The following is a 144,179-nucleotide window of genomic DNA, read 5'->3' on the forward strand; positions in this document are numbered from 1 at the left end:
TGTTAATGAAATTATAAATAAAAGAGGATGAAATATTCAGGATTTTGATGTCATGTACTGTTCCAAGGTAGCAGCTGTATTGTGGTCCGACTTCATTAATTACTTGTTCATACTTTCCTTTTTATCAATGTCACCATCTCTCCTCAATCATACATATTTCAACCACACATTTATTTCTCTACTAATTGTTCCTTTCTTGATTTTTCTTTCTAATTTTACTTTATCGAAATGCAATTAATTAATCAAATCCATACAAGAAAAACCAGATCAGAATAGAAAAAACAAAAAGTAGTCATAGAAAATATTCAGATCACGCCAGATCAGACCAAACTAGACCACAAACTAGAAAAATCAGACGAGATTAGGTGAAAAGAATGAAATCACACTGTTAGCGGCATATCGGTTGTCCCACATTGTAAATAAAAGAAGGGAGAATTTCATAAGGTTTTGTTTTGCTTCTATTTAGTTTTTCCTTCTAGATTATAGTTCTTTCTTTGTTTTGGGGCCTCCCCTCTAGTGTGTAGTTCCTTTCTCATGCTCATTTCCTTTTCTAACAAATTTAACATACACGGTCATACGGAATATCTCTCGCGATAAAATGATAATTACACACAACGTTAGACCCTCTATCTGAAAAGTTGCATGTTCCAGCGTTATATACTTCACTGAAAATGTATAATCTATGTCGATATTTTTAAAGATCATGTTATAGTAAAAAAATACACCTTAAATAGCTAAAACATCAATTAGTAAATTGACAATGAAATATGTCATCTTTTTTATATGGTTGTTGAACCGACGTTTAACTTTGAAAATAGTCTATTGTTACTTTAAAAGAAAAGAATATTTACAACGTATTATTGTACTTTGAAAGAATGCAATTAATGTACAATTGTACACATATGCTTTCAACACTAAGGAATACTCCATAGTAAATTGAAAACAAAAATGTTGATGGGAATATGACTTCATATAGGCCCCAAAGAAGTAAAACCAAGCAAGATTGTTGATGAAATGACATTTAGGTGATCTCAAAAACAATGACGTGTCATATTGTAATTGGTCAAATAAGATTATACCACCCATGGTTATTCCCACAAACTAATTAAAATGTGAGAATTAAAATAAATGACAAAGATGTAACATATTACGTATACAACACATTTGGTTTGACACTATTGACGTCTTACATCGATCATTCTCATTCTAGAAAATGAAAGGTCTAACCCCCCTCAATTTTGTACGACGTTTTTGGATTTGTTTTTGGGGTACCCGTGAAAATAGCAATTCATGCATCCCTACACTACACGGCACTACTCTCACGTTTCCCACCAACATTTTTGGTAACTCTTATAACACCCAAAGAATGACTACTCTTTGTGATTTCCTCCATCCCAATACCATCCACTATTCACAATCACCATTAACACTTCAATCTTCAAAGCTTTATTTGGCTGAACTGAACTGAATGAAGTTGAACTGAACTGAACTGAACTGAACCGAATTTGGCTGAACTGAAATGAATGAAGCTGAGCTAAACTGAATGGAGTTGGACTGAACTAATTGAACAGAAATAAAGTCCAAAAGAACAAAGCCTAACATCCGCTACATGAACTAATCTAAGACCAGTTCGTAGTCCCCTACCACCGGCCATAAATTTCCTTTGTTGTAAGCCTGTCACTAACCAATTTCGAGTAATAGAAAATTAGACGGATATCACCACTTTAGATTTACAAGGATACTTAAACTTATGACAAAAATGTTACAAAACCCCCACATATTATTACTATGTATAATTTTTTTGTTTTTGAGTAATGATAAAGATCGCAAATCTATACTATATATTAAAAGGCGTTTAAAAGAAAGTTTATGTGACACGTGGCGCTCTTCTTATGGGTGGTTTGCTCAATGTAATCTTCATACACATTTAAAAAAAATATCAAACATGATTTGCATAAGGTTTGAACTCTTGACCTTGAGTTTAAACATTAAAGTCTTTACCACCAAGCTATTACATGTGTTCATGTTATCATTGCAAAAGGAAAATATAAGTAAATGTGAATGTCATTAATGTAGTAACCCGGGGCATCGCCCGGGCCCAAAAACTAGTTATAATAATTAAAATACGTTATAATTTTAACTCTCATTTTTCACACTAGTGCTATCCTCTGAATATTATTGATTTATACAAATATATATACTATGTATAAACTTATCTTTAGTTTAGTGGAAACATGATTTTCCAACTTACGTGTATTAGTGAATAATTTTATAAAAATAAAGAAGCAATAGATGGTGGGGGGAAAATATAAAACAAAGTGGTAGCTACTAATCATGACTACAATAATTGCTTAAAAAGTTACCATGCAGACGATTATAATTTCGACACGTGTCACTAGAGTACAAATTAATGTTTTTCTTTTTTAGAAAAAAAAAATGCTACTCGATCATAAGAATAAGATAGAGCGAGTACTCCATAGTTATTAATTCCATATTTTCTTCCTTCCTTCCCATTTCATTGTCCATTAATTCCATTCCATTCCATTCCATTCCATTCTTTCCCTGTCTCTTTCCCTTCATACTTTCCCACACCCCACCTGTCCACTTTCATGCTCCACGTAACCCCACGCGCCTTCATACAATCCCAAACATTATTTCATAAATACTTCCTCCGTCCCTTAATACTCGACCCGTTTTGACTTTTTGCACTATTCACATAATTCACTTTGACCCTATTTTATTTCTAGTGTATGAAAACAAATGTTAGTATATAATATATTGTTGGCTTCATCTTAATATATATTTTCAAAATATTAATATTTTTGTAAGTTTTTATAATATGTAGTTAAAGAAATTAGTGGTCAAAGTTGTACATTGACAAACGTGTCCGGTCAAAACAGGTCAAGTATTAAGGGACAGAGGGAGTATATATTATTACCGACGCAAATGATTTTTGATTTCAGGTCTCAAACTTGTACTGTAGATGAATTTTAATTTCAAGTCTCAAACTTGTACTGTAGATGAAATTTGATTTCAGGTCTCAAATATCAATCTAATATCCTTGTAAATTTTAACTTTGATAAACAATTTGGCATCAGTTACGGTCTTACGGAGTTAAGTAGAGCATTGTGGGACCCACTTTTTGATCAATTTGCTGCCGTTTTGAGATTTTTGAGAGTTTTTTCTCGTATTTACTGCTTGATTTCACTAAATATTTATCAAATTTATTGTAATCCTAGTATATATTGTCACAAAATCCGCCGCTGTTTGGATACGACCCCCAATATTATTAAAGTTAATGTATACGTATGACTAATTTATTTACCATTCCCCTTGTTTACCATGGATATATATGACAGAATATCTATTAAATTGCCTTTCATACGAACTTTCCTTTAACAAATACGCTCATGGTCCGTTTGGTAGACGGTAATAAATAATGGGAATGTGAATAAATTTAATAGTACCAATTGACTTGTTGATTCAGTGGTGATTGAGGCTGAACTTGTTAGGGAGGACCCCGTGTTCGATCTCCCGCAACAACAACATATTGGGAGGGGAATGGAATCTATCCACTCAAAACTCGCTCCGAATCCGGATTAGCCTTAAGAGTGAACCGGGTGGTACACCAAATTAAAAAAAAAATCTAAGTGTTATATGGCGAAAAAATAACATTGTGATATTTGGTAATGAAATTTTGTCTCAAATTTGGTGTCTTCTTCACAAAATTACATTCGCACATAATGCCACTTTCCCAAATGGTAATGGATGATGATGAATATTTATAAAGGAAAAAATATATTGAGTGCACTAGCGTTACTATGAAAATAAATTTTGATTTTCTTACAATAATTTACATACAAATTCACAATTTATAACCTGCTACCAAACAGGTCAGCACAGTAGACAAAGTGGGTAATAGGGAGGTCGTGTGTGAACATCACGCGCACTTATAAATGGTGTTTGAGCCAGCTAAGTAGGTAATAGGGGGTTCAATTATCTGCTTGCACCCTAGCTACCTATATTCATTGCTACGGTATAAAATTGACTGAGTATTTAATTAGTACAATGAAATTCTGCTTGTTTGTTATGTTGGCATGACTGACAAATTTTAAATGTAGCAATATTATGAGGGTTATATTACAATTACTCCTTATGTAGGGTCACCGATTGATAATTAGTTTGTAAAACCTAGGGCTTATCTCACAACCACTATGTTTTACGGTCCATTAATCAATCAATTGATGTCAATAAAGCCCTTAATAATGCGCCTAAAACTCTTATTACCTCCGTTTCAAAATAATATTTACAATTACTATTTACACAGATATTAAAACAAAAGAGAAAAAGTGTAAAAATATGGATAAATATAATAAAATATGAAAAGTAAGAGAAATACTTCGTAAAAGTTAAATAAAATCCGAATATTACGAGTACCCGATTTGGCCTGAAACACTACAAGAATTTGTATCTTCAACGACAACCTAATTAAGACCGGATAAAAATTCCGTAGCAAAATCTTTTTGCGACGGGGCTAACAACCAAACAAAGACAGGAACAACCGTCGCTAAAGTCTTTTATGACGGGTTGAGACGAGATTTTTCATTAACGACGGCCCACTTTTATGACGGGTTCGCGACAGGAAATCCCGTCATTAATCAATGATTATTGGCCTTTAGCGACGGTATTTCCCGTCGTTAATGATACAATTTTTTGTAGTAAAAATTACGGATTTTTCATGAAATACCCCCGAATTATGGCGTAATTCACCAAATGCCCCTCGACTTTCAGAAATTCACCAAATGCCCCTCACAAATGACTTAATACCCAAAATACCCTTACTAATGACGCGCCGTTAGTCCTCCGTTAGCCTAATTTTTAAATTCACCAAATACCCCTATTTTATTACTTATTTCATATAATACCCCTATTCTGAAACTTAATTCACCAAATACACATAACTTAAAATTACCCATTTTGATGCTCAGCGGCTAGTTTTTATGTTTGAAAATTAGCCGTTGTTTATTGTTTGCTTATAAAAACCCCTTTTCTGACTATTTATTGTAGTTTTTCTATTGTTTTGTTAATTTCATATCATTTTTGTCATGAGTTTTCTTTCAAAATCATCATCCACACCCATGAATCCACATATGTAAGAGTCCCAAACAATTTCTAATATTATGGGAGGAAATTTCCATCTGAGGCTCCGATACAACACTCAGTAAGTTTCAATTATGATCCAATAAGTTCAGGCCTCATCCAGTAAAGACAATGCACTTTAGCTGAGCAAAAGGCCAAAAAACTCCATTTTCAAAGGGATCTTATGTAAGTGAAGCTGAAGTAATTCAATCTAAAGCTAACACCTTAATTTTCTTATTGTCCGAATGGTAAAGAAACTAAGAAATCAAGTTCAATAACACATACATTTTTATCACAACCTCGATTTCAACTTGGATTCATGATGTGAAAATCTTGAGTTTGGAGGCAAATCTTTGTGCCAAGATTCATGTTTTTTCACTGGTTCATGAGCTTTGGAACATACCTTAGTTTCATTTTTTTTTCTTGTTCCCTCAAATCCAAAAATAGACATTTGTCCATAAATCTGACCATGTCAATAGGACCTAGCTCAAAAGAAAAGTGGGAAAACCTTTATGCCTCGACTGTAAGGTTGAGAGAAAGTTAGGAGATTGAAGAAAGATGTTTGGAGGCAGTAGAGACAGGAGACAAAAGGGAGTTAACGTTAAATATGTGGCATGGAAGCAATAGAAGCCGAGGTAGCTGGAACATATGCGTTAGAATAAAATTAATAAGAGCTTTATTTTTAATCTGTTTGCATATGTTAAAGATATTTCCCATATTGAAAAAGGAATACCTTCCGATTGCGTGGTAAATATAATTAATTGGTCACATAAAGAATAAGGTACAAAAGAAGTAGCTATTTTCTTGAAGAGTTGCGACGTTTTGAGGTGTTTTTAGGAGTGTTTTCTGTTTTAGTGTTGTACCGGAGCTTCAGATTGAGTGTTGTATCAGATATTCGGATGTCAAATTTTCTCTCATGATAACAAAATTTATTTGGGACTCTTACATATGTGGACTCATTGGGTGTGGATGATGATTTTGAAAGAAAACTCATGACAAAAATGATATGAAATTAACAAAATAATAGGAAAACTACAATAAACCGTCAGAAAAAGAGTATTTATAAGCAAACAATAAGCAACGGCTAATTTTCAAACACAAAAACTAGTCGTTGAGCATCAAAATGAGTAATTTTAAGTTATTGGTATTTGGTGAATTAAGTTTCTGAATAAGGGTATTTGGTGAAATAAGTATCAAAATAGGGGTATTTGGTGAATTTGAAAATTAGTTTAACGGAGGACTAACGGCGCATCATTAGTAAGGGTATTTTGGGTATTAAGTCATTTGTGAGGGGCATTTGATGAATTTCTGAAAGTCGAGGGGCATTTGGTGAATTACGCCAAAATTCGGGGGTATTTCATGAAAAATCCGTAAAAATTACCATAACAAACTAATTAACCTCAAAAGAATTGGACCAATTAAACTAAACTAAACACTAATTCCATAACTAACCTAAATCTAACCTTTAAATTTATCGTGTCTCCAAAGTACGTTGAGACAACACAATTTTAATTTTTTCCAATTTAATTAACATTATTTGTCTTTTAAGTCTTGATGTTTGCAACTTAAATACTCCTTAGTTGTAGTACGTATTAATTCAATATCAATTAAAACAGCGATATGTGCTCTCCACTTCAGAAAACAACTCAATATCATAAATTGTTGTTAAGTTTTGAAGCTTTGAATGTTGAGATTAAATGCTTATAAATTATTGAGTACAAAAATAAAACAAACGCAATAATTTTATACTTGATTGTATGTGTACGTGTCCGTGTGCTGTGTGCTGTGTGCACGTGGTTGTATTCTATCGACTGATAATCTTTAATTAATTATTAACCAACTTTCATTTGATCCAAAGAATTGAAGAATTATGCGAGTCTCATACCATTGATCGATTGTCCTATTTAACTTGCTACTCTATAGCTACCATTGCCTATACAAAAGAGGAGTTTTTTTTACCGAGATAACTTTTACCTAGATTTTTGTAACTTAACTAACTTTTTGTAACATTTGACGTTTTTTGTGATTAAATTTTATACAAGTATTATATAAAAAAATTGATAGATAAACAATTTAAAATTTTAAATGATTAATTTATACATTATTAGTGATTTTGAATGTTTTTTTTATATTAAAATGAAAAATATTATCACTAAAATATAGATAAAGTTTACATATGTGAAGGTAATTTTTAATCATTTTAAGTTAATTTTACTCTAGTGTATAATATTTATTGTACACCACTTGTAAATACTTCAGAATTTATCTTGCCTATAACGATATAGACATATTAAACCAACTGCAATTAAATATTGTAAAAAAAATCTAAATAATACATCTATTGAGAAATTCATATTTAGTCCTTGTAATTAATTACTCCCTCCGTATTTTTACCTTTTAATAAAATACGGAGGAAGTAACCATTGCCACGGTTCACCTTAGAAAAATAAGTAATGATTTGTTTAATTGTCAGTATCATCCTCGATTTGTATTGATTTAACTTATTTTTAGACTTAAACATGGCCTAATAAAGTTCACCAATTTTACAATCGTAACATATTAAAGCAACAAAACCTTGAGTGCTTTAAAAAGGGGAAAAAAAAGGAACAAAGGCATTGAGCATTTTCGTTTCGCCCAATTCCTTTAATATATATCCTCGTTGTTTTCATGGCTTTATTGTTATGAAATTATTAAAAAATCTACCAAAATATTTATTTTTTCATAAACCTAAAATAAAAATAAACATAAAAGTAAAACTCAAAAAAGAAAAAGTGGAGTTTATAAAAAGCTGTGACTAAACAAAGGTCAAGCTACCTTTAGTATTTGATTGTACAAATTCAGCTTTTATAATAGTCAAGCTAAGCTAAGCTCTTTGACAAATGCTTAGAGTTTTTGGAATGATTTTGGTGGTCCTCTTCAATACACACCTTCACTTGTTATAACAAACATGCAAATTAAATTATTAAGTTGCAAGAGTATGTTTATTGCTTTTGAATTTTTGACGTACTCATAAATCCTTTAACAAACACAACATGTTATTGTGCACGATTTTGTAAGAGGAGGTGTGAAACCAATAACTGGTTTAAGCCCACAATTTGAAAAGATTTAAAGTAGCTTTATTTTGGATAGTGAAAAATACTTTAAAATACATAAGACTCCGTTCTATTAGACGTATTTTGACTGAACTTATATTATCTGGAAAAAAAAAAAACTTATTTTTGTTGAACTTATATTCTCTGAACTTATCTGAAATTATCTGAACTTAACTGGACTTATTTTGTCTGAAATAAGTCATAATAAATCGAACAAAACAGAGACTAAGCATCAACATTTTAAATCCTCGCTCTTGGAGATATGTCTGTTACTGTTACTGATTTTTTCCTTAGAGTTACGGAGTACAAAACTTTTACCATCTTTAATATTACTATTCGAGTCATTTCACCAACAACAAATGTATTAGAAATAGAAACACCAAATGTTGACTTTTAATTATATTACTTCCTCTATTCTTTATTATATGACACAATGAGGTTTTAGACACTATTCACACAAATACCTTTGACTTCCTTTTGTGGTTTATACATAAGAAAAAATATAGTCGCATGGGGTCTTATTAGATTCGTATCAGTAAATATAATTTAAATATCAAATTTTTATAATTTTTTCCGATCCACAATTAGAGATATTAATGTTTGAAATCGTGCATTGGCAAATGTGCCTAAATAATTGTGTCATTTAAAAAAGAAAGGAAGAAGTATTACGTTCACTTATACAAACAGGATTACAGGACCATTTCAAAAAAAAGTTACTTATCAATAAATCAGGTAACTTTTTATGAGAATTGGCGATTTTCATAGGTGTATTAACCATTGGAAGAATCGAGATAACAGTAAAATCAGTAAAAAGAAATAAGATGAGGCAATCAAATTAAATGCATAGATTAAAAATGGAAAAGCAAAATGGATGGATTAATGAAAAAGACCTTAGCTTTGGAAAAAGACTGTAGCTTAGCTAGGGACAATTTAAAAGGATGAGTGCTACAAATCAGAGAATCACCACTCACTCACTCACTCACTCACTCACTCAGCATTCAATCCAAAACAAATTATATTTTAAAAAATTATATAAAAAAATTAAAAAAAAAAAAAAAAAAAAAAAAAAAAAAGAGGAGAGAGAAAGAGCAGAAACCTAGTGAAAGAGCTATGACTAAAGGCTATGATGAATATCAGATCAGAATGTCAAATTATTTAATAATCATTACACTATCATTCATTCTTTGGTCCAACCTTACTTTACACGTGTCTTCATCTTGTCGTATTGCTTTGGACTACCAACAAGGTTTTTCAGCCGTCAGATCGTCAATGCTAGTCCATCTGTTTTTGCAAAGGAGAAAATGACCTACGTACGTCCATTCTGACTTTTTATTTTTATTTTTATTTTTTACTGATTGGAAAATATATATAAAAAAAATTACAGTCTTGTTTTCACACAAATGTTGATAATATTATTTACAGTGGAGTTGAGTAGGTCGAGGACGTTGCATGAAAAAAGTTGTAAAGTAGCAAGAACAAAACTGGAGAAGGCCCCACTATGTTTAAAGTCGGACGTTACATAACTTGACCCATCTTTCTTGTTTTACCATCTGGATATTATCCGTATTCAAACATGCATGTATGATTTGTATTCCACACAAAACATATACCGATATACACATGCAGTACGGAATACTATATAAAGCTAGTATAATCGACACAGGTTGGTGGAGAATTGATCTTGTGAATTAAAGGTTACAGATCGAGTCGAACATCAACTGTAGAATGTTTAGGAGTGATTCAAGTATACACTCGCGTAGCTTATAACAAAAACTTTACACAAAGTATACCTTGATAAGTTGATAGAGATGGGATCACTAGCTCTAATGTAATACATTTTCTACAAATAAAATTTACCTTGGATTCGTATACTCTCTTCGTATCGCAATAACTGACATGCTCATTTGGTCGTGCAGTTTAAGAAAATACTTCCTCCGTCTCTAATACTCGGCCCGATTTCACCGGTATCGAATTTTAGACAATTTAATTGACTTATTAATTTATTAAGTGATAGTTGATAGTGATGTGTTTCTTTTTAATACAGTTAGGTATACGAAAAACGAAGTTTTTGAGATGGTGGGATGTGGGATATATAACAAAATAATTAAGAAATCTAGCTAAATATATAACGCTGTAATGGCCATATCTACAAAGATCGCAGCATATAAGTAAGTATATAACCCCTTGATTTTATAAATATTAAAATACAAGAGGTAGAAATAGAAGTAAAATATAATAAGGTGAGTCAAGGAAAAAGGGGGAGTTGACTGAGTTTGACGCATAATAAGGCGAGATTCTCGCGCGATGGCAAAAACAGTATTCCGTATTTATTCTTCTTCCTCCTCCTTAAGGTAAGGAGAGTCGCAGAATCCCTTTAAACCCAACAAAAGGCATATATATTATTATCCAATTTAATATTAATACTATACTTAGTAGAGTAATACTATGAATTTAATTTAATATACGGAGTATGGTTTTAATTAGACCTGATAAAAATCGGCCCGATCCGAAAATATTGGGTCTTGAACAAGATTTTGTGACCCGTAAACCCGATTTTATCAGAACCTGGCCGAACCCGTTTTGGGCCCGACCGTTTGAAAAGCACTGTATTTATAGTAATAAATGAGATAATGAGAGTAAGCATAATAAACACGTTCTTTTTACTATTGTTGTGTGTAATATGATTTTAATTTGAATTATACGTCATTTTATGGTTAAATTGACTAAATATAAACTTGTGTAAGAAAATTCGTTGATTTGTGCCCATATTTTGTATATTTATCACCTAAATTAATGAAAATATAATGCGTGTTTTAAAATCTCTCAAACCCTTAGGTCTACCTGAACCCGAAAGTTCTGGGTCGTGAACAAGCATTTGTGAATCCATACCCGAAAATACTTTTTTTACAACCCGACCCGACCGGCCCTGTTTTGACAGGTCTAATTTTAATAATAGGATTCACACGTGTCAATGGACGTGACATATCATGGCTAATTTTAATTTGTTTAGTACGTACTATTAATACACAAGTAGTATGCATGTCAGTATTAAAATAAAATAAAAAAACAATTAAAAAAAAAAGGGAGTGGTCACTGAGAATGGAGAAAGAGGAGGGGGCAAAGTGTCAGTGAGTATAAAACCCAATTACGAATTTAGAGGAGAGAGAAAATAAAGGGCACAGAAATCGAGCAAATCATTTTGGAATCCATTGCTTTATGATTGACTCTCCCCTTTCGATCATCTCTCACTATGGAGTATGGAGTTTGTACGTACACTTCCTTGTTTCTCTATCAATGGTGCCGTTTACTAACTGTCACGGACTATATATGTACGGGGGTAATTAGGTACCACGAATATTTTATAGGACACAATAACTAGCTAATGTAATGGCTTTTGAGTATTCATATACGTTAACCACACATTTAATCAGGGTCGGGCATGATTATATTAATATATATGCATAATACGGAGGAGTGTGTTTCGTACCTGTTAATTACGTTACACATTTACTTTATCGTATAAGACATATATATGATTCAAAACTCGATTGGTGTCTTTTAATTTAAAGCTAGTACCAAAACTACAACGTTCTAAAAGTTGTTACTATTTTTAGATAGCCATAGGACACGTTATTGTGCATATCATATATACGGGGTACAAATGTAAGAGTACACCTATCAAAAACCGACCCAACCTAAAAACTCCATACTAAAGAACCGAATCGAAGAACCAAAATGATTGTATAAAATGAGTAATGCATTAAAGTTGTGCTTGACAACTATGAAGAATCACCCTAGATAATTTGACTATGTTTTGTTCTTTTCACCTTATTTTTATTGCTTATTGGATAAATACTCCCTTCGTTCCAGATTAGTTGTTACACTTTCCTTTTCCGTCCGTTCCAGATTAGTTGTTACACTTCTAAATTATGAATGAACCCACAATTATTATATTGTCTCTCTCTCCCCACTAAATTTTTTTTGTCATCACATCCTCTCTCATTTAATTAAAAAAAAAATAAAAAAATACCCCACTAACTCTTATCACATTTTTTTTTATAATTAAAATAGCAATTGATAACCAAACAACCACTTATCACCTAAAACTTTGTGCAAAGGTAAATGCAACGACTAAATTGGGACGGTGGGATTATCAGAAAAAAGAAAGAAAAAAAACAATCATGTGAAACAATCAAACCAGACCAGAAACTAGCTAGATAAATCAGACCAAATCAGGTGAAGATCGAGAACAGGGCCTAACCCGGCTCGATGGGACAAGTGTAGGTAGGAGTTAAGAGGGGCAAAATGGTAAACACATAATATGTGCATGGGTTAAATTGGTAAGGGCATGAATGTGGAAAAATGTATGGGGATGAGGAGCCAAAAATGAATACGACCATACTGTCCCTTATGAAGGGCAGTCCTGTCATTGTCAGCCTCCGTCCCGGCATTTAAGGTCACCTCCCGAGAATTTCTCCCTCGTCTCACACTTTGTTGTTACTATTATACTCTTTTTACCTTTCTTTCATTCTCATTTCTCGATCTTAATTCCAACTCTCTTCTTCTTGTACTCATTCTTTTGCCCAACTGGCTCAGTTTTGTCTTTCAACTTTGGGGTTTTACTTGTCTTTTCCTTTACCTAATTTACTACTCACTATTAACTAATCTTACACCTTCTTATTTAACTTCATTTTTTAATTTTTAACCACTAATCCACTATTAGGTATAAACACTATAAAAATTTGTATCTTTTATGACAACCTAATAACGACGGGTAAAAATCCCGTCGCAAAAGGGCTTTTGCGACGGGGATAACAAACCAACAAATACGGGAACAACCGTCGCAAATGTCTTTTACGACAGGTTAACGACGGTCCCCTTTTATGACGGGTTCGCGACGGAAAATCCCGTCGTTAATCAACAATTATTGACCTTTAGCGACGGAATTTCCCGTCGTTAATAGTACACTTTCTTGTAGTGAAAGTCAATCGTGTACCGGTCTATTGGTTAAGATTAAAGGACTGTGTACGATTAGTTATATTTTGCCTGTTTTATTTTCCACACCTTTCCCCTCAAAGTGACAGAAAAACTGTGGAATTCCGTGGAAAACAAAATTAAAGAAGTGAAATATATGAGATATTTCAATTTCCCCAGTTTTCCATAATAATTAGCCAAACAAATTAAAATTTGACATTTCTACATATTTGTTCATATTTGCTTTTCTACAGATTTCCATAGTTTTACTTTTCCTCACATTTTCAAATTCACTTCATTTTTCACCCATTTAATGGAAATCGGCAATAGACAAATGAAATTTCCAAGGATTGTTTCATGAATAGTTTCATTCCACTCGATCAATAATTACATTAATATTGTAGTGCAATTGAATAATTAGAAGGTGTAGATGATTGAACCACTCTCCTTTTGATAAAAGATGTGAATAGTTAGCCTTTAACACTAACTTTGTTGATCAAATTATTGGAACGTACAATCTGACATTATTACTATTAACTCTAATTTTACCATTGACAGTGAATAAAAACTTGACTACTAAGGGACAATTATATACTCATTATTTGCTAACTTCCATATCTTCTATCTTTACACGAATCTGATCATTTTGCTTTTACAAAAGTGAATTTAGGGGAAGAATAAAAAGTGAATTTCATAGTACATTAAAACTATACATTATTTTGTTTCTTTTTCCTGATTTTGATATGTTAATGCTTCAGAGAATTACCCTAAATCTTAAATCACTGAATATACGATTTTCTTTCCTTTTCTTTTAAGGGTACATCAACGGGTAATTCAGAGTATACTAGACTCTGACTAATTCAGATCTGAGTCAAATTAGGCCTCAATTAGGAGGAAGTTCTCCCGGTATACATTAATTCCCTAGGCTCGAACTTGATGATCCAATCACTAGGTGGTGTATATGCTTTCTTTCATTTCAACATATACTACAAGAATCTATATCTTTAACGACAACCTAATTATGATGGGTCAAAAATCTCGTCGTAAAAGCCTTTTTGCGACGGGGCTAACTATTAAACAAAGACGGGAACAACCGTCGCAAATGTCTTTTTACGACAGATTAACGACATGATTTTACATTAATACTTTAATAGTGGCCCCCTTTTATGACGGGTTCACGACATGATCTATCCCGTCATTAATCAACGATTATTGGCCTTTAGTGATGGAATTTTCCGTCGTTATATATATATACTGATCATACTATACATATAAAAAGCTTAATTTGTTTTTTTTACCTTACTAGTTAAGCAGGAATTTCTTTACCTTTTTTGTGTAAAGAATATGTAAAGTCTCCAACTCTCCACTTGCAAAGTTAAGTCACAAATAAAGAGAATATAATTACCCTGTCCAAAAAAAAACACACAATATTAATTGTTATCACTTTAAATAATGCATGGATTATTAAATTTTCACATATATCGTTACTTAAATTATGGTGATAAAGTAGAAATTACAAAAAAATAAAAATAAAATGGGAACATGTTTTAATTTTGGAAAAACATTCCATTCTTTAAATATAATGCATTCGGATGATATGACAATTGCATATGAATTGATGAGGAACATTATCATCACGTATTCACGTAAAATGGTTAAAAACAAAATGTACTTAATCATAACCAACGTGTATAAACCAAAAGATCCATTCTACTTTAGCAAATCATGACCTCCTAATTAAAGCTTGGTTTTGCATTAAGATACCACCACCTATATTTTTCTTCAAATGATACTTATCATGTAAACTTCATACGGACTAATGTACTACCTTTCTCCACCTTTCACTACAAGAAATTGTACTATTAATGATGGGAATTAATGATGGGAAATCCCGTCACTAAAATCCAATAATTGTTGATTAACGACGGGATTTTCCGTCGTGAACTCGTCATAAAAGGGGTCGTTGTTAATGGAAAATCCCATCATTAACCCGTCGTAAAAGACATTTGCGACGGTTGTTCCCGTCTTTGTTGGATTGTTATCCCCGTCGCAAAAGCCCTTTTGCAACGGAATTTTTACCCATCGTTATTAGGCTGTCATAAAATATACAAATTCTTGTAGTGTTTGTTTCTTTTTCTTGGGATTTTAGATTGAAAATTCCCATATGAGAAGTGATTATAATTTAGTAAATTCCTTACGTAAAAGAAATTATGGAGTAACAACCCGTAACAATTAAGATTTGTTCAGTGATAGCGTTTAAGATTGTGGTAACCTTTTACCTTGTAGAATTTATAAGGTTGGGTAATTAATTAAGATAGTGGTTTAGATAACGATTAGCGGTAGATGCATGTAGCGGTTGAGTAGCTTTTTTTTCAACATACGAAGTATAACACAAGGTGATTAGTAGGGTTTGATCAAATTACAATAACGTTTTAAACACTATACTGCATATAACTTTATTGTATTGTACAATCTCAACCAATAGCTTTTCCTAGCGATCATACTATAAACAACTATTTTGACAGCTAATTGTTACTCGCTACTAGTTCACCACTATGACAACTATCCACTAATACTTCACCGTTAAAAGCTACCCGCTAATGTTAATTTGTCCAAGAAGACCTTGATATAAATGATCAAACCAAGTGATTTAGACTTGAGTTTATATATTGGGAGATGTTGGTGTCAAGTTGTCAACCAATATTGACTACCAGCTAAAATCATTGACCAATAGAAAAGAAAATTCTTTATTCTCATATGATTCATTTAATTTTATAAAAAGATAAAGTCTTTTTCTTGTTTGTTAGAAAAGTCCTATTCTCAAAAGGTACTAAAACCATTGTATTTAAACTTGGTGAAAGTTTTATAGCCAAAAAGGTATACTTTGATAATGATACTCCTTAGTCCTAAGCTAACAAACTGAAACCACCCACCAAATCACTTCACTTCATAAATGTGTAGACCAAACAAATAAATGATCCATCCTTTTTATTATTATTATTATTATTTATAAATTTTCGTATATTATATTGTAACAACCTTTATATTATACAAAGTATTAATTTGTTTATACAATAATAGCATTGAAATTAACAACAATCCATCAACTTCCTTTAAGTCCTTAAAAAAGAAAGACGATCAAACATCAAAGTGATCAAAATCTCATTGCAAAATATGGTAAAAAATTCGAGTTTAACTTCTCAAAACCTATTGATTGTTCTTTAATTCTAGAAAAAAATAGAAATAAAATTTAAAATAAAAAAAAATTTGAGTCCAACATAAATTCAGAAAACTGATGCAAACTTTTCTGACACAATTTTTTTCAACCATATGTCTCTTTTGAAGCTTTATTTTTTAATTGAAATTAACTTTTATCAAAGGAAAGTTGGGTCTGAAATTTGAATGATTCATTCATTATTACCTGCTTTTAATGGGCTTTGGTGGAAGGCATTGATGTGACAAATCTGTATAGCATTTTCTCTGTAGTGGTATGTTACGACTACTATCAGTTTTTGCCCTACTCATTTTACCCCCCTCTTATATCAATGTTGAAATTTACACCTTCGTTTTTTGTTTTGTTTTTTTTAATTATTTTTTTATTTTTTAAAATTGTACCAATTAGTGGCGAATCCTGGACACTTTTGCATGAGGATCAGTAGAATAATTAAACAATATACGTAGTGTAATTTATACAATTATAAACAAATTTTAGGGGAGCCGTAGATAAAAATACGTTACAAATTTTCCGTCTGGGGTGGCAGGCCCAACCGAGCCATTTAGAACATTTTCATTGACACTAATTGTTATGCTATTCGCACACTCTTATACGGTGAATATAGTACTTCCTCCGTTCCGGAAATATCGCACCATTTGTTTTTTACACTATTCACACTACGACTTCAGCCATTTTTTGGGATCTGTACGTAAGGAAATTTTTGTCGTGTGAGGTCATGTTAGATTCGTATCAATATAATTTTCTAAATATTATTTTTTAATAATTTTACTTGCACACCATTTGAGATATTAAGAGTCAAAGTAATAGTTAGAGGAGTAAAAGTCAATCATGGTGCGATATTTACGGAACGAAAAAGTATAACATTTTATAATTTAATGTAAAGGAAAATACAGGCATGTGAACTCTTGTTAGATTCATCTCGAAATATAGTACTTCCTCCGTCCCAGATTAGTTGTTACACTTTCCTTTTTCGTCCATCCCAGATTAGTTGTTACACTTCTAAATTAGGAATGATCCCACAATTATTATATTGTCTCTCTCTTCCCACTAAAACTTTTTTGGTTCCCACACCCTCTCTAATTCAATTAAAAAAATACCCCACTAACTCCTATCACATCTATTTTTTCAATAAAATAACAATTGATAACCAAACAATCACTTATCACCTAAAACTTTGTGCAAAGGTAAGTGTAACAACTAATCTGGGACGGAGGAAGTATATATAATTTCAAAGTATCTTCGTATTTGAAACCTCAAAATGATGCAATTACTCCGTATTAAAAAAAAGGAGGAATAATTTGCAGTGGGCCCTTACTATCACATACAAAGTGACTTGTTCTTTGGACATCCATCTATTCAGAGTATGTAGTTTGCTACATGGACCCTATGTTTCATTGCTTGAATGTGTGATCCTATATACTATTCCACAAATAATAACGGTGCATGTATTGTGTTTTACAGAACTAAGGTAAGAAAATTTTGTCAAAAACAAAATAGTAAAAAAAAAAGAAAAAAAAAAAGAAAAAAAAGTTAAGAAAAATAGGAACATAGCCCTGTATACATCTAATACATCTCAAAACACAAAATAGAGTATACGTCTTTAGTCTTTACAACATACAATAATATCTAACTATATAATTGAAATAATAACAACTTTATTAGCAAATTAATTGTCAAATTAGCTTATCATATTACATAATATTTTTAAACTAATTAACTTTCTAGCTAGTTTGTATTTCAATGACGAGCTAATTTATCAAATTAGTTTGATATTTAAATGGGTCAACTTTTACAATTATCCGTTTAATTTTAATCATTGCTTAAATCACTATTGGTCAACCTTTTCCCAAGCAAATTAGGTTGCCCAAACCAATTTATTAAAATCACCTCATTGGTTAAGATAGTAGCTTGAAATTTTTGCGGATTGCTGGCAAATTTCTAACTCTAACCATTAAAGTTGCTATAAGATGTTCAACGTTAGTAGTCCAATCCGACATTAGGTTTATTTCACGATAAGTATATACTCCGTATATTAGAGGAATCTACTACGTTACGTTATGTGAGGTCCCACACATACACGTATATTATATACACCATATGTTATGTGCAGTGTTTTCAGAGCAATCTAAGAATAGTGTAAAATTTCTCCCCTTGTTAATAATTAACTTATGTGCAGTTTGATAAAAGTTTAAATCATATGGTCGATAATAATAGTATAGAAATAAGAGAAGATAGAAAAGGAAAACAAAATCAAAATCCAATGCGATTGAGACTTGAGAGTTTACTGAATATGTAGATGGAGCCAAATTTATAGAAATTGAAATTGATGTGTCTATATATTTATATAACTTATTCATTTTTTTTTTTTTTTGACATGGTTTATTTATTCATTTCAAAGCCTTATATAATTGGAGTTTGTCACTATAGACTTCCAATTTTAGGCTAAGGCGATTTGAAATGGTTAGTTTGTTATATATGCGTAGTACGTCTTAGAATGTGGCGCTTTGTATAAAGCTTTGTTCTGTTCAACTTATTTTGACTTATGTTAGATAAATAAGCTCAATTACGTACAAATAAGGTCGATTAAGTTTTAAAAAATAAGTTTGCAGATATTTTTACACATAAACAAATATTTCAGATAAAATAAATTCAGGATAAATAAATGTTAATTTAGGTCAAAGTCCATTACCTACTAATGGCATAATTGTTGTTTGTTTTTGGATGCACTAGTAGGTTGATGCTCTCAAGAATGAATTGTTGACGTACTTAAATTTATATGTGTGAATTGTGATAGTACAATACTCCTTCTGTCCCTAAAAGATTGCTCCATTTAACATAAATAAATGTTTTGTTTTGTTTGTTCCATATCTTATTTGGTTTGTTATTCTCACATATCTTGTAGCACGTGCTGGTTCTTGTAGCATGTACATATAAATTTATTAATTTAGTACTCCGCATGTGTTAGTTTTTGTAGCATGTACAAATAACGCCGCCTGCATAAGAAGTACCTTAAACGACGGATGGTATTCAAGTTGTGTCGTTAATATATAAAAGTATAATAACTACGTGCCCGGTTATTCCTTTCGATCTTTTACCCTAGACTGTAGTTTTTACCCCCCTCACAAACACCAATGTCTGGTTTTCTCTCTCTAATACTAGAATCAATACACGCCATCTACATAAGAAGTACCTTAAATGATGGATGATATTCAAGTTTAAAGTTTTGTTGTTAATCCGTAAAAGTATAAGAATTACGTGACCGGTTACTCCTTTCAATCTTTTACCCTAGACTTTTTAATTTTTACCCCCCTTCACAAACACCCATGTCTGATTTTCCCTCTCTAATACTAGAATCAATATGTGTCATTAAGTATGACAAAAACACGTACAACTGCCTACTGCATGGTAGACTATAGATACAGTAACATATCGAATAATCAATTGTTTTATTCTTGGTAAATTAATTCAATTAATTAATAGAAATTGACTTGATATACTATGGCCATAATTAAGGACTTTTAAGAGTTATTATTACTGTATATAAATTGCCAACTAATAACCTATAAAGTGTGTTTTGTTTTGACTCCTTCAGTTTAAATAGTGTATCAAATGTAGGATAGTTGTACAACACTAATGGGCTATGGGCCTGTGGGCCTGTGGGCTGTGATTCGTGTTGGGTTATTGGGATGGTGATGGCCCTGAGACTGAATTGTAACGCAGGACATATTTATTGGGCTGCATCCTTGGGCTTTAATTCAAAGTTGTTGTGTTTCAGTTCAATATAGCCTACATTACCTGTTGGGCTCGTTTTGTATTTTCAAATTAACTTGGCCCATATTTTGTTTCCTTACATTTCGGTGTGAATGGGCCATAAGGGCTTTTATTTGGTGCTGCCAAGCAAATACGTATCCAGGATCGTTGTAGGCTGAAAATAGTCTAATTGGAGAATTCCTAACCTTTTATATATAGAGTTTGTTTTAGTATGTTTAGTTTGTGGATTTATCTAGATGTGGTTCGTTGGTAGAGTTTTTGTGGGGGTAAATTCAGATGCATCGACTGAAAATCATCCTCGCGGCTACAATAAATGTTTCGACCCTCTCTCTAGAAAGACTATATATTTCAACATTATAGATAGAAGATGTTCTACAGTATAAGATCTATTCAACGGTCATAATTTTGATGAAGTGATGCTTTTTTGGATTCAATTTATCATGTTTTTTTTTTAAATTTATATTTTTCTTCTAGATGTCTTATCAGATAATTAATTAATTAATTTTCTCATGTATGTATGGAACCCATGTCGGTTAAACAGGTCTAGTTAGTGGGTTAGACCTTGACTTATAGGCTTTTAACAAGTCCATTAAATTTGAACTATCATGAGTCATACCTAGCCCGCACAAATGTATTCGGGCCTTGGTGATGACTTGGCACAAGGAGTCCTTGGTGCCTGGTGGGTTTCATTTGGGCCGTTGTTTCCGGGCTGACAATTAAGCTCAAAACCACACCCACTTTGACTATTATCTATGATTTAAAGTAGTTTTGAGGGGGAAAATATAATCATATGCGATCTTGTTGGATTCACCCAATATATTTTTCATATGCGCAAATAAGACATAAAGAAAATATATATTATAAATGGGGTTGGATAAATTCGAATATGAGACTTATCGTACACAGACCCTCAATCTTAACCATTAGGCCAAGATTTAATCGGGAATTTGTTTTAATATAAATTTGCAAAATATCAACATTTTATAATTTAAAAGAGACAGTTCTCTCAAAGACTTACATTGACCATTGCGATTTAGAAGGTGGACCATGGTATGGTCCTCCTTAAGAACATTAGTATATAGTTAAAAGAACATCTGGTTACGTAAAAAGAACATGTATATATATATTTTTTTATTATTTTTAATTAATTGTGATTTTTTATAACAAAAAAGTAACACATTATATTGCATGTTCTTTTGTCGTAGTGTCATGTTCTTTTGTTTATGCGCATGTGTTCTTTTGGTGTACATGGTGCACCATGCTCTATGTGCACCATGGTCCATAGTCCACGGATTGCATTGACCATTGAGTAACCATTATTTCAAAATAGAAGGACTACTACGCCCTCCATACCTTTTCAATGCCCGTGTTTAATGCCACGACAAATAAAAAAATGGACGGATGAAGTATTTTTTTATAATCCCGATCCTCTGTCCCAAATCCGTGTCCCGTTTACTATTCCAACTCTATAAAATTAGAATAATTTCAATGGATTCAAATAAATTATTCACGTTTTGACTCATATACACACTATATCACCATAATATATGTCATTTGTAAAGTGATTAATTCTATTTTCATTTTATCCTGAAAATGAGGTTTTTTTTTTACCCATTAAACATCTTTTACATAAATAAAAAGAAAGATCACACAATCTTTCAAGCCTCTAAAAATTCAATATTATTCTAATAAAGTAGAGGATCAAAATACCACTATTGAAAATGGTACGTGAGAAGCTAGGGACGATAATAATACCTAGACGGAAAGGAAACATTCCCCACCAAAAAAGGTTGTTAATTGTCACCCTTCTTAAAAGGATAACCTAAGATAATTTATGGGTTTGTTATTACACCATATCTTTGACAAAATGTCTTCAATCTTTCAAGACCATCTTCAAGAGCTTTTGGCTCCAAAGCAAAAGTAATCCTCAACCAATTCTTTGCTCCCATAGTCACACCTATTCAACAAAAACAAATGTTAAGTACGCGCATGTAGGGGTGTTCATCGGTCCAAACTCGGACCATACCGGACCGACTTGGACCAGAGATCAAATTTTTTGATAATTCAAGATCCGAAGATCGTACCGATTATGCTTGGACCGAACGCGGACCGGACCAAAAAAATCGGTCTAAAATCCTGACCGGACCGGTTGTAGACCTATTTCTATATATTTTTTTTTATATAAAAACTATGGTTAAAAAAGAAATATATATATATATATATATATATATATATATATATATATATATATATATATATATATATATATATATATATATATATATATATATATATAACTATTTGTTTGAGGCCGTTCTTGGAAGCTAAAATAAAATATATCACTATATCGTAATATTTACAACATATTAAAGGAGAGAATTAAATTTTTATATAGGTTATATTCTATTTTATTAAGGAAAAATCGATCATGTCCAAAATTGGATTTTGAACTGGACCGGACTGAAAACCGAAAATTGATGTTTCTCGACCCGAAGACCAGACCGATTGCCTTCGGTCCGGTACGATCCGGTCGGGTCCGGTATGAGTCGGTCCGATCTGGTCCATTTTTTCGGTCCGGACCAATATTGGTCAGCATTTACCGACTAACAAAATAGTCGGTAATTTTACGACTACTTAAGTAGTCGGTAATATTTCGACTATTTGTAGTCGTTAAAGTAGTCGTAAATTGTTAGCGACTACTTTTTAGTCGGAATTTGGCCAATTTCCGACCAGAATATTATCGACAACCCTTTTCCGACCATTTTTAGTCGGTAAAGTTTTTAGCGACCAAAAACGCTCTTTTTCCGACTACATTTTGCGGTCGGAATTTTGTTATTTTTTTGTAGTGAATGTTTGCACACCCCAACACGTATGAATCCATTTTACATTCATTCCAATATACTTCTGTCCCTAATAACATTATTAACATGACAACTAATTTAAGATGGAAAGAGTTGTGTGAATTGTGAAATTTTCTTACCTGGTAGGATAATCATCTTTTCTTCTTTAGCGAGCTTAATGCAAAAATCAATGTCGTCAATAATACCATTTAGTTTTGACAAATCGAGTTTAACCTACAACATGTCACGATACACATAATTAAACAACATAAAATCATCAAAATTAGTGAAAATTATTCAGTAATTAAACTTCTAATTATGATCAATATCGAGTTAATTAGGTTCCTTACCATCACGAACATGGAACCTTCGGGTTTGTGAGGGCACATAAGGCAAGGAATCTCCTTGAGTTTGTCGTAACAAATGTCCGCATCTTGCCTTAGAATATTGATTACTCTTGAAAAGAATTCCTCACTTGTTTTTTCAAGGATTTGAGGAACCGCACCCTAAAAATTAATTGTGTCACGTTTTAAATGTGTAGAAATATAATTTAAAATAACGTAATTTTAATTTAGCTACTTGTATACTTACGTGTGTTAAAAATATGAAATGGTTACTAAAAATAGAAATCAGTTGAAGAGTGGGCCTAACCTGAATGAAGGTAGCAGGATCAGCAGAAATGCTTGCAATACGTTTAATGCTTTCCATAACCTAATACAACCATTACCAAATACATGAGTTTTAAGTATATTGTACTTACTATATTTAGAAACTTACCACAATTCTCAATTGTGACAAGGTTCATTTGTAACAACCACTAAAAGTAGTTAATTGCTAGATGATCACGTATGTACCCCCATACTTTTGCAAGATCCCACAAGTATCATTGACATAAATTAAATATGTTTTTTCTTATGTATTGTAAATAATTTATAAGATTCTCTTTGATTGTAAACAGTGTCAGGATTCTAAATTGGAACATCATTATATAACAGAAGGAATAGTTAATTGCTAAACGGTCACGTACCCCATACTTTTGCAAGATCCCATGAGTATCATTTGTGACAAGCCAACCGAGGCGCCACCCGGGAACTATCCATCGCTTGGATAACGAACCAACGGTGATGACCGGAACAATGGATCCAAACACACCCATCGGTATAAATGGGTTGCTTCCGAAGGTTAGGTGACCATAAACTTCGTCACTAATCACCAAAATACCGAGTTTTTTTGCAACTTCTGCCACCTACGAAAGAAAGGTTTAGCAAGCAATTTAAAGACATACGTATACTTAGAAATAAAAAAAGTTTGTTACAATAACACCACGTCCAATTAGTAGAAGGTACACCCGCTTGCATGTAGCTTTACATGTAACTGTGTCATTTGTATTTTAAATCAATCTAAAAACACATTTTTATTGTTTAAAAACCCATTTTTACAAAAAAAAAACACAATATGTTTTAAAAGCACATATGATTAAGTACTCGTACAACACAAACACTAAAATAAAAAGAACTTTTTGAAAAAAATGTACTACGTATGTGTTTTTAAACTGTAAAAAATTGGTTTTAACCCTGTTACATCACGTTATATGTGTTACTGTAACAAAATATATTTTGGGCTAACATAACAAGTCACTTTTGAAAATAATACCTTTTGCAAATGGCTATACGTGAAAACGTTACCACAAGGGTTTCCAGGGTTTATAATAACCATAGCGACAGTATTGACATCAGCAAGAGCTTCAATAGCATCGAGATCAACTTCCCATCCATTTTCGGGAAGAAGATCAAAGTGACGTGTTTCAAGCCCGATATGACCCGAAAAAACCTCGTAATACGGGTAACCGGGTGAAGGTAGCAATATATTAGCACCAGGAGAAGCAAGTGAAGAAAGTGCAATATCAATTGCTTGAGTACAACCTAGTGTAAGGACTACATCATTTGAGGTAAGTTGATAGGGGAGATCACGAGAAAGGTATTCTGCCACAGCCCTATTCATCATCAACAACAACAACAACAACAAAAATTGAGTACAAAAATCAAATCAAATCAAATCAAATCAAATCAAATCAAGATCACAAGAAATTAATGCAAAATTAAATGTGAGAATTTTGTAGTGTTGAGAAATAGTTGGATTAGTCAAGAATAGTCAGCATAGAATTAGGAGGGACCAAAAAAGAAAGTTATTGTAAACTGGTCCCTATTTTAAGCATCAGGAATGACAAGATCTCTGACATTCTTTCATAATATATTGTGTACCGTGTAGAACACTCCATCTATTGATCTTAAGAACATGTGACAAATGGTCAATGGTCAATAGCTAATGGATATACGAGTACGGATTACTTGACAAGTACTCGTAACGGTCACCAGTACCAACTATGGACGGTTAACTTTTAACGCAAAAGTTGAGTAATATAGAACGGAGTACTCCGTTCCCCACAATGGTTAATAGAGATTAGAGACCCACCCAAGTTTGGTGGTCCACGATTCAATCGATGTTAGAATCGGATAAATATGAGAGTGTTTCAAGACGATCTTCTAGCAAACCCGTTTAATCTTTTCGAATTTTGATTCATAGTGTGAGGTTCAAAAGAAAAGAAAAATACTTGTAATGATTACACATTTACACCATGGATATCTTGTTAACTAATTACGACGAGGTGGTTTGTTCAAATATAATTTTAAAATAATACAATAGCAGAAAAGTTGAAAGAAGAACGGTATAAAAGGCGATTTTTTACATAAGGTAGATGAAAATGCACATTTTAAAAGTATGTATATACTCCACTTTCTTGATGTCGATCAAGAATGAAAAAGAATCTGGTACAACATTTCTTGAATTGGAAAAATGTTCATAATTCTTGTTGTGGCTTAGTTAATTATGGTTCTAATTTCTAACTCAAACTTGCATTTAAATGTGAATTGATTCTCCACCAATGAGAATTAGCTAGTTATCTTATTTGAAATTTTGATAGGTAGTATGCCATTAATGACACATAGTACATATTGGACCATTGTAGTTATTTCATTAGGCCATTTTGTTCTACATCTTTTATTCCCTTCTCTAACCTTCCGTTGCTCATTGTTCTCATGACTCATGAGTGTGCTTAAACTACTAAGACCAAGCCTTATGTGTCTTGCAATGGACAATTGCAGGAATATACCCTGTGTGGACTAAGAATAATGATATATGCAGCTCTTAGGGTTACAAATAAGCATTTCATATACTTCCTAAATTGTAACTAATTTAGGAGTACATGACAAAATCACGCACCAATCAGCTTAACTAATGCTTGAAAAAGTAAATATTTCGTTTTAACCTCCTATATGTATCCCTTAGGGCACAATCGCGCGCAAATATATATAGATCTAAACTACCTTATATCTTATTTGTCCGACCTATAATCCTATCTCATTGTGATATCTTCTCTAAATTATCCTAAAACCATTGATTGGCTTAATATACATGTACCCCTCTTACAATAGTTCAAATCTTTTTATTTTATTTGGGGTTGATTTACTTATTTCTCAACGTGTTGACAATACAATCACTAAACAATGTAAGATTGACAAGTAAAAAACAAGGGGACACATTCAAAGTAGTTTCCTAGGAATTCAAAAGTTGTTTTTTGACAAAATCTTTCACCTACTCATGAAATCAAATTAGAGTTGTTCTACACTTCTACTACGTACGTCATCAAATCAAAACAGAAAACAAAACAACATGGAGCACAACAAGGGAATAATTTACCTATTATTTCATGAAAATGTATGAGATTCGAACTCAAGACCTACTTCCTCTATTTCAAAAAAAATTGCAACACTTTGACTAACACGTTTTTCGAGGTATAACTTTGACCATAATTATCTCTAATTATCTTGTTCTAAAAAATCTTAAAATTTAATGTTATGAAAGTACATAACGAGATCAATTCAACGATATTTTACTTGATAACATTTGCTTTTAATAGATCAGTAAAATATATAGTCAAAGTTGATACTCCGTATATGAATAGTGGCAAAACTAAAAGTGTTGCGATTTTTTTTTGAAACCGAGGAATTATTAATTTTCACGAAAATGTATGTTATTATGCAATTATCTTGTACGGAGTACGTAGTAATTTATTCTTGGATTCTCAATTAAAGGGTTAACCGGATTTGTTTTCCTTATATAAAAAAAACAGGGGAAAATAGAGGGATGAGGAAACATACTTTCTTGCCGGAGGAAGGCCGACGGCGGTGCCGTATGAGTTGAACTGGCCGGAGCTAAGGGCGTCGACGACGGCGGTTTCGGCGTTCCGGCAAGTGCGAAAACAGGGGAAAATAGAAGGATCACCATGTGCAAGAGCAAGCATTGGTCTTTGATCAAGTGGGTCCAAATTCTCCATAATCATAGTTCTAGCTTCCCGCACCGTTACACCTCTACTTGGTTTTTTAAGAGTAGCATTATCAGATTCCATTTTACCATTGTTGTTGTTGTTGATTATGTTGTTGTTGTTGGTGGTGGTGGTGGCGGCGGTGGCGGCGGTGGCGGCAGGCTCAATCCCTTTGAACCTCCAATTTTTGTTGACCCCGTTAAGTTTAGCTCCACCGTTTTCCATTTGGTTATCTCTTTTTTTGTTTAGTGTTTACTAGTTTGTAATGTTGTCTTTCAGCCGATGTGTCTCCCTTTTTATAGAAAAAAAAAATTCCAAATCTTTTCACCGAAAAAGAAAATAGAAAACTCCAAATCTTTTATTCTAATCCTAAATTAAATTGAGTAACTCAAATCAGAATATTCTTATTTAAAGATGGTTATCCTAAATACTTCTTTTTAAAAAAAAAAAATTGTAGGAGGAAATCGAACATGAGATCTATTGTACACAGCCCCTCAATCTTAACCACTACACCAATACATTATTGGTCGTATTCCGAAACATTTTGACCAGTATATTTGTTAATATATACTTGAATAAGCATTAAAAAATAATAAGACAACACGTTTCACCTAAATATTTAGATCAGACTAGTTAACTTTTTATCTTTATCGACTCTTTTTGTGTTGGTAAATAAAAATCTACCAACAGTTTTTTTTATAAGAATTTCTCTTGTTTTAGTGGATTTATTATACTACCTCCGTTTTATAAAGTTCTTTACCGTTATTATTTGCACGGACTCCAATGCAATATTTAACTACTAATATATCCAATTTCGTATGTGAAAAATTATAAAAAGTTGATATTCTGAAAATACATACCGAGAACAATCTAACAAGATTTTACATGTAACGTTTTGATGTATATAATAGTGAAAATTTACGATCAAAGTTTTCATGTTTTGGACACGTATTCCAAAGCGTAAAGAACGTTCAGAAACGGATGAAGTATATATCAATATACAAATGGCGGATTGAATAAATAGGAAAAAGTTTTGATTTTTTTTTTTTTTTTTTTTTTAAAAAAAAAACGTGTTTGGTTGTTGTAAAGGTGAGCAAACTTGAGAGGAAATCTCAAATGGTACATTTTGCGTGAGTTGTTTCTAAATAAAGATAATGGTATTTCCATATTTACCCGATACGAAGTACTTTTCCATTTATGTTGAGTACAATTTTACGGAGTATTCACAAAAACTCTGAGTATCTTCTACAGTTCTACGGAGTATATTCTCTCATTTATATTGATATTTTTTTTTTAACAATGGCAAATCAAATAATTAGGTTCATTCATATCAATTAATTTTGCTTTTATGATTTTGAAAGTCGAATGATTTAGGATTGAATCATGAAATAAAATCAGTCATACCTCTATTAATCATGATAATAATGTTTATATTTTTTGTTTTTGATTTTCTAAAAATCAAAAAACTAGAAACAAAAATAATATCAAAGCTGGCCGTTAAGGTTTATGGATTTCTCTATTTTTACTTTTGCACCTTAGTCTTCCCTTTGTATTTTAACCAAAAATGAGTAAAAGTTACAACTCTCTCCACTTAAAACTGAATAAAAAGCTAAATAAACTAGTAACGTGATAAATGAATATCGAGCTGAGTAAACGCAATATCTTATTTAAAGAGAATAGTATAAGAAATTAAGAAAGACATGGTCAAAACAATTGGACTACATGTATAGATTATATGTGTAAGTTACTATCAAGTTAGGTGTACAATGTTGCCGAGTGCATGCCACTTAGGAATTGTGATTTCGTTACTTGGTAGTCCATGCCGCCCTTTAGACCAAGACAAATATTATGAGCTTATATGACCCAATTAGTCATTCCTCATTATACATGCATATTGCATAAGACCCTAAGTTTGACAAATCTAACCTTATCTTCATGATCACATTAGTACTTATATACGTGATGCATTGATGACTGTTTATAAATGAATATTTTGATTTTATATTTTTAGTTTGAAGTAAGCTTGACAAATCTACCGTTATCTTCGTGAACATATACCTTTTCTCGATCTCTTTCTACTTTCTCTCTCTATCTCTCTTACTATACTGCGATATTAATTTGGGCGTTAGAGGTTCTAGATTCAAAGAGGCCGAAGTTTGACACTTAATTTTAAGTTGTACAATGTAGGAAAGCTAGTATTGGTGTTAGAACCTTAGTTTTCATGACAACTTACACCAAAAGAGTTAGATGTATCCTACCAATTCAACTAAGCCTATGTTCTGTTCGACTTATTTTGACTTATTTCAGACAAAATAAGTTTAAATAATTTCAGATAAGTTCATATAATAAAAGTTAGCAAAATAGCTTTTTTTTAAAGATTTTTTTACACACAAATAAGTTTGTTTCGGACGAAATATTTTTTTTCAGATAAAATAAGTCCAGTTAAGTTTAGATAAGTTCAGTTAAGTTCAGATAATATTAGTTCAGTCAAAATAAGTCCAATAGAATGAAGCCTAACAACTACTACTCGCAACTTCTGGCACCTCCTGCTCGCAACTAATTTGGGCGTAAAATAATACAGGCCAGGGATGCCTCGTCATTAAGAGATAGACCTAGTCCATTTAACAAGTCAAAAGGAGTTTCTACCTTAAACGCATATGACAATTTACTCTTTTCGTCCATCAATTAGGAACATTCAGTTGTGTTGTATGGAAAGGCTATGCGTCAACAACGTCAAATTTGATTTGGATAATAAACAAATATAGTGTTGGGGTACCTGTCATAGCTTAGGTTGTACACTTGAACTATGTAGTTGAGTTTGAGTCTTCAAAAAATCCTCGTTGTATTAACGCAACAAAACAGCTAATTACACCATTAATTATAAATTACTCCAATAACAAGAATACTTAATCATATAATCCGGATTCAACGCCACCGTTGTTGATGCCTTGATGGCAACACCAAGATGTATTGAATTGAGTAATAGATTGGGTTAACAACATTAATTAATTTGCGTTTGTTCCAACATTAATATACTTAGGATATACACGTAGGGAAGTAAGTTTAAGGATTAAAGAATTGGGATTGGGGAATAAAAGTAGGAATTGGTGATTGAAATTTGAATAAAATGCAAATTCTTCAAATTAGATTGAAGGGGATTTGATCCGTATAAAATAAGGTAAATGTTAGCATTGAAAATTTGTATTACATGAGATGGAAACGAGGTCATTAAAATAGGGATTGAGTAAGGTCAATTCAGCTCGATCATTTCCGGGTACAAAATTATACTCGGTAGGAGTTTATTCATGTTAGGTCGGGTTATTAGGTAAATTTTTTTTCGGGTAAAAAGTTGGTTAAAGGATTTTGAGTACATTTTAGATTTCGAGCTGAGTTGTGTTCGGGCACCCGTGGGACCCACTTCTAAACAAGGAAATTATATACCTTCCACAACTTTACTACAAAAATATCCCGGCGACAATACTTACCCGAACTTCTCTGGAAATCTCGGAGCCCAAGCTCAGGCCCAATGGTTCACCACAATTGGTACACAACTGTATCAACAATGTCATCTCAAATCACACATTCACACATTCACACATTCATACAAATACTCCATAGCTCCATCACTTTTGAGGAATTCAATTCTTCCTGTACGTTCTCTCTCAATACGTGTAACACCTAACTGACTTGAGCGCGGAGAAAGATTTTCAGGAACACCCATGAAGTAGCTCACTTTGTTGAACTTATATATAGGTAATAAGTCGCTCAAAATTAGTACGTTGGTCACCCACTCGGACAAACTCCCCAATCTACTTATTTATTGCGGAAACAAATTAGTTTTTCCAAGACTCAAAAGTATATGGAAAAAAAAATCTCGAAATGGTAAGAAAATAAATGCCCAAGAGTTAAAACAAAATTAGCTTTACAATTTTGGTCTTGTTTTAACCAAACTAGTTTCTGGTTTCATGGAACACACATGTTACTCTATTTGTGAACGTAAAAGTAAAAAAAAATGTGTGAACAAAATGAAGCATGAACTATTGCAAGGGGTTATAAAAAAATTTTGAAGAAAAAAAATTTTTAACCAAAAAAAAAAACCATTGCAAAAATTAATAAATCAAGCATAAAATAACAGAATGAGATCATACTAACAACCCGGTTTGTCAGATCAGGGGATGTAGCTCAGATGGTAGAGCGCTCGCTTAGCATGCGAGAGGTACGGGGATCGATACCCCGCATCTCCATTCTTAATGATTTTATCAATTTTTTACGGAGTATCTTCATACTTTACCTTTGAATATGTTACGATCATATATGCACCAATTCGAAGATTTTTGGACAGAAATTGGTGAATAAATGAACACAAAAACTTACATCGACACTAATGTTGAATCAAAGAGTTTTATTGAGCTTGGCTAATGTGTGTAACTTTTTGTGAAGAAGAGGTCTACGGGTCTCTCGCCATTACAAATAGTGGGATGATATATATTTGTATTGATAGCTCTTACTTTTGAATCTTTTACTCCGTAATATTTGTCATATTAAGGGTGTTTTCTCTTCAACTTATCTGAACTTATCTAAATTTATCGACTTGTAAGACCTTATTAGAACTTATGCGATTTTATAGGACCTTATTGAAACTTATCTGAACTTATTGGGTGTTTTCTCTTCAATGAGTTCAGATAAGTTCAGATAAGTTCCAATAAGTTCAGATAAGTTCAGATAAGTTCGATTTTTGTCATATTAAGGGTGTTTTCTCTTCAATGAAAATATAATGCGCGTTTTAAAATCTCTCAACCCGTTGGGTCGACCCGAACCCAAAAGTTCCGGGTCTTGAACAAGCATTTGTAAACCCGAACCCGAAAGTGACCGACCCGATCTAACCCGAACCCGAAAATAATTTTTTACAACCCGACCCGACCGACCCGTTTGACAGGTCCAATTAGGAGGAATTTGATCATGATTAATTAGTTTATTTTCTTTCCCAACTTCCCATGGGCCCACTTCATTCTTCCCTTTTTTTTTTGCTCTGTGCAAATTATGAAGGACGGAGTACAGTATATTTTTATTATTATTATTATTATATTTTCTTATTTGTGAATTTTTAAGAAAAATTATGCCATAATTCTTCTTATAGGGGGCCTATATTATATTGTTAGCACAGGGCCCCTATATCGGTTGGGCCGGGCCTGATCACATTAATTATTTGGTGGCGCTTGTGTAACTTAACTAGTCTTATGATATGTTCTATGAACGGGATTTGTATTGAGTTTGGTTCTTGGATAGGGTTTATGTGTTTTGATTTTTGTTGTTGTTGTTGTTAAGGTAAATCATAAACTCAGGATGAGCATAATTTTGTTGTGCTGAACTTGTTGGGAGCGTTTTTTCGCATATCTGATATGTGTGGAAACACACATATCAACTAAAAGACAAATAGCTAAAAGACAAAAAAGGAAGTACCATTCATGTAAAAAAAGTACCATTTTGTAAAAAAAAAATACCATTCTGTAAAAAAAAGTACCATTTGTGTTTAGAAAAGTACCATTTAATTTTTTTTTTTGTCCTTTTTCCTATTTTGTCTTATGTTCTGATATGTATTTGCCCATACATATCAGATATGTATTTGTACTTCCTCGAACTTGTTTGCCTTATTCAGCATGGATTCCGTTGAAATTCCTACAATTGAATTAATTTTGTGATGTGGAATTGGTTTTGACTTTTGAGAGATAGAGTTGTTAAGTCAGGTTTATTTATAGTTAGAGTAGGTTTGGGATATGAGAGGTTGGTGGTTTATTTTAAAAAGATGAATAACTTCCCTGCAATATCTTTTCACTTGTTGAATTTTGAGAAATTGATTATAATTAATTAGTACTAATGGATTAATAATAATTGATCAATCACTAATTTTACTCGTTAATTGAGATATAAGGAGTTGGTGGTTTGTTGTAAGGATTGAAGGTGTCTGGTGTCATGTATTCATTCTCCAATTGCACGGGGTAGAATTTAGAGAGATTGGTTGATTATATGTATTAATGAAGTAATAATTGGTAATCACAAATTTTGCTCAATAATTCATCGTTAATCATTCATCCAAGTTAAAAAAAAATCACTCAAATTTTTATGAGTTGCGTAACTGACGGTTGAAAAAGTAAGTTGTACGGGATGCCCTACCGGAATGCCGACAGGCTACCCTTATGTGCTAGAATGGTCAAAAGGGCCATCTAGAGACATCTTATCCCAGTCGGCACTTAAGCCTAATCAGGTCCAGTCGGCCTAATTAGGAAGAGCAACCACGTAATTCTATAAGGGGTCGCTATCCTACGGGTCCGGACCCAGGTTGCCCGTACGGGTTACCCGTCTATATATATGTACCCTTATTAATTGCCAAAGGTAAATAAACTCACAAAAGTTCATTAATTGCAGAGCAATCAACATTTCTGACTTAAGCATCCGAGTGGTGATACTCAGACCACTCTCGAGCCTAGTTAACCCATTTTACTGTGCAGATTACAGTCTGATACAAAATATACAATCTCATATCAGACCTTCCAACCGTTCTAATTTCACAACCAGAACATAAGTTTATATGAGAAAGCCACGTGGCAATAAGAGTCTAGACTGGCTTTATTTTCTAAATATGACTATGTATTGATTAATTAGTTTTCACTTTGCTAGTAATCATATTTTTTTTCCGTACTAATTGTGAATGTTTATTATAGTTATACAACTTATACTATATGCTAGTTGGGGGCATTTAAGTAATAAAGTTGTAATGATAGTAACTTAATTTTAATAAATGTTTAGTCCAATTGAAGAAAAAAAATATAGGGTTGAACTCAAAAACAATCTAAAATTTTAACTATTCAATGTAGTAATCGGGATATCGCCCAAGCCGCACATTAGTTTAAATTTCAAAAATAGTCATCCAAAACCCTCGAAATATAAAATATCTCCATATTATTGAAAAAAATTCGACCTTTATTAAAGAAAAAATAATACATTAATTAACATGGATCAACCTATTAAAAGAGTTATGAGTAACCGTAATGTGTAAAATACGATGCATGAATCAGTGTTTTCTTCTTCGGTCATTTTAAGAGATTTTCAAGACGTATTATATATAAAGGAGTAATTTCAAGTCCCCTTAAATATTGTTCTTTTTGCATCCAACAAAGCTAATGTAAAAAAAGTTTAATTGAATATGTTACCCCAAAGTGAAAATATAGAATGATTGATTTGTATTTTTATTATTTAAAACAATAATTTAAGAGAAGCTCAGTTTTCGAAAGCTGGGGATGTAGTTCAGATGGTAGAGCGCTCGCTTAGCATGCGAGAGGTACGGGGATCGATACCCCGCATCTCCATATTTATTATTCATGTTGTTTTTGCATGTATCTATGACTCTTTTCTTTTTCCCTTTCAAAACTAATTACTCACGTTTTTGTTATAAACTCCAACTATGTATAGAAGTAGGATTGGAAATATTAACCAATAAACTTAATTAATTTTGTTTCCCTTATCCAATTAGGAAAGGAATGTGTTGGAATAGTACGTATATATATATATATATATATATATATATATATATATATATATATATATATATATATATATAATGTAACCAATTTAACTCCTCTAAACATCATATCTTACTTCTCTAACTTAAAGTTGAACGAGCTAATATTTCTCAGAAAATACTCCCTTCGTCCCTTGTTATTACTACAAATCTAGGCTCGAAGATTACCGCGTGTTGGTGTTTCTGCAGCGGTTGTAACTGTTTATGCCAAATTTCGTATGGACGACCTTTGGTTGGGACATAAACGACTAGATTAAATAAAGTAAATAAATGACAAGAAATAAAGGGCAGAAAATAAAGGGAGACGAGACAAGAGATGGTGACGCGGAAAACCCGAAAGGGATAAAAACCGCGGGTGGCCATGAGTCCACCAATCCACTATGTTGTTGGCATAAATAGCCCAGATAAGTACAAATACAATGTATATATACGTATGTGTAAATGTAGCTGATGACGAAGCATAAGTAGAACGTAGTATAGGACTATAAGTAGATGAGGATCATTGGAGAAGGTTACTGGTGTTTGCGTAGGTTTGTGTTATGGCAGATGATACTCGTGAAGGGTAATATATTATGGAAAGAATGTATTATTTGGGAGACATGTCAGATAAGTATCATTAGGAGTAGATAGTGGAGAGTTTAGATGGGGCTTAGGAAAGGTGGATTGGTTATCCTTAGTTGCTGCAGGGCCGTAGGTATTGTGGAGGAATTACAATGGTTGGTTTAGCTCTTAGGAGATATTATGGCAGAGGGAGTAGATAATAGACAGCAACGGTTTCATTGTGGGTATTTCGGATGGGGATTGGAAGTGTCTTATCATTGTAGAGTGGTGATCTTTTTATAGGACTTTGGTGCGGCATTTGTTGAGGGAGTTGTGCTAGTAGTGCTCCTTGAATTGCTCAACCGATTCCTTGATTTCCTCCAACCGTTTGCTTGATCTTTGCTAACCTCTTTGACCTTTCCCAACAAGTCTTCCATGACTCAGCCATAACCGCTCCTCAAACATAGGAACAGACCGCGACATGTACGGTACGAAACGATCCATAACAATAGCCCCCATTTTCCTAACTGTAGCGAGCCGGAAGTTAGGAAAATAATCTTCAAAGTCTGTCACCACGTTCATTTGCTGTCGATGCTAATCTGTCACTATCTTTGACTTGTCCGTCGCCTTCCGTACTTAACCTTGATCAATGACGTCGCCACTTGGTGTTACCCATGATTTCTGACAACACTTGATGTCGTCATGCGTATATTGGTGTCTTCATGTTGACGTTGGTGTCCTCAGCTTAATTAGATGTAAACCTGGCATCTTGTGAAAGAATCGTTTCTCTTAACGAGCGTAAGACAATAGAGTGTAGTTCTTAAAAAGCTGTGCGAAAACACGTTGAGACATACTGTTAGTTAGGTATCTAGCGTCATGGCCAACTTTTGTATCTTCGTCTGTCGTTTGATATTTGCGGGCGTCACGGCCAACTGTTGTACCTTAGTCTGTCGTTTGATGTTTACAGGCGTCATGACCAACTCTTGCATCTTAGTCTGTCTTCTGATGTTTACAGGCGTCATGGCCAACTGTTGTATCCTAGTTTGTCGTCTGATGTTTATAGGCGTCATGACCAACGGTTGTATCTTAGTCTGTCGTCTTATGCTCACATGCATCATGGCCAACCGTCGTATATTAATCTGTCGTCTGATGTTTACAGGCGTCATGGCCAACTATTGTATCTTAGTCTGTCTGATGTTTTTACATGTGTCATGGCCAACTGTCGTATCTTAGTCTGTTGTCTGATGTTTACAGGCGTGCCTCTATTGTCACTGTTGTGCGACATCTATCGTATGAAGGCGATATAAGCCTCTTCATTTGTTCGTAGTCTTGCGAAGAATTTAGAGAAGGAAGTTGCGTCGAGTGTGCGTATGGTTGAATCGTTTTAGATGGTTGCAATGTCATGTGAGGATAGGTAGCATACGACTGAGTTGAAGTTACAGGTGAATGAAGTGGATGGTTCGAAGCAACCTTATGACGAATGTCAAGAAGAGTCGAAGGGTTGTGAGGTTTCCTATAACACGAGGACAAGGGATAAGATGTTTGGATGGCGCAATCTATGGAAGGAGACTTTAGCCTATGGGATATTCAGAACAATAGTTTAAGTAGGACACGAGCATTCTGGGCCGGCTTTGTTTTTCGTCAGTGTTGAGGGGGAAAGACGTGTGTTTCTCTGTTTTGTATTTGGCGATTGGTTAGGCGTTTGGACAAGCGTCGAGGGTGTATACACGTCGTTAGCTTAAAATGTTGTTTACGCTGTCTCTGTTGTTCGTTGTGGAATAGATGTCACCTGTGAGGTACTCGGAAAACGAAGTTACGTGCACATAAATAGCACCGGCGTCGTCTGTAGTGGTCGCGCTTAGAAGCGACATGTCGTCGTTGGGATCCAATAAGTTTAAGGGTCATGACCATGGAGACATCGTCGCTTGTAGTTGATAGCGTCGTTCGTTGATGTCGTCTTCTGATGATGTCGTTCGTTGCTGTTGCCGTTGGTGACGTGGTCAACAAGTGATCTGTAGAAAATACAAAAGGTAGAGGTGGACGTTCGCTTGATGCGATGTTAGCGTTGCTTTTCAAACAAGTGAGATGAAATACGAATACAATATAATTGCGTTTGGAAAGATATATTCAATGCGACAGATAACAAAAACTGAAATTGAACTTTAATCGCAGTGTAGTGAAAAATGAAATAAATTAATTAACGCACGAAGTAAGTGTTAGATATTACTTAATATGGGCTCGTGTAACGAAATTACGTCGTGTCGCTGACTGTCCCTTGATGACGATTCTACAATCAGCAGCATGGTCCTGATGTCGTGACACCTCTCGTCGACGATCTTGTTTTCGTTCCTGAGATCATTGTCATCGCTTGTACCGCCGTCGTCACATCTGGCGTCGTCCCGTCACGTTGAATGAGGTCGACACATCGCTGGTCTTGACACTGTCCATTATAACGTTGGTCGACTTATTGGTTGATCCTTTCTTGTTAATCGGTTGACGTCCTATCACTTGTCGTCTTTGGGAAACCCAATGACTTCTCTTTATCCGCCTATTTCGACATGTGATAGTGGTTGAGCCCCCAATGTTCGTACATTTGTCTTAGCGTCGTACCTGTTACCAAAATTATCTTGCCCCCCTGTGGCGGCTTTAGGAAGATATCATGACTGAAGTCGGCCACAGATATGATGACGTTCGTTTATATTTGACGTCGTACATGCGTGCCCACATGATGCAACCTCTAAACGTCTCATGTGTCATCATGGTCATTGATGATGATCATTCGACATTCCGATTTCCTTAGCTTTCTCGGTAGTCTGGTGGCGTCGTGTCATCGGTCATTGCCATCTCGTGGCGTCGGGGCATACCGTCATGATCAAGGTAATCTGTTGTCATTAATATACATACTAACGCGTATAGTCGCGGCGTGTCGTTAGTAAATGAAAAATAGTTATCACGGATGATATATGAGAAAATTTCAATAGGATATGAGGTGTTAGTTTATAAAATTTTGACGTCACTAATAAATGAATTGAGTCACTCATACCATTCGATTGTGTTGATGACCCTCACGATCTGCGATGTACGTGGCAGCGACAATACGTGTATATTATAAATAAAAGATAACTCACTTCGAAAGTATGTTCGTACCTTTAGCCCCCATTGATATTCATGTATCAATCAACGATCTGTTGGCGAACTTACGAAGAAATATATTGTTAAAATAAAGATGTTCGATAATTACTTCTACGTACCATGTTTAACGCCAAGAAACTTCTTGTCGTCATAGGGGTAACCAGAATGGTCGCGTCCTGCTGTCGTGACTTGCTGTCGTGGCGTCATGTTGTATCGTCGTGACCTCATGTCGTGTCGTGACCTCGTGTAACACTTCTAACGTTGGTCGCTTGCTTTACTCACGACCTTGCCAAGCGACACGTCAGTACCTATAGACAAGACAGTACCTTGTCACCTGCATTCTAACGTCGGTCGCCTGATGTACTCATGACCTAGCCAAGCGACACGTCAATACCTGTAGACAAGACAATACTTGGCGACACGACATGATCAAACGACAAGTGGTGACGATGTTAGTACAAAAAGTAGGATAACAACGTATAGAATATATTTCAAAGTGCTTTTGGAAATTAAAACAAGCCAAGTATACTATATAAAAAGAAAATCAAGTATACTATATGAAAATTAAATGAGATAGAGTATACTATATGCTCCCCTGTGGCGACTTCAGGACAACTACAAATTCTCCTATTTGATACTTGGACTGAAGTTAGCCACAAAATCTAGTATTGCCGACAATTTGTTGTTGAATCTCCATTTGTCGCCTTCGTTTTTGGAGACGTCGTCGACTGATGTGGAGGTGACGTCGGACGAAACTATGTTGATGTCATGTCATTGGTGGAAGACGTCATGTGTTCGCATCTGTTTCAGTGACAACAAAGACTAGAAACAATATTAGCTTAAATCAAAATCACTAGGGTTGAGTTTTATACCATACTTTTCGCGACGTCAAGTAATCAAATCGTCTCGAGATCTTATCAAGGTACGAGACAGCTCATATTGTATCTTGTTTGTGGTGACATCTGCATGATGGTCCGTGACGTCTATTTTCGATGTCATCAAGCGTTGGTGCCGTTGTTGTCACGATATGCATCATCTAGGTTGAATTCGACCACTCAGACGCGTCACTTCTAGCGATGACACCTACTGATGTCGACACCTGATCTGGCGACGACATGTACCCTGACGTCATTCCATATTCCATTGACTAACGAGCCTGGCGACGACACCTGACCCGTCGACGACACCTGACCCGTCGACGACGCCTGACCGTCGACGACACCTGACCGTCGACGACACCTGACCGTCGACGACACCTGACCGTCGACGACACCTGACCCGTCGGTGACTCCTGACCGGTCGACGACACCTGATCCGTCGACGACACCTGACCGTCGACGACGCCTGACCCGTCGACGACACCTGTCATGTTGATGACATGTGCCCTGACGTAGCTCCATCTCGTGGTGGCGACAAAGTATGACAACAATCCATAGCCTGCCGACAAATTTATTGGTGAACCCAAGTGGGTCGGATATTGTGTTTGAGAGAATATTTGTGGATATGTGTTTGAAGATAAATCTAGCCATCTCCCCACAGACGGCGCAAAACTGTTTATGCCAAATTTCGTATGGACGACCTTTGGTTGGGACATAAACGACTAGATTAAATAAAGTAAATAAATGACAAGAAATAAAGGGCAGAAAATAAAGGGAGACGAGACAAGAGATGGTGACGCGGAAAACCCGAAAGGGATAAAAACCGCGGGTGGCCATGAGTCCACCAATCCACTATGTTGTTGGCATAAATAGCCCAGATAAGTACAAATACAATGTATATATACGTATGTGTAAATGTAGCTGATGACGAAGCATAAGTAGAACGTAGTATAGGACTATAAGTAGATGAGGATCATTGGAGAAGGTTACTGGTGTTTGCGTAGGTTTGTGTTATGGCAGATGATACTCGTGAAGGGTAATATATTATGGAAAGAATGTATTATTTGGGAGACATGTCAGATAAGTATCATTAGGAGTAGATAGTGGAGAGTTTAGATGGGGCTTAGGAAAGGTGGATTGGTTATCCTTAGTTGCTGCAGGGCCGTAGGTATTGTGGAGGAATTACAATGGTTGGTTTAGCTCTTAGGAGATATTATGGCAGAGGGAGTAGATAATAGACAGCAACGGTTTCATTGTGGGTATTTCGGATGGGGATTGGAAGTGTCTTATCATTGTAGAGTGGTGATCTTTTTATAGGACTTTGGTGCGGCATTTGTTGAGGGAGTTGTGCTAGTAGTGCTCCTTGAATTGCTCAACCGATTCCTTGATTTCCTCCAACCGTTTGCTTGATCTTTGCTAACCTCTTTGACCTTTCCCAACAAGTCTTCCATGACTCAGCCATAACCGCTCCTCAAACATAGGAACAGACCGCGACATGTACGGTACGAAACGATCCATAACAGTAACCACCATGTCGAGCGGCGCGAAATTATCACCGATGATACTAGTATTAGTCCGACTACGTCCACCGATAATGTCAATGTTGTTAGGGCACCAAAGAAAAGACGAAGTTCTTCGAAGAAAACCCAAGAAGGCAGCGGAAGTAATACGTCGTCGTTAAAGGTAATAAAAAAGCAAGTTATTGAAGACAATTAGCATGATCATGCAAATTAAAGATCAAGAAGTTGATGAAGACAAGCAACATTATGTAGGATAGGGTTTCCAAAAAAAAAAAAAAAAAAAAAAAAGGGAGGGTAGGTACGTTAATGCAAGCTAAGTTTTAAAATTTACAATTAGAGTTAATGTTATGAGTTTTTATTTTTGTTATGGAAATTTTTAGTAGAGATAATAATATTCTTAAGATTTTACTTTATAAATTGTGCATTATTTACTTTTTCAGGTTTCTTTTGATTTTCATATCAATTTACGTATTTCACAGGGATATGTGATGTCAACATTTATGTAAGAATATTATTCTTCAAACCAGAAAGATCTAACAAGATCACTTTTTTTTTTTATTTAAATTATGGCCGGCGCACACTCAGTTAGTGAGTTAGTGTACAATGGGTTATCACCGGGATAAGTTTTAATCAGCTTTGTTTTTAGTAAATTTTAACATTATTATAATTAATGTTATAGAGTAGATATAATTGAGTAATTTTTTTATGTATAAACTTTTTAAGGGTTATTATTCCCTCCGCTTTTTTGATGTGCATCTACATCCTTTAAAAAAAAAAAAATTCGTCGTGTTATTTTTGCATATATCTACGAGTCATTAATTCTTTATCCCTTTGAAAGCTAATTAATCACGTTTCTCGTAAACTCCAATTCAACTATGTTTGAAATATGATTGAATATATAAACCAATAAACTTTATTAATTTCTTATTTTTCTTGGACAATGATAAAGGTCGCAAGTTGCAACAACATTTAGTTGTCGCAATCTTACGTGTCGCAGTTTAATTGGTACATATAGGCGCCACGTAGGATACACGTCAATATAATATTTTTACTATCAATGCAATATTTCTACTATGAAATATGTAAATAAGGTAGTCGATATGAATAAGGAAACAAATTAGAATATTAAGATTTTCCTACCTTTTTTTATACAAAAGGTCTTGTGCGCACAAGGTGTACAATAAATTTATTGTACACCAAGATAACTTTAACCTTTTTTTGTAACTTTAACCTAGTTTTGATTAACTTTTATATTAGTAAAAAAAAATTGATAGATAAATATCTTAAAGGGTTAAATGATTAATTTTATACATTATTAGTTATTTTGAAGAAATAAGTGATATTAAAATGAAAAAAATTTATCACTAAAAAATAGATAACTTTTACATGTATATATTTAACTTTTAAGCATTTTTAGTTAACTTTTACTCCGGTGTACAATATTTATTGTACACCCATTGTAAATAAGAATTTGTGTTTTTTATAACATGTATAATAGATAATATAAGTTAAATATTTTAATTTCTAATTTAAATCATGACACATAAGCATGTCATGTCATCATTGTGACACGGCTTAAAGGTCGCATGTTGCGACCTTTATCATTTTCGATTTTTCTTTAATGAAATTTAATTGGTTGGAAATAAACTGAATTTAATTTCTTTAATAAATGTACTCGGATCCGTAATTGGTTGGAAATAAAATTAACTTGATGTCTTCATTTGTTTCAATTCCCTTAACCGGAACATAATTGATTAGAGTAGTACGAGTAGTATATATATATATACATATACTCCACTTAACCCGGATTTCAAGATTTCAAGTTCTCTAAACATCTTAATTACATTTCTCAAATTTCAATTCGATCACGTTAAATTTACTACAAATCTTTTCTATCAGTGTCGATCAATCGAAGACGACGATGGCCTGCCTGGTATGTGATTACCACTTTATAGTTGAAGAGAAACCTCCATATACCTGATGTTCCTACCCACATGGCCACATTTGCTCATTTTACCAAAGTTTCTGGAAATGATATATATTCTAATTTATTTCCTTCCTTACATCGATTACCTTATTTATATATTTTTATAGTAAAAATATTGCATTGATAGTAAAAATATTCTGGTGACGCATAGCCTACGTGGCGCCTGTATGTACCAATTAAACTGCGATACGTAAGATTGCGACAACTAATTGTTGTTGCAACTTGCGACCTTTATCATCACCCAAAAGGGAAATTGATTGTACACCAATGTAACAGTAAATGTTTGTAGTGATGGATGATTCCCTAATGGGAAATACCAAATACTCTAATTTTGTTGTCATGTACATCTTACTAATTGGAAATACTCTGATTTTGCTGTCATGTAATTGTACATCTTAGTAATGAGAAATACTCTGATTTTCGCAGGTATCTAACAGAACAGTCTCTTGCTCGTTATTGATTAAGTGTAACGATAAAGAACGGAGGTAGCACAATAGTTTAAGAACTTTAAAGAACGAAGCAACATGATTAAGTGTTCTTCCTAGACTTATTAGAAAGCATAATACAGTAATAAAGCTATTGCATTACTCTCTTCTGTTTTGCAAAATAAGTACATCTGTTCATATGGCCAATTTTTTATTTATTAATTCATATTTCCAGTGACTTTGAAAATATTCTCGAAATGTTGTTAATGTAATAACAGTATCGTCTCTTGAATGATATTTATTGTAAGTACAAAAGTAAAGAGCTGCATGAAATTCTAGAATCTATTACTATATACTAAAAGAGACACCAGGAATGACACGTGTCAATTCCTGGATCGATTTTTTCCCGCCAAAAACCACTTTCCCAAAAAAGTGTATCGGTTTTATTTTATTTTATTTTCTTTCTTTTTTTTATAAACTATTTATTTATGGAAACAAATTTTAGTTTATAAACTATGGCAATAATAGATACGACGTAATAATAATTATTCTAAATTGTTAATATTTTATTCAAATCGCTATATTAATAATGAAAAATATATCACTCAATATTTTGCTCAAATTACCATATTACCATTTTAAATATGCACATTAGATGAATAAATTTAAACGAGTATGTTAAAAATGTTATAATTGTGCAATAGTTTGGGAGATAATTCGTTAAATAATTTTTAAAAAAATTTATCAAAATCCGTACGTGCACGGGATCTATTCTAGTTGTAACAAAAATATGACATTCATGCTTGTAACAGAAATATGACATTCAAGCTATCAACTTTGACTTCGTTCTTGTAGCCAGTCGTTACTAGATCGAGTTTAACATGGTTCATTTTGACACTCCATGTATACTCTCAAGAAAGATTTGGAGTACTTCATATCTCTAATTCTACGAGTGTGAAAATCACGACTAGATGATTTTTTCTTGGTTAGTGAGAGTGAATTGTTACGGGCTTTAAAAGTTGACCCAAAATAATGCAACAGGGTAACTTTTAAGAGACGGAGTGAATTAACGTTGATAGAAAGAAGATAAAATATTGCAATGAAAGAAAACCAACCTAAAGCCTAAATTATTGTACTACCTCCATTCTTTAAAGTTTTTTACACTTGCTATTTGCACAGACTCAATTGCAATATTTACCAACTAATATAGGATATGTTAAATACCGTACATGAAAAAATTATAAAAAGTTGATATTATGAAAATATATTCCGAGATTAATCTAACAAGACCTTACATGATAATGTTTTGACGTATATAATAAGTGTGATTTTATGGTTATTTTTTTTTTTTTGACCCATATCTCTTGGCGTAATTTTTTTTTTTTTTGGTACGTGGCAAATTGGATAATTATTTACCGGAACTTGGTAGTTCAGAATTAGGGGATGTAGCTCAGATGGTAGAGCGCTCGCTTAGCATGCGAGAGGTACGGGGATCGATACCCCGCATCTCCAATTTTTAATGTTCGTGTTGTTTTTGCATGTATCTATGACGTTTTTTTTATAAACTCCAACTGTGTATAGAAGTAGGAGTGGAAATATAAATATTAACCAATAAAATTAAATAGTTTGTTATCTTAAATGAAATTTAGTTGGTCGGAAATAAAATAAATTCAATTTATTTTTTCGTTAATGAAGTGGGGTACGTTGAAAATAAAACTCATAATTTGTTTCCCTTAACCAAATTGGATAAAACTAAAAATTTGTTTTCCTTAACCCAATCGGAAAGGAATGGGTTGGAGTACTATATAAACATACATAACCAATTTAACCTCTCCAAACATCATATCTTACTTTTTCTTTTGTAAACTGAAGTTCAAGTAGCTACGTACTATTTCACAGAAAATACACTCTTACGTCCCCTTTTGTTAATTTCTACAAATCTTTCCAAAGTCGAAGACGATGATGGCCTCTTCTAGTAAGATTCTCAGACTATTCGGTAATGACTACATCATTGTCAATCCTGGTGGTGGAAAAGATAACTCCGCCACTGCCGATCATGCCGCGCCGCTCAACATTGCCGTTGTTACCACCGTTGCAGAAACTACAACAACAAGCAACACTACTAACATGGCTGTTGTTAACATCCATGAAACAACAACAACAACGTGCAGTACTAGTAGTAACATGGCCGTTGTTAACATCCCTGAAACAACAACAACAACAACAACCAGTACTGGTAAGATGATCAGACTATTAGGCGTGAACATCTATCCTGGTGTTGGTTCATCAGAAAACTCCACCGCCGCCGATAATACTGCGCTGTTCGACATGGCCGTTGTTTGTGCGGAAAACTCCACCGCCGTTGCCGATAATACCGCGCCACTCGACATGGCCGTTGTTGGTTCAGAAAACTCCACCGCCGCTGCCGATAATACCATGCCGCTCGACGTGGCGGTTACAGTGGCTGAAACAACAACATTAGGCAGTACTAGTAATATTATTAGCCCTGCTATATTTGAAACGATAACCAATAATAATAATGTCAATGTTGTTAGGGCACCAAAGAGAAGTCGAACTTCTTCGAATAATGCGTCGTCGTCGTCGTCGCCGCCGCCGTTAAAGATAAGGAAAAAACAAGTAAATCCAAGGCCGAGTAGAGAAGAGATACTCAAAATTGCAGGTTTTGTTCCGCCGGAATTACCGAGTCAACTCGTAGAAAAAGTGAAGAATATGGGTTGTGATTCGCCACCTAAACTTGTGATGCAGAAATACCTACACGCTTCCGACGTAAACTCGCATCAAGGACGGTTGATGATTCCTAAAATGGAATTGGAAAAACACAATGCATTATTAGTTGATGGTTTTAATGAGGAAGAAAAGAAACATTTGATTGAAGGTGGTGGTATTCGAGTTCGTATTCTTCTGGAAACTTCTAATGAAGAAGAAGAAGAAGAAGAAGAAGAGATGTACGTGAGTCTATCAAGTTGGTCCAAACCGAAAGATGTTATGAATAAACTTGTGCTAACTACTGAATGGAACAATGTTAGGGAGAAAGCTGGTTTGGAAAAAACTAATGTTATTCAACTATGGTCGTTTAGGTATGGAGAACAACAACCAAAGCTTGGATTTGTTTTGCTCAAGGTTAAAGGTTCTGTTCCGGTTGAGGATATTGTTCCGGTAGCGGACTTAGAACAGGAAAGGGTTGACTTGTCTCCGAGGCCTGATGCTGACTGTGTCCTGCACAATGGAACTGTTAACTAGCCTCGGGGGGTGATATGAGAATTACCCCTCCGATGCCTTAGTCCGATTATGCTGATAGCTCTGTAATAAATGCTCGTAAGAATGATTGGATGGGATTTCATAAAGGTTGATGAAGACTGCTAACATCATGTTAGATTCCAATTAATAGCCTAGTAGTACGTATTAGTTAAAATGTTAAATTAAGTTAGATTAGGGTTTCTTAAAAAGGGAGGGTGGTAGTGCAAGTTTTTAATTTTACAATTAGGGTGGGGTTATGATGATTTTGTTTAGAGAATTATATTTTTAATTTGTACCGACAACTGGTAATAATTATATCATTAAGATTTTACTTTATAATTTGTGAATTTTTTTCATGTTTTTTTTTTTCCGGTGAAGAACAATATCATTAATAATTTAATTTATGAGATCTACGAAGTAAAATAGATATTTAAACCACGCATAGATATGTAAAGAAAAGACATAATTGTTACAATTAGAACAATCACTATTCTGCATCCTAAAGTACAACTCGTACTCCACGTACGTACTTTGAGTTGTACTTGATCGAACAATACATGATTTTCGATATTTTTGCATCTTTCCAAGTAGAGTCTTTCGCAATCTGTACACGAATTATGGTTCCAATCAATGAGTTTATGACAAATCCCAAATCCATACGAATCCATATCACATTCTCAATTATTGAAACCCCAAAAATATTGTGCATTATTTACCTTTCCTGTTATTTTTGATTTTCATATCAATTTACGTATTTCACAAGGGGTATGTAATGTCGACATTTATACGAAAGTATAAGATTATTAATTCTTGGAATCGGACAAATCTAACAAGATTCAAAAGGTCTTCATACGTGCTCCTTGTAATTATTATTAAAAATTGAACGTCAGCTATTCTGCTTCCTTGGAAAGTCGGAATATAGACACGCATTAATTGGCTTCCGCGTTCTAATCACAAACTGTAGCTGCATAAACCCGCATTAAAATTTACATATGAAAGCCAAAGACAAAATTGAAATCAAAATTCAGTAAAGTGACAATTAACGATCTGGAAATATACATGTAAAAAGGAAGAACAAAGCTATACAATGAGCACTAGAGAGCCCTTAAACCTCTTCCTGTAAAGACCAAAATCTCAGAAAATAGAACCTAGCAAAAATTGGAATTTAATACATCAGATAGCTACAATCTCCTCCCCCCAAAAAAAAGAATTTTCCCATGCTACCTCAACAAGCAATAGAGCACTCAAAATTGTTCACTTGAAGGTGTGTGTAAAAATGACAGGACAGCAACCCGGTAAGCTATGATCGAGTTCTCTACAAGACTACAAGTATGCAAATATCAACCTGCAATCGCAATTAGCTGTTTTATTAACAGTGAAACAGATTGTAATAGTACAGACGAAATACACTTGATACTCTGATAGACTGATAGTATCATATAGCCTTTATAGAGTTAGAGGTGATTTTCATTTGAGCTCTAAAACTGATCAGATGGTACAAAAAATAGCCCCCGGGTGAATTTCCGATTTTGCATTTTTCAAGGGACAAAGGGAGTAAGCACGGAGTATCTCTAAGAAAAACCTTTTGTATCGGGCCAGGTTCAGTCGGGTCATGACCTTAAAAATCATCCCATTAGTCGGGCCGGGCCAAACTTCAGGCCAGTTTTGTGTGCCTAAACCCCTGTATTTTGGGCCAAAAATAGCGCGCTTTCGGGCCGCTCAAATTTATAACTAAAAGCGTAATTTTACATTGCCCATAACCCGCCAACTTTTTTTTAAAGTTCAGGCAGGGCCTGAAAATCGGGCCTACATATTCTGCCCAAACCCCGGTATTTTTCGGGTCGGGCCGGTCGTCTCATGTTGATCAGCTCTAGAACAGAAGGAAGGAAGGAAAAACCTCAGCCCCTCAAAACTCCAGCTAAGATTGGGCATTACCTTAAAAGAAAGCAAAAGGGCACACTAATGTCAACTGGCCCAAGGTTGTGACAGAGAAGTAGTCGGCGTTGATGCACCTGAGCCTTGTTTTCCATGTATAGCAGCTTTGAGGACATTATATTGTTCATTCACAGAATTGTACAACGCTTGTCCATAAACTGACTTAGCCTGCAATAAAATCACCAAAAGAATCACAAATCGAGTGTATGTAACAATTTGCGTTTAGATAGTGATACTACAGTTTATTAGATATTTATTAAAGATATACTCAATTATTTATTATTTTAATATCCTTTCATGATTATTTGCAAACCATATACAATTGATTGCCATGCGCTCTTTATATTCTTATGTGAGCTAATTTAGTGCAAGAGAGTTTTGAACTATAACCAAACCTCTTCATCATTTTTGCAACCAAGAGAAACATCATTGTAGTTAATCTCTGGTTCCACAGATACCCCAACTCCGTGAAAGGACATTACTCTTTTCTCCCCAATTTCCTTTTCAACCTGCACAGGGAAGGGGAAAGGGCGAGTTCTTGAATAAACAGAAATTCACAATCAAACAGGCTACTTAAAAGAAAACAGTAGGAAGTTACCTGTGCTGGAGGGGGCATAATGTCATAGCACAATAATGCTAATGGATAAATATGCCCAGGTCTACCAGCATGTTCCACAAGCCTTCTCATATTATCCAATGCAGCGAAATCAAAAGTTCCCTGATGTTTATCCATCAGTATCATATTAAATATTAATGGCAATGTAGTAAAATCCCAGGAAAGAAATGCAAGAAAGAGAAAAGGCCAAAAAGGTAATTGATTCACTTGCACAATGGGACTATAGAATACAAACACACAGAAAGAAAATCATAGCAACAAAATCATCAACTATGACTGCAGAAAGCAATAGAAACATGACCTACACATAATGTCTCCTACATGAAAAATGGGCAGAGAGATGTCCGGAAAAAGACCCAATTGAGACGGTAATTTACAATGAAATCAAGTCAAAGGTCACAGAAAAGAAATCCAAGAACCTAGACCTGATCAACATGACCCCGGCCCAAAATTTGGCGGGTTTGGGCAGGTTTTAGGCCCGATTTCCAGGCCCAGCACGGCCCAGAATTTTAAAAAATTTGGCGGGTTTGGGAACGTAAAAGCTACATTTTTAGTTATAAATTTGGCATGGCCTGAATGGCCCGATGTTTTAGGCCCGAAATAACAGATTTGGGCATGAAAAACCGGCCCGGATTTTGGCACGGCCCGAGACATGGGCTGATTTTTAAGCTTCGGCCCGGCTCGAACCCAGCACTGATCTTGAAGTGCATTACATCTCCCATAATACAAGTAACAAGGATATAGCAATCAGCACAAGTTATTATGAGAAGTGCACTAGTGCAGATGTCGGAAGAAAAGGCAACAGGTCTTAAATTTTGCTGTCAAATGTTACGGACAAAAACTTACCGGGTACCATTCACCAGTGACAGCATCTGGACGATCTCTTCCACCACTGGGTGCAATCCAGATTATTTTTGAACCACCTCTGGAAAAATAGATAACCCATATTTAGAAGATCCAGCAAGAGAAAAAGAAAGGAGAAGAATCTTTTAAAACAGAACTACTAGAAAAGACTAACATGGGAATTGGAAGCCACCACCACTATTAAACAACAAAAAAAAAGAATCCCCAGTCACAAACACAGAGGTCGGCAAACACACACTTTCATATGAAAATCCTGTCACGTGGGCTCCAATATAAGTTCAAACATTCTACGGACTTCCAATCATATACCTGGAATTTAAGTTCAAAGACCTTTCTATTTACATACAAAGTGCTAATAGGGTAACAGATAACAGACCCATGAATAAAACATTTTCATATAGTTGAGGAATCAAGTTTCTCGAGTTTATCTCACCGTATTTGCCTCACCATAGAAAAAAGTCCCTGGGCTTATAAACAAATTAAGAAACCTTAACAAGGAAAAAAAGGAAACATACAGAACGTGGGATAGGAGTTTGTATTCCCTTCACAACCAAAAACTATTCTAGACTTTGAAAAGCAAAAGACGAAGACTAGTGCTCAATTTAAAGCTACATCCAGTTATCAAACGAAGACGGAAAACAATTCTAGTTTCACAAACAATGAAGCGGAATCCAAAATAACGTAACTACCTTAAAAGTAAGACCAACTCTTTCAAACTCCTTGTATTTGCTCTTTTCTTTACATCAACAAGCTCGGGATCATCATACATGTGCTTCTTAGAGTAAACACAAAGAAGATTCCTGAGTCGGAACAAAATAGAAAACCATTGAGACAGTGACAACTCATCATTAAAACCACAAACTCAGAGATGAGAGCATATCAGATCACCTTCCCATGCTAAAGGGCTTGCAAAGAGGATCTGTTATAACTCGATCACCTGCTATGTAGATCTGCAGCACATAAAGTTACACCTTTTCCATGTAAGCTTTAAAAAATTAAAGCACAACAAATGGTGCAAATTACACAATTGACAAATAGCAGATTGACGTCACCAAGTTTTCTGCGATTAGTGAATTTGTCTTCTCCAGAAGTAATGCAATCACTGCGGGATCTGCTTCACTTTGATGGTTGGACATTAAGATGATGTTGTCACCCTGTACGTTATAATCAGGATATTAAAGTTGCAACATAATGGGGAACCTTTACCCAGGATCTATCAAATGCACAAGTTGCTGGTAGAAGATGCAGCAAGCACAAAGGTAGTTAATCGGACCTCCTTTCTCTCCTTTATATGAAAAAACGTTTTTTTTGAAAGACATGAAACTAGAAGGTAAAAGTACATCTCTCCGTTATCAGGGCACATACACAATCTTGTTTATAAGTATGTTGAGAATGTCAATATTGCCAAGGGTCTCCTACAATAAAATCTGGTATCAAATGTCTACATAATTATTCTTGACTAATAAAAAGAAGCACATTACTTCATCCTTTCACTTAATATATTCCTTTCAGACCCATCCAAAAAAATGTTCCTCAACAAGCAGTAGCCATATAATTTGAACATATTCTTTCAATCTACTGCCTATATCACTCAGACGGGGCTTGAAAAAGACTGAAATTAGTTGAAACAAAACCCTTCGTAATGGATCCCCACTGTCTAACAGTGTAAAACTGGCTCAAAAATAACTAAATGCCATTAGAAGATACACAACTTAGATTCTTTTTAGACTCCAGGTCTTTCAGAAGTATCAATTAGACAATCAATAAGACAATAACGCATTACTGTCACTCAATTAGAAAGAATATGTTGATAATATGTCCAGGTCTTTGAGAATATATGTTGCACCAGGAGATTGCCAAAGAGAACAGAATATTCTATTGAGTCCATGTTTGAAAGCAGAAGTGAAAACATAAGAATGGATACCTGCTTAAGCTTCTCCTCCATTTCTTGGAAAATGGCGATGTTACCAACATATGAATTTCTGAAATGAAAACAATGACATTTATAGGATCAAAAAGATGGCAACATAACCCTTGGTTTGCCCTAAAATCCCAGAGTTTGATATGCTTATGCTGAGTAATTTAACAAATATGTCCCCCAGAGAATCAAACCGACTAGAACAGCACCTGATAGTATGCCAAACACTACAAAAGAATTTCCTACAAAAGTATAAGCTATGTTTTCTTCCAAAACAATATCCAGACTAGAACAGCACCTGAAAGTATGCCAAACACTACAAAAAAAAATCCTACAAAAGTATAAGCCATGTTATTTCTGTATCAAATAGGTCATTCAATGGTGTGGAGTTAGGGCTGTCAAAACTGACCCGATCCAACCAATTTCTGACAAAAACCTAAGTGACCCGGAAAAAAAAATCATACGTTCAATCCGCATAATGATAATGACCGCGGACAACTACATTATCTGATTATACCCGAACCGATTATAACCGACCCGTGACCGACCGATGACCCGATTTGACACCCTTGGGTGTGGTAAATAGAATCATGCTGCAACATCCAATGGCTGTTGTGTGATAGTGTCGCCCATTAAACTTCACAGGCACCACTGCTAATTGCTAAAGAAGTTAGACGCCTAGACCTACCAACCTTATTGCATGTGATGTAAATGGAAATTCGCAATTCGTTTAATCATTGGGGTTAGTCTACTGAAAGGAAACCCTTTTCCTTGTCCTTAGTTAGTGTCTGGTTCACTCTTTTTTCGATTCCTTTTTCCACTTTTGCTAAATGGAACCCCGAAGTTCCCTCCCTGATAATCCTCTTCCCCTCCCCCCCCCCCCCCCCTCCCCCCGCTCGAAAATATGATCACTACGAATACCGAAACTCATAAGCGCACCAATTACCTATTTACTAGTCTACTTCAGCCAAAAAAAGGAACTGAATCCTCACAGAAAACACTGCCACCCAATTTCCTTTTCCCATGAAGATGAACCTAGATCTTAGCTTTGGTAGCCCTGGTAATGGTAATGGTGAATTAGTAACCTGTGCAATCTGGCTGTTGGAGAAAGATGAAGGCAACAAACAGCAAGGAGAGAGATGGGTTGGGGAGGGAGTGGAGTAGGAGCCTAGGAGGTAAAGGGTGAAATCATATGAGCAACGTAAGGGGGGTTTCTGATTTGGTCAAAACTCCTATCTCAAGGCAAAATGAAAGCGAGGAGTCTTGAGGTATATTTTTACATACACTAAACAAAATACGCGTATAACTTAAATATTATAACAAGGTCAAATTTTCAAATAAGTCCATTCACATTAGGACATAGAACTATGGATGTGTCATGTGACTACTGCTAGGTGCTGCTTAAGCAACACAATGACAGTTTCTTCAACCACAACTGAAAGGTCTACAACCCAAATTATGGTCAATATGGTACTTTCAGTTAAACACGGTTTATTCAAGATGTGAGAATTAAAAATAGCCTGTAAGTTCCTCCAGTGCTATACATTAACAAATGTTCTTGCTCATATTCATAAGCAATGAACTTGGGAGATAGTCCCTCGGTATTTTATTAAATTGTGCAGTTTGACCGGCACATAGTTTAGGAGGGTAAGTTGATTTTATTAAAATAAGATATAAAAACAATGGTAATAAAAGTTAATGGGGATGTTGAATTATTCAAAGAATGTAAAAGGTAAGAAAAAATAAATAAAATAGGTGAGAGTGGGGATCATGAGAGGAGAGAGATATATTATTAAAATGTAAGAGCATATCAAAAATGGAAAGTCCACCATTTAATAAATTACGGCCTCTTTAGGAAAGTGCATAATTTAATAAAATACGGAGGGAGTAGAAAAAAGTGAAACCACAGTCAACATGAAAACTGACAACAGTGAAGCTAACCATGTACTTTTATACTTCCTTGATTAATCAAATATTTAAAATGGGAACATGCTTTTCAACTGTCTTGTTGCTTTATTAAGGAAGACCTTCTATTGAACAGATCAGGATTCAGAACTCAAAAGTATAGCAGAAGCTCAACATAATAAATTGCACGGTTACACCAGGTTGGAATGTTGGATTAATTAAGAGTGAGGGAATTTCCGGAATCTACCATTCAACATGCCTCCTATCTCCTCTATCCATAAAATGGGATGGAAAACATTTTACCTGGCAATTTGTTTATTAAATAATAAAAATAAAATATGTAGGTAAATATTTTTCCCACTCAATGGCTAGAGTTTATGTGCTGAAAAGCCTAAAACGGATGAAAATAGCCACTTGGGGCCTGGAGGACAACTGTTGTGATAATTGCAAATTAGCAAACACTGCCTATGTGGAAGGCCAGCAATAGATATTTCGGAGACAAGCTGCTATGATGATCAGAGTCTGCCTAACCTAGGTCAGTTTACTCTAACTTCAACAATTATGAAGACAAACCTCAGTCATTGCATGTGTTTAGATACGAAGACTCTCGCACAGCAAAGTGCATCATTTGTTCCAATAAATTAGAAAACCAAAAGCATAAACTCTCCTGTGTGATCAATATGGCCAAGACAAGTCAAAGTGAACCAAAGAGAAAACCTCAAAAGTATGACCACTTGGGCAATTCTACGAAAGCAAGACAGGCCAGATGTAGATCCTATCCAAGAAACAATGCTAAAACCATCTTCTTTTGGACACTAAATAAACTTGGACTGAACATAAAATTACAGCCAACAAGATTTTTTCTAAGGAATTTCTTGTTGCTTTTGTTGCTGTGTCCTAGAAAGAGGAATAAGCAGCTAGCTAAATTCCTGAACATCAAGCTTCACCTTTTCCCTTGATAATTATTTTCACCCTATTCTTTTTCGAATGTCCTTCTATGGCGATTGATTCTCAGATAAGACCGACCAGAAATAAATACAGCTCATTAAAGCCCAAGAATTCAAGTCACAAGTCAAAAACTACTACAAACTATGATACCATGAAGCAAAACAGGAGGTTGGACTCACCCAAAATCTACCAATGGCCGAATGTAATCTTGACCAAAGGAATAATAGTCAGCAGGCTCTCGAATAGCTTTGTGAAACGGTGGAAATACAAAAGGGTCCTGTAAGATATTATTAAGACCGCATAAGTAGCTAAGTGGTGCATAAATCCCATCGTATAATTAAAATGTTCTGTAGCTTTTTTTTTTTCTATAGCTTTTTATTCAATTAACCATTTTGAAGAATTGGAACGACTATAAAAAAACAAACCAACATCTACCAACCATAAGTGGAAATGTAGTAAAACGAATAAGACATATCGACGAGCACAATAAATTTGACCAAAAAATACCTCAATATCCAACAAAACAAAATCAAGCATAACACTCATGTTTGACAACACTATTTCATCAGCATGAGAAATTCCACTTGAAAGGACCTGAAAAGTCAATCAGTTGAAAGATGTCACAATCACCACTAGAAAAAACACTCATGCAACAGGATAACAGTCTCTATCATCAGAATCGTAAGCAGGATATCCAAAAGTTTCTTTAGTTCATCCAACAGGTTTATTCTGCCTCTAAAAGAAAGAACGCATTACCCCAATGCCCCTATAAAATCTCCCATCTTTGGTCGGGCAAGGCAAGGGGGTCGGATATACGCAACCTAACACGTGCGGTAACAGAGAGGCTGCTTTCAATGCCCCTTAAATTAGCTAATCCAGTTATGAAATACTTAGCAACAAGTGTAAGCTAACACATGACAAATAAGAATATCAGGCTGTTAATGAGCCATTTTATCTCCATGTACGCTTAATTATTCTGCAATATTCAATTTTTTACAATTTAAGGAAAAGGTGAATTGTATTTAATGTTTCTTGAGTCTTGTCCATTATAAAACCAGAAGAGCTTGTTGTGGCAACATCCAATCTGTGTCTCAACAGCAATTTGATTAATATTTCAATTCCCTTCCCTCGATAAAGCAATATAAAAGGCTAGATTACCATGCCCTCAGACAATCACATATCTATCTATCCATAGAATCAAGAAACGGCATGCAGCTCCAACTGCAGAACTTTCTCTAACAGGTAAAAAGTAACAAAAGGAAAAATCAAATAAGTTAGAAAATAAAAGGAAAACTCGTTTTACTTATATTTCAAACAAACTTGCACTTCAACTTCAAAGTTGAGAAACAGAAAACTAAGTTAGGTTAGTCGTGAAATAGCAATATAGCATGGATAAGGAAACTGAAGTCTGCCAGAAATATGCGAGGAAGTAACAGAAGAGAAGAACATTTGTATTCTAGGACTCGTCAAACACATTGAAAACAACGAAATGCAATCCCAGGAGTCAAACTTCATGCAACTGTATTTATGTTATCTGATGAATGATGGGAAAAGGGTGATGCAGAGCTCACAGCCAAAAGGATTAAAGAATACCATAACAATGGGATTTTCCCATTTGTGTGAAGAAAATAACCATTTTTCGAAAAGACTACAAAGTACAGACAGAAATATTCCAGGATACGAATAGGTCAATAATGTAACTTACTGCATTGCGATAGTAGTGAAAAAGTCCCTCCATAGCATAAGCAACACTTTTAGGTAACCTTCCAATTTCTGATTCCCTTTTTATTTCAGATATCAGCTCTGCAAAGAATACAAATCAATTCACGGAAGAAATCAGAATGTAGGTATGCAGATAAGACTATTGAAATAGAAAGGGCATCGAAGATTGCAAGAATGTTCTTTCTCATACTCAAAGAAAAATGTCTAGCTGCAACCTAACCATACAAGATGGTAAACAAAACTAATGTGTCAATACATAGAACAGTTGCAGCGACTTTACAATGATCAAGCACTTGACTCAGCAAAAATAATAACCCTTCAACTGTAGCATTGATACAGCGACTACATATTACAGAGCAAGCATGGTTGACTGCATAGGGTTGTCAAGCATGAAAGAAAACAAAAGGAAAATTATACAGATATCCGGAAGAACAACAGAATAAGAAAGAGCAGTGTCACAAGATACGCAGTGTATAAACGGTAATCTTTAATTATCCCAGGAAAAAACGATTTCATTCCTGAACAAGTAAAAAGCTGCTTCACTATACAGCTGGGCAAGGGAAGAATTCAAATTTATCTTTCGTAGATAGATGTATGCTTTATTGTAATACGAATTTTCACAAGGTTAAGCTATAGACAAAATGCTGCAACAACTTTCCATAACTTCATATACTTTTTATTTGGTTGACCTGCTGTTTGCAAGCGTAGTGCAAGCCGCAAGGCATAGCGTAAGTGATAAATTATACTTTCTAGAACATATTATATTGCTCCAAAGCAGAAACAGCATATTATAGTACATGCAACATCTGATTCAGCAAAGATTTGAATTACCATGTCCACATAGCCAGTACTAAATTGATGTCTTGCTAAGATCTATAATCTTATTTCTCTTAAATTCACTTCAAGGTAAAGAACAGTCTCTCTGCTGGTGAAATAGAGAATTCCTCCGGCACTCTAGTACACGATTCTATGCAATTCCCAATAAGTAAATAATCAGAGAAGAGATCTTAGAAAAACTCCCAGTGACTCCTCATATACTCAAATATTCTAAGTCAAGGCTAAATACATTTGAATGCAAAGTTGCAAGCCTTATTCACCCATCTAGCTTCTGCAGAAAACGTTAAGGGCATAAAGGAACTATCCACCTAATTAAGGTAATAAACTATTACATTAACAAGACAACAAGAGGGAGTCTCCATCTGTACATGGTTTTCACGCCGTTAATATCCTTTTAATATCACTCTCTAATACCTACCTATCAACGGGGAGGGGAGGCACGTAAGGGATGTATCAATTCATTTTCTACCACAATATCATAAAATTAAGTGTCGCTCCAACTGCACCGGTCCAACACTCTAACTATACAACATCCTCAAAGAGGAAAGCTTAAAAGCAATACCAGAAGAAACTTTTCCCTTATAATTGTTTTGTTAGTTAATTTGTTACTGATAGAGAATATCGTATATTCTGTAACGCTAATGCACCAATTCCCTTTCACTGTTAAAACTATTTTATACCATCATGAACCCTAAAGAAAAACAAAATGCAAAGTCCTAGGTTATCCATCCCATACCTAGGATTCCTTGTCCAAAATTGTGATTCAAAGTTAGATAATCAACTTTTTCACAACTTGTATGTGACAAGTCTGACAACAGAAGACATCTCACCCTCAAAACACAGTGTTCCATTAAACACCTATTCAACTTTTCTGACCCTGTTCATTATTGAATTGGATATAGGTTTTAAAATAAAGGAAGAAAAATCTCACTGTGCAAGGTAGTAGTAGATGTGTAGTTAACCACAAAGCTACACTGCAGCCAGCTAAAACATGGAGTAAACAGAGGCATGTTTTAAGAAAGTGTATATAGCCATATATAGGGCAATCTTTTCCTTTCTCCGCTTATTTGGTGCCAATATGTCACAGGTGAAATTACAAGAATTTATCAGCAATTGCCTACACAAACTCACTCTAGCTAATTTTCAATTTACTCATACTTCCTAATCAACGGTCGCTCACTTCTGAAAAATATCACAACTTAAAGAATCAAGTCAAACTAAGGATGTTTGAAGTATGACACTCATCTTTTTACATTTCATTAGGAAACCTAAAGTACATTGTTATTAGAATATATGACATTGTTTCTGAACTATCCTAGGATGTAAGAACCTACTCTAAATCATATTCCATAGACAACAATCGAGAAACTTATGAATTAAAGAAAATACACAAAATCTTTTACGCGCTTAAGGAGGAATCACAACACACATGACTCAAACAGTAAGCAGTCACTAAAAAACCTTTCATTCTAAGAAAGATGACCAACAAGGGACTGCTCTCTCTCAAATTCCATATTGTTATATATTGTCTAATCATTAAAGTACATCAACCAAAAATCAGATAATTAAAACAAGCAGAGAACTAAATAATTGATAAAATAAAACAAAAATTCATGAAACCGAATGTTCAGCTATCAGTCGAGCAGAAATCCACATTTCAGCATAGTAGTAAAAAACCGGAAAAAGAATTCAAGAAACTGCCACATATACTTGCCGCCGATTATTTCATAAGCGATGAAACATGAAAATGGATACAAATCAATTGTTCTGTCGCAAAATTTTCAAAATCAAATAAAAAAAATAAGCGGATAATTCCTACATAAATTGATTAGAGGAAAAACAATGAAAGATGCTCAGATTACGAATCAAATATACATCTACATTTCAGGCATTCAGCATAATTATGAAACTAAAGACAATGTAGTACTCCATAATAAAATAAAATAAAAAATGAGAAAAGAGAGAGAGAGAGAGAAAACCTTCTGCAGAACGAACGTTACGATAAGTGCGAGAACGAAGAAGTTGATTGTCATCTTCTTTCTTAACAGGAATCTCGTGATTCTCCTCTTCAACAGACTTCGCAGCAGCAGAATAAGAAGCAGAAGCAGACGTCGAAGAAGACGAGGACGGAAGAGCAGTGTCCGCCATTAATTTGAGCTTGGAAGAGCAGCAGCATATTAGAGACGAGTTAAACCGAGTGAAAAAACTCCGACGAAACACCACCGCAGAAAACGCCGACGAAGAAGACGACGAGGAAGTAGAAAACGAAGAAGAAACCCTATCTTTGCACACCTCGAGAACGGGTGGAGCAGAGGAAGATAAGACTAACATATTTTCTGGTATGAGGAGAGAGAGAGAGAGAGAGAGAGAGAATGGAAATGGCGGATGAGAGATGGGTTGAAGATTGGAGAAGAAGAAGTTGATTGGTGGTTATTTGATTTGTGAGTTGCTAAAAAAGGTGAAAACAAAAAATAGGAGAGAGAAAAATGAGGGAATAGTACTAACTGAATAGTGAAGTGATAAACCGCATAAAAGGGCGCAATTGCAAAGTTGCAGGGGATTAGGCGGTGACGGCTTTTGGGCTACCGGATAATCGGATATCACGTTTCTTTCTGGTATTCTCGTTTTTCCTTTCTTTGACCGGTGTGTGAGAATGTGAGATGCCTATTTTTCCTTAACAAACAAAAACAAAAAAAAAATGCCTATTTTTTCTTGAATAATAATAATAATGAATATAAAAAAATGTTTATTAATTGGACCAGAAAAATCGAGTTCCGCTTGATTAAAGGTTGAGTAGATGAGTAAATCGAATCATTAAACTGCAATAGTGCATATTGGTGTAATTTTAAAATAGTGATTCGTGTATTGACCTATCCTATATGCTCAATTTATTGAATGATGGTGTTCCTAGGTTAAATAATATTTATAATGTTATGCTTTATTGGGGGAAAAAAAAATTATATATGTAGATGTCAACTAGTTTAGTTGGTTAAAGTTTTTGGTACTAAGACTTGAGATCAAATATTGTTTATGTGAATTATGTCACTTATTCTTGTGGATTACTCTATATACGGTAACAAGAAGAAGAAAATTGTGTGACTCGAGCATGGTCCAAAACCTAACGCATAATATGATGTTTTGATTATTTCGTTTCATGCTATTACAGTATTACCTCATTAAAGTCTTGTCTTGGTCTCTCAGGTCACTTGGGTCATTGACATGCAAAATCTTTAATAATACGTTTCTAACTTATTATAATTATAACTTGTGAGTATCACTAGCTATTACACACATATCATGTAAGTATGTAACATGTGGGCTTTGTTATCATTTAACTTCTTATAATGTGTTTAAATGTTCTACTCAAAGTTTTTTTTTTGTCATACGTAATCAAGTGTTTATTCAAAAGAATAGTTGATTGAATGAGGGTGAATGTTTTATCATAATTCATAATAAGTTATAATAGTGACGCGTTACAAAAGAAGTAGTGTTGATTACTTGATTTGCCTGATTCGGTATAACCCTTGGAAAAAAAGATGATTTGCTATTTTGCTTTGTGTAGACCTAGTAAATCCTTGACTTAAGCGGTTCCTTTAACCATTTAGAATGATAAATATACTACTGATCTCGGTTTGGATTATCTAATTTTGACTGAATTGACTACGAGGACTTATTTATTTGAAAGAAACTTATTTTTAATGAAACTTTTGAATTTATGCATACTTGTTTTATTATAGAAGTATATAAAACAAAATCTAAATTGTTTTTATTTTAACTTGAAAAAAAAAAACTATTGTATTCAAGTATTATGCAATTTGCAATATTTTGAGGTGTATTATCACCAAAACCCTCCCTCTCCAACACTTGCCACTAAAATTAGTGGGAATTCCAATTCTTAAATTTCCAGAAACTCCACATTTTAAGAGGAGAGAGATTGAGTTCTGAAATTGTTCACACAACAAAGCAGAGGAGGATGTCAATGTCCTCGGTTGTACCTTCTTCTTCACCTACCATTTCTCTTTCTTCATCATCTATCACAAGAAAACCCCTCTTTCTATCTCCTCCCTTCATTCGCCCTTTCGCCCCTCTACAACATCGGTACTCTCTTTAACCCACATCATTTTATTGTTCTGTTTTATTTATTTTGCTAATTAAACTTGTTGGGTATGTTGTTTTAGTGTTGAATGTACATGCAATGGGAAATTTTAAGATGTACTATGTTTTTGTGTGATTGTTAGGTAGAGATTTTGTGTAATGCAAGTGGGGTTTGTAGTTAAATTTTATGAATTGGGGAAAAAATTGGCGCAAACTGTCAATACAAGTTTTAGGGAAAGACAAATGCTTCTAATTGGATTTGTGTTAGATGAGATAATGAGAAATAAGGGAGAATTTGAAATATGCACATCTTTTTTGTATGGTTTTTTAATGGAGTAGTTTGAGAGCTTATTATTGTTTTTGAACATGGAGGAGTAATGTTGTTGAGGTTCTGAGGAAGATTAGGGTTTAGGGTGTCAGTTTTTCATGTTTGATACTTCGTATTAAGTAGATAAGAACTTGAAATCTGGGAAATGAAGCACTCTAATCTTTGATGTTTCGTGTTTGATACTTCGTATTAAGGAATAGGGACCTCATAGATCAAACTTCACAAAGTTATTTTATCCTTCTATTGTGCCAGAATGAGAATTGTGTTCAATGACTGCTGAGGGGCCTTTTGATGTGTAGGTGAAAACATATGGTTTGAATTTTGGTAATTATTATACTTCAAATTTGCAAGAATGGATCTTGGGGTGTAGTGGACAGAAAGTAGAAAAGTCAGTCAAGATTATGTTTACCTTATGTTAGATTGTTAGTCCACTAGAATATCCATTCCTTTTGGTATTATCAATTTGCATTACTTCCCCACCAACATTCGAAAAAGAAAAGAAGAAACGGAATGTGGATAATTTCTTGTTAGAAGTTTGAAACACCAAACTTGCTTTGATGCCCAGGAACCTTTTTAATCATTTACCTTGTGCAGGCTTGCAGCAGTGCTGTAACCTTGTATTATATCTTAGTTTCATGTTTATATTTGATGAATTCTTTGATGGCTTTCCTTTGAATTTTGTTTTGTTAAGTTAAAAACTTAAATTTCTTCAACAGTATCCTTAAGCCATTACATTGTAATAGAAAGGAACTGCAGTTAAACAAATCAAGAAACGCTGGAGCTCCGAAAACCTAGTAGGTTTTAATCCAACTCACCATAAACTTAAGGACTTGATGTAGTTATGTACTGACTGATTTATTTTCTTCTTTTATGGAGTAGTCGTTTATGTCCATTTCCGATGGAGCCAAAGATTCATTTGTTCTTTTGGTTGTGGATGTAATGGACTAAATCAAAATGGCTCTTAAAACCTCTTTGCTTCCTTTACATGAAGTAGGAGATGGTCGTCCCGTAGTTGTCCCGTTATCGCTTTTGGGTCAATTGGAAACAACCTCTCTGCAATTGCAGGGGTAAGGTTGCGTACACCTGACCCCCCCTTACCCCGCTTCTTGCGGGAGCCTCTTTGAGGCAATGGGGTAATGATAATGAATGAGAGGATGGAGTAGTCGTTTCCTGGTCATGTGTAAGAAGTTTTTTTCCCTAAAATATTGTGTAGAATGGATTTTAGGATTATTGGTTGAGGCATTTGAAGTAGTACCATATTCACAATGTTTTTTCATTCTACTTTAATGACAGGTTCAAGAGTCGTCATGTAAAGTGTAGTTACTCAAGAACAAATGGAGAGGAGAGCTCCAGATCTACTACAATAGATGTTATAGCTGATGTAAGATCTGAAAAGGTATGTGAAGGAATTAGATCATTTTTCTTTCTCAAATTAGTTGATTTTGTTACTTGATATAACTTTATTGCTTGGTGAGTTGCTTTTCTTTGTAGTTAGTTGTTCTGGGAGGCAGTGGTTTTGTTGGATCTGCAATATGTAAGGCTGCGGTATCAAAAGGCATTGAGGTTGTAAGTCTAAGCAGGTGCGACTCTTTCTTCGCCTTAATTGACACTTTCCTCCTTGCATAGTGCAAATAAGTCTGGCCGTTGGTCATTACTTATATATGAAGTAAGAAACTACTAATTTCCTTATATCCTTCCCTGTCTTCTTTAACTGAAAAGATGTATTTCCTTTGGATCCTGTACAGAGCCTGAAGCTTCAATGAACCTTTTGCAGGTCAGGACGGCCTCGTATTTCAGAATCTTGGGTAGATCAAGTTTCTTGGTTGCCAGGCACGTGTCATCTTTCCTGCTATCTTACCACATCGTCCTATGACTTTTCAAGTTATTGATCAATGGAAATTCTGTTGGATCCCCTTTATACTTAGTCTCTGTTTTATTTACCTTATTTCCACTTATTTCGGGGAAAATAAGTTCATTTAAGTTCAGATAAGATAAGTTTAGGAAAAATAAGGGTTGACCAAGTAAATTCATAACTAAAAAAGTTTTGATAAGTTCTAATAAGTTAAGATGTTCAACTATGTTCAGATAAGATAAGTTCAGGAAAAATAAGTGAAAATCAGGTGAATAGAATGCACTCTTTGTACCTATTGAGTCCTTCCTTAAATGCTTATTGAATGAGAGTATCCACATAACCGATGTAGCATTCCTCTGAAATTCTCGAAGCTGCAAGATCGAGGAATGTTTTGATAAATTTACTAATCCAACATATATTAATTAGTCATTGTCTGTCAAATTCTGAATGAATCTTTTTTTTTCTCAGTGATAACTTCATTGTTTGAGAGAATCATATTTTAAAACGAATGATCTTGGTGAATGTGATGATTCTGTATGATGACATGCTAGTTATTCTGAATCTTCTGTACATGACATCATGCAATGCTTAAAGAGCTGATCAGAATTCCGCTCCTTTTTCTACTACAATCGTCTGTGCTGACTTTTGTTATTAAGGAATTTTGTCTGTTGATTTATCATCCCTCAAGTTCTTCTGGAGATTTTTTTATTAATGGTGAATATTGCTTCAGGAGATTTTCATTGATGGTTAATATTGTTTCCATATATATCTTGGGTTGCATTAAGATGAGTCTAAGTAGGACAGTAGGTAATGCTACTGCCATCTTTACATGCCATGAACATAAACCCCTTAATATATATACGGAGTACATGCCATCTTTACATGCCATCTTTATATATATGTGGAGTAGGTTTATGCATAAGTGGGGGATGCCTCTAACATAATCCCCTAACATAATGGTTTGACTTGGGAGTTTAGCCCTTCTTCAGTCCAGCCTTCAGGAGGAGGAGAATACACAGAGAATCTAGAAGCCAACTGGAGACTTGTGACTAAAGATGTACATGAAACTGATTCTGTTGCTAGATTTGTAGATTAGCAGGGGCAGTAGGTATTTTTCACAAGTATGAGTAGGTGAGTTTTTCCAGAAAAGTTTACCAAATCTTCTAAGCCAAAATCCCCAAATAGGAAGGAATGTAAATTTCTTGTGTGATTCTGCTGACATGGTGATGTTTGTGGAGGTCATGTTTTTGTTTCTTAGGCTTAGGCCAGATATGTCAGACAAGATATACACGAACTTCAAAAATACTGCTTTCTCTTTTAACTGGTACTTGTGGTGGGCTGCTCAACAGCTCAATACTTTTAGTAGCGCATAGGAAATATTCTCCTGTGTTCTTTGTGGTCAGAAGATTTTCTTAGACCTGATCAAGTTTCGGGCCGGGCCGCGTTCAGGTCGGAAATTTCTTCCCAAGACCCGCTATTTCAGGCCATTTTGGGCCGGGCCAAATTTATAACTAAAATTGCAATTTTGAGTTACCCCAAACCCACCCAAAAAATTTCAAAATCGGGCTAAATATTCTGCCAAAACCCCGCAATTTCCTGTCCAGGCTCATGATGATCAGGTCTAGGTTTTCTTGATAGTTATCTGGTACGTGGGATAGGAACCTTTATTGGATAGCTGTCCTGCGCTCCATGGACCATGGGTATTTTGCCACCTCTTCTACTTGTATAACAGTGACTAATCAATTACAAGTAGATTATAATTAATTTAGATTGCAGTCTGGAAGATGCTTATACTGTAGATTGCAGTAACTTTGTTTTTTTGCCTTCTCAAGTATCTGTGGTCTTTTCATGGAAACATGCAATCTAAAGCCTCTTATTTCACAGGGGATGTTTTTTATGCAAATTGGGATGAAATCCTTATTGGAGCAACTGCTGTTGCTTCAGCCGTGGGAGGTTTTGGAAATGAGGAGCAACTGAAAAGGATTAACAGCGAGGCTAATATTGCGGCAGTAACTGCTGCAAAAGAATATGGTAAGTGTCTAAGTGGCTTTTATATTTGCAGTAAGGAAAGTGATCCCTGAAGTGATCATTTTCACTCTTACTTCTTATGTATCTCCGACACTAAGCTTTTTGTTGCTGTTTGTGTTCAAGAATTTATCATAAGAAAGAGAATTCATTTTTCTTTTAAAAGCAGATGACATCATCGGATCTGCACTTGTAACTTGCAACCCATCGTTGTAGTTGCCGGTTGTGATCAGGGAATATGTCAGTTGTCAGTTCAGTTACAATTTTTAACTTTGCATGGAATCTGGTGTAAATTCCAGAAGCCTGATCTTGTGTTCAGTTACATATGATCTTGTGAAAAGTTGTTAACCATTCAGGGTTGTAGTCAACTAGTCATCATGTTTTCCTCGAATCAGTGATATTATTGTGCCATTGCGCTTTATCTCGTTCCCTAAGAATGACACATTTTTTTTAACAAATGCTTGCCATTGAGTTTTATCGCTTTCTCACTTATTTTCAGAAATGCCACTAGGTTTTACCTACAATTGGTGGTGTTGTAGGATCATTTCCTTCAAGGTGTTTGGTTATTGATCATAGAGTCATTTGGTAATAATATACACAATATTGGTGTGACTTGTGAGTGAGGTTTTAAGGAAATTAACCTCAAAATTCAATCACGGTATTGCTGTAGTTGTAAAGCTATCTGTTCATGAAAGTATTAACTTAGAAAGATATTAAACTCTTCAGTTTTTGCCATAAGCCCGCAACTAAAGTTAAACTCCGTAAAACCATTTTTCACAATTATATTATTGTTTATGTTATCACCTTATGATTTCATGTATACAGTAAATTCATAAATTCTTACACAAGTTAAACTGGTTGTTGGATGAATAGTAAGAGGCCTCAAATTTGGAATGACCTTTTTGTCACTCTTAGGCTCTTCGAACACATTTTGGTCTATGCCCTGAAGCTCTTGAGCATGTATAGGTATAGAGTCTTCTTGTACATCAATATTTCCAGCATTTTATATGTCAAAAAATAAATAAAAATTCCAGCATTACCCTTTGAAGATTGGAACTTGTCTTAGTAAAAATGTTCCTTTGTGTATCTTTATACTTGGGTTTTTCTTTGTAGATAAGTTCCAATAGTGATCCCTTGCCTTAATATTTCCTGTCTTCCACTAGTTGAAAGGGTATTTGAATTTTTTTATGAGAAGTACATTGCTGAAAGTAGAAACAAAATTTTGGACAACAGTAATATAGATACATGCAGAATTATCCTAGGTATTTCAAATATGCAGAATTGAGGAATGAATATAGATACATGCCATTCTATAGAAACAACTACAAGACAACTGGTGTTTGATCCTATCGTTGCCAAAGTATGAATGATTAGGAATATTAGAATGTATTCTGCCTATTATGAAAATAATAAATCAATACTCATAAATTAATTTGCAGGAGTCCCTAAATTCATCCTGATCTCAGTTCATGATTACAATTTGCCACCCTTCTTACGTGAATCCACTTACTTTACTGCAAAGAGGAAAGCTGAGTCAGAGGTTCTTTCAAGATACCCTAGTTCAGGTAATGACCATCACATTATAAAATTTTCTTCTCATGTTCCGTTGTGCTCCATCAAAGCATGCTGAAATGTCCTGTTTTGGAAACTGAATAAGGTTCGAAACAATAAACTTGTATGATTGGGATCATCTTAAGTTTCACATTTTTCATGCCGCAAGTTCCTTAATCAATTAAAAATGGTTTGTAATTACTAATACTTGTTTTGTTGGTCATCCACATAGAACTTGTTTGGGGCGGGCCATGAAATCTGCACCCGTTTAAACATCATCTACTATTTTGTTCTTATGTACGCTCTAAGCTGTATGGCATATTGGCATATCTATGTACACAAATTCTTATTTTATTTACAAGTGGTGTACAACAAATATTATACACCGGAGTAAAAGTTAACCTAAAATACTTAAAAGTTACCTTTATATAGGTAAAAATCATCTATTTTTTCTTGTAATAAAATTTTTCATTTTAATAAAAATTCTTTCTTCAAAATCACTAATATGGTATAAAATTATTCATTTAACATTTTAAAAATGTTAATCTATTAACTTTTTTTAAAATAACATAAAAGTTGCAAAAAAACAGGTAAAAGTTACAAAAAAAACAGGTAAAAGTTATCTTGGTGTACAATAGATTTACCGACAACTTGTGCGTGCAAGACCTTTTGTTCTATGTATTGCTGTGTGAAATGCTTGAGTTTGAATTTCCTCAGGTGTTATACTAAGGCCAACTTTCGTATATGGTAAAAGAAGGGTAGATGGCTTTGAGATCCCTCTCGACTTGGTTGGGGAGCCATGGGAGAAGATTTTGAGTGCTACAGAGAACTTTACCCGACCTTTAAATTTTCTACCCGCTTCAGATTTACTGTTTGCAGCACCTGTTAATGTCGATGATCTTGCGCTGGCGGTAATAAGTGCTGTCACAGATGATGACATGTTCGGTATATTTACAATTGATCAAATTAAGCAAGCTGCAAAAAATGTCAAGGTTTGAGCCGTGTGAACGTGTGAATTGATGGTCATCGGCGTCAGTGGGTTTGCCAGATAGTGACTGGATATGTAATAGAGTCTGATACTTTGATGTATGGAACTGCAGGATGTATGGATCAACCACATAGTAATGTGTATATAATCTAACTACAGAGAATTATACAAGTTTTTATCGTTCGTTGACTGCTATTTTTCCTGTGTTTTTACAGTTACCTCTATGTAAAGATGGTTGTGGGCCAGGTCAAGGCCCAAAAGCCCAACTAGCACGGGCACGAAAAAAGCACTGCCCGGTACGAGCACAAAATCGTGGGCCAGGCCTGAGCTTCAATTTTATTTTATTTTGGTAAAAGCCCGACAAGGCAAGATTAATTTTGTAAAATTAAGCTTAGACACGACGGTCTGACCCGATCCTACACGATGCCCTATGGGCATGGCCAGGTTTGGGCCCTATTTTGAATTTTCAGCCCGACCCAGCATGATGCCTAATGGGCTTGGTGTAAGCCCATCCCGCAAGCCCGAGCCAACCCACAACCATCTTTACCTCTATGCCTCTTCTCCTTCCATGGCTCTATCTCATAATTCTTGTTATCCTGCTGAACAGAGCCTCATTTTGGTTCACCTTAACAGATCTTTTCCAACACTTTGGTTTCTGATAGTTTCGCCGCTGCTATAAGCTTAATTAGCTTTCTCTTCCAAGTATGAATCTCATATTTTTGTTACAACGAAGGGAGCCATACAAAATTTCATGTAACTCTTATTTTTGTTACAATAAATATCTTTTTAAAGATAAGAGACTGTTATTACATTAAAGCTAACAATACATTTCGAGAATATTTTCAGGTTACTGGTAATGTGAATTAATTTTAAAACAATAAATAAATTGGCCATACAAACAGATCTATTTATTTTGCAGAACAGAAGAGAAATACTCCCTCCGTCTCTCTTTGTTCTTTACGTTTTCCTTTTTGGGTATTTCAAAATGTTATTTACATTTCTTTTTATATTATCACATAAATGACTTAGTATTCTATTAAAATTTGTGTCCAATTATTATTTTGACCAATTAAATTAATTGGGTCATTTAATCTTTCACACTTTTCCATTGGGATATTAAATTTTTCTCATTTCCCAATATCAGAATTTTGATAAAAGTGAAACATTATAAATAAACGTAATTTATCTTGTTTAAATAAAAAAATTGAGGAATCTCGATGCAAATAAATTAATCGTTAAAACGCGTGAAAAATATCAAACGTAAAAAACAAAAAGAGACGGAGGGAGCAGTTGCAATAGCTTTGTACTCCATTGTATTATGCTTTTTGATAAGTCTAGCCGTCTAGGCTCAAGTACATAGAACAACTTGGCTAGCCACAAAAACATTAATGCTCATCGAAGCTCTAACGCCTTCATCATTGAGGATTGAAAGTCCATGAAAAATTTCTACTTTGATCGCCGTCTACTCCAATGGTTCACTGAAGCTAATATCACTTGCTTCTATAGCATACACCGCAACAACTTCCTTGAGTTACAGGAAGAACACCTAATCATGTTGCTTCTTAGCAAGAGACTGCTCTGTTAGATACCTGCGAAAGTTCAGAGTATTTCCCATTAGTAAGATGTACATGTACATTATAACAAAATGCAAGTGAATAAAAGCTACCAATTCAGGTATATGATAGGGAATATTGCTGTTACATTGGAGTACAATCAATTTCATCCCATAATGGAGTACTCCATACTATTTCGGGATGTCCCATAACTATCTTCGTATTACCTAATTTGGTAACCACTATCCCCCTTCTACCTCCAATGTGAGACCACTTTCTCCTGCCTGTTATCCTCTCTCCATCACATTAATCCTTTTTCTTCCACAATTCCCACTCTCTGTTACTCCGCACTACTTTTTCACTCTATACCCACCACTATTCACAACCTCCTACAATCCCCCACCCCCGACAAACTTCCTTAATATGTATGACAACGCCTAAAGGAAGATAATTATGGGATGGGAAAATGGTATCAGTTCCAAGCCCGTGTTACAGTCCAACAACACCATTTTGATGGGACAAGTTAAAATCAAGAAAGGTCCAGCTGAATAGGATAAGAAGACAAGAGAAAAGTAACAAAATTTCAGCTCCAAAGTGTGTAAAAGAGTTACTTGAAACCTATGAAGCTTACATAAGGTTAACTTGTGTCTCTAGCAATTATGGTACAGTAAGCCTAGTGCGAAAATCAGTTACGGGATGATGTTTTGGTTGGTGAAAGCCAGGAGGTAAAGGATGATTTCACTCTAACAACGGATATGGTTGGTTAACCACAGTGCATAGAAGATAGCAATGCATCTACGGAGTATGATGCTGTGGCAGAATGGTAAATTGCTGGAATGGCTTGGTAAACCTGGGGGTTAAGGCAAGAGTTGTTCAAGACAGTTGGATGTAGAGAAAGGAATTACAGGGATGATATGTTTGAGGTTACATGTACTGCACCTTTAAAATGCCAGCATAAATAGAGTAGAGCCGATAGTTCATTGAGCAAGTAATTACAAGACTTCCCTTTTATAACATTCGGTAACCAGTTATCTGTTATCCTGTAGAACCAATGTGAAAATTCAAGCAAAACTTCCAATGTTTCTGGCATTAACATACTGAAATACTGAAATCTATAGACAAATTTAATCAGCTCGCAACATAAAGCTACAATCAGGAATGGGGACGGTTGCTCATTATTGAACCTGGTCGCAACTCCTAATAAAAGTACGAACTACGAAGTGACTTCAACTCAGCCCCACTAATGAGTTTATTTTCAAATCAACTAAATGCCTTCAACTAATTGAACCTTTATTGTCAGCTATTGTTAAGAAAAGGATATCCCTATTACTCCGTATTGCATAAATTATTGGCCATAAATGGGGAATGAGAGATTGAGAGTCATAAAGAAAGCAGATAATTACACGAAGTACATTAATAAAGATAAAAGGAAAGAGAAAGGTAAGGGATTGGGGTTCTCCAAACTTGAGAACAAAGAAGCTATTCATACAAGTACTTACTTGCCAGTGTAAAATCCAGCTGAGTACCACGCATTAAGGACTATGCTTAGATCTGTTCCAGAATTTGCACTCTGTTCTGCTGCATCATTGATTTTGTTTTCCTCTTTGGAGTCTGCATTACATAAATAAGGCATAAGCAAACAAAGCAACAAGCACCTTAGCTTCTCTGCTCTCTACATATGTATGAGAATGCACAAAGAAAAAAGAAAAGGCAAAGCCTAGCTAGACATCATTTATACCAAGAAAGGGAGTTCTGCATCTAAGAAACTGCTCAACATATTCTTTTAGTTTCGTTAACAGAGAGATAATCTCTGATTGAGAAAAGCTGACAAGAGGATGGTCATCTCACACATATAAGACTACTTTCTCATATTTTCCTTCTCTGCGGTTGAGTTTCTATTTAGAAAAGCATTCAACGTATCATTTCCAAAAAGTTTGGTAAAATGAGCAAATGTGGCTATGTGGGTAAGAACATCAGGTATATGGAGGTTTCTCTTCAAGTATGAAATGGTAATCACATACCAGTCCAACAACACCCACACAGTTCAATCTCATAAGTTCTACTATAAAGTCAAGCTATAAAATAGTAAAGTGGACTTCAAATCAATCATGAAATTTGCCACACAAAAAAAAGGCAGTGACGCTCATGACATGAGCAATGCCAATCAAATATATACCATAGATAATCAAAAGAACAAGCAGAAAGGAGTCAAGGGCAAGCACATGAAGCAAAAAGGTTTGACGAGCTATGACAGTAACAATAACTGAGTAACTGACACTAGCAGAAGATGACCAAAAGATAAAGATAAGCCACTACAAAAGTACTAATACCAGAAGTTTTATTCTTCAAAATGGATATTGCTTTTTCAGCTGCTCCCATTGCCGTCTTGACAATATCAGCATCTTCAACTGTTGGATGCTTTTTCAAATCGTTTGTTTCCAGAGAATTAACACAAGGAGTACTAGCGGAAACACCAGCCAAAGGGCATGGTAACGAAGAGCAAGAAGCCATGGAACTTTGACAGGCACATGGACAGCAAGAAACCACCATTGTCCCACACGGCAGTTGACATGTAGAGGATTGATATTCTTGGCCTTGGGTAGCAGAATGGGGGCCCCACTGTAAGCCAGAAACAGGCACTTCACTAGGATTTGACTCATATGCGTAATAATTACTGAAATTCTGCAGCTTCTGTAGAATATTTTGCCTTTGCTCTTCAACTTCATAATACTGTTTGTATAGCTGATTGTATTCATCCATGTCTAGCGAGGTCGAATAATTTTGGGACTGATCCTGAAGAGGCAAACTACTTGACCCAAGTGCGTGTTCTCCGGGAACTTCTGAATCTGCAACTTCATTACCTTTATTATCTGTTTCCAGACATTTTGTCTCTTCCACTTCCGGTATAGCACGTGAACTACTATCAATCCCCTCATCAAGTTTCTCTGGATTACTTTACATAAAAAATAGAAGTGGTAACAAACTTAGAGAAGGTAAGAGTTCAAAATACTAAAAAAATGAACCAACCACTTAAAATTACATTCAACAAATAGCAAAAGAAAATTCCTATTCAGTTTAGTACCACTTCTATATCAGCATTTCAGCATGGCATCCATATACTCCCATCAGAATAGTTATGTTGCTTGCAGTTAATGAAGCATGTAAACGGTCAAGTTACATGGAATTGTACCTTCCAGCACTACCTACAAGTATGAACGATGAGAAACTTCAAGGGACTATCTTTTTTTTCATTAGAAACAAAGCTGATGACATTCGTATATTCTGAAACTTTGACTGGAGCATAACACGAATCTTCTAAAACTTGATTTGAAAAAGCATTTTCAAATCAATACTCATTGACGAACATTAGCGCGTGCTATAATTCTTAGTTTCTTACTTTCACGAATTAGAATATGTAAGTGGGTTTTTAATCTTAGTCATATATGATGAACACAACACAGAAAACTGAAAGTAATTAGACTCCATAAGCTTGTTTACAAAACAATCAACATACTATCACTTTTCCATGAACATATGCACTTGGATATCCATTACTTGGAGGCTTCATCAGCAAAGCACAAATGGTTTAGGGAAGTGCTTTTACACCTCGGGTGAACATTAAAGCTGTCAAGCCTACTCACTGTTTGCATCACTCTTGAACAATACTCCATACATAAAGTAAAAAGGAGAGGGAAGAGGAGATCTCCCTGCCTCAAACCTCTCTGAGGAACAATGACTTCAGTGGAAGTGCCATTGATCATCAGAGACAATCCACTTTTTAAGTTTTTAACCTCCAAAACATCACCAAAATGCATTGAGATTCCTGAAATAAATAATCTTTTCCTTTAAGGCCACCTTGGTATAGCTATGTCAAATACTCAACATTTCGGAATGAGTATAAACTAGCCAATTAAACAATCATGAATCATCCCAAGCTTGCTAATTACATGAATGTATCCTCACCCAACAAATTAAAATCCATGGCTAACCTTAATTCACAGTAATGAAGTACTCGTAATATACAAACAGAAAACCCTAGAAAAATAATCAAGGTAATGAAATCAAACCTGCTAAGTTCTTGAGTAGCATCAATTACAGTGGGGGCATCAGAACTGCTGGTTTTGACATCTGCAGTAGCAGTATTTGGATTCTGTTTATACCCTTTTTTGTGCATTTTCTGCTTCAAATTTATTCAAAGTCAGGAATTTCAAATTATGAGCAAAAAAATGTTGGAATAAGAGAGAGAGAAAAAACAGTACCTTGTACTTGGAGATGGCTTCATCGAAGGCATTGACGAGAGCAGAATCATCCCATAATTCACCATCTTTTCCCATTTTATCTCTCCCTTCTCTACGAATTTGCAGAAATAAACCTTGATTTTTGTAAACGACTGAGTTTGCAGAAATAAACCTTGATTTTTCACCGTTGCGGCGGGAGGATAAATTATGGGGGAAATAAAAAATTCTCCATTTTGTTCATTTATGATTATTATTCTTAGTCTTTTTTTTTTTTTTTTTGAAGGTATGTTAATTTATGATTAACGTTTTAATTTAAGGTCCTTAAATTTTCATGTATTTTAGCTTCAAATTTTTATTTAAAATAATTATTTTATAAATTTCAGCTGCTTAAACCCTTAATTCTATCAAACAACTCATCTAATCGGCTACCTTATTAGTTTCAGCACCTTATCAGTTTCAGCTACAACCTTTTCTGTTTCAGCTAACTTATCAGTTTCAGCTCTATTTCAGTTAGTTTTGCCAAACATAGCCTAAAATTGATTGGATCCAATCGATTTCTAACAAATATCAAAGTGATCTGGAAAAAAAAGAAAATTGCACACATTCATTCCGCATATGCACAATGACCCCGCACAACTATATTATCGATTATATCCGACTGTAACAGACTAATGACTTTGACACACCTAGTCATATACTCCCTCTGTATTTATTTAAGGGATACACTTGGTCGGACAATATTATTAAAGAGAAAAATGGAATGAAATAAAGTAATAATACAAGTGGGGTTGGGTAGATATTTTAATAAGTAAAACAAGTGGGGACCATATCATTTTAGGGAATGGGGGTAGGGGTGGGTGTAGATAGATTATTTAATTAGATGGTGGGGTTGATAAAATTACTAAAAATGACAAGTGTATCTCTTAAATAAATACGGCTGAAAAAGGCAAGTGTATCGCTTAAAGAAATACAGAGGGTTATTCTCATGAGTGTATCTCTTAAATAAATACGGCTGAAAAAGGCAAGTGTATCCCTTAAATAAATACAGAGGGTTATTCTCATGAGTGTATCTCTTAAATAAATACGGCTGAAAAATACAAGTATATCCCTTAAATAAATACAAAGTGTATTTCATGTTTCTTCTCATGAGTATCGGCCTTATCCGCTTATTCGCATGTGGTGAATTCGTGAAGTCATGAATTGGTACGTGTTTTACAATGTAGGCACGTTATGTGTACAAGTTCTTAAACGCACCTAAAACAATAAAGTTAGGTGCGCCCAAGAGTAATTAGGTACTCATGCGCACATGTTTTAAATGTCTTTTTTTCACTATTGTTTAAATGTTTGTACAATTTATTAATCTTATGAAATATTTTAAATTCACCACTTTTTAGCGGTTTTCATCAAATTTTCGGCCCATGTGAACCTTGTTTAACTAACTTCTTCAATTGAAAACCTACTAAAAGACGAGAAAAGTTAAAGAAATTGGTTAATTGGAGTTCACATGGATGAAAAATCTGATGAAATTCGTTAAAAGGTGGTGAATACGAAACTTTTCATAAAATTAAGGTGGTAAATATGAAATAACATTTTATAAGGTGGTAAATACAAAAACATGAAACTTAAAAGGTGGTAAATATGAAAAATTCCAATTCTTATTAATGTAATCAATGATAAAAATGCAATTTTGTTATATAATTCAGGTCCATCAAAACTTCCGCGTGCGTCCTCAAGTTTCTATCATTGTTGTTGTTTCTGCATGTGAACTGATAAGCTGAAAGTGATAAATATATTGAATCAAAGATGATGGCTATATATAGCCTTACAAGAGAAACACAGAAACAGAAACAAGCAAAAAAACAGGAAACAAACAACAGCTACAAACTAGTTCAACTCCATGACTCAACTACCTAAATACTCGGACATGTATTGACTAAAACAGCCAATGACTTATTCAATGTTGACTAATTCAAACTCCAACATTCCCTCCCTTAAGCTTAACTCTCCTGAATTAAGCTTACTTCAGACAAGCTGACCATTCCAAGTAGCATCCTCAATTTCTCGAACTGCTCCAGTTTCAACGGTTTCGTAAAGATGTCTGCAATTTGGTTTTCTGTTGCACAATACTCCAGCTTAACAATCTCGCCATTCACCATCTCCCTAAGATAATGAAACCTCACTTCGATATGCTTACTTTTTCCATGAAGAACCGGATGCTTGGACAAAGAAATGGTCGAACTATTGTCACAGTGGATGATGGTTGCAGACTCTTCTTCAGCTCCGATCTTCTCCAGAATCCTTCTGACCCAAACACATTGGCATGCACAGAACACAGCAGCAATGTATTCAGCCTCAGTGGTGGAAAGAGCAACTACAGGCTGCTTCTTTGATGCCCATGAGACCGCACCAGATCCTATCATGAACACACAGCCCGTCGTGCTTCTCCGATCATCCAAATCACCAGCATAGTCGCTATCCGTGAAATCCATAAGTCTCGTGCTGTTGCTCTCATTTCTCCTGTAAAAAATTCCAAGTTCGATTGTCCCTTTTAAGTAGCGTAAAATCCTCTTTGCAGCAAGCCAATGTGACATTCTCGGACTCGCCATGAACCGACTTATGAGACAAACTCCATACATCAAATCAGGTCTAGTCACTGTTAGATACATGAGACACCCAACCAATTTCTTGAACAAAGTTTCATCCACCTTCTCTCCATTCTCATCTCTTGTGAGCTTTGTTCCTGGCACAATTGGATTTTTAACAGCATTGCTTTCTTCCATTTTGAACCTTGCCAATACTTCACGAGCATACCGTTTTTGACAAATAAAGATCCCATTAACACTCTGCTTCACTTCTACCCCAAGAAAATGTCTCATTTTTCCCAAATCCGACATCTCAAATTCCATCATCATTGACTTCTTAAACTCGTCACACATTGCTTTATCATTTCCGGTGAATATTAAGTCATCAACATACAAGCTAACAATTAGAATTTTACCTCCTTTTGTCTTGGTAAAGAGGGTATGCTCACTCGGACATTTCTCGAACTTCTCCTTCAGAAAATAACCTTCGATACGGCTGTACCAAGCTCTCGGAGCTTGTTTGAGCCCATACAATGCCTTCCTCAACTTGTACACCTTATCTTCTTCTCCTTTCTTTATGAATCCTTCCGGTTGCCTCACATACACGTCCTCCTTTAAATCCCCATGTAAGAACGCACTCTTCACATCTAATTGGAAGATTTCCCAATTTGATTGTGCTGCCACAACAAGTATAGTTCGGATTGTGTCGAGCCTCGCCACCGGAGCAAAGACTTCGGTATAGTCTGTGCCATAACACTGAGCATATCCTTTTACCACCAATCTCGCCTTGTGCTTGTCGATATCACCATCTTCATTAAGCTTTGTTTTATACACCCATTTTACTCCAATTGGTGTAAAGCCTTCAGGTAAGATCGTTAGCTCCCATGTGTTATTTTTCTCGATAGATTCGATCTCGTTTTTCATTGCTTCTCTCCACACCTTCTCTTTCACTGCTTCTTCGAATTTGAATGGATCGCTTTCTGATATCATCATCAGTAGCATAACAGATAAACTTTCTTCCTCATCTTCTCTTTCTCCTGTGACGTAGTCAGCCAAATAGCTTGGTCTTCTCTTTGGTCTCGAGCCTGCAATCACTCCTCTCTCAATCGATCTTGATGGAGATGATGAAGTTGGGCTGGGCAGGGACGAAATTGGGCTTGGGGGCGTTGAATCACCATCTGACGCAGAGGATGATGAATTTCCTACAGATGGAGATTGAGCCGGAGAACGAGTGGTGTCGTCTCTATCTCCTGTGTTCTGATCTTCTTCGTCTCCACAATCGATTATCTTTTCTTCTGTACCGGTTTGATCCCAATCCCATCTTTTGTTCTCATCAAACACTACATCTTTGCTAATCACGATCGTTCTTGTAACCGGATCATACAACCTCCATGCTTTTGATTCCTCACTGACTCCCAAGAAAACACACTTCTTGCTTTTGTCATCTAGTTTTCTCCTTTTCTGATCCGGTATGTGTGCATATGCTATGCATCCAAAGACACGGAAATACTCCACCCCAGGTTTTAAACCGCTCCAAGCTTCTTCGGGCGTCATATTTTCTACTGCAGCTGTTGGAGACCGATTCTGGATGTGCACACTCCATCTTGTAGCTTCAGACCAGAACTCCTTTGGAACACACTTCTCACTTATCATTGATCGTACCGCATTCATTATCGTTCCGTTTTTCCTCTCCGCTACTCCGTTTTGTTGTGGCGTGAATGCAGCTGTCAATTGTCTGGTGATACCATTAGTTTTGCAGAATTCTCCAAATTCGTTAGAAGTGAATTCTCCTCCGCGATCTGTCCTCAAGCAAGTGATGAAGGCTCCAATCTCCTTTTCAACACTTGCTTTGAAAGCTTTAAACATGATGAATGCCTCTGATTTCTCATGAAGAAAATAAACCCAGGTTTTCCGAGTAAAATCATCGATAAAGGTCAGGATATACCGTTTTCCGCTGTGAGAAATTGGTGTAATCGGCCCACATATATCTGAGTGCACCAGTTGCAGTGGTCTTGACGCACGCCAGGAGCTTTTCTTCGACATTGATGCTCGATGTTGTTTTCCTGTAAGGCACACCGAACATATTTCCTTTGTGGGTTTCAGCATCGGCAGCCCATTAACCATCTTCTTTTGTGCAAGTTGTTTTAGGGCTTCGTGATTTAAATGCCCAAAACGATAATGCCAAAGGTTCGTCTCCTTCTCCATCGCTTCTTCTGTCTTCAGGCACATCAACTTCTTCTGTGGTTTGGATGCTAGAAGGAAAAACATCCTGTTTCCACTCATATTGGTCTCCATGATTACACCTCTCTCTGGATGATACACCTTGCAGGTTCCATCACGAATCAGAATCGCCAAGCCTCTCTCCTGCAGCTGTCCAAGGCTTAACAAATTATTTTTGAGTTCCGGAACATAATAAACTTCAGGTACAACTTGGGTAACACCATTAACTTGTATTTTCACACTTCCTTTCCCCACCACCGATATTCTTGTGTTGTTTTCGAGTTTCACGGATCGATTAAAACCTTCCTCCAAATTGCAGAACCAATCTTTGCACCCGGTCATATGGTTGCTGCACCCGGAATCAAGAAACCAAACATCCTCTCTGTTTGTCTGATGTTCTTCCAGATAGGACATTAGGAGTATTTCTTCTTCGTCTAGTTCAGCATAATTCGCTTTCTTTTCCCACTCGGGACACTCATTTTGATAGTGTCCTAACTTGTGACAATTGTAGCACTCGACCAGGGCTCGATTGACTGCGTTTCTTCCTCTTCCTCTACCTCGTCCTCCTCGGAACGCTCCACGACCACCACGACCTCTTCCTCCACTAAATCTTTCATCTTGAGACACTTGTAGTGCCTGCTCTTCTTGCACATGTCCGTTCATTCGCTGCTCATGGACAAGCAAGCTGCCATGTAATTCATCAATGCTCATCGTGCTCAAATCGTTCGATTCCTCAATCGAACACACCACATAGTTGAATCGCTGGGTCAGCGATCGAAGAATTTTTCTCACCACCGTGCTCTCTGCCATCGATTCACCATTCACCTTCATTTTGTTTACCACCATCAAGGTTCTTCCTAGAAAGACATCGACCTTTTCTCCTTCTTTCATGGCCAGCAATTCGAACTCCCTTCTCAAAGCTTGTAATTGCGCCCTTTTCACCCTCGTAGAACCTTGGTATTTCTTCCTCATGGATTCCCAAATCGCCTTGGAGGTACTTTTGTCAAGAATTGTCTCCAAAATCTCTCTGTCAATGGATTGAAAGAGAAAATTCTTGACCTTCAAGTCCTTCAACTTCGCCTCTTCAACAGCTTTTCTCTGCGTCTCACTCGCCTGTCCGGTTCCCATCGGCATCGTCGGAATTCCGTCTTCCACCAGGCTCCACAATTCTCTGCTTCTCAGAAAATTCTCCATCGTCATTGACCAAAAATCATAATGCCCATCGAATTTTGGAATGGCAGGCTGCACAAACTTCTCGGATTTCTCAGACATTTTTTTTTTTTTTTTTTTGGTTTTCTCTCTTGATCACTCTCTCACACAGGTTCTGTATTTTCTGTTCTCCCCTTTTTCCTTGAAACCGGCTCTGATACCAAATGTGAACTGATAAGCTGAAAGTGATAAATATATTGAATCAAAGATGATGGCTATATATAGCCTTACAAGAGAAACACAGAAACAGAAACAAGCAAAAAAACAGGAAACAAACAACAGCTACAAACTAGTTCAACTCCATGACTCAACTACCTAAATACTCGGACATGTATTGACTAAAACAGCCAATGACTTATTCAATGTTGACTAATTCAAACTCCAACACTGCAGTGGTGGTAACCACCGTATCGAGCGGCGTAGCTTTATCAGCGGTGATAGTAGTACTGGGTGGTGGCCGGTGTTGTTTCAGGGATGGTAACAACGGCGATGTTGAGAGGCGCGACATGATCAGCGGTGGCGGAGTTTTTTGCTCCGATTATCTGTAACGACGTCGTGTTATTCCTATTGTCGCCTTCTTGAGTTTTCTTGGAAGAACTTCTTCCTCTCTTTGATGCCCAAACGACATTATTGACATTATAGGTAGACGACGACGTAATATTGATGATAGACGACGTCATAGTAGTCGGACTAATGCTCGTACTAGGTATTGTTGTTCTTTCTGCAGCGGTGGTAACCACCGTGTCGAGCGGAGCGGTATTATCAGCGGTGATACGAGTAAAAATATAAAAATATATTACCAGAAATTGCATTCACTACAATGTAAAAATATATTACCCACCAAATGATCAAAGACAAAGAAACAAAATAATATAAAAATTAAATGAAAAAATTATTGAAATTAGTGTAAGTAATTAGTGTGGGACCACAAGAAAGAGAGAAATATTAATGTAATTGAAGTGGGGTCCAAGACATATCAAAAAAGAAAAATATATCTCTTTTTAAAATACGACATTTTAAGGAAAGTGTATCTCTTTTTAAAGTACGTAGGGAGTATATTTTATAGTTTGTGATTAGAACGTGGAAGCCAATTATGTGTGTACATGTGTATTCCGACTTTCCAAGGAAGCAGAAAATGTGATAGCCAGTTTTTTTGTTTTCTGTGATCAAGTTTCAGAGGTAACCTGGGTAAAAGTCGTTTAATTTATAATATTAGATTATAAGGTGCACGTACGAAGACCTTTTGAATAAAAAGTGCGATCTTGTTAGATTTGTCTGATTCCAAGAATTAATAATCTTGAATTTCGTATAAATATTGACATCATATATCCTTGTGAAATACGTAAATTGATACAGTATGAAAATCAATAATAATACGAAAGGTAAATAATAATGCACAATTTATAAAGTAATTAAAATCTTAAGAATATTATTATCCCTACTAAAAAATTTCATACCAAAAATAAATATTCATAACCCATAACCCTAAGTGGAAATTAAAATTAAAAACTTAGCTTGCATTAAACTGCCCTCCCACTTTTTTTCTAATATTTTTTTTTGTATTTTTTGGAAACCCTACCCTACAGGCCTACATCATCTTGCTAGCTTGTCTTCGCGTAAAGCAGAGAAAATCAAATCATTGCACTAAATTGATATGAAATTCAAGAATAACATGAAAGATAAATAATGCACAAATTATAAAGTAAAATCTTAAGAATATTATTATTTCTATTAAAAAATTTCATAACAAAAATAAATATTCATAACCCTAACTGTAAAATTAAAAACTTAGCTTGCCTTAACCTAGCCTCCTTTTTTTTTTTTGAGTCCGGATCCTCTAGAATTTTAATAAAATTCTACAAGGTAAAGTTATATCTAAACCATACATTTTAAAATTAATGGCTCATATTTATGAGAAAAAATAGGGGAAATTTTGGAAAGATAATATATAAACCATTGATTTTTAATACAATACGGAGTATAATTGATATGCTCAAACTCTACCTTGTAGAGTTTTATTAAAACTATAGATGATCCAAAACGCTATTTTTTGTAACTTTGGTATTTTTGTAATTTTTTTGGTTTTTTGTTTTGTTTTTTTTTTTGTATTTTTTTGGAAACCCTATTCTACAGGTCTACATTATCTTGCTAGCTTGTCTTCGTCATCTTCTTGATCTGTAAATCTGTAATTTGCATGATCATTGCTCTAAAACCACTACTGGAACAGACTTTTTAACCTTGACCAAAACAAATCCAAGCTTTAGTTGTTGTTCTCCATACCTAAACCACCATAGTTGAATAACATCACCTTCTTCCAAACCAACTTTTTCCCTAACCTTGTTCCATTCAGTAGTTAACACAAGCTTATTCATTACATCTTTCGGTTTGGACCAACTTGATAGACTCACGTACATCTCTTCTTCTTCTTCTTCATTAGAAGTTTCCAGAAGAATACGAACTCGAATACCACCACCTTCAACCAAATGTTTCTTTTCTTCCTCATTAAAACCATCCACTAATAATGCATTGCGTTTTTTCACTTCACCTTTAGGAATCATCAACCGTCCTTGATGCGAGTTTACGTCGGAAGCGTGAAGGTATTTCTGCATTACAAGTTTAGGTGGCGAATCACAACCCATACTATTCACTTTTTCTACGAGTTGACTCGGTAATTCCGGCGGAACAAAACCTGCAATTTTGAGTATCTCTTCTCTACTCGGCCTTGGATTTACTTGTTTTTTCCTTATCTTTAACGGCGGCGACGATGACGCATTATTCGAAGAAGTTCGACTTCTCTTTGGTGCCCTAACAACATTTACATTATTATTATTATTATTATTGGTCATCGTTTCGGATATAGCAGGATTAATAGTAGTACTAGTACTAGCCACGGTAACCGCTGCGACGAGCGGCGCGGTATTATCGACGGCGGTGGAGTTTTCTACACCAACAACGGCCATGTCGAGCGGCGCGGTATTATCGGCGGCGGTGGAGTTTTCTGATGAACCAACATCAGGATAGATGTCTACGCCCCATAGTCTGAACATATTTGGAGTACTGGGTGGTGTTGTTGTGGTTTCAGGGATGTTAACAACGGCCATGTTACTAGTACTGCGTGTTGTTGTTGTTTGAGGGATGTTAACAACGGCCATGTTACTAGTACTGCGTGTTGTTGTTGTTGTTGTTGTTGTTTCAGGGATGTTAACAACGGCCATGTTACTAGTACTGCGTGTTGTTGTAGTAGTTTCTGCAGCGGTTGTAACAACGGCCATGTTACTAGTAATGCGTGTTGTTGTTGTTGTAGTTTCTGCAGCGGTGGTAACAACGGCCATGTTACTAGTAATGCGTGTTGTTGTTGTTGTTGTAGTTTCTGCAGCTGTGGTAACAACGGCGATGTTGAGTGGCGCGGCATGATCGGCGGTGGTGGAGTTTTCTTCTCCAACAAGATTGACAATGATGTTTTTACCTAATAGTCTGAGAATCTTAATAGAAGAGGCCATCGTCATTTTCGAGTTTGGAAAGATTTGTAGAAATTAACAAAAGGTTGGGGACGTGACTACGTGAGAGTATTTTATGTACAAAATTGTAGCTAATTGAACTTCAGTAAGAAAAGAAAAATAAGATATGATGTTTAGAGAGGTTAAATTGGTTATGTATGAATATATAATACTCCAACCAATTCCTTTCCGATTTGGTTAAGGGAAACAAATGCTAGTTTTATTTCCAAAGTACCCAATTTCATTAGAAAAATAAATTGAATTTATTTTATTTTCAACCAATTAAATTTCATTTAAGATAACAAATTAATTAAGTTTATTGGTTAATATTTCCAATCCTACTTCTATACATAGTTGGAGTTTATGAAAAACTTTATTTAAGCTAGATAACAAATTATTTAGGTTTATTGGTTAATATTTCCAATCCTACTTCTATATACAGTTGGAGTTTATTAAAAACGTGAGTAATTGGTTTTGAAAGGGAAAAAGAAAGAGTCATAGATACATGCAAAAACAACACGAAATAACAAATCAAAATGTCTTGCGTGCACAAGTTGTACAATAAATTTATTGTGCACCAACATAACTTTAATCCAGTTTTCTCTAACTTTTACTCAGTTTATTCTAACTTTTATATTATTAAAAAAAAAAGTTAATAGATAAACATTTTAAAGTATTAAATGATTAATTTTATACATTGTTAGTGATTTTGAAAAAATATTTTTTATTAAAATAAAATTTTTTATTACTAAAAAGTAGATAACTTTTACATATATAAGGGTGACTTTTAAGCATTTTACGTCAACTTTAACTTCGGTGTACAATATTTATGGTGCACCCCATGTAAATAAGAATTTGTGATAACAAACTCAATAAGTTGGTTTTGAAAGGGAAAAATAGTCATAGAATACATGCAAAAACAACACGAAATAACAAATTCATTAAGTTTATTGGTTAATATTTCCAATCCTACATAGTGGAGTAATTAGTTTTGAAAGGAAAAAAGAAAGTGTCATAGATACGTGCAAAAACAACACGAAAATTATGGAGTGTTAGGTATCGATCCCCGAACCTATCGCATGCTAAGCGAGCGCTCTACCATCTGAGCTACATCCCCTAACTCTGATCATTTAAGTTTCGGTGAATAATTAAATAATAACTGCAGCTCTAATTTGCCATCCCCATCCCAAAACTTTCTTTACGCTTTGGAATATGGGGTCAAAATATAAAAACTTTGACCATAAAATCACACTATTATATACGGAGTACATCAAAAATATTATCATGTAAGATCTTGTTAGATTAATCTCGGTATGTATTTCAAAATAATAACTTTTTATAATCTTTTTCACATACGGAATTGGATATATATATATATATATATATATATATATTAGTTGGTATATATTGTAATTGATTCCGTACAAATAGTAAGTGTAAAGAACTTTAAAGAACGGAGGTAGTACAATGATTTAGGCCGCGTCTTAGGTTGATTTTCTTTCCGTGATCGCAATATTTTATCTTCTTTCTATCAACGTTGATTACTCACTCATATCTCTTAAAATTACCCTGTTGCATTATTTTGGGTCAATTTTAAGTCTTTGAGAATTCATTCTCACTAACCAAGAAAAAACAATATAGTCGTGATTTTCACGCTCATAAAATTAAAGATATTTAAATATTAAATCTATCTTGAGAGTTGAGACTTAAAATTAAAGATATTTAAATGGACAGTCAAAACGAACAATGTTAAACTCTAGTAACGACCGGCCACAAGAACATACTCCCTCCGTTCCGAAATACTCGACCCGGTTTGACCGGCACAGAGTTTAAGATACTTGAATTGACTTATTTAATCTAATAGGTAGTAGTTGATAGTGGGGTATTATTTTAATGTAGTTAGTGGAAAATGTGTTAAGATGTGGGGTTGGGCGAAAGTAGGGGTTGAATTTTTAATTATTTTTTGTATGGAGTAGGGGGTAGGTGGGTTAATAGGGGTAGAGTGAGAAATAATATAATATTGTTAGAATATTTCCATTTTTAGAAACAGGTCAAGTATTAAGGGACGGCCCGATAAGAAAAACAGGTCAAGTATTCCGGGACGGAGGGAGTAGTCAAAGTTGATTGTTTGTTGAGCATGGTCAGACAATTAGAGGTGAGCACGGATCGGATATCCGATCCGAAATCTGATTTTGGATCGGATATCCAAATCCGAAAATTGTGAAATTTGATATTTGTATCTGATCCGAAAAGTTTCGGATATCCAATATCCGATATCCGGAAATTTTCGGATCGGGTATCCCGGATATCCGATATCCAATTTCTTAATGTTTTTTTAAAATTTTTAACTTTGTTTTCCATCAATTTCTCACTTTTACTTGTAATCTCCCCGTTCATTATCCAAAACAAAGAAATAAAGTTCCTTATTATGAAATGGAGATCTGTAATTCAAAAATACATAAATTCTTACTTTGTATAAAAAACAAGTACAAGAGCTAAAATCTCCTAAACGATTTCAAACAAACAACTAATTGGGCCCTAGTGTTAAACAAGCTCTTAGTGTTGCTTAATTTTAACGTGTTACGGAGCATATACTTAATAAATTGTTCACATTGTAAAAATTAAAAATAAACTGCATTAGATTTTATTTTTATTTCGGATATTTTTCGGATATCGGATATCCGAAATAATAAAATCAATATCCAAATAGGTATTTGGTATTTGATTTTCGGATCGGATATCTGATCCGAATTCAATTTTCGGATCGAATATCCAAAAAATCGGATCAGATACGAATCGAATTATCGGATATTCGGATTTTCAATTAGTTTTGCTCAGCCCTACAGACAATTATAACAAATGGGGTTTAGAGGTAAGTAAATAATTTTAACTTGTTAGCCTCTCAGTCAATATTGAAGTTGTTACAGGTATGAATTAGGTGCTTCGTATGGTATAACATGGGCAATGGGCATTTCATGAATTGCTTTCTTTTGTTTGGAAGATGAAACTAATGTCAAGGGCCCTGAAATATTCAATTGAATTCGAATATCAGAGAACTGATCATCATGAGCTCTGTCTGTTGGCCCAGCCTAACCGAACCCAAAAACAACGAGTTTTGGACATGTTTTTAAGCCCGTTTTTAAGGCCCGTGCCATTTTTGATGGGTTTAGGCAACTCAAAATTTGAACTTTAGTTATAGAATTAGTCTGGCCCAAACATCTGAAATGTCCGATATTTTTAGCGTGAAAATTGTTCAAAAAGCCCAGTGTCACTACAAGAAATTGTACTATTAATGATATGAAATCCCGTCGCTAAAGGTCAATAATTGTTGATTAACGACGGGATTTTCCGTCGTGAACCCGTCATAAAAGGGGGCCGTCGTTAATGGAAATTCTCGTCGTTAATCCGTCGTAAAAGACATTTGTGACGGTTGTTCCCGTTTTGTTGGGTTGTTATCCCCGTCGTAAAAGCCCTTTTGCGACGTGATTTTTACCCGTCGTTATTAGGTTGTCATAAAAGATACTCCCTCCGTTCCTTTAAGTTGTATCCATTTGGAAAAGTGGGGTTTTTTTTAAGAAAATTTGAATTTGATTGGGTGTAAGAGATTATATTAATAAAATAATAATAATAAAGAAATAAGGTAAGAGAGAGGAGTGATAATGATGGCCTGATGGGTGATAAAGGAGGTGAGAGAGTGGGTATATGGGGAAGGGAAAATAATTACTCCCTCCGTTTCTTTTTGTTTGTTATGTTTGGACTTTTGCACGTTTATTAACGTATAATAAAGATTCTTTTGTTTTTTTATTAAAAAAATAAACTCAAGTAAAACTTTAATCCACTAATCATTATTACAACCAATAAAATTGATTTATTTATAAAAATGAACCAATAATGAAAATGCACAAAGATTGTTAACTTAGCATACTTGGGAAATTGTAAAAAAAATTAATGAGTTGAAAAAATTAAACCAATTAAAATTAAAAGTTGGCACAAAAAATGATACTCCCTCCGTCTCTTTATGTTCTTTACATTTTCCTTTTTGGGTATTTCAAAATGTTCTTTACATTCCCTTTTATATTATCACATAAATGACTTAGTATTCTATCAAAATTTGTGTCCAATTATTATTTTAACCAATTAAATTCATTGGGTCATTTAATCTCTCTCACCTTCCCATTGGGACATTAAATTTTTCTCATTTCCCAATATCAAAATTTTGATAAAAGTGAAAACATTATAAATAAACGTAATTTATCTTGTTTCCATAAAATAAATTGAGGAATCTCGATGCAAATTAATTAATCGTTAAAACGCGTGAAAAATACCAAACGTAAAAAACAAAAAGAGACGGAGGGAGTAGTATAATAAGTTTATAAAAGGAAAGATTCTCTCACGTAACAAACATTGTGAAACACCTTAAAAGGAATACATAACAAACAAAAAGAAACGGAGGGAGTAAATAATAAGGGTGGGAAAAATTAGGTGGGAATATGGGTATAATCTTTAGGTATTTTGGTAATTAGATAGAAATATAAGTGTATTTTAGGATAAAATGTATGTCTAAAAATAGAAACGAATACAACAAAAAGAAACGCTTAAAAAAAAAACAAATACAACAAAAAGAAACGGAGGGAGTACAAAATATTTGTAGTGTGTATTTAGTCCAAAATAGCAGATTTTAGGCAGAAAATTTTGTCCCGGCCCAGCATAACCCGACATAATGGGTATAATTTACTTGGCGTGGCCCGCCTTTTTATCGTGTTACATATATTGTACTTCGTAGTTTATTACTCCCTCTCTCCCGGAATACTTGACCTGTTTTCCTTATTACAAACTTTTAGAAAAGACGGTCTTACAGGAAAGACCGCCTTGTTGTCATCTTATTGCCACGTCATTATTGATATCAGCATAATATCAACTTTATTTTTATTTTATTTTCTGAAAATATATAATACCAATTTTCATTTCTCTCTCCTCACAACTCTCGGTTTCTCTCTCTCTCCTCAAAACTCTCTCTCCTCAAAACACCTGCCTCTTTCTCTCTCCTCAAAACTCAAAACTAATTCCATGGCCACCACCACCAAGAGGTGGTCCACGAAGGGGGTGCGATGGCGGTGAGCGGCTACGAGCTACTGGTATCGTGCAAGGAGGCGCGCGGTGGTGATGAAACGAGATCTACTGGTTTATTGTGGCTCGTGGTGGTGGTTGCGAACGTGAATGACGCGACGGCGACCAGCGAAGTCGATTGCGGCGTTTAGCATCGGGAGATCCTGGTGGCCGGCGGGATAGGGAAGCGAGAACCAGAGCGGCGAAGGAAAGAGAGGAAGGAGAATCCGGCGTCGCCGCCTTGCCGCCGTCGCCATCGAAGGTTGTCGGAAATCCAACTCCTTCGCGCAACCTATAAATTTCCGGCTTCTCTCTCGCTCAAACTAAATCTTCAAGGTATGTAATTCGTTTTTTATTGTTGTCGATTTTGATGGTTGAAGCTATGTTCCGTTGCCGATTTTATTGTTGGACCTACTTTTGATTCGTAGGTTGACTTGTCGGAGATATATTCACCTCGATCTGTTGATGCTAGTTTGATCGATCTGGTGATGATTTCGATTAGGTTTTTCGGTATTCGATTAGGTTTTTATGTCAATTTGATTGAATTCGATTTGGTTTTCATGTCAATTAGATTGAATTTAATTAGGTTTTTATGTCAATTAGATTGAATTTAATTAGGTTTTGTTGTACAGGTCTGTGGTACTATGCATGCTTGGTGTCTGTGAAGAAACAGGGCTGTTGTTGGCTCTCCACAACGCTGCGACTGGTGGATTTCTGACAGGAGGAGGATTTGCCACTGGTGGTTGCTTCTGGTGGTTGCCGTGGAGGCTACAGCCGCCACTCTGGTGCTGGAAGTTGCGGTGCTCAGGCTTGTTGGTGCTCGGTGTTGCTCATGTTGTTGGTGTGGTAATTGGACCAATTGATGCAGAAAGGAAGCCTTGCGGTGGCTGCTAAGACTTGCGTTGTCGCGAATGAACAATTGATTACTGTTATTTAATTAGTTTTAGGTCTTTTGTTTCAGTTAAGAATATGGTTCTTTTAGTCAAGAATGTTGCTGGTTTAGTTAAGTATGTTGATGGTTTAGTTAATTTCATTTCAAGTGCTTCTTTTAGTTATAATTTATTTTGTTTTAGTTACGAATATTGTTGTTTTAGTTACAATAATTTCATTTTAGTTAAGAATTGTTTCATTTTAGTTAAGAATAATCTTGTTTAGTTAAGATTAAATTTATGAGTTTTAGTTAAGATTTTCTGAAATTTAGTTAATATTTTCTAATTTTAGTTACGAATTTTCGAGTTTAATTTAAAAATTTTGATTTTCTATGTTTTAGTTATGAATTTATAAGTTTTAGTTACGATTTTCTTGGTTTTAGTGAAAGTTTTTTGAGTTTTAGTTACGTATTTTTTAGTTTCAATTCAGGGCTTTAGTTTCGATTTTTTGAGTTTCACGAGTTTAAGTTACGATTTTCTTGGTTTTAGTTAAGATTTTTTGAGTTTTAGTTATGTATTTTTGAGTTTTGGATAACGAATTTCAGAGTTTTAGTTAAGATATAAAATTGTAAGCATTGAAACCAATTAGTTAAGCAATTGAATCAATTAGTTAAAAAATTAAACTATTAAGTTAAGCTTCAGAATCAATTAGTGTAATAAATTAGTTAAGCAATGTAACATATTAGTTAAACCATGCAACCAATTAGTGAAGCATTGAAATCAATTAGTGAAGCACTGGAAGCAATTAGTGATGCACTGGATTTAATTAAGTTAACCAGTGGAACTAATTAGTTAAGTTTGAGATTCAATTAGTTAAGCAACGAAACTAATTAGTTATACAATGAAACCAATTAGTTAAGCAATGAACCAATTAGTTAAGTACTGAAACCAATTAGTTAAGTACTGAAACCAACTAGTTAAGCAATGGTATCAATTAGTTAAGCATTGCAACTAATTAGTTAAGATTTTATGAGTTTTAGTTAATAAAATGTTTGTTTAATTTAATAACTATTTGACTCATAAGTTTAACTATTTTGTTATTCAATTAGTTATGATTTTATTACTTTTAGTTATGTTTTACACTAGTTTAGTTAGTACCAAAAAAAAAATTGAAAATTTTAATTTCAAAAAAAAAAATTCGAATCGGGAAAAAAAAGAAAAAGTTTAAGGCTGAAATTCAATTAGTTAAGCCTGAAATCCAATTAGTTAAGTTTGAACTCCAATTAGTTAAGTCTGAATTCCAATTAGTTAAGCCTGAAAAAAAAATCTAAATTTTTTTTCCTGAAAAAAAAATCTAAATTTTTTTTTCCTAAAAAAAAAAAATTTAAAAAAAATTCAAAAAAAAAAAAATTCAAAAAAAAAAAAATGCTGACGTCAGCATGACGTCATCACATGCGCCAACATGGCTGCCAACTGGGCTGCCAGCAAGACTGCCAACAAGGCGGTCTTTCCTGTGAGGCGGTCTTACACAAAAGTTTCTCTTTCCTTATCGGGCCGTCCCTTAATACTTGACCTGTTTCTAAAAATGGAAATATTCTAACAATATTATATTGTTTCTCACTCCACCCCTATTAACCCACCTACCCCTATTCCATACAAAAAATAATTAAAAATTCAACCCCTACTCTCATTTCCCATTAACTACATTAAAATAATACCCCACTATCAACTACTACCTATTAAATTAAGTAAGTCAATTCAAGTCCCTTAAACTCTGTGCCGGTCAAACCGGGTCGAGTATTCCGGGACGGAGGGAGTACTCTGTAGGACGATATATAATTAAAAGATTTGATCAATACAATTTTTATGACTTTGGTGCTTGGACCATACATTAACTAGCATAGAGTAAACTAGAAAGTAAGTTACACATATGCCAAACTAAAATTCTCTAATCACTTTCCGAACTGCGAATCGAAAAAGGAATTATAACACAAATATGAAAAATTATATTCTGCTTCATGCGAATTATAACACGAAAATGAAATTTATATTCTACTGTAAAGTCAAGCTATAGTAAAGTGGACTTCGAATCAATCATAAAATTTGCCAAAATGCTCATGAAATGAGCAATGCCGATCAAATATATATCATATCAGTATAACTAGCTTTTGGGCCCGTTCGATAAACGGGATGGTTATATATTGGTAGTTTAATGGAGCTTAGAAGTTATATTTTTTTAAGCAGGTGTTAGAAGGTGTTTGAACCAAATGACAATAATAAAACTTTACGACCTATGAAATCTTATCTTTTTAATCATTACATTTTTACTATTTATGTTCATCTCTTCTGAAAAAATAGATCCACTTTAAATCACCTATTACCACCAATAACATATCATTTGTACAAAAAATAAACAAAATTGTTACAGTGTACGTACAACTATACTCATGATATCCAATTAAAGGAAAGCCTTAACAAATTCTAACTATTGAACATTTGAACTACATTTACAAAACTTTTCTTATAGGAGAACTAAAACTAATTGTAAGTTCCCTAACAACAAAAATATACAAATAAAACCCACCTAAAAGTCTCAAAATGTTGATGACGATTTACCTACCTTTAATCATTTGCATGGAAACCATACATTTACTTTCTTATTAAGAGGACGAGGAACGAGACTACAACACCTTTTGGTGTATGTAGATCAGTTTGATATTCGACAAGTATGAGGGGCTAAAACTTAACATATACGAAGTATATAATTTTATAACTATGATAAACAAAATAAAAATAAAAAAATCAAGTATAAAAGTAAGAGAGTTAAGATTCGAACCTTGTACCTATAGTGTATATAAAAGTAAGAGAGTTAAGATTCGAATCTAGAGGTGATTGTATACCAAAGATATGGGCGTTAATTATAACTTGAATTGGTACGAGTTGAGCCGATGTGCTTAAAACTCGATCGAGCTTGGCTTAAGTCCAAGCGTTTCTGCATCACAAAATTAAGCGTAGACAGAGAACCACCCATATTCATCAGCGTAGATAGGACGTGACTCGGTAATGTCGTCGGCGTATCAAAACCGGTTTCTGTAGAGGCGGTAACATCGGCAATGTTTAGAGGCACGGAATGATCGGCGCCGGCGGAGTTTTTTGCTCCGGTGATATGTAACGCCGCCGCAATATTACCATCGCCGCCGCTTTGGGTTTTCTTGGAAGTACTCCTCCGGCCTTTTCTCCATTAACATTTGTTGCGTTTCTCCAATTTTTTCTTTTTGTTGTGGTGCTCATGTCACCACCCATCACTGCTAATGCCCTTGTCATTAGCATCCTTCAAATAATTTCTTCTTCAAAAAAACATATTTTCTTCTTCATTTTTTTTTTCATCCTTCCTCATTTTTATCATCAACTTTTATTTTCTCCATTTTCCTCCATAAATTTCTTCTTTTAGTTTAATTTTCTTAACTTTATTATTTTCTTTATGAAATTTTAGATTTAGCACGTACCTCTTTCTTCAAATCTCGTAACCCTTCATGTCTTGGGTCTCCGATCTTCAATTGTGTCGTAATCACTTTTCCGGCTCTGGTACCATGATAGAAATTTGAGGACGCACGCAGAAGTTTTGATGGACCCGAATAATATAATAAAATTGTATTTTCATCATTGATTACATTAATAAGAATTGTACAACAATATTTACTTTGATAGAACACTTGTTTCTACCCTTCATATATTGTGGGAGCTCTCTTGATTTGCTCACCCTAAACTTATGCACATACAGCCTATTTATAGTTGTTGGATTATGGTTTCTAGATTTTTCTACTCGGGGTATCGATCCCCGTACCTCTCGCATGCTAAGCGAGCGCTCTACCATCTGAGCTACATCCCCTAATTCTGAACAAATTAGTTTCGGTAAAAATTTAAAATTTTATTTTCTACGCCCCATAAATTACTTTATGTCATGGAATATGTGTTAAAATTTGAAATTTTAACCATAAAATAAAATTATTATATACATCAAAACATTATCTTGAAATATCTTTTTAGATTGATCTCGATATATATTTTTAGAATATCAACTTTTTATAATTTTTTCATAAACGAAATTGGATACATCATATATTAGTTGGTAAATATTGCAATTAAGTCCGTGCAAATAGTAAGTGTAATTTTTTTTAAAGAACAAAGGTAGTACAATAGTTTAGTCTTAGGTTGGTTTTCTTTCCGTGATTGCAATATTTTATCTTCTTTCTAATAACGTTAATTACTCACTCCGTCTCTTAAAAGTTAACTTGTTGTATTATTTTTGGTCAACTTTAAAGCCTGTGACAATTCATTCTCACTAACCAAGAAAAAATCATCTAGTCGTGATTTTTACACTTGTAGAGTTAGATATATTTAGTATTAAATTTTTCTTGAGACTGTACATGAAGTGTAAAAATGACAATGCTAAACTCTAGTAACGACGAGGAAGTACAAATACATATCAGATATGTATTGGGAAATACATATCAGAACAAAAGACAAAATAGGAAAAAGGACAAGAAAATAATTAAATGGTACTTTTCTAAACACAAATGGTACTTTTTTTTTTTTACAGAATGGTACTTTTTTTTACAGAATGGTATTTTTTTTACATGAATGGTACTTCCTTTTTTGTCTTTTAGCTATTTGTCTTTTAGTTGATATGTGTAACGACCGGCTACAATAACGATGTCAAAATTTAGTGTTCGTTGAGCATGACACAATTATAGCAATTGGGCTTCAGATGTAGACCAATAGAAAAGTAAATAATTTTTAAGAAATTGGGCTTAAGTTGTAGACCAAAACTACGTAGAAAAGTAAATACGGAGTAAGTTTTTAAGCAAATGGGCTTTAGTTGTGGACATGTGGACCAATACAAAAGTAAATACTTTTAAAATTAATCGCTAACTGCTATACCCGGGTACAGCCAGCTCTGGCTGTACCCTCCAAAAACGACGCGCTCATATTATTTGTTCATTCTTGTTGACTGTTTGTTCTTTTTTATTGTACTGTTTGTTCATTCTTATTGTACTGTTTGTTCTTTCTTGTTGTACTGTTTGTTCTTTCATATTGTTTTTTAAATTCATCATCAAATTTTCATAATTGTTGTATTTTTTGTTCTTTCTTCTGCAAATTTTATGTTCTTTTTTATATTGTTTGTTCTTTCTTGTTTATTTATTTGTTTATAATAATCATATGGTTAATGTTCATAATTAAACTCTTCATTAATCTTTTATTCTTTCTTTTTGTATTGTTTGTTCTTTCTTGTTGTACTGTTTGTTCTTTCTTGTTGTTTTTTAAATTCATTCATCAAGCTTATTGTTGTATTGTTTGTTATTTCATGTTGGCTTTAAAATTCATCATAAAATTGTTCATAATTGTTGTATTGTTTGTTCTTTTTTCTGGAATTTTATGTTCTTTTTTATATTGTTTGTTCTTTTTTGTTGAATTATTTGTTCTTTCTTGTTTATTTGTTTGTTCATAATAATTATCTGCTTTATTGTTTGTTCTTTCTTGTTGTATTGTTTGTTATTTCATGTTGGCTTTAAAATTCATCATAAAATTGTTCATAATTGTTGTATTGTTTGTTCTTTTTTCTGGAATTTTATGTTCATTTTTATATTGTTTGTTCTATTTTGTTGAATTATTTGTTCTTTCTTGTTTATTTGTTTGTTCACAATAAATATATGGTTAATGTTCATAATAAAATTGTTCACCTCATTGGTCTTTTATGTTTTTACAAGCGCCTATATTGTTTATTTCCAAATAAATAAATAAATGTTCATTTCCAAAATAGTAAATGTTCATTCCAAATAAATAAATAAATGTTCATTTCCGAAATAGTAAATGTTCAGTTCCGAAATAGTAAATGTTCATTTTTTAGTTTATTTCCAAATAAATAAATAAATGTTCATTTCCAAAATAGTAAATGTTCATTCCAAATAAATAAATAAATGTTCATTTTCGAAATAGTAAATGTTCATTTTTGTACCAGTATTTGTTCTTTCTTGTTGTATTGTTTGTTCTTTCATGTTGGCTTTAAAATTCATCATAAAATTGTTCATAATTGTTGTATTGTTTGTTCTTTTTTCTGGAATTTTATGTTCATTTTTATATTGTTTGTTCTTTTTTGTTGAATTATTTGTTCTTTCTTGTTTATTTGTTTGTTCACAATAAATATATGGTTAATGTTCATAATAAAATTGTTCACTTCATTGGTCTTTTATGTTTTTACAAGCGCCTATATTGTTTATTTCCAAATAAATAAATAAATGTTCATTTCCAAAATAGTAAATGTTCATTCCAAATAAATAAATAAATGTTCATTTCCGAAATAGTAAATGTTCATTTTTGTAGTTTATTTCCAAATAAATAAATAAATGTTCATTTCCAAAATAGTAAATGTTCATTCCAAATAAATAAATAAATGTTCATCTCCGAAATAGTAAATGTTCATTTTTGTACCAGTATATCAATGTTCATTTTAAACAACACAAAACGACACCGTTTTGGATGGGGGTACAGCCAGCTTTGGCTGTACCCGGGTATAGCCAAAAATTTGCGCTTTTAACTTGTTAGCCTTTTTCTTATTTTTTTTCTTTTTTTTTGTGATAACATGTTAGATTATTTTAATGGGGGCCCTTGAGCTTTTACCGGGCCCTGACATACTTTGGCCACAACTATATATCACCACCGCCAACAGGTTGAGCTCTCTAAAGCATATTACATGCACCTGAATGTACGGTGTATCCTTTTATATTTTCTCCTTATATATGTAAGGAGATAATGTGGTGGAGACCACCAATGAACATAAATTACCCTTAGATACACGGTGCACCTGAGTGTATCTAATAATTTTCATAACCTCTCAGTCCAGAATGAAGTTGTTCAAGGTATGAAATTTTATTGATTGGACAATATCAATTAGAGTAGTACGTTTTCAACAAATCAACGCATTGAATTTTAAACCCCTAATCATGGAATATGTTCTTATGATTTGGTTCTATCTTGTGTTTTCGAGTGATTTGAATTCAATTACGAGTGTTCTTGTTCTCATAAGTTTGGAATCATCATCCAATGTTTTAGAGGGTGTTTTCAGACTTAGTTACATCAGCCATTCGTGGCCAGACCCCTGATAAGTTTTTTTAAATCTCTATTATATAAGTGAAGATGTGAGGTTATTTTAGTAAATCCACTTTTGATATCCCCCTTGGATTACTAAAATACCCTCCACACTTATAGAATAGAGAATATAATGACAACCTACCCAATATGAAAGCCCAAAGAAGCATTATAATCAATCTAGCCCCTTAAATAAATTCTTACCATTTTAATCAATCTGTTTATTTACGTTCATCTCTATCTAACTTATCTGTTACTTATATTTGCATTCATCGCATTTATATTATATTTTTTTACATGTTATTTCAGGTTAAATGTAATAACACAATATATTTCTTATATTCGTACGCATCGCGTGCATATAAAACTAGTTATTAATAATACAAACAAAAAAACTAGTTATTAATAATACAAGCAAAACACACATATAATTTTTTGGTCAATATCCGCCACTGTAGATATGCAATGGCTTAAACTTGAATGACCACTTTCCCAATATTGGAACTTGTAAAAAGTGAAGCCACGCTATCTAAGAAGCTTTCAATGCCGTTGTTTATTTTAAGTTTGGAAGTGAGTTTCCGATCCTTCAAATAGCCACCTATTTGTGTCCCAAAATCTTCAAATAGATGCAAATATGATAATACCATGAAGCCTTGCATGTGAACTTCCTTCCCCACCATATTCAATAGATTTCTCACCCCTTCCCTTTCTGTCCAAACCTGTTCAATTGCCAATTGTACACAACAAACTTTTTCAGAATCCGTTAAGATCTGACCCACGAAACATCACATTGTCAGTCTTCCATGTTAATAAAAGAATTATAGAAATAGTCCGTTTAACAAAGCTAAGGGGTTACTTTTCTTATTGTCATATCGTTTTAAGATGGAACCTCATTTGGATTTGATGACAGATGCGACCAAGACGAAAAACATACTACCTTGTTTTAAAATCATCTTTGCACTTTCCGTTTTTAATCCATTTCATAATGTTTTTAACATTGTGTTTTTACTACTTTTAATCCTGTAAATGTACCATATTACCCCACATAATTTACATCTTCCCACTCATTTTGTTCTTATTTTATTCATTTTGTTCTTACATTCACCTACCTTTTTAAACTTTATTTTTTACTTTATTATACTAACCATATTTTCACGCATTTCCTTTTATTTGTCTTAATATTTGTGCAAATGATAACTGCAAAGATCATTATAAAACGGATGTAATACTACGTTAAAGTTTGAAATGAAATACGGAGTAACGTATTTCGTATAACAATAGTAGAAAATACCTTATTGTATTGGGACATCATTCCACAAAGTGGAATACGTGCATACATATTAACATGATTGAGAACAGCCTCAAGGGTTTTGCCTCCTACGTTCTCGAAGTATATATCAATTCCATTGGGGAAGTATCTGTAATTAATTAAGAACAAATTAAGATCCTTAATTACTGCTAAACTTATTAAAACGGGGTGAAAAATGAAAACTAATCTGTAATTAATAATACTCAAAAATTACTTGCTTAAAGCAGCATCAAGATCTGGTTCTTTCTTGTAATTGATTACTTCATCAAACCCAAATTCCTCCTTCAATAGTTTCACCTATAAAAATGTTTTGTGTTATAAAATATTGTAACATTCCTAGAGGCTGCATACGAGGGGACTAGGCTGCATTAGATGGTTGTGGGGCGGGCCGGCCCGAGGTCCAACCCGACCAGACACTGGCAAAAAAAAGTACGGCCGAGCACAACACGAAGTCGTGGGCCTGGTTTGGGCCTCAATTTTTGGAAAAAGTACGACACGATACAACAAAGCACGATTAATTTAGTAAAATTAGACTTAGGTGCGACGGCCCATGATCTTGGCTCTGTTTCGAAATTGTTAGCCCCAGACAACACGATGCAGAGTGGGCTTGACATGGGTCGGGCCCGCTCTGGCCCATGACTCATGGGCTAGGCCCAAAGCCCGACCAACAACCATATAACAAAACCCGTAAATAAAAGGTACCTTATCATCAGATCCGGTGCTGCCAACTACGCGACAACCTTTAAGTTTAGCCAATTGGCCAGCAATCATGCCAACACCTCCAGCAGCAGCAGAAATGAACACATTCTCTCCTGCCTTTGGCTTTCCTATTACTTGTATTCCTATCCAAGCTGCAAATCCTGGTACGCCTGCATATACACGGACACGTATATTATGCCCATTCGATCTTTCTTTACGGAGCAATCAAATAGGGACGAAGGGAATACTATATACCTTTGTGACATATTATATATATAGCTCAGTTATAATACAACTCTACCACATACGATATTCTATCACCTAGGATAATTAACTACGTTATCCTCAACATTCTTATGTCTATATAATTACTCCCTCCGTCTCTTTTTGTTTTTTACGTTTTTCTTTTTGGGTATTTCAAAATGGTTTTTACATTTTCTTTTATATTATCACATAAATAACTTAGTATTCTATCAAAATTTGTGTCCAATCATTATTTTAACCAATCAAATACATTGGGTCATTTAATCTCCACACTTTTCCATTGGGACATTAAATTTTTCTCATTTCCCAATATCAGAATTTTGATAAAAGTGAAAACATTATAAATAAACGTAATTTATCTCGTTTAAATAAAAAAAAATTGAGGGATTTCAATGCAAATTAATTATTCGTTAAAACGCGTGAAAAATACCAAACGTAAAAAACAAAAAGAGACGGAGGGAGTACTAACTTACTACCTCTGTTTCTTAAAGTTATTTACGCTTTGGAAAATGTGTCCAAAATAGAAAAACTTTAATCGTAAACTACCTACGTCAAAATATTACATGTAAGATTTTTTTAGATTGGTCTCGGTATGTACTTTTAGAATATCGAATTTTTATAATTGTTTTCACATACGAAATTGGATGTATTAGTAATTAAATATTATATTGGAGTCCGTGCAAATAATAACTGTAAAAAACTTTAAAAAATGAAAATAGTATGTGGAGTATAATTTTGTATATAAACTCATGATTTAACCAAACTATGATAAGACTGTAAAGTTATTATCGTGTCTTAATATTATTCCCTTTGGTTTAACATTCCCCACTTACCAAGAACATTGAGATACTCCAAAGGGGTGACTCCTATGGCAGGATCAATTTTGATAAACACAGCTTTGGAAGGTACAACACTATACTCAGCAACCGGCATTTCTGGGATAACTACCAAGTCATCCTCCTTATATTTTTCATCCTTTGATCTAATAATCTTCCCTATCCCATATGATACGATCACCTGCAATTCCGTTTATACAAACGATTTTGGATAATAAAATTGGAAACTTGTTAGTATAATAGGTTCCGATTTCGGTTTCTCAATTTTCAGGAATGGATATTGGGGACCCTGTAAACACCAATTCCAACATCGAGTACCCCAAATCTGAACCCGAAACTAAATAAAAATACTATATAAGCCCAAAACGTATAACAAATAATTTTGGATAATAAAATGACTAAATTACTTTAAATAATCCATCCTTTCGACGATTTTTCATTAATAATTCAACCTTTCGATTATTATCTAATAATCTAACCTTTGAACCCCATTAACTTTTATTACACCCAAATGACTGTTTACCTGTTAACAAGGTCACCCTCTTATTTTATTGAAAAAAAAAAAACTAAAAAGGTTTTAGAAATACAATATAATTGTATATTTATTTTTAAAAATATTAAACTCCTCCCTATTTTCTCGTTTCTTTCCTTTGTCTTCCCCAAATGAATTTTGGCCACCTTCTTCACTAATCCATGCTAGCCAGTCAGCCATCACCTGCTGCTTTTCGAACAGTCATCGTCGCTTCAAATACTCGAAGCCCAGATTCACGCAAGCCAACAAATTACTACCAAATGTCCAGATTCGCATAAGCCCCAAGAAAATCAAATTGGGGGAAGAAAAAAAATTAAAGTTCTTGTTCAAATAATTTGTGGCAAATTTTGAACAATTATGTTCGCATTAGGCATGAATTTAAGTATTTGTTGTTTAATTTCGATCAAATTAATACTTTCCCAACTTTTTTTTTAACAATTTGGAAATGAAATCCAAATTTACATCCAGGCACATTAAATTAAGGAATAAATAGGTTATATAATTTGGGTGAGTTGGAGGGGTTGGTCGGCAACGGTGGTGGTTCTTGAAGGTCGTCCTTGTTGGTGGTTGTTGCGGCAATGACGAAAGTGGATACTTGCTGCTTTGAGTTTCTGTTGTAAACTATTTCTGCTGATGTAGATGTGGGTGAGAAAAGAAGGGACAGAAAATGTAAGTGACTGAATAGTGCATAAAATTAATTTTATTGTGGTTTATTTTGATGATCAAATGATGATGACGACAATGATGGTGGGAGTGAGTAAGACTGGTGGTGGAGGATAGAGAAAAAAGAGGGGATGTGGGGCGGTGGAGGAAGGAGGAGAAAAGATGACAATGGTGGTGGGATTAGAGTAAGGACAGAGATGAGGAAGGAAAGAAAAAGTAAAAAGAAATTATTAATGTAAAAAAGTAAAATAAATTATGACAAATAGTTACATTACACGTGTATAGGTGACCTGATGTGTTATGTAGGTGACTGGTTGGGTGCAATAAAAATGAATGGGGTGCAAAGGTTGGATGGTTGAATTATTAATGGAAAATCGTCAAAAAGTTGGATTATTTAAAGTAATTTTTCCTAATAAAATTGGAAACTTGTTATAACATGTCTAGAATTTCAGTTCTCAATTTTCAGGAACGGGTACCTGTTAGGGAACCGGCATGTAAACACCAAGTCCAACATCGAGTACCCGAAATCTGAAACCGTAACCAAATAACAATACTACATAAGCCCAAAACGTATAACAATCCAAGCTCATTTTTTTGAAAATAACAATTTAACCCCAAACAATAAAATAATAAAAACTCAAACCATTATTTAGATGTGTTTAATAAATGGGCATTAATTTATTTAAATATTTAAAATGACAAGGTAACATGTTGTTCTAGTTTTCATTTCCAGTAACCTATTGTAACAAGTTCTCATACCGGATCCGATTTCTAGAAACTTGTTACGACATGTTCCAATTTTAATTTCTGATATTTTTGAGATAGTATCCTATCGCGCTCACCCCTACTAAAATACAAATCCAAAAAATGCCTTTAGCTTAAGAAGTAACGCAAAATAAAAAGTCATACGATATACATATACATGTAACTAAAATTACCTGGTTAATGGGAAACTGAGTGACATTAAGACCACCCTCTTCAACACCGGTCATTCTGGACCGTAGATATGGGTCGATCGAGATCCAACGGCTCTGGATGGCGATATGATCATCGGGGATCGAATCAACGGCTACTCGGGATAAACTAAAAGTTCTACACTTGAGATGATCAGATGATGGTACACCATCTCTAGCGTAGGCTGCCATGTACCATTCTTTGCTTTCTACCATATCAACTCCCTCCATATTATTTCTTTTTCTCTCTGTTTCTCTCACATACAAACTCAAAATAAGCACACTAACAAAATTTATAAAAGGAGACAAAGTTGCTAAGAACATGTGAACAAGTTGGTGTGGGTAAGAAAAAAATGGATAAAGTAATAGAAAGTGAATGAAAAATTGTAAAGTAAATATTAATCCCTTCGTATTTATTTAAGAGATATATACTTGGCCGAACATGGATATTAAGAAGAAGAATTGAATGAAATAAAGTAATAAAAACAAGTGGGGTTGGGTATATATTTTAATAAGTAAAACAAGTGGAGACCATGTCATTTTAGGGGGTGGGGTGGGGTGTAGTTATGAAATTATTTGTTTAATAGGGTGGTGGGACATATGATATATTAGATAGAATATTTAATTAGATGGTGGGGTTGATAAGTTACTAAAAATGGAAAGTGTATCTCTTAAATAAATACGACCGGAAAAGAAAAGTGTATCCCTTAAATAAATACAGTACAACGCTATTCGTCGCCCGCTTTTACGCATGTCGCCCGCTTTTTTAATGGTGAAAACCCGATATTACCCTTATACACCCCACCCCACCTCCCCCACCCCAACTCATACATCACTTTCTCTTTCCATAATATCTCCACCTCCTTCCCACCGGCGCAACCCACTGTCGGCACCCACTACTTCCATCCATCAACGTCGGCGCACCACCATGAACGAGTTTGAAAAGGGTCCCAAGAAAAAGTTAAAGGTTATCTCGTCGGGTCAAGTAGAAGGGGTGCCGCCTCCACCATCGTCGACGGCCAAGTTACATGTTAGAATTTTTTTTGTAATTTTTTTATACGGAATAGGGCTAAAGTTCCTATTCTTACCTAGGTATGGAATAGGAATTTCAACCCTATTCCATGTAAAACATAGAATAGGGATCTTGACCTTATTCCGTGTTTTACATGGAATAGGGCTAAGAACCCTATTCCATTCCTAGGTAGAATTAGGAATATTGGCCTTATTCCAGCCTAGGAATGGAATAGGGATCTCAACTCTATTCCGTGTATATGTTGCAAGATCTTTTTTTGTCCGTTTATATGGAATAGGGCATCCACCCCTATTCCCGCCCTATGATAAAATAGGGACCTCATCCCTATTCCAGCCCTAGGCCGAAATAGGGATCTCAGCATTATTCCATGTTTTTGTCATTTTTGTTTGTCATTACAAAACACCAAATAGGGCTCCTACCCCATTTCCCGCCCTAAGACAAGATAGGGATCTCGCCCTATTCCGTGTTTTGTCTATTTTGTTGCCATTATAAAACACGGAATAGGGCTCCCACCCCAATTCCCGCCCTAGGACAACTGGACAAGATAGGGATCTCAGCCCTATTCCGTAATTTTGTTGTTATTACGAGTTTTTCCTCAATTAATTCTTCGTCAAAAATTTATTACATTTTTAATTATTATTTTTTATTATGTTTTGTATTATTAAATAGGTTCTTTTTTTAGGGTCATTTATTAATTATAATGTCAATAAATAATTTTTCCAAATGAACACAAGTGATTTTTTTTCCTTAACTGATTATTAACTTAATTATAATCAACAAATAAACAAACATATATAATAAAAATTCATTTATGTTCTCGGCCAAAATTCCACTTCAATCACGATGATGACGATAAAAGGTGGTGGTGGCGGCGACGGTGGAGGTGCCGGTGGTTGAGCTCACGAAGTGGAGGGAGTGACAATGATATGAATTGAGGTAGTGGTTGACGAGCTAATGATGACGGTGGCTAAGGTGGGGCGGAAAAAAATAGTGATTGTGGGAATTTGGTAGTGGGTCTAGTGAGAGAAAGTGGGGTAAGTGGGGTAAGTGAGTCTGTGAGTGGGGAAGTGGGGTGAGTGAGAGTGGAGTGGGGTGAGAGGGACAAGAGGGACATTTCCTTAAATAAAGGTGGGCGTTTTGCGTAAAAATTGGCGTCGAATAGTAATGCCCTAAATACAGAGGGAGTATGGGTTAAGAATTAAGAAGGGTAAGATAGTACACTTTTATGTCCAAAATAAGAATAAAAAAAAAGTGTAAATAACATTACGAAACGGCTAAAACGGAAAACGTAAAGATCTTTTTGAAACGGAGATAGTAATAACGGTTCATATTATTCTAACAAATAAAATAAACATAAACAAATTACCCCAAACGACCAAAAATCAGACAAATTACCCCAAACGACCATAAATCAAACATCATATGCATAAACATAAAATCAACTCCTTCCTTTGTTTTCTGTGAAGGGTGCAACTTGCGCAAGTCCGTACGATTAGATGTCGAAGTAGTTTTTATCCCGTACAATGCATCATTATTAATTAATTAATTAATTAATTAATTAATGTGACTTTTGACCTATTTTGATAAACTGTTGCGATTTGGAGTGGGTTGATGAGAGTCATGAGACGATGTACGTTAAGAATGTGACCTTACAACAACAAAAAAGACGAGGGGTCAAATTCAAATATATTTTTTTTCACTCGCAAGTCGCAACAGTTTAATTAACTTTTTGTATTATTTATAAACTTTATTTCTATTTAATAATATATAAAATATTGTCATATTGGATGTGGTAGATAATCAAACACATATACTTTTATCTTACTTTTTAGTTATTGATAATTGAAAATGTTAATGATTAAATTTATGCATCCACGAACTTATTGTAGTCAAAATATTGAAAGTAAAAGATAACAGAAAAAACGTAGATCTGAGATAATGTTGTAAATCGGTTGATAAAATGAACATATATGTAGTAATATGAAAATGGATCCAATTACTGCTAATGTTCACTGTATTCTGAAGCATACAAAACTAAAATTCCCATGAAAAACGACCAGCGTACGTAGCTCAAATGTCGGGGTGCATATAAACTTAGGGTGAGTAGAAATATTTGGTACTCGATCTTGGACCCGAAACTGCAAAGGGTCCGACGGGTTTAGAGCCGGAGCCAATAGCGCAGGGACCGGTTCTGGTCCCAAATTTTAGGAATCGCTCATATATAACCGGTTTCCGGTTGCAGATCTAGATTTCTAGAACTCGTTCCCCAGTGGATACCCGTTGGTACCGGTTCTGAGACCGAGAACCCAATGGGACCAGTTCCAAGACCAGGTACCCGGTACCGAACAAACACAAATAATTCAAAAAACATGATAATTAACGGTAGTTTTGGGGTAAAAAGTCTAGGAAAAAAAATGTCATAATGGTAGTTTATTAAAAAAAAAAAAGCAGAAGTATAATCATCTTTAATCTTTAACTTAATTATTAATTAAGCAAGATTAAGAAAGTGAAAGCTAACCGGGTACCTAGTACCAGAACCGGTGGAACCGCTTCTAATAATGGTTCTAAAAATTTTGGACTCGGTTTGACCGGTTTTGGGACGGATTCCAAAAATCTGGACCCAGTTACGATCGGTTTCAATACCTGTTCTTTAGTTTTTGACTAGGTACCCAGTCCCGCTCACCCCCTATATAAACTAATATGTATGTGAACAACATTGGTCAAAACTCATTTATTAAGCTATTGAATAAGCTCAAACAAAAACTTAATGTTCATTAACTAAATGACCTTTACTTTAACAATATCACGTCCGATTCGTCAGTGTTCGCAAACATCTCGTTTATAACTCATTATTATAGCTCGATTTTAACTTGTTCATGCTCGTATCTAACTCGTTATCATCTCCATTACCAGTCAAGTTAAAAATAATTTTAACTTATTTTGACTTATTTTCTTGAGAATCTTTTTCACATTTTCTAATGAATTTACAATGATACCAAACGAACCCTAACTTCACATGACAAACAATATTTTCCTTTTCAAACTTGATACATTGGTACATTATAGTTTATTAAAAGATTCCATAAATATAACTAGCATAGAGTAAACTAGAAAAATAAGGGCAAATGGGCCAAGTTAAAGTAATGGCTTTAAACTTGAATGACCACTTTCCCAATATTGGAACTTGTAAAAAGTGAACCCATGCTATCTAAAAAGCTCTCAATACCCTTGTTGATTTTAAGTTTGGAAGTAAGTTTTTGTTCCTTCAAATATCCACCCATTTCTGTCGCAAAATCTCCAAATAGGTGCATATATGATCGCAACATGAATCCTTGCATATGAACTTCCTTTCCCACCATGTTCAATAGATTTCTCACTCCTTCCCTTTCTGTCCAAACCTGTTCAATTGGCAATTACACACGACAAACTTCGTCAAAATATGTTAAGATCTGATCTACGAAATATTACATGGTCAGTGTGACAGTGTCCTGTGTCCCACAGTTGTAAAAGAAGAGAGAGATGTTCGCTTAGTAAGGCTAAGAGGCTACTTTCTTTATTGTCATGTGGTTTTAAGATGGAACCTTCTTTGTTTTTGTGAAATATACTAACACAATAACCTGACTACTTTGAAGTTTGAAATGAAATAATGGACTTCATACTTCCTCCGTTCTTTTTTTTTTTTGAAGGAACCCACAAAGGGGGACTAACTAGATAAATCGGCAGAAACACCGTTCAAGATACAAGTAGGGAACTCATCCTCCCACAATTTGCGCCCAAACTCCCAAGGTTGATAATGTGCTAAATCATGAGCAACCTTACTACCGTCTACCGGAGCGTTTAACAAAGGAACACATAAGAGAATGTGAATAATGCAATTATTAAAAACGGAGGAAGTTGTTATGTTTACTTCCTCCGTTTTTTAATAACTGCATATTCATATTCTCTTGTGATTTATATGTAAGGAAAAATATATTCATGTGGAATCTTGTTAGTTTCGTCTCGAAATATATACTTTTAGAATATCAATTTTTTCCATTTTTTTCTTCGATCTAATGCATGGAGCATACTGAGAGATATCAATGATTAAAATATTGCATTGGCAAGCTCGAAACCTCAAATGGTGCGATTAAAAAAAAAATTGGAGGAAGTATAATAGAGTAGAAAATACCTCATTGTATTGGGATATCATTCCAGAAAGTGGAATACGTGCATACGTATTAACATGATTGAGAACAGCCTCAAGAGTTTTTCCTCCCACGTTCTCGAAGTATATATCAATTCCATTAGGGAAGTATCTGTAATTAATTAACAACAAATTCAGATCCTTAATTTAAAATGTTGAACTAATTAAAAGAGGGGAGAAAATGAAAACTCAAAATTACTTGCTTAAAGCAGCGTCAAGATCTGGTTCTTTCTTGTAGTTAATTACTTCATCAAACCCAAATTCCTCCTTCAATAGTTTCACCTATAAAAATGTTCTATGTTATAAAATATTGTAACATGCCTAGAGGCTGCATTAGATGGTTTTGGGCCGGGCCGAAGTCCAACCCGACCCGACACATAAAGTTCGATCCGACACAAGCACAAAGTCATGGGCCGGGCTGGGCCTGGGCCTTATTTATTTGAAAAAAGCACGGCACGCTCCGACAAAGCACGATTAATTTAGTAAAATATGCTTAGGTACGACGGCCCATGGGCCTAGCCCTATTTTGAAATGTTCAGCCCGGCCCGACACGATGCTGAGTAGCTTTGGCGTGGGCCAGGCACGTTCAGGCCCACGAATTGTCGGATAGGCCCGAAGCCCGACCCACAACCATATAACAAAACCCGTAAAAAAAGGTACCTTATCATCAGATCCGGTGCTTCCAACAACCCGACAACCTTTAAGTTTAGCCAATTGGCCAGCAATCATGCCAACACCCCCAGCAGCAGCAGAAATGAACACATTTTCCCCTGCCTTTGGCTTTCCTATTACTTGTATTCCTACCCATGCTGCATAACCCGGTACGCCTGCACGTACACCGTACACGTATGTTACGCTCACTCATACTCCCTCCGTCCCGGAATACTTGACCTGTTTTCCTTATCGGGCCGTCCCTTAATACTTGACCTGTTTCTAAAAATGGAAATATTCTAACAATATTATATTATTTCTCACTCCACCCCTATTAACCCACCTACCCCCTACTCCATACAAAAAATAATTAAAAATTCAACCCCTACTCTCTCCCAACCCCACCTCTTAACCCACCTCCCATTAACTACATTAAAAAAATACCCCACTATCAACTACTATCTATTAAATTAAATAAGTCAATTCAAGTCCCTTAAACTCTGTGCCGGTCAAACCGGGTCGAGTATTCCGGGACGGAGGGAGTACTCCGTATTATGAAGTACTACGTATATCAGTATATACTAATCAAATACTCCGTATTTATCACAGTGAAATTTGTAAATTTATGTTGATTAGGGTAATTCATTAGTTACAAACTAGATTACGTTACGTGTATGCACTGAAGTTACTGAATCATTAATAAATCTTGTACGTAACAATTTAATCATCATATGGAATACGGAGTTTGGTAGTCGGTAATTTTTCGACTATTTGTAATCGGAAAAGTAGTCGAAAATTTTTACCGACTAATTTTTAGTCGCAATTTGGCCAAACTTCTCCCAGAGTATCACCGACATCTCTTTTCCGACTACTTTTAGTGGGTAAATTTTTTTGCGACCAAAAACGCCTTTTTAGACTACTTTTAGCGGTCGGAAATTCGTCATTTTCTTATAGTGTATGTAGTTTCCATCCTACTACATATCTATACTAATATATACCAATGATGTCTTGGCCTAGTGGTTAAGACTGAGGGCCTGTGTACAATAGGTCTCAGGTTCAAATCCCCCCACCCCCATTTGTAATTTATATTGCCCTTGTGGCTCATTGGAATCAAAAAAAAAACATATCTATACTAATATATTAAAAGGCGTTTTGAAGAATGTATACGTGTCACGTAGATCTCTCCTTATTACGCCACGTCACCACTTACTAGCATCATGACACGTTATTACAACAAAAAACATCTAACAAGAATTGAACACCAAATCTCTTTGTTAAAAGTTACACTTCTTACCATCTTAACCAACTACAACTTATATAATATCTTTCCATATAATCCTATATATTCGTTTTACAATAAAAAATAAATTGAATAAAAGTGAATGCCAAAAAAATGAATGATTACTTAATTCATAAATGTACAATTATTACTTTGAAGAAAGGATCCGACTTTGTTTAGATTTTTGGATGTGGGGTTTAATCGGGGAGGTTGTTGACCGGCCACTAATCTTATGTCACCACCGTAATTTGATGATGGCACCATCTCTATGTGCACATATTTTAAAAAAAACCCGAATAAAAGTCAAAACCCGGGGCAACGCCCGGGTTACATACTAGTTATATATTTTATATACTGATATGTTGATTTGACCACAATATTTAGTAAATATATATATGTTCCATTATTTAATAACTTTTGAATAAAATATTACCAAAAATCATTTTTAGCAAATCATTATTATTAAATGGTATTTATTTTTCTATTATCTTTATTTTTTTGCATATATAAACCGTTAATTAAAATAGGATTGAAAATCTTTTAGGAAAAATATTTTTAATAAAAAAATAGAGATTTGTACCGGAAAATGACACGTGTCACTCGTGATGTCTGTTTTAATACAACGTAATAGAATAGATAGATTAAACATCATACCAAGTACATTGAGATACTCTGAAGGGCTGACTTCTAAGGCAGGATCAATTTTAGTAGTGACAGCTTTAGAGGGTAAAACACTATACTCTGCAACAGGCATTTCTGCGATAACTACCAAATCACCCTCCTTATACTTCTCATCCTTCGATTTAACAATCTTCCCTACACCATATGATACAATCACCTGCAATTCCATTTATAACAACAATTATGTCAAATGTAAGAAAAACGTTACATATACGATTAAAGCCAAATGATAATGTATGATATTGTCTCATTATTTAATATAAAGTCATACGACATATGAATATATATATATCTGTAACTAGAATTACCTAGTTAATGGGAAACAGCGTAACGTTGAGGAAAATGTTAAATGTAGCTATACATACTACGATAAAACCAAGTCGCACTATTAATAATTTAAGGATTTTTTCAAAATTACCCCCTTATAAAGTCCACGTACTTTTTTCAAATTTACTACCTTATAAAATTTTAATTTAAAATTATCACCTTATAAAATCACAAACTTTCAAAGTTACCACATGTTAAGTGATTTTGTCAATTTTTTCGTTAACATGCGGTAAATTTGAAGGTTTATTATGTTTTTCCTTCAAAATTTTCACTTTTGTGTTTAAAATTATCACCTTATAAAATTTGTGATTTTATAAGGTGGTAACTTTAAAAGTTTGTGATTTTATAAGGTGATAATTTTAAATTAAAGTTTTATAAGGTGGTAATTTTAAAAAGGTGGACTTTATAAGGTGGTAATTTTGAAATTTTCCATAATTTAATATAGAGTGAGATGCTCTCATTTTAGGAGGTTTTCCTCCTAGTTTCCTCCACCTTTTTCTATAAAAATTTCTCAGTTTTCTACCATGTTTTCTTCTTCAAGCCCCCTTTTACTTTTCCAAGTTATCAAATCTCAAACCAATTTCGATCTCAGATGTGACCCATCAATATATAGCTCCTCTCTTTAGCCATCAATATATAAATTATATATGTTTTTTTTTTATGAAAGGAGTTTTAAAGTGAAAATTTTACACCAGAAAGTGACACGTGTTATTCTTGATGTCTATTTTAGTAATGTAATAAATTAGGAATTACCTGGTTAATGGGAAACTGGGTGACATTAAGACCATCCTCTTCAACACCGGTCATTCTGGAGCGTAGATACGGGTCGACCGAGATCCAAAGGCTCCGAATAGCGATATGATCATCGGGGATCGAATCAACGGCTAAGGATAAACTAACAATTCTAAACTTGAGATGATCAGATGATGGTACACCATCTCTAGAATAGGCTGCCATGTAACATTCTTTGCTTTCCACATTATCAACTCCCTCCATTATTTGTATTTTGTTGTTCTCTTTGTTTTCTCTCACATACAAACTCAAAATAAGCACACTAACATAATTGAAAGTGTAATATATATAATACTACCAACAAGATTTGGCAATCATTCAAAGATTTGATGGATAAATATCAACGTTGCTTTCGTACCATACAATTGAATTTATATGGATTTGAAACCACACAAATTGCACTACAACTTTTCTGAAAGAATCAACAGCAAAACACCAAGAGGAAAAGAGGACAAAGTTTGCTATGAACATGTGAATAACGAAAGTGGTTAATACTTCAAATTTTGGGTGCGCACATATATATGATCCTTATATAGTTTAAGTTTCTATTCGTGTTACACTTACACACATTGTGAAACTTGCGTTACTACTAACTATGAGTAGTTTCTTAACTAGGTGATGAACTAGTTTTTGATCCCGTACGATGCAGCATCTCTTTTAATTAATGTGACTTTATGATTTGTGGTGGGAGCCTGGGAGGCAATAAGGCAGGTAATAAACAACCGTACGAGACAAAGAGCTGTCAAAACATGTCATCGGGTCGGGTCACGGGTCATGACCAGGTCGGGTCACAGGTCATGATCAGGTCGGATTGTGTCAGGTCACTTTGTCACTTGGGTTCAAGTCGGGTTTGGTCATGTTGGTTTCCGGTCAGGTCATGTCGGGGTCTTTTCCCATTTCGGTTTCGGGTCGAGTCATGTTACGGTCGGAATCATTTCGGGTTATATAGTCGGGTTTGTAGCAGTTAATCTCGAGTTCAGGTTATGTTCGGGTCGTATCGGATAATTTTCGGGTCATTTAAAATTCAGGTAGGGTTCACTCTCGGTCACAGGTTAAGATCGATTCCAATAACTATCAAGTAATAGTATAGTTAAGTTTTTAACCACGATTTACGTTTGGTATAAAACTACTCCGTTTTTTTTATGAAATGCCCTTGAGATTTTACGAAATACACAAAGATACCTTCAAAGTTTCAGAATTCACCAAATACTCTTAATGTTTGTGAAAATACACCAAATACCCCTATTAACTAACGGTCGTTAACGAATTAACCACTAATCAACCATTTTCAAAAACTATTACGAAACCCGGAGCAATCACGCTACATTACTCCCTCCGATTCGTATACTTACGCTCATCCAAATTAAATGTTTTAAAATGTTGCAATAAGTTATCTTGGGCTAATCGCTACCATTTGTGCGTTGGCATCTTTCTGGCAGAGAAGTCAACTTGGGACAAATACGTAACCACATCATGTAATCAAAAGAGGAGAAACAACTAATCCATTCTGGTAATTCACTCAATTCATCATTAATAACATGTTAACATTAAATTACGAAGATTTACCAAGTGTTGAAGCCCACTTGGAAGAACGAATGGCTTTGGGATAATATGCAATCGTAATTGTTTTAACTAAAACGTGTCATGACCGATTGATTACAAACCCTGCAAATAGCCAAATACAATGTAGAATAAATAGTAAAAACAATAATAAAGGACACAAGTGTTTGTGAGAAAAGTTAGGTTTCCTCTCCTCAAATAAATAATTCTCGAGATTGATACACACCAAAACATATATAATTTCCTAATTTAAATTAAGAAACAACATATAAACCAAACAAGACTCGTATTTGACTCTAAGTTCGTTTCGTATTATTGTCTGACTTTACTAAGTAGTCTTTAATTCCTAACAGCAACTGTTCGTCTGGTAGTAAATCAACCTGTTCACAATTCCAAAAGACCAACTCTCTTCTGTATCGCTCTCAAATGCTCCAGGCCTTTACCGAAAAATCTCCAGAATTTTAAATCAAGGTTTATACTCCCTCCGTCCCTTAATACTCACACCGCTTTCCTTTTCGGACCGTCCCTTAATACTTGCACCGCTTCTATAAATGACGGCCCGAAAAAGGTAATCCCTTAATACTTCCAACATACTAGAGCTACTTGCAAATACGTAATCCGTTATCTGGTCTACTTGCATTTGATGGATTTAAAACTTCAATTTGCTTATCATATCAGATCAGATCAGACCAGAAAAGCAAAAGACACTCACAGGAAACAATTACAGAGGCCTAGAAGTATAGCATAGATGACGACTTGAGTACACAAAGTAGCAGAACATTTTTAAAAAAAACACTCTACTTGTCTAGAATAAAAAAACCGGTGCAAAAAACTCCTCTCCTATAATCAGTACTTGACTGGGGCAAGAATTTCTAGCTGAGATCCAAGCTTCTCCTCAACAGCCTTCTCGGCCTTCGCCTTCAATTTGATGAGTTGCTTCTTCCTCTCGTAGACTACCTTAGATCTTTCCTTTCGTTTCTCCTCAAGTTCCTGCAAATCAAGACAATGATCAGCAAAAAATTAGGATTACTTTCTAACAAGTTGCTGCTAGATTTCTATAGTTCGGCATATGAGTAATTGGACACATTCATGTGATAATAGAGAGTTTAGCAAGCGATAACAGAGATTCATGCAGTTGAGTGATTGGACAAATATAATAAACAAGTTCAAAAGCAATCAACTCCTTGTTCACCAAAAGATGTCTGATTTTCTGGAGATTTGAACAATTAACCTTATTCTATACACAACCATATACTTCATACAAATTTAAACCACTCTTTAGAATCAGTTTCCCAATTTGGAGACGAACCCCTTGAATGTTACACTGATTAGTTTGAAATGCAAAGACTTCAGTAACAAATGTTTGAAACAAGGGCAAAATGTTTAGATAGTTACAAATATTATAGATCTAGAGCTCACTGCTACAATGCCAGCTAAGTTTATCTTGATCCAAAAATGACAATGCAATGTCGAGGGTAACAAAGACCCATTATATGTAGAGTGAATTTCTAAATTATCTAAGCATAAATTACATAAACATAATCAAATCAGCTTTCTTCATACAGAATCTAATATCGACAGAGTATGACAAAACTTATTCAAACATTACACTTATTATGAAGAATATCAGACAGTGTATGCAACTTTGAATTACTTAAACAAAGCTTAGCTACAAGTTTATTATCCACTACGAACAAAAAAACAAGGTTATACATACCCTGATGGTGTCGTAGTGGTTCCAGCCGACTTCCTTGGATAGACGGCCAAGCAAGCAGTACTTGTGGCCCTTTTGAAGCCTCAACACCCTGCATTAACCAAAAAAGATAAGTTATACACAATATATTATTATCTGCAACATACGTTCTCATATAGAAAACCCAAAAGACAACATAACAACCGATGAATCGATGATTAGAACATCCGGAAAAATCCAACTCACTTTAGAGCATCAGGAACAACCACCCTCTTGATTTTGTCGTACGGTGGGGGGACACCCTCGTACACCTTCAACCTTGCTAATGCAGCAGCTCCTCTCTTGGTCTTGTGAGGAATCATACTACAAAAAAACAATTCTGCAATTAGTCTTGTGAGGAATCATACTACACAAGAACAGTTTCATAACAGTAGTACTTACTGAAGAAAATAATGTTTATTAAATCAATTTCATAACAAGACTTAGTAAATAATTGTGCCCAGGTAATTATTTGTTTAAATTTCTTGTATTAGATGAAGATGGAAGTAAAAAAATTTAGAATTTTGAGTGTTCATTCAAACACCCTACCAGCTGTTCAGTACAGCATTTCGATTGAATATTTATTGGATATTATATCTCAACTAAATCAACATCTATACCTAGTCTATAAAAAAGAAAACCAGAATGACATGTGTCCCCATTCCTCTCTAGTCTCCTCTTCGTTCATTAAAAAGGAAAAAGAAAAACACAAAACGTTAGGAGCAGAGACTTCATCACGCACAAAGCTTTTCCACCCTTCCATCTTCCCCATTCCCACTTAACTCCTTAACTTCATCCTCTTCTTTAATGATCATTCAATTCTTTCTAACTATCGATCTCCCATAAATTCTTTATCTTGAATTACTATCAATCTCCAACTCCTTCTTTAATTGGAACTGAACGTTCAATTCAACCTTGAATTAGCATCACATTCCAATTTCACCTTCAATTCGATCCCACTGTTTTTAGTAGCCTCTACTTACAATAATTTCCCCCTAAAAATTAATAACTCCTTAAATAATGTCGGTTACTCATTGTTTGCATAGACTCTCATTGATCCTCCATCTCTCATCTATTAATCCAATCCTAACTCTATTTAAAATAGTAGCTTCATCATATTCTAAGGGGTCGTACTGTATTTCCGCAGGAATCAGTTTGATTGCATCAATCTCGGAAATCCTTGATAGCTGAATCAAATATTATGCAGGTCACCTTGATTTTGAACAGAAACACAGAGCTGCTGTTTTATAGCATCAACTCTTAAAAAAAGCCTACCCCAGAATAAATCTACTACAACCACAAAGAGAAGACAAGAACAACTCATAACAGAACTCTCTCATATTCTTAAGTTGTTCGCTTCATTTAGAGTGTAGTTGAATTCAATTTGGGTGCAGGATATTCCCCTCTGTTTTTAATGTGATTTTATAGTGTGTCAATCTTATTTAACAATCAGAAAGGGGGAAATGACAGTGCGATTTCAAACACAAATTAGGTCAAAAATCCACAATATTTCAAAACCAATATGCATTTCCCCTTTAATTGAGCTATCAATCATCGAAAAACAACTAAGGAAACCCTAAAATTAGCTTGATCGAAGCATATAAAACCCTAAAATCAAAACAAACAGGGAAAATACAGAGAAAAGAAGAAAGTATACCCTCTAACTGTACGCCAGAAGATCTTCGAAGGAGCTCGGAAATGAATGGGGCCGTGAGAAGGCTTGGTGTTCATCCTCTTGCGGAGAAATCGGAGATACTTCATCTTCTGTCTAACTAGACCACCGGAAAGAGCGATCTCTTCACAACGAACCACCACGACACGCTGGCCGGTGAGAAGCTCCTTGGCAACAATGGAGGCTAGACGGCCCAACATGTGGTGGCGGGCGTCGACGACTACCCTCTTCGCCATGATTCCTGAACCAGACACCATTTTTACTCTCTCTGAGGTTTTCTCTCTCCGTCGCTTTGGGGTTTTAGGGTTTTGTACGTGGCTGAATGCGGCTTTACACCTTTACTCCGTATTTGGTAGGGAGGAATTTCCCTTTTTTTTTAATGAAAGGTAGAATTTTTCGGATTCTGTTCACCTTATTTCCACTTTTAAAAAAAAAAAATAAGTTCACATAAGTTAAGCTCAGGAAAAATAAGGGTTGAAAGTCAGTTCTATATAACATTCGTAATCCAGTCAGTTGCACTATTAGTTTCTCTTAAAATATGCTTGATTTCCCACATGTCGAACGAGAGGAGAATGCTGTTAATATTCTTTACAATGTTGTGAAGTTTCCAAGAAATGGAGCATATTCCTTTAACTGAGTTGATTTTTTATTTATTTTGGTGCGAATGAGTCACGAGGTCAATATGAATTACAAATAGGGGCAGATGATTCGAACTTGAGACCTATTGTACACAGGGCCTCAGTCTTAGCCACCTGAGACCTTCAATGTAAAGTGAGTTGATAATGAGAAGGTTGTCACCTTTAATGTAAAGTGTTATGATGTTAAGTCGCTTGACTTCTTAGATACCGTGAAAAGCACTAGCTAAGAGCACTAGCTTCGGCCATAAAGGATCGAGAATGGCCAAAATTGTAGGTATAGGCTGTAATAGGTTTGTCAATGTTGTCTTTGATAGTGATGATACATGCCTTTACCCAGTAGATCCACTGGTGGGAAACCAAAGGTTGTAAGGTTAAACATAGAAAATCCTATCATATATTATCATAAGCCTTTTCCATGTCTAATTTAAAGACACACCGACCAATTGTAGATTTGTAGGTTAGAATTTCTTGTACTATTAGTTGATTAGCGTTCGGGAGTGAGAGCATTTTGAAGGGGCTAATATGTTCTTGGAGGATAGGGAGTAATCTACTAACCATGAGTTTGGATATGACCTTATAAATGGTGTTGCAAACGCTAATTGGCCTCAAATGGTTTGGATTTTCCGGATTATTATTTTGTGCAATTTGATAGTGTGGTTAAGAGCACGTGGAAGTTTTCCATGATAGAAGAAACTTTTAATTAATATGGTAACTTCCCGATCAACTGTAGGCCAACAGGCTTGAAAAAAATGGGCCTGAACCCATCCAATTCTGAAGATTTGAGTCGATTCATATTAAAGAAGGCGTCTTTAATTTCTTCGTCAATTAAGGGAAGGAGTAACTTTTCTTGATCTTGCTGAGACACAAAGGTAGGGAGGAAAGACAAATCAATATTCCTCCCTGGGTTTGACGACGAAGTGAAGCGATTTTTAAAGGCATCGAGTAATGAATTAGACATTGTGAGCGAGGCCTAAAGGGGTCAAATTCAAATATGGATCTCTCTATTTGAAAGGACAAATAATATTGTAAAAATCTGTTGATAAAATGAACAAATAATATGAAATGTATCCAATAAATCAATAACTGGTAATGTTCACTATATTTTGAGGCATCCAAAACTAAAATTACCATCAAATACAACACAACAATCATCGTTAAGTGGCAAGAAATGCCAAACCTCCGACTGAACTTGAAGAACCAAATAAAATCCTCCAGTAAAACATGTAAAAAATATCTAAAATGGTTGTATATTGACCAAACTAGTGATATATACAGTCAAAACAGCAGTTTAACTGCGAAATCCTTTGGACTTCAAAGATGAAAAGCTACAAGTACAAAGACATAGACTTACTTCTGCCAAAACGGCGTTTGAAGATGCTTTATCTTGCACAGTTTAACTGTGTCTGTCTTTCGCGTATGAGATGTGTGTAAGCAGATTCACAGTCTAATACAGTACATGAATGACTCTCACAAAACTATCTGAAAAAATGTCAGGATCCCGTTCAATGGCAAATTTGAATAGCTTTTTGCTGACTTCTCGATATTTTTCAGGATCATCACTAATAAACCGAGCATCTATGACTACGACTGTATATGTAATTCAGCTTGCAAAGGAGTGGTAATAGATCATGCTAAGTTGTATCATGTGGGAACATGAAAACCCTGTCATGTTTTCATCAGGAAAAAAAATTAGTGAATACCCAAAAGATTAACATTCTTGAATCTATCTCTTCATCAGAAAATTGTAATTAGATTCAGGTTGGGACATACCTATAGTAATCATGTTGGTTTTGGAAACTGACAACAAAATTTGGAAACTACATTTTGTGGTTTTTAGTTTTGCAAAACGCAGAAAACTGAAAATAAAAGATGATACCAAACGGGCCCTAAGCAATTAGCTGGACTCTTGAAGAAAGAAAAAAGAGACTTACTTTCTCAAGCTTCTTGTAAAAAATCAGTTCCACCTCTCGGCGAAGGATTTCCACATCTTGTGCATAATCTCTTTGATCTTCATCCTCCATTAACTGCTGCAGTTGCAGCCTCATTCTTTCCAATGCCTTGTCCAAAGCACAAAAATCCTTTAAAGCCGAAGCCGAGATCGTTCTAAGTTGTAGTAAATTCTTGATCGCATCAAGTGCCTGCAGCATAAATAAGAACATTCTCATATTTTTGTATGACATTCAACATTCTAGCTATCTAGACAATAGAAGGCGACATGACCAAAAAGCTATGGTACTTGGACTCAGAAACTCATATCAAACACAGAAACGCGTCAATTTTATGATAATTTTCCATGTGTTTGGTCCAAAATGAAGTTTATGATCATTTTCCATGTTTTTGGTCCAAAATGAAGTGTAAAAGTGTCAATACCAATTCCGGATTTCAAGGATCCGACGTGGATACTTGAGGTAAAATGCCAAGTAACATAGCCAAAGAGTAAGAATTTGGGTTGTAAAAAGCTCAAAGGAAACACCGAAACACTTTCGGCACAGATTTACAAGTAACGAGATTAAGAAGGGGTACCTTTTCCTGAAGATCAAGGTCATCTGATGACGTTAAATTAACTATCGCCCTTAGAAAAACATGATCCCTAAAAAAGGGAAGTTCGGCTTTATCTGCATTCTCTAACTGAGACACTGCCAAGTCACTAATAAGAAAGACGCATTTCCGGCGTAATCTAATGTCAAAGGTCGAATTGCTCAATATATCCTGCAAGGAAGAGAACAATTATGCAACTGTCAAGCCCTCTTACACATAAAAGCTAAGCTGACCTTATTGGTCCCGTACTCCCGTACCCTCTTTTGGTTGCAATTATATGGTTTTACTTCTTTTCAGGTCTTTCTCTTAATTTTTTGGTTTTTGGAGTCGGATAAGTAGCAACTAGTAGTATTTTATCCAAATTACCTTGAGCATCAAGTCTCCAGCTTCCGCATAAAAAATTTCCTGGCCATTTTGATTGTTTCTGATTAAGGCAGAAACTGCATACAATGCTTTGGTGGCCTCGTCCACAACATCAGATCTCACCATCTTCACGAGCTTTGCCAGTATACCAAAATCCAAAACCTAGATTCGCATATAAATATCGAATAATATGAGCACATTTTCTTCCACTATAGTTGAGTTTCTGTATGTGGTATTGTATACAGAACAGCCTGCAACAAAAATGCACAACTACTTATAATAAACTAATAATAATCTGACCTGCTTCTGAACAACTGGATTGTTTTGGCTGGCTTTTCCAAGAACCCAGGCAGCGAGTTTCCTTACATCTGGCTCGACATTGTCTAGCTGTCTTATGACAGCAGCAAGACCCCCAAGTTTGCCCAAATCTGTTGAAAAAATGATGAAAGGATCTTAAAACATGAAACTTTCAATAGTCAATAGATTCAATACACTACCACAGACTATCAAAGAGAGGAAGAACAATTGAGAACAACCTGTAGCAGAAGAGCATACAAACAACGGTGACAGATAGTAAAAGCCAAAAAAGGGGGTAGAAAGACAACAAACTGATTGTGCGAAATCAGAGTTTTTCTTTCTTTCTTTCTTTTCTTTATGGCAAGAAGGGTGGGGGAGGAGGAAGCAATTCAGAACATGCGTTCCATTTCTGTCCCCGTCTTGTGTCCTACTCCTTCCTGATCTTCCCACTTCGACATTGTAAATTAACCAAATTAAGTTTCTCCAAATATAGATTAGTTAGTGATGTGGCAGTTTGAGACGTCTTTGAATACAATATGAGAGACCCCATCTGTCTCGTATTACTTGGCCCATGTTGACCAAAAAGTTCTCATAAAAATTTGGTCAAATGGGGCAAGTAAATGAGAAAGAGGGGTACACAATTACATATGAAACAGAAGAAGTCGAGAAACATGATGGTGCAGCTTCAATTCCATACTGAAATACTGAGATTGTAAAGTAATGTGTTCTAACGAATACTACAGGTTTTAACATACTACTTCATTTTTTCTCTACAGGAAACAAATCAGGACATACCATTGGCATTATCTATAGGCTCAACGAGTGTCAAAATTTCTTCTAGAGCGAGAAGACGATTTTCCAAAGTGGTAGAGGAATTGTTCAAGTCATCTATTGCAATTTTCATCAACTCTGCATCTGAAGGCATTTTTAGTTTTTCCATTAGTTCCTGTACACAAGATAATACAAATGTTAAATTTGAGTGAGAAAAGTTCAGGTGAGCTACCACGAGAAAACACTAGTAGACATTTCAATAAGTCCAGTAAAACACTGCTTGTAATGGTTGGTGCATTTTAACTTTTCACTCTCATTATTCATTATAAATAAGTAATTATGTTGCTGGAAGCAGGGAAAAAGCAGAAGATGTAGCTAGTATCTAGGCACGGTTCTTTTACAGAAGATTGAGTAGTGAAACCTCTGGCAAGGTACGGAAAACTCGAATAAGTTAAAAGTTAAATATATATTCTTAGACCCAAAAACAATTGGCAATGATATGATTCAGAAAAGACCACTTAGCGGTTAAGTAATAGATGATATGCACCTTAATTTCTATTTGGCGCTTCTTTAGCTCATCATCGGATAGGTGCTGCACAGACTTTGCACCTTCCTTTAACTTAGCTGGATCAGAGTGTCCTGTTACATCCATAAAAGAAGAAATAAAGATGATACTCTACAAGCAAATACACAAGAAAAATACTATGCCACATCATGCCTGAAGTAGATGCAAACACTAATCAAATGGTAAATCGGACAGAAGGAATATATAGCACATTATTTCATAGAAATAACTATGGAATTAAATGATTATGCTTAGGGTACGGAAAAATATTGTTCTAAATGGAATATCTTTTTTCTGGGTTGGGATGCACTATTTAGCTTTTAACCCTTTTTATTAGAGATCTTCCTTTTCATCCCACTTCTACTTTGGCAATACGATGAGTAAATATGATTACACAACCACAAAGAGAAAGGATGAAAAGGGAAAATTGCAAACAGCTAAAAGATAGGTTGAATCTAATGAGAGTTTCTTTTATACAAACAGTGTAAGGAAAATTCTTGTATAGAATGTATATCACTACTCGTTTTCATCTCTCAGCCTCTCCTTTGTAGAAAATCTCACTATTCAAGGAATGCTAATTCAACATTCAGTTATCCAGTCACGTTTCCACCACTTCATGCCTGACGCCCTGACCCCCCTCATGTCACACAACTCAGAATTATCTGCTAATGACTAAACACGATGAAATGTTTACTCTTGGAAACGTCTAGGAACTCTCGCTGGCTTCTACACGGCTAGGAGGAGTAAAAGCCTTGGCAAATGGGTCTTTGGAGTTTGGTCCTTCAATTCAATCAGGGCACTCGTTCGTTATCAGATCTACTGTATAGATTATAATCTAAACATTATTGTCCACCCTAGCATCTCATGTATAGGCTTGGCTTTATGCTTTCTAGGTTTTGGATTCCATTATAAGACTGTGACACTAAAGATCTTCCCACTGAGAAAAGTTGGGTAGAGATACTATCCACACTTGTATTACCTACCATGTCCAGTAAATGTCATTGGTAAGCCTTAAATATAATTAGTTAGCCATAAGTTCAGAACAAAACAAGCCAAACATTACAGAGTACATAGTACATTTATAACTCAAATTTCCAGTGTAGCGTTTCCATGATGCTAAAAATACAGAAATAGAATGATAGCGATATGGGAAAATTACTTAGAAACTGAAATTAGGGCTTAGGAAACAAATCAATGTTGATATTACAAAAAGAAGAGTAAAAGAAAAAGAAAAACTGTCAGTATATACTTTTGATAAAAAGAAAAGCTACCAAAGATGTCACACAACAAAGAAATGTAAAGAAATCACCATCAAGGGTAATAGTGTAATACCTATCGCCCACTGTAACATCCCATCAAGAGAAGAGAAACCACCATCAAGCTCATCATTGCCATCCAATGCTTCGGATTCTTCAGATTGTGTCTTCCTAAATAACTCTCCTTCTTCTTTACCGGTTGACCAAAACAACCCCAGAGCTGACTTGTTCACCTTGGCATCACTTGCCCACGCCACCGTTGCTGATATTACAATGATTAGGGACAGAATAAGGATCAATCTAACTGCCCTCATCTTGCAAGGAATCTGGAAGAAAAACAATTGCAGGGATTTCACTTGTCAGCCACTTAACAATCCAAACACGATTCAATTTGTCACGCGGAACTGACAAATTGGGACATGATGTACACATACAGTGGTAAAACACTTCCTATTCATCATTATTATCATTATCATTACCCCATTGCCTCAAAGAGGCTCCCGCTAAAAACACTTCCTTTTCATAAAAGAAAATTTTCATGCTATCAATCTACCATTTTCTCTAGCATGTAATTAGCAAATTCAACTCAATTTCCAAATTTAAAAAGCATTCTATGAACATTCATTATAGGAATCAAGTTTTCTTGTCACAATCACTCTGATACAGGCTTCCCAATTTCATCAAATCAAATTTTGTTACAGTTTTCCCCACATTTCTGCTTCAATCAAACAACCTCGTTTGCCACAATCGCACTGATATGGGCTTCCCATTTTCATCAAATCAAAGTTCTTCCACACCGTTTTCCCCACATTTCTGCTTCAATCAAACAACCAACTCAAAGAAAAAGGCCATCTAAGACAATTTTTACAACCCTCGATTAGCTAAATCCCACCAAGAAATTGACTTAAATACCAATTCAAAACCCTAAAAAGAACCAATTTTCAACTTTTAAGTATGATTAACTACCTTTACCCTAATAACGGCACATTTACAAACAAAATTAATGGGCACATAGCTAATCTTCAACAAATCGTAAAATTAAAATCTGGGTACTTTTAAAAACGGTAAATGGGGAACCTAATAAGAGGAGAGAGAAAACATACTGATAAATTCGTGCCGGAGATCGGAGGTCGTGGAAGCGGAGGGGTTCACCCGTTCACGGCTGTTTTGCGGTGGTTTTGAGCTGAGGAAACCGTTTTATTTTCCTGTGTAAGAATGATTTTTTTTACTCAAATTCTCCGATTATAAATTGAACTTCGAGAAGAAAAAAAAAAAGCAAAGGGAAAGAAGGCAAATTTGCCAAAAAGTACCTTTTATAATTCAAATTTTGCAAGAAAGGACCTTATATAATTTTTTTTGTGAAAACACACCTTAAAGTAATTTTTTTTGCGAGAAAGGACCTAAGGAAAGTTTCTAGCATTGACTGAGCTTTTCCGGCCATTAACTTGCACGTGAGCAGCACGTGTGGCTTACGTTAGCTAAAGACAATGATTTTCCCGACTCTTGAATTTTCAAACTTGATTTTATTTCGGTTTTTTTTTTCAACTTTTGGTTTTAAAGCTTAGAATTTTGGAGGAAAATTGGGTGTGATAAGCAAAATAATGCCACACGTGCTTCTCACGTGCAAGTCAATGGCCGGAAAAGCTCAGTCAATGCCGGAAATTTACTTTTGGTTGTCTTTCGCAAAAAAAAAGTACATTAACGTGTGATTTCACAAAAAATAAATTATATAAGGTCCTTTCTCGCAAAAAAATTTACATTAAGGTGTTATTTCACAAAAAAAATTATATAAGGTCCTTTCTCGCAAAATTTGGGTTATAAAAGGTCCTTTTTAACAAATTTGCCGGGAAAGAATTACATTTTTATATATTTATGACATCGACGTTGACATCAGCTAGCCAATGAAATTGCAGGTGTTGTAATTTTTAGTTTCTGTTTGGAGTTTGGACACATCAGATGAAGTTTCTAGAGATGCATCTTTTTCTTATTTTGGAATTGGCTGACATTTTATAAAGATAGAAATTCTCGATGGGGGAAGGGGAGGAGAGGTAGGGGTAAAGATGGCACTGGGGCGGGGTGAGACGCGCGAGTACGAAGTCGTGAGACGCGCGAGTACGAAGTCGGGAGTCTGGTTTATGTCGTATGTTTTGGAAAATGCATGATAAAGTACGGTCCAATATAACACAAGTGACGTTAAATTGAGTAAATTTAAGTTTATATATGAGGACACTTGTGTGTCTGAGCCGCACTTTTTAAATTTTTGGTCCGACACGTTACGAGTGGGTTTGACGTGGACCACGTCCCGTGGTGCTCGACCCAAAACACGACCTAGCCCACGACCATCTTTAGGTTTGGTGGTGTTGGTTGTTGTCTTGCTGAGTTACTGGGTAAGGTCACCATGAGGTGAGGGGGCATGTGGTGCCATGGTGGTCGTTTAGGGAGGAAGGTAAGACTCTTAAGAGTATTTTCATGTTCATCAGTGGTCAAATATGTGAAGAGATGCATTTTAGATACTTTGGGAGTGTTGTCGTGTTGACATGCCAATAGATTCTCCTAAGCAATACGGAGTACTATCCAACATAAAATTGAATTAACCTGGTCCAACATAAATATAATTTAAATTGATTATTTTCTTATAAGAAAATTTGTCAATCTACCTAAGTTGGTAGGTTTGTCAAATACGGTTGTTAAATACTTAAATGTTATCAATTACTTTCTTTTTCTTATCAATTACTACCTCAATCTTTCAAATCAGTTAGTCCATTAGATGACGGTTATCCATAACTAGATGTGTCAATCAGATAGGTCAAGTAAGTCGGGTTTCGGTCAAATATAATTTTCAAGTGGGAAGTGTTCTTTTATACCTTAGAGATCTACAATTAAAATTAGTTTGGTTTGGGTCAAGTTGAGTTCTTATGGTTCTTGGTTTAGCAGGCTAGGTCAGGTTGGGCTTGGGCTTGGGCTTGGGTTTGGGTTGAGACCTTTAGTAGAATTAGGGAAAAACAATGTGACAATCTCAGAGGATATGCAATGAGCCAGAGATAATAACCATTCAAATGAGAGTTTGTTGTGTCTGAAATCAGGACGAGACTTCAAAATGGAGCTAGAGTTTGAAGGAATAATAAGTTACAGGAAATCTACTAGGTTCACTTACTATGCGTTCTCTTCACCTGAATTTCACTTATATTATCTTATCTTATTGGTCATGAACTTATTTCATCTTATCTTATTATCCCTTATTTTACATTATATTATCTTGTTAGCCTTTATTGGAAGTTATAAAATGTGACATCTGAACGTATTGACCCTTATGGCCTTATCTTATACGAATTATTATCTTATTTTATATGAACTTAGGCTATGTCCTACTCACCTTATTTCCACTTATTTCAGGAAAAATAAGTCCCGATAAGCTCAGATAGGATAAGTTCAGGAAAAATAAGGGTTGTACAAATACAATTTATAACTAAAATAAGTTATGATGAGTTCAGATAAGTTAAGTTACGTTAAGAAAAAATGTGTGAAAATCAGGTGAATAGATCTTGTAATTCGTATTATCTTATCTTACTTTATTGGATCTGAAATAAGTTAAAATAAGGGTGAAAAAAAAGAGACTTAAACTTCTCTATTTTAGCATGTTTGAATTTAATAAGATAAGCATGTACGAAAATGATAAAGGTCGCAACATGCGACCTTTAAGCTGTGTCACAATGACGGCATGTCATGCTTATGTGTCATGATTTAAATTGGAAACTAAAATATTTAACTTATATAACCTATTATACATGTTTCGAAAAAAAAAGGTAGGAAAATCTTAATATTCTAACTTGTTTCATTCTTTATATCGACTACCTTATTTACATATTTTCATAGTAAAATTATTGCATTGATAGTAAAAATCTTCTGACTACACATATCTTACGTGGCGCCTATATGTACCAATTAAATTCCGACACGTAAGATTGCGACAACTAAATATTGTCACAACTTGCAACTTTTATCATCACCCAAGCATGTATTAATTGTGAATTTGTGATCACTAATCAGTAATCAGCAATGAAATCAATATCTCTATTCCAGCCGAAGGTTTTTCTCCACGAACAATTAAGCAGTTTAAGGCCAGGAAATAAGGCAAAAATGTAGTACTCCGTACTTTATTTTGTTTATAATGCTGAGTTTGAGTGAATATCTTAGTTTTGTTTTGTTTGTAATTGTTAGATAATGCCTTGAATCGGTCAAGCCTCTTTCTGCAACGCTCCAGCACGGGGATCTCGCATCTGTCTAGAGAGTACTATATAAACTCTGTTTTGGAAGAGTTTATTTTGGACACGGGTTATCTGTTTTGGGCCTATTTTCTGGGCTTTTCCGCATCTGTCTAGAGAGTACTATATAAACTCTTTAGGTCATAACCTAGCCGTATTCTGTAATCTGTAATCCTCAAAGATCAATAAAACTTTTCTCCCCTCTGCCTGTGAACGTAGCTAACACATTGTTAGTGAACCACGTTAGATCTATGTTGTTATTTAATCTTTCTTTGCATCCGTTATAACAGTAATCTTTGTTGGATTCTGAATGGAAGAAGAGCTAGATACAATACAATTATACAAGTGATGCAACATTATTACAACGGACACATAATCTGAAGATATGAAAGACATAAGCAAGAAGACATTTGCAGCCAGAAAAATATGAGTAAAACAATGACCACTGTTTCTTGATGTGAGTAAAACAATGTGAGAATAGTCGATGTGTTTTTGTTTAATATTAATCAAAATGTACTTTAATCAAGATTACTATTATAAATTAATCTTTACATGCATGAGGTTATGGGACTGAACCCTTCAACATTTTTTAATTTTATTTAACACATAGCTCTTGGAATCTCACCCTTTACCCTTACTATTACAAGTAGTTACTACTAAGCTCAAACTTGGTTTTACCAATTAATTTTCAGTCATGTTATGCCTTTAATGCTGGTTTGTTGATTGTTCTATACTCCACCTCCAAATAGTTAATCACTTTGGGTAACACTAACACCAAAAGAAACATAAAATGTTTAACCTTGATAAGGGTTCCATCCTAAAAACAATTATTAATAGGTGATTAGACCATCCATATTATATGTTAATCTTCTTCTCCCCCCCCCCCCCCCCCCTTCTTTCTCCACATGGGACAATTAGTCTCGACTTACATATAGGTTACCCTTTTTAACATTGTCAAATCAAGTCTGTAATCAGTTATGAATCGAATCTGACTTATTCATGTAATTGTTTTAGCAGAGCCATTATGGATCGAATGTATGATAATTAACCTCATTGCCTATATGGAACGAATGCGTGATAACTTCATTTATTGTGGGATGACGGTCAGGTCGAGTAAGTTTTTTCAACGTCTAATTATTACGTACATAGCACTTAGTATAATATAAGATGAATTTAAGATTACTAATATTGTATGTTAGTCTTCTTCCCCCTTTTTTCTCCACGTGGAATAATTAATCTCGACTTACATGTGGTCATGTGGGTTATCTTTCTTAACATCGAGTCTGTAATCAGTTATGAATCGAATCTGACTGATTCATGTAATGGTTTTAGCGGAGCCATTACGCTTATATGGAACGAATGCGTGATCACCTCATTGCCTACATAAAACGAATGCGTGATAACTTCATTCATAGTCGGATGTTAGTCTGATCGAGTAAGTGTTTTAACGTCTTACGTCTAGTTACTATATAATTAGTATAATATAAGATGAATTAAGGCCCACAAAGTAGCAATATAGGGAGCCTAAGTGGCAAATGAGACGAGACTTTTGACAAATATTTTGACAATAAAATTACTTAATAGATTGAACACCAAATAAAAATGGTTAAAAAATAATTAAAAATGTCGGAGTTTGGTTAGACAGCATAAGGGTATAAAAATGGAGGATTGGAATTGGAGGGGTCCCTTTTTAACCTCCTTTTTTCGATTATAATGTTAAGCGTGCGGGTGAGATTTTTCAAGTGTGATTTTGCGACTAAAGTTTGCTTCTTTTTTTCTTTTTCTTTTTGTTTTTACTTTTCTTTTTTGTTTCAAAATTCTTGCCATGCAAAGAATCAGAAACAAAAACTTCACCCTCATGCATAATTAGGTTTGTCATTGTCCTCGTATCTTCTAACAATCTAACCTAAGTTGCTTTATTTTATTTTTTAACTTTATTTTTAGAATTTGTGTTTCAATTATGATTTAACATGTCATTATGTTGTCTTTAATTAGACTTCCAATTAAATTATAAAGGGTTCTTGTTCCGAGTATGGAATTGGGGTACGGTGTTAGGGAATGATATGATATCTTATCTTTTATGTCCGACAATGTTAACCACTATTTGGGGTGGTTCGAGTATCGCCTTGTTAAGTGAATAATAGGATCTTCGTGTTCTAATGTGAGAAGCACACACGCTATTTAAACAAGATAGATAGTGTATTAATTAAATATGGGGGATTATGGGGTGTGATTTTAAAAACAAATGTTATACTTTCAGTTTTTTAAAGCTATTTTTTTTTTGCTAATTGTAGTGGGTGTACAAACAACTAATGAGTACTTTGTACTCATATAGTATGAAACCAAGGTAGCTTGGTTTAGTGATAATTTTTTTACCATATGGGTGTGAGGTCACAAGCCCAAATCTTAGTACGGAATACTTCACTAGAATCTTTGTGGTAAAGTTGTAAGGATTTTCCTTTATCCTTTCGCCTTTTCTCCATAATAAATACTCTAGGATAAGCTGTGTTTTTTTATTTTATTTCGTCCATTTTTTTTGCAAAGTTTTCAATATACACGTATAAATAGCAACATATATACCCAGCTCAACTACACTTTATAAAAAATTTAGAAAAAGTAATTACTATATTTTATACTACTATGTACTTATGTAATAGTACTAGTTTTTCTTACATTTATCGAGTATTTTAAGAGCTTATTTCTCTGCAAACTAAAGATTTCAAATAGGAGAAACAAAAATAAACACACTCTATGAAATATTTGTCTAATCCTTAAGATTAATTTTAGAAAATTCCCTAATTTAGTAGGGCAAGACAGCTAACATTGTCCAGTTAATGAAAGTGGACATGGACTAATTAACAGATTGTAGGTTTTTCAAAGTTAAATAATGAGTGGGCAACACTTATCTTAATGGTGAGAATAATAGTACTAATGACAGCTTAATTACAAATGTACTATTAATTATCCATCAATTAAACAAAACAACGGTACTATTTTCTCAGAATTATGGTCAACTTTACTGACCGTTACCTTTGACTAGATTCTTAACATGAGAGGATTGATTAAGAATTTAAGATCATATTTTCACAATTTTCTCCCATGCATAATTTGGCTTTTGGTATTCCATCATCCATTCTCAAACCATATTTCAAGTTTTGTGAGTTATGTAAAAGCTCTTTATAGCCCTAATGATTTAGGTTTAGTTTGTAGTTGTTGTAATGGTTACACCTTGTGTTATACTACCTCTATTTCTGAAAGTTCTTTATGCTTTGGAAAATGTGTCCAAAGTATAAAAACTTTGACCGTAAATTCTCACTATTATATACTGTACATCAGAACGTTACATGTGAGATCTTGTCAGATTGATCTCGGTATGTATTTTCAAAATATCAAATTTTATAATTTTTTCACATACGAAATTGGATATATTAATAGGTAAATATTGCATTGACGTTCGTGCAAATAGTAACTGTAAATATCTTTTTGAAACGAATGAAGTATTATGCAAATTAAGGTGATGTGAAAGAATGTATTTTAAAGCGTAGACAAATTTTATTTTTCCAATATTATATATAGCAGGGAAAAATGTTAGTAAAAAAGGTTTATGAAATTAGTTATACTTTTAATTTAAAAATTAGACAAACAGAACAAATGTATACTCTCTCCATTTTTAAATGATATCCCTACATACTATGTCAACGCCAAACCAAGAAAATGAGAGAGTTAGTAGAAAGAGAGTTATTTTTTGGATAAGGAAAAAAAGTTATTTAGAGACATTGATACATAAGTATTTCGGGTTACAATTTAAAAAGTATGAAGTACTCCATCCGTTCCTAAATGTTCTTCTCATTTTCCTTTGGCACACTTGCCAATGCAGATTTTATATCGTTAATATCTCTAATCACGTCTTATTAATAATTATAAACTTTTCATATTGTTAAAGTGTACTCATTGAGACGAACCAAACAAGACCCTACATGGCTATGATTTTTCTTATATATTAAACATAATTCAAAAAATTCTCTTCCATATTGAATAGTGTCAAGATTCAAAATGGGAAGAACATTAAGAAACAGATAAAGTATTAAATAACATAGGTGGAACCACATGGTGGAGTAAGAAACGCAAATTAAGAAGTAAAAATCTTTCTTTGTCATATGGGAGATAAAAGTTTACCCAACTTGGTCATAGCTTGGTCATGACTCATGAGAAGAGAGATCATAAAAGACAATAAAAAACAATAAAAAACATGAGAGATAAGTAGGGAAAAGAGAGAAGCATGACCTAGTCATGAGTCATGACCCATTACCAAAACTAATTCTTACTTTTGTTTGTTTAGTAATTGAGCAGTGTTTTGGAGATAGACCAAAATAGCAAATGGGGCAAACAATTAGGGACAAAGCGAGTAATTTCTTAGGCATAACATGTAGGGGGAAACAAATGTTAGTGATTTATTTTTATTTCTAGTTTTTTAAAAATTTTGGCGGGTAGATGTAAAGTATAAAAGAGAAAAAGATGTATTTGACCATCTATTGTGGATTTGTGGGTTATTGGTCGTGGTTGCCTGGTTGACAAGATAGAAAAAATATACTTCCTATTCTTTTTTGTCAATCGAATATTTTATTCTCTTAAAATTAAAATTAAGAAAAAAATAAAAAGAACACCTTAATCAGAAAGTATAAAATTTATTACTCCCTATAACATTTATATCTCAAGACGTACTATCAATTAAAAAGTATAAAAATTTATTACTCCGTACAACATTTACATAGGGAGACAAAGTTAAATAGATGATGGGTCATGGATGACAAAAAATACATTACTATCTATATCTAGTCTATACCTAGTCTATACCTAGTATTTAAAAAGGAAAACCAAATCTATACCTAGTATTTAAAAAGTAAAACCACATTTTATTAGATAACATGTGTCAACACATTTGATTAGATGACACGTGTCATCCATTATCTCCTCCATCAATTTGACTTTATTTTATTTTTTCTTTGTTGTTTGATATATTATACAACTCCAATCGCCTCTTTCAATCCATCTTCCTCATACAACATCAATTCACCAATCTATTCATTCAACATTTTTCATTTCCATCTTCCCGATTAACACTCAATATTAATACACTATTTAATTTATGTATTATTTCAACTTTCAAAATTACCTCTATTTAAATCATATATATTCTCTCTAAAATCAAAAGTTCAATAAAATTAGAACTTAAAAAGATAGACTAAATAAGTAAATAACCACTATACAATCGTCAGTTCTTTAAACGAGCTCAAAAGCTAGTTATTACTGTAATACCCACCTAGACACCTAGTCAAAACAATAGAGTGACATCTCTAATCATAACTTTGATCAAAAGATCCAAAATCACAATTTGCTAAATCCATAGTGCTCCTAAACTCTATAGTCTACTCTACACTCTACACTCTACAACTACAATTCCAATTTTGATTTCCTCCTTATCTTTGCACAAGTGCACAAATGTAAAGTCCAATCAACAATAATGACCTCTTTGTAAAAAAAAAACAAAAAAAAAAAAAACAAAAATATTGGAGCTCAAAATATTGACCTCCTTGTAAATAAAAACAATAATTTTCCATTGCCCTCTTTTTAATTTTCTTCCAAAAAAATGATGAAAAAACCCTGCCTCTAAATTTGTCTTCTTCTTCCCTATCACATGCTTCATAAAAACCAGAAAAATTTAAAACAAATCTCTCTCTCCTCCTCTGTTACTCTCTGACACTTCAATGAAGTCATGAAACTCAGTTCTTAACTCAATTCTTTTTAATTTCCTCTTTTATTTATTTATTTTCAGCTTCACTCTTTTTTTTCCAGTGAAGTTCACCCTTTCTCTCTCTAAGAAATAATTGGGGTGATCTTTATACAGATTTAGCTAAACATCAGAATACCAAACCCTCACAGAAATCAACTCCAATACCCCTGTTTGAGTCTTTTCACACCAAAAATTATTTATATTCCTATTTCCCCCATTTTTTATATTAATTTTTACCCTATTTTCTTCAAATTTTAGATAAAACCCACAAAAAAAGTTTCCATCTTTAGAATTTACTTTAGCATCAATTTTCAAGTTTTCAACTATTTTCATCAAGTTTATATCTTGTTTTGGCAATTTAATTGTTTTTCAACCAAACCCAGAAGAATTTCTATTTTTGAAAAAAACCCACCTCACTTAAACCCCATTTCTATCAACTTTCTACCAAAACCCACCTCCCAAAACTCCTCTCTTTCTCTCTCTTCCTCTGTTTTCAAAGCAGAGCAAATTACTACAAAAACCCCCATTTTACCCAAAAAAGCTCAAATCTTTGAACTTCCCATTACTCTCCACATGCATTCATGAATTGGGTATTTTCTGATCTGCACCAAATTGGGGGAGAATGGGGTGTTCAATGTCTAATTTAGCAGCTAAATTTGCTTTCTTTCCACCATCTCCGGCAACCTATGAGGTGAAAAAGAGGGATTCCGACAGCAAGCTTGTGGCGGTTTCCTCGGCGGCGGCGGTGCCAATTCCTCAAGGAGATGACTCCCTTTTGAATGTTCATGTAATTGAAACTAAAAAAGGGAACAAGATTGTTGCTTTTTACTTGAAAAATCCTTATGCTAGACTTACAATACTTTACTCCCATGGAAATGCTGCTGACCTTGGTCAACTCTATGATCTCTTTGTTCAGCTTAAAATCAATCTCAGAGTCAACTTAATGGGGTCAGTTCTCTTCTCCCTTTTCTCCCTTTTTTTAATTTTTGTTTCATCTAATTTCCTCTGTTTTTTGTGGGTTATGGGCATGTGGGGTTCTAGAGTTTGAGTTAATTTATTTTGAGTAATTTGTAAATTTGCATGATTTAATGGGCAATGTGGTTAGATTTAATTTTCTGGGTTGGTTGAAACTTGCAAAAAAGAAAAAAAAGAAAAACACTTGATTTTTACTTTTGAGTTATTGATGGGGATTGTTTAATCTTGATACTTTTCTTCTGTAAAAGGGGAGTGAGTGACAGTAAAGTTCTGTTTTCACGTTTGCCATAATTTTTGGTGAAAAGCTTTTGATTTACTCACTGAAAGCATAAATTTTGGACTGACTTTTGATTAGAAAATGACCTTTTTCCCCCTTGTGAGCTTGTTCTACCAACTTTTTCCTTAAATTTTTTAACTTTTGGAAAAAATATTGTTCGACAATAATAATAATTGAGTACCAAAGAAATTGTTTTTTTCTTCTTCTAGTTATTTATTTTATTACCCCATTTATCAGAATTATTGTTTCATTATTTTGTCATATTTGTGGTCACAACAATTCCTTTCAAGTTTAAGCTCATCTTTTGATGCATTACATTTTCGATAACTTTGTGTGTAAAAAGCTAAGTATTTTTAGAGTTTTTCACGGGGGTAGTTCATTAGACAGAATCTGTTTTAGGCCTTCGTGCCTCTAGATTAGCGTGGGATTGTTTCTTGGGAATTTGCCATTTTTTCATGTTAATAATTGTGAATTATTGCTTTTTTTTTGTGCTTTTAGTTCAATTTTTTTGGATGTTTTGTGTTCCCTCCATTTTCATTAAGCTTTCCACTTTGTATTATAATGTAGTAAAATTTAGAAAACTACTCAGTTAAAACTTAAAAAGGCAAATGAACTAATTAGTTATTCCACCATTGATGAAATTAAGAATTTTTAAGATGCTATTTATATGAATTAAAATTATTTAAAAGTATATGAAGAGTCATACAAGTAGTAAAATTAGGATTCCAAGGGTAAATACTAAATAGAACAATTTTTTTTTGAAAAAACATAGAAAAGCAAGAAGATGAACCATTGATGAAATTAATATTTATGATGCTATTTATATGAAATAAAATTAATTAAAACTATGTGGAGAATCATGCAAAGAGTAAAATTAGGATTCCAACGGTAAATACTAAATAGAACATTTTTTTTAAAAAAAAGTAGAAAAACGAGAAGATGACACGGGGGAAACAAAACATTTTGTTAAAAAAAATAGTATTGATTTCGCAATCGTCCCTAACTTCAATTTGGGACGCGGCGGTTCTGCTGCTGTTAAAAAAAATGTCATGAAAATTTATTTTGTACTCTTGGTAGTAATTGTATATGGTGAAAGGTTTTGACTATGTGGACCTTTTCTTTCACTATCTGAGCCGGAAATCTCGTTGTATTATGGTACATTGGTACTAGCATGAATGGTGGTCTAATTTCCTTCACAAATTGAACATATATGGTGAAAGGTTGTTTCTATGAATGTTATAGTGGTCCATACTCGGGCCTATCCATACTGTCCTGTATAACCTGCTTCGTTTGTTTTGATTATGAAGTTGCACTCTATAATACTATAATAGTATGAAAATAGCAAGTTGTTAGGAGCCTAAATTAGATTTTGAGACTCCGCTTTGTGAATAGAGAGGCATATAACGGCAAAATTGTACTCTCGAGGAGGGTGTTTCAAAGTTTGAAGTAGGAAAAATCAACCAGAATTTCAAAGATTGATGTAAAAGATGGATAGATTGGACACTTCCTTTGAGTCCTTTCTCTATTTATTGTTGTCACATCATTTGGTGGTATATGCTTCTAGTTGCATTTAATAGGTTTTACATGTGAAGACTATGAACAATAGGACACTTGAACTCTTCCATTTATACTTCCTCCGTTTCACAATAGATGCATCGTATAGACTTTCTGCACTATTTACATATTAACTTTGACCATCAATATCTTTAATTACATATTAATTAAAATTATAAAAAATTAAGTACTTTGAAAATATATAGTGAGATTAACCCAATTACAATTAAAAGTACAAAATTTATCTTTACACATTAGTAAAAAATGTGGTCAAAGATAGTAAATAAATAGTGTAAAAAGTTAATATGATGCATCTATTGTGAAACAGGAGAAGTACCAAACGTGCTAAAATAGTTCCGACATAGCTGGCCGGGCAATTACTCAAGTACATATGTCAAATGCTTGTCACGACTCACAAGTAACATGCGTCTTAAATCATAAGATTAGTTGGTAGATTTTTTTTGGAAAAGTGACATGTTTTGTTAAATTTTGATTCCTCTAGAATCAAATGTGGTGACTTGGTTCAATCAAGTAACACAAGTTGACCGTTAAATCATATGCTTCGTGTCATATTTACTTATACAGTGTCATATTTTGTCCGTCCTACTGATCCTTCACGGGTTATTGAATTATTTTCTTTCCCATGTTTACGGTTTCTATTGGGTGTTCATCCATCTTCGTGTGCAAATCTGCAGGTATGATTACTCTGGGTATGGTGCGTCTACTGGTAAGGTAGGCTATTACACTGACACATTATTATAAAGTTACTCTCTTTCTAATTTCTTGAGGCATGATAAACACATTGTAGAATTTGCAATTTATTTAAAGAGCTACAGTATGCTACATGTTTTTCATTTTCTTAAAGTGGAAACCTCGTCTTTAGACATTAACCGACGAGTAAATTTTTTTGATATAACCCATTGGTAATTGCTGGAAAAATAATTTAGCAATGTACTACTCCTCAATAGTCTCCAAAAGATGGTAATATCACGAAGAAGGTGAAAATAAAGGAGATATGCAACTGAACTAAATGCTCCTGAACTAACTGACTGTACTAAAAATTAAGCCCTGAAACTGAAATTAAGCCAAAAAGGAACATGGCCTAAGAAATGTAGAAACCCTTTTAGTACAATGTTAAAACTGTTAACAACTAAGACCCCGTTCGTTTGAGCTGAACTGAACTGAACTGAACTGATTTGACTGCTTCTCAACTGAATTGAACTGAACTAAATGCTCATGAACTAACTGAACTGTACTGAACTGAACTGAAAATTAGGCCGCTGAAATTAAGCCAAAAAGAACAGGGCCTAAGCAATGTAGAAACCCTTTTAGTATAAGTAATCGCTTCATTTCAAACTGCTGTTCATGGAATTATCTTGAGCTTATGTCATGACTCAAACAGTCAAACTACTTTCCCCCTTAATTTTAAGAATTTCCGCCATTATGCTTCATTATGTAGGCTGTAGCATATAGGAATATATACATCATGCTAGTTACTTGATCTCAGCCAAATTGTTTGGTCTTTTATTATTTTGATGCTTCTATAGTTCTAAGGTACTGATATGTTTCGTTCTTTCTCCCTAATCCAGCCAAGTGAGGCCAATACGTATGCAGATATAGAAGCTGTTTATCAGTGTCTTCAGACTGAATATGGAGTTAGTCAAGAAGACTTGATTTTATACGGACAGTCGGTTGGAAGTGGGCCCACACTACACCTGGCAGCAAAACTGCCAAGATTGAGAGGGGTGGTTTTGCACAGTGCCATCCTCTCCGGGCTTCGTGTATTGTGCCATGTGAAGTTCTCGTTCTGTTTCGATATATATAGGGTGAGTGAGCTCTTTCTTCATCCTCTTTTATTTCTCACTGGTGTGTTTTCATTCATACACATTTACACTGTGGTTTGCTATATGTTTTACAGTTGATATGTATGCAATCATGTATATATGCGCAATTTAGAAGGCGGACCATGGTGCACCTTAAAGAACACAAGTATATACTAAACAAACATTACCTTAAGTAGAAAGAACATGAACATATTTATAATTAAACTTTAACAAAAAAGTAAATAATTATTATTTGCTTTTTATATCCAAAATGTAAAATAATATACCACATTTTTGTCGCAAGTTCTGTGTTCTTTTGCTTGTACACATATGTTCTTTTGGTGCACCATTCTTATTGTGCACCATTGTTCATAGTCCACAAATTGGTATGTATGCCTTATTTGGTTTGATGTGCAATTGAATGAGTAACAAAATTGAATGTGGAGTTGGTCAAAACCATTGTTACCTGATTCACTAGTATGAGACTGGGTACGGGATCGCAGTTCGCTACTTAGGTTGCTAAGTTAGACCACCATGGCACCATTGTACCATTTTCATGTTATAATTCGCCTTTTCGGTTCGCAGTTCGTGGGGGTGATTAGAGAATTAGGTAACACTGGTCAAAACTAAGTACCTAGACGAATTCCTTATTGCTTCATTTTCTTTTCGCTGTGGCCTTTTAAGTTTTGAACCATGTAGCCGATGTAGGTCAATTTTGTAATTACTGAAATGTCAACTACCCTTGCATTTTCTTTACTTAACCAATATGATGCTATGAATGCAGAATATAAGAAAAATACGGAAAGTGAAGTGCCCTGCGCTGGTGATACATGTAAGTTATCCTTTTCATAATATCAGAATGCGTACATTTTCCTGCTGTCTATATGTCCATTGCAAGGAATTTTCAAGGTAATTGATGACGAGGGATATGAGTACGAGTATATACTTTCGTGTTCTTTTTACTTGCACGATTTGGGTTGGACACAAACATTAAGGTTCCGTTTGGTTTGGCGTAAAATATTTTCAGTGAAAAATGACTTTCCACGTAAAATATTTTCCAAAGTAAATACAATTCCAAACTAGGTTTCCTTTGTTCACTCAAGATCAAGCCATATTAAAATATTAGTGTTCACTCCCTCAGTTCACTATGAATGACAAAAGGGAGGAAGTATATAAATGCATTTGCTTTTCCTGATATCCACCATCCTAATCTTCTCTTTTCCCTCGAATGTTTTCTATGATTCCCTCTTTGTTCAACTCTAAGGCTCCGTTTGTTTTGACGGAAAACACTTTTTCCGGAAAATGACTTTCCTATTTTCCTTTATTGGTTTTGTCAAGGGTGGAAAATAATTTTACTAAAGGTGGAAAATAACTTTATCTAAGGGAAAACCAACTTTTCTTTTCAAAAGAAGGAATGCCACATTTCCACTCTAATCCCTTATATTTCTTGTAACGAAACATACAAAACAAAACTATTTTCCCTTAGATGTTTTCCCATGAAAATCATTTTCCTTTAAAGATGTTATGTCGAAACAAACGGAGCCTAATACTAAAACATTTATAATTCATTGTTTTACTTTTAATTGGAATGTTGTTAGAAGTTAGAGGGAGAAAACATTCTATGTCTTTCCATCTTCACCTTTATCAAATCAATCTTACACAATGCAGGGTACAGAAGACGACGTAGTAAACTGGTTACACGGAAACGGACTCTGGAAACGGGCCAGGGAACCCTACGAACCCTTATGGATCAAAGGCGGTGGGCACTGCAACTTGGAATTATACCCCGATTACATCCGCCATCTATGCCGTTTTGTTCACGAAATGGAGAACATGACATCACAAACCCGGCTTAAGAAAATCCGAGACGACCTCAACCTCCACCCGAAACCCCGTCACCCGCCCGCTAAGACTACTTGTAGCCGGTCTTGCAACTGTTGGGACTGTTGTAGTTGTACTTGTAAGATGAAATGCTGGAAACCTCGTTGGCCAAAAAGCTCTTGTTGCAGTTCTTGTTTCTCGTGCCCAAAAAGCTCGAGCTGCTGCAGCTGTTTACGAAAGCCAAAATGCTCAAGCTGCAAAAGCTGTTGCAGCTGTTTAGGATGGCCAAAATGCTTAAGCTGCAAAAGCTGTTGCAGCTGTTTAGGATGGCCAAAATGCTCGAGCTGCTGCAGCTGTTTCAGCTGTTTTGGATGGCCAAAATGCTTTAGCTGTTGCTTCAAATGTTCACGGCCTAAATGCTCGTGTTCGTGCAAAGGGTGTTGTTCGTGGATTTGTTGTTGTCGCGGTTGCTGTTGTCCTAAAACAGAACAAAGGCAGGAGAGTTGAATTAGTGGGTGGTGATTATTTAGTTTTTGTTTTCAAATGTGGATTTGGGATTGTACAGATTTGCAGAACTAGCTAACCTCCCTTAAATCCCTTATTGTCAGATCATTCTCCTATTTGTGCAGTTTAGCGTTTCGAAAATTATACAAATTGTGGTGTATTTGAAACTCTGATGCAGTTTTAGTAGTATTAAAGTTAGTAACCATCATTATATTACAAGCTTTGGGTAGGAAACTATACATAAATTAGAGAATTGTTCAGGTTAGAAAATCAGGGTATTTCTATTGTTTTCCAGAATTATGATGTTGGAAAGTATGGCAACTCAATGAGTGCATTGGGTTTGGGTTTTTGGGAAGGTGTTTATTGTTATTATTGCATGAGCTTGGATTTGAGTGTTTTTGAGGGAACAATTCACTTGTAACTTGTGAGTTGGAAGTTGTAAAAAAAGAAAAAAAAAACTTGTGAGTTGGGATAAAAAAACTTAAGAGTGGAAACACGAAAATTCTATTCGCTGAATAGAAGGTGATCGAGTATAGAGTATAAAACTAATCTTGGGGATTCAATCATTATGTTAAACTTTTGGGGAGTTGGTCATTTGACATGGTATGTAGCCAAGCTGCCAAAATCACGTGTTCAAATCTCATCTTCTCCTCCTTTCAAAGAGGGATATCTAGTGTTGGATGCCTGGATATAGGGAGGTCCATGTCCATGCTGCATCCACACTTCAAGGGCTTCATGAGCAGGGGCGGATCTTCTTAATGACTGGGGGCGGGCCCGACCCCACAAGGTAAAATTTTCCTTAGTATATTTTTAGTTATGACCGCCCAAAATTTTTAATATAATTGTAAAAATTACGTACTATATTGTTTAATCTTCTAATGACCCCCTCGTAAAGCGGTTTAAGATTCACCATTGTTCATAAGAGGGGGCATGATAGAGTATAAAACTAATCTTGAGACTTTGAACATCAGCTTAAGCTTTTGATTTATAACACGGTTACACGGGTAAGGTTGAACCATATGGGTTTCCGGTTGCTATAATAGCAAAGATTTGTGATATTTGATCACGTGTTTAATTAAGTGATCAAATACCTAAAAGGAGCATCATAATATTATTGTGGACTACACTAATATTATTGTTGACCGGATCCACGCAAGAATAATCCATAATTTTATGACGGAAATTAAAACTTGTTTTTATCATCTTATTTTAATTAGAAAGTTATTACGAGTACTTAACTGTTATTAGAATGTTTTTATTACCGTTTTGTTATCCTTATATGGATAATAATGCGATTATTTTGGGATGATGGTGGTTTCAATTGCGTGCAAGAATATAAAATAAAAAAGACCGTTGAATGCAAAATAACACTTCTTCTTCGTACAAGTTGAGTACAATGTGAAACAGTGATAAAACAGCTAATATGTGTGAGAGGGAGTTTCAAAACGCTGATGTCAAGCAGCAGATGAAACTAAACTTAACTAAAAAAACCGCGTCAGTTTTTATTTATAAATAATAAAATAATCACATATTCATATCATCATGTCATTTGACATGCAACCACATGCATGGACTAATAATATCATCGTCTTAATTTTTTTTTTTTATATATTTGTTTTTATTTTTTTTGATATTTTCCAACAAAAAATACAAGTTCATTTTTGTATTATAGTACGGAGTATTGTTTTAAAAAACATTTTTTGGTGTATTAGTTTACTTTTCTTTATTTAGAAACACTTTGTATTTCATGTCTTCGTTTTAAAACATTGTTAGGAAGTGAAATGTCAAAAAAATGTTGGGTTAAATAAATTAAAACAAATTGGATTGTTAAGAGACAAACTCAAACCCAAAAGTACACAAAACACTATCACAACAACCTTGATTAAAGATGACACTAGATCGGGCAGAGAACTGGTTACGACACGACCCATCACGGGAAAAAAGTACAATCTAGCATGAGCACATACATTTTTTACTTTTTTTGGAAAATATCAAATGTGCTTGATGTGGAATGGACTCTTTCAGGCCTAAGGCACGTGGGCTCGACACGAAGCATGTCACTACCTTCACCCGCCACCTCTAGGTGGACATTGGCTCTTGGAAATTTTAAGTATTTATATTATTTCGTTTGCAAGTAATTCAATCTTGAGAGATTGAATTTCACCTAAAGTATCCAAAATATATTTATCTCCTTTGTAACTTGTATACAATTATATTTTCTCCGATCAAATTAATTGCAATTTAACTTTACTTTTGTCTATGCACATGTTGGATCACTGGACTATAAAATGTCATCACAACAAAACCAATCCAACTATAATTTATAACTACAGTACTTGATAAAAATTTATTATTAACGGTTCGTTAAAACAAATGGTCAAAGTTAGTACAGAGTATATGAATAAAATAATTCAAACAACTGCAATTATTTTGGAAGAGAGGATGTACGGCATGTACCAATTAAGGTAATTAATGTGTGCTAATTGTATACTTGCACACATTTTATGATTTTAATACTTGACCGATCAAAATTCAACTCGAAACTTTAAACGTTTAAAACCAAATTAACCAAAAAATACGATACTCTGTATTTTGAAAGTACATAACTAATACAACTTACTTGATTTAAAACAATAGACTTGAAATGTACATAATTCGAGAACCCACCCCGGCAAAAATAAGTGAAAATTTTGAGAACTCACTAGAAATTTGAACCAAAAGCTACTTTAACTATTGGAGTATTCGTAGTAAATTAGGCTATATTCGATTCACCTTAAAAAATCAACTTTATAAGTAAAATATCATTTGTAATCAGGAACAATCAATTATATCCATAACAATCTATTTTATTAATATATCATAAGTTTCAATGAATACAAAAATTATAAGTAACAATCAACCGTAAAAACAAATAATAATAATAATAATAAACATACGAGTGAATATGTAACAATTAGTTTAAATCAATACCTCAACCAGTTTCAACCAATTTAAATAAATAACTTCGAATACTTCGCAATACTTCATAAGTTATTTCATACTCCGTACTTATTTAATAAGTAAAATTCCATTATTATTTTTTGAAAAGTAAAAATCAATTTAAATAAGAAAACTAATTTAATTTAAGTTAAAATCAGGCGAATTAAACAAAACAATAGTATCCATTATGATTTCTTTCCTATGAATTATGATCGATCTAATCCCGACCTATCCTGACCCGTTTAATGTGTCTTTTTTTTTTTTTTTTGTTAGCACCCGGTTCACCCTTAGGCTTAATACGGATTCAGAGCGAGTTGTGGGTGAATAGATTTCAATCCCCTCCCAATTATTGTTACGGGTGATCGAACACGGGTTCTCCCTACCGAATTCAGTCCAAATCACCACTGAATTATTTAGTACACAGAGTACGGAGTAATGTCCAAAACTAGTTTATTTGACTACCAAAACTCAAATCGATCAACATCTACATGATCTACTCCATCGTTTCCTAAATTACAGGCGCGTTGAAAGCGTGGATGTTTTCTGTCCGTCTTCAAACATTCCATTCTATCAACTTAACTTAACTTGTTCTAATTTTAATTTAATCCTCTCTTAATTTTTTTTCCCCATTCTTTCTTACTTTCAGCCGTTTTTTCTTGCTCACTTCCTGCTTTCTTCCTCAACACCCAATTCAATCCCATTTCCATTTAACAAACCCTTTAACTAATCTTAATCAATTACCCAGAAATCACCTTTTTATTTTTATTAAATCAGTTGAATTTTCTTAAAAAAATCGAAGCTTTTTTAGTCAGAGATAAACAGAGTATTTTTAATTTTTTCATTGAAAAGATCTGTCTTAGTCTTTGGAAGTGGGAGAGTACTTGGTCTCATGTTCATTGTTATTAGTTGGACTTTGTCTTAATTTAATTTTAATTTAATTAATTTGAGGGATTTGAAGTAGTTGATGACATTTGGGGGGGTGCATGTCATGCAATTGAAAGCAATTGATTTGGGTATTTTGAAGATTTCAGAGAGATTAAATACACGCTTTCTAGAATTTTAACTACTATAAAGAATATTATTTCTACATTTTATTTCCTGGGTTTTTCTTTATTTATTTAACAAAGGTGGCACCATAGTTGTGGAGTTCAACTTCAATCTCAACATTCTTACAGGTAATTTCTTTTCATTTTCTCTCTCCTCTTTTAATGGGGGTGTTTGGGTTTTGAGTGTTGCACGTTTTCATGTTAGGTGAGCCTGCTTTGTTAAATTAAAATTGCATCAATTTCGGAATCATCTCAAGTTGTGGGCAACATGTCTGAGTAGTGATTCTCTCTGATTGTGATATTTGTATGTGATGATTGAGAAATAATTCTCATTTTTGGTATCATATATTATAAGCTTTTGATGTTTGTATAATACATGGTTGTCATTCTTTGCTAGTTCTTCCCCCTCTTCTTCATAATGTTTTCTTTTGACTTTTTAAAGTTATGGGATGCATTGTTTTGAGAAAAGACTAGGTTTTTGGGGAGGATTAGTAGTAATTTTCTGAGATTGTTAGGGTTTTGATTGAAGTTTTGATAATTGAGGTGGTGTTTTGGGGAGGATTAGTAGTAATTTCCTGAAATTGTTAGGGCTTTGATTGAATTTTGATAATTGAGGTGGAATTAGAGAAGTTGATTACAAGATGTATAAGCCAAGTAGATCCAATTTGTCTGATTCATCTGACCTTCCACCAGCTAGGCCGATGCGTCAACCGCAGGTAACGTTCGCTAGGCGGACCGCTTCGGGCCGTTATATCCATGATAACCTATCAAGAGATGATCTTGATAGTGAGATTGGGAGTG

General features: G+C 34.5%; 11 protein-coding genes and 3 non-coding genes across 18 annotated transcripts in view; 7 read left to right on the top strand and 7 right to left on the bottom strand.

Annotated features, from left to right (window-relative positions):
• Positions 1-21,744: 21,744 nt before the first annotated feature.
• On the bottom strand, positions 21,745-27,738 carry LOC110791586 (probable aminotransferase TAT2). Its single transcript, XM_021996338.2, has 7 exons — positions 27,269-27,738; positions 24,705-25,044; positions 24,079-24,297; positions 23,703-23,762; positions 23,402-23,557; positions 23,192-23,285; positions 21,745-22,168 (listed from the first exon to the last, which is right to left on the bottom strand). The coding sequence occupies exons 1-7, from the start codon at positions 27,655-27,657 to the stop codon at positions 22,044-22,046; spliced, it is 1,383 nt and encodes a 460-aa protein (XP_021852030.1). The 5' UTR covers positions 27,658-27,738; the 3' UTR covers positions 21,745-22,043.
• A 3,865-nt stretch (positions 27,739-31,603) lies between these two features.
• On the top strand, positions 31,604-31,676 carry TRNAA-AGC (transfer RNA alanine (anticodon AGC)). The gene has a single exon. It is a non-coding gene; the product is annotated as a tRNA-Ala (tRNA).
• Positions 31,677-34,723: 3,047 nt separating this feature from the next.
• On the top strand, positions 34,724-34,796 carry TRNAA-AGC (transfer RNA alanine (anticodon AGC)). Its single transcript has one exon. It is a non-coding gene; the product is annotated as a tRNA-Ala (tRNA).
• A 10,133-nt stretch (positions 34,797-44,929) lies between these two features.
• On the top strand, positions 44,930-45,002 carry TRNAA-AGC (transfer RNA alanine (anticodon AGC)). The gene has a single exon. It is a non-coding gene; the product is annotated as a tRNA-Ala (tRNA).
• A 354-nt stretch (positions 45,003-45,356) lies between these two features.
• On the top strand, positions 45,357-47,001 carry LOC130462565 (uncharacterized). The gene has a single exon (XM_056831073.1). It carries the CDS (start codon positions 45,450-45,452, stop codon positions 46,749-46,751), a length of 1,302 nt encoding a protein of 433 aa, XP_056687051.1. The 5' UTR covers positions 45,357-45,449; the 3' UTR covers positions 46,752-47,001.
• A 172-nt stretch (positions 47,002-47,173) lies between these two features.
• LOC110791570 (glycerol-3-phosphate acyltransferase, chloroplastic-like) lies at positions 47,174-60,128 on the bottom strand. Of its 2 annotated transcripts, none has more exons than XM_021996331.2 (13): positions 59,473-60,068; positions 56,640-56,737; positions 55,442-55,528; positions 55,114-55,211; positions 52,088-52,145; positions 51,216-51,317; positions 51,052-51,113; positions 50,853-50,963; positions 50,146-50,224; positions 49,282-49,401; positions 49,079-49,192; positions 48,684-48,851; positions 47,174-47,712 (listed from the first exon to the last, which is right to left on the bottom strand). In XM_021996331.2, exons 1-12 carry the CDS (start codon positions 59,822-59,824, stop codon positions 48,714-48,716), a joined length of 1,419 nt encoding a protein of 472 aa, XP_021852023.1. In that variant the 5' UTR covers positions 59,825-60,068; the 3' UTR covers positions 47,174-47,712; positions 48,684-48,713. The 2 variants fall into 2 exon arrangements, with proteins under 2 accessions (XP_021852023.1, NP_001413348.1); NM_001426419.1 differs by lacking the exon at positions 47,174-47,712 and adding an exon at positions 47,714-48,093 and having other exon boundaries at positions 59,473-60,128.
• Positions 60,129-61,322: 1,194 nt separating this feature from the next.
• On the top strand, positions 61,323-68,527 carry LOC110791561 (uncharacterized protein At1g32220, chloroplastic). Its single transcript, XM_021996314.2, has 7 exons — positions 61,323-61,591; positions 63,210-63,312; positions 63,408-63,496; positions 63,691-63,746; positions 65,653-65,799; positions 67,233-67,358; positions 68,062-68,527. Exons 1-7 carry the CDS (start codon positions 61,467-61,469, stop codon positions 68,340-68,342), a joined length of 927 nt encoding a protein of 308 aa, XP_021852006.1. The 5' UTR covers positions 61,323-61,466; the 3' UTR covers positions 68,343-68,527.
• Positions 68,528-69,504: 977 nt separating this feature from the next.
• On the bottom strand, positions 69,505-74,337 carry LOC110791548 (uncharacterized). Of its 2 annotated transcripts, none has more exons than XM_021996300.2 (5): positions 74,145-74,337; positions 73,953-74,065; positions 72,216-72,838; positions 71,385-71,496; positions 69,505-69,921 (listed from the first exon to the last, which is right to left on the bottom strand). In XM_021996300.2, the coding sequence occupies exons 1-5, from the start codon at positions 74,217-74,219 to the stop codon at positions 69,879-69,881; spliced, it is 966 nt and encodes a 321-aa protein (XP_021851992.1). In that variant the 5' UTR covers positions 74,220-74,337; the 3' UTR covers positions 69,505-69,878. The 2 variants fall into 2 exon arrangements, with proteins under 2 accessions (XP_021851992.1, XP_021851997.1); XM_021996305.2 differs by having other exon boundaries at positions 73,953-74,062; positions 74,145-74,336.
• A 22,747-nt stretch (positions 74,338-97,084) lies between these two features.
• Positions 97,085-102,283, bottom strand: LOC110790749 (2-alkenal reductase (NADP(+)-dependent)-like). Its single transcript, XM_021995523.2, has 6 exons — positions 101,994-102,283; positions 99,858-100,041; positions 98,764-98,930; positions 98,276-98,358; positions 98,044-98,170; positions 97,085-97,471 (listed from the first exon to the last, which is right to left on the bottom strand). Exons 1-6 carry the CDS (start codon positions 102,237-102,239, stop codon positions 97,223-97,225), a joined length of 1,056 nt encoding a protein of 351 aa, XP_021851215.1. The 5' UTR covers positions 102,240-102,283; the 3' UTR covers positions 97,085-97,222.
• Positions 102,284-106,052: 3,769 nt separating this feature from the next.
• LOC110791540 (2-alkenal reductase (NADP(+)-dependent)-like) lies at positions 106,053-111,439 on the bottom strand. Its single transcript, XM_021996292.2, has 6 exons — positions 110,916-111,439; positions 109,809-109,992; positions 107,885-108,051; positions 107,424-107,506; positions 107,210-107,336; positions 106,053-106,439 (listed from the first exon to the last, which is right to left on the bottom strand). The coding sequence occupies exons 1-6, from the start codon at positions 111,156-111,158 to the stop codon at positions 106,191-106,193; spliced, it is 1,053 nt and encodes a 350-aa protein (XP_021851984.1). The 5' UTR covers positions 111,159-111,439; the 3' UTR covers positions 106,053-106,190.
• A 1,714-nt stretch (positions 111,440-113,153) lies between these two features.
• On the bottom strand, positions 113,154-116,257 carry LOC110791530 (60S ribosomal protein L13a-4). Its single transcript, XM_021996284.2, has 4 exons — positions 115,904-116,257; positions 114,454-114,570; positions 114,232-114,319; positions 113,154-113,504 (listed from the first exon to the last, which is right to left on the bottom strand). Exons 1-4 carry the CDS (start codon positions 116,173-116,175, stop codon positions 113,361-113,363), a joined length of 621 nt encoding a protein of 206 aa, XP_021851976.1. The 5' UTR covers positions 116,176-116,257; the 3' UTR covers positions 113,154-113,360.
• Positions 116,258-117,609: 1,352 nt separating this feature from the next.
• On the bottom strand, positions 117,610-124,277 carry LOC110791520 (hsp70 nucleotide exchange factor FES1). The gene is made up of 10 exons (XM_021996273.2): positions 124,205-124,277; positions 123,450-123,551; positions 122,423-122,672; positions 121,073-121,164; positions 120,550-120,700; positions 119,758-119,885; positions 119,461-119,619; positions 119,080-119,265; positions 118,488-118,694; positions 117,610-118,218 (listed from the first exon to the last, which is right to left on the bottom strand). Exons 3-10 carry the CDS (start codon positions 122,658-122,660, stop codon positions 118,198-118,200), a joined length of 1,182 nt encoding a protein of 393 aa, XP_021851965.2. The 5' UTR covers positions 122,661-122,672; positions 123,450-123,551; positions 124,205-124,277; the 3' UTR covers positions 117,610-118,197.
• A 7,967-nt stretch (positions 124,278-132,244) lies between these two features.
• LOC110791392 (uncharacterized) lies at positions 132,245-139,572 on the top strand. Its single transcript, XM_021996137.2, has 5 exons — positions 132,245-133,347; positions 135,901-135,937; positions 136,795-137,031; positions 137,813-137,860; positions 138,697-139,572. The coding sequence occupies exons 1-5, from the start codon at positions 133,022-133,024 to the stop codon at positions 139,354-139,356; spliced, it is 1,308 nt and encodes a 435-aa protein (XP_021851829.1). The 5' UTR covers positions 132,245-133,021; the 3' UTR covers positions 139,357-139,572.
• A 3,244-nt stretch (positions 139,573-142,816) lies between these two features.
• Positions 142,817-144,179, top strand: part of LOC110791280 (cellulose synthase-like protein D3) — a 6,597-nt gene continuing 5,234 nt past the window's right edge. The window contains exons 1-2 of one of the 3 annotated variants that reach the window (XM_021996051.2): positions 142,817-143,507; positions 144,072-144,179. The exon at positions 144,072-144,179 is cut by the window's right edge and continues 715 nt beyond it. In XM_021996051.2, coding sequence (XP_021851743.1) covers positions 144,080-144,179 — 100 coding nt within the window. In that variant the 5' untranslated portion in view covers positions 142,817-143,507; positions 144,072-144,079. The other 2 variants (XM_021996044.2, XM_021996036.2) reach the window with 2 other exon arrangements.

Source organism: Spinacia oleracea, chromosome 6, assembly GCF_020520425.1.
Source record: "Spinacia oleracea cultivar Varoflay chromosome 6, BTI_SOV_V1, whole genome shotgun sequence".
NCBI classification, from domain to species: domain Eukaryota; kingdom Viridiplantae; phylum Streptophyta; class Magnoliopsida; order Caryophyllales; family Amaranthaceae; genus Spinacia; species Spinacia oleracea.

What these genes read in the sequence shown, in the direction of transcription:
- LOC110791586 (XM_021996338.2), bottom strand. Translation starts at nt 27,657, where the DNA reads ATGGAAAACGGTGGAGCTAAACTTAACGGGGTCAACAAAAATTGGAGG. An exon ending in GGCCTTCCTCCGGCAAGAAA is followed by an intron (nt 25,045 to 27,268) that starts GTATGTTTCCTC and finishes GATGATGAATAG; the next exon opens with GGCTGTGGCAGAATACCTTT. An exon ending in CGTATAGCCATTTGCAAAAG is followed by an intron (nt 24,298 to 24,704) that starts GTATTATTTTCA and finishes TTTCTTTCGTAG; the next exon opens with GTGGCAGAAGTTGCAAAAAA.
- LOC130462565 (XM_056831073.1), top strand. Translation starts at nt 45,450, where the DNA reads ATGATGGCCTCTTCTAGTAAGATTCTCAGACTATTCGGTAATGACTAC.
- LOC110791570 (XM_021996331.2), bottom strand. Translation starts at nt 59,824, where the DNA reads ATGTTAGTCTTATCTTCCTCTGCTCCACCCGTTCTCGAGGTGTGCAAA. An exon ending in TAACGTTCGTTCTGCAGAAG is followed by an intron (nt 56,738 to 59,472) that starts GTTTTCTCTCTC and finishes TATTCTTTGCAG; the next exon opens with AGCTGATATCTGAAATAAAA. An exon ending in AAGCCCTTTAGCATGGGAAG is followed by an intron (nt 50,964 to 51,051) that starts GTGATCTGATAT and finishes GTTCCGACTCAG; the next exon opens with GAATCTTCTTTGTGTTTACT.
- LOC110791561 (XM_021996314.2), top strand. Translation starts at nt 61,467, where the DNA reads ATGTCAATGTCCTCGGTTGTACCTTCTTCTTCACCTACCATTTCTCTT. An exon ending in TCAAGTTTCTTGGTTGCCAG is followed by an intron (nt 63,747 to 65,652) that starts GCACGTGTCATC and finishes CTTATTTCACAG; the next exon opens with GGGATGTTTTTTATGCAAAT. An exon ending in TTCAAGATACCCTAGTTCAG is followed by an intron (nt 67,359 to 68,061) that starts GTAATGACCATC and finishes GAATTTCCTCAG; the next exon opens with GTGTTATACTAAGGCCAACT.
- LOC110791548 (XM_021996300.2), bottom strand. Translation starts at nt 74,219, where the DNA reads ATGGGAAAAGATGGTGAATTATGGGATGATTCTGCTCTCGTCAATGCC. An exon ending in GCTACTCAAGAACTTAGCAG is followed by an intron (nt 72,839 to 73,952) that starts GTTTGATTTCAT and finishes TTTTATGTAAAG; the next exon opens with TAATCCAGAGAAACTTGATG. An exon ending in TTTGAAGAATAAAACTTCTG is followed by an intron (nt 71,497 to 72,215) that starts GTATTAGTACTT and finishes TATGTAATGCAG; the next exon opens with ACTCCAAAGAGGAAAACAAA.
- LOC110790749 (XM_021995523.2), bottom strand. Translation starts at nt 102,239, where the DNA reads ATGGAGGGAGTTGATATGGTAGAAAGCAAAGAATGGTACATGGCAGCC. An exon ending in CTCAGTTTCCCATTAACCAG is followed by an intron (nt 100,042 to 101,993) that starts GTAATTTTAGTT and finishes ACGGAATTGCAG; the next exon opens with GTGATCGTATCATATGGGAT. An exon ending in CTTGATGCTGCTTTAAGCAA is followed by an intron (nt 98,171 to 98,275) that starts GTAATTTTTGAG and finishes AATTAATTACAG; the next exon opens with ATACTTCCCCAATGGAATTG.
- LOC110791540 (XM_021996292.2), bottom strand. Translation starts at nt 111,158, where the DNA reads ATGGAGGGAGTTGATAATGTGGAAAGCAAAGAATGTTACATGGCAGCC. An exon ending in GCACCGGATCTGATGATAAG is followed by an intron (nt 107,507 to 107,884) that starts GTACCTTTTTTT and finishes ACATTTTTATAG; the next exon opens with GTGAAACTATTGAAGGAGGA. An exon ending in TGATATCCCAATACAATGAG is followed by an intron (nt 106,440 to 107,209) that starts GTATTTTCTACT and finishes CCAATTGAACAG; the next exon opens with GTTTGGACAGAAAGGGAAGG.
- LOC110791530 (XM_021996284.2), bottom strand. Translation starts at nt 116,175, where the DNA reads ATGGTGTCTGGTTCAGGAATCATGGCGAAGAGGGTAGTCGTCGACGCC. An exon ending in GTTGTTCCTGATGCTCTAAA is followed by an intron (nt 114,320 to 114,453) that starts GTGAGTTGGATT and finishes TGGTTAATGCAG; the next exon opens with GGTGTTGAGGCTTCAAAAGG. An exon ending in ACCACTACGACACCATCAGG is followed by an intron (nt 113,505 to 114,231) that starts GTATGTATAACC and finishes CTTGATTTGCAG; the next exon opens with GAACTTGAGGAGAAACGAAA.
- LOC110791520 (XM_021996273.2), bottom strand. Translation starts at nt 122,660, where the DNA reads ATGAGGGCAGTTAGATTGATCCTTATTCTGTCCCTAATCATTGTAATA. An exon ending in ATCCAGTTGTTCAGAAGCAG is followed by an intron (nt 119,620 to 119,757) that starts GTCAGATTATTA and finishes ATGCGAATCTAG; the next exon opens with GTTTTGGATTTTGGTATACT. An exon ending in CTGGAGACTTGATGCTCAAG is followed by an intron (nt 119,266 to 119,460) that starts GTAATTTGGATA and finishes TCTTCCTTGCAG; the next exon opens with GATATATTGAGCAATTCGAC.
- LOC110791392 (XM_021996137.2), top strand. Translation starts at nt 133,022, where the DNA reads ATGGGGTGTTCAATGTCTAATTTAGCAGCTAAATTTGCTTTCTTTCCA. An exon ending in CTCAGAGTCAACTTAATGGG is followed by an intron (nt 133,348 to 135,900) that starts GTCAGTTCTCTT and finishes GCAAATCTGCAG; the next exon opens with GTATGATTACTCTGGGTATG. An exon ending in TCTGTTTCGATATATATAGG is followed by an intron (nt 137,032 to 137,812) that starts GTGAGTGAGCTC and finishes CTATGAATGCAG; the next exon opens with AATATAAGAAAAATACGGAA.